This window comes from Megascapheus bottae, chromosome X, assembly GCF_031878675.1.
Source record: "Megascapheus bottae isolate mThoBot1 chromosome X, mThoBot2.hap1, whole genome shotgun sequence".
NCBI lineage: Eukaryota > Metazoa > Chordata > Mammalia > Rodentia > Geomyidae > Megascapheus > Megascapheus bottae.
The window spans coordinates 74,592,592-74,736,770 of NC_143547.1; the positions used below are offsets into that span (position 1 = coordinate 74,592,592).

The window sequence follows — 144,179 nt, forward strand, 5'->3', positions numbered from 1 at the left end:
GTGTTTTATAAAAAGCATACTGGTTTCTTGCTACAAAAATCGACCAAAAGGTGTCAGACCTGAAAACAAATTCTCACAGTGTTTTCAGTGTTGGCTGTTTAACAGAGATAGATGGATACCACACAGTTCACATAACTTGGTATGTCAGACAGCCTCCTGGGGAATCAGGTAAATGAAGTTCCTTGCCCCAGACTCTTGTCAATTCCTATTGATTCCAAATAGTTCCATGGAGTATTGACCAGGAATTCATTGTGCTTTATAAACTCTACTGAAATGTCTTGAGCCTTTCACAATTTTATCACATTATTTTAGCTATTGCTGCACCATGGTCCTAACAATCATGTATCACAATAGCAAGTTGCTGGTGTTTGCCCCCCGTGTCAGCCAGAATTGTTCTACAATGACCAAGCTGAGGGGGGCGGCTCAATTAAGAGCAAAAATCAAGGCTGGCGAGCTGCCTTGCCAACCTTCTGGAATCCTCCAGCACTCGTATGATCTAAAGACAAAAGAGATTTATGCTTATCACTTGTGAACCTACCAATGAAGTTTTGTACCACATGCAAACATTTTGAGTGCTCTGTCCTCCACGAGAAGGAAGATTAGTATAAGAGCAAAGTGAGATGGGAAAAATCACAAAGGTTCCCAAATATTCAGTAGCAAATTCATGAACTAGCACATTTGACATTCCTGGAAAGTTACCTCAAAAAATGGTTATCAATCTATCTCATAACTGGTAGCGGTGAATTAGTGGCCCAGAGGAGAAGTCACAGGAAAGTAAACTCAAACATACTACAGTGCACTTAAAATATAACAACAACAAATTTGAAAGCACCAATAGCCCTGTTGGATATTTGAGCAAAATTATCCTACATTAGTGGTAGGCCTGCATTTATACTTTGGAGTCATATCTCCTTCACATGGAATCCCCAAGTGAATCTGAGTCATCCAAGGAGAGAGGCAGGTACAGGTCCTATAAGAAGAGAAGAGACAAAGTTAACTTTCCTTTTCTTTCACTTCTCGAGATATGGAATGGTTGTTTCATGCTTTCTAACTCATATTTTTTTCTAATTTTTATTTTGTAATTATAAATTCAGCAGGAGTTAGAAAAGAAATAAGAAGTACCCATGCAGTGATGGCCTGTTTACTCCTTTTCAGGGTAAATAGACATTGTTGTATGTGTGTGTGTGTGTGTGTGTGTGTGTGTGTGTGTGTGTGTGCGTGTGTGTGTACTTCTGTGTGACTGTATCATGTGTACAAATACAGAACAGAGCTTCCTTGTGTTATCCTTTTATAGATTTTCTTTCCCTCATCTCTATGACTTAGCAACCAAAAATGTTCTCAGAATTGTGAGTTCAAGACTACCCTGGATAGGCAGGGGGTTTGGCCGAGTGGTAGAGTGCCTGCCTAAGCAATCACAAAGACGTGGGTTCGATTCCTCAGTATCACATACATAGAAAAAGCCAGAAATGGTGCTGTGGCTCAAGTGGTAGAGCTCTAGCCTTGAGAAAGCACAAGGATAGTGCTTTGGCCCTGACTCCAAGTCCCAGGACTGGAAGAAAGATTGCCCTGGTGTACATAATGACATACCATCTGAATGAAATGCATGCTTTGGAGTAAACAATCCATGATGTCTCTTCCAGCTTTAAGACTGTATAACCAGGAGCTCCCAAAAGAATATGAAATGATTTAAAAACACAATAAAGGGGCCAGGAGTTTGGCCTAGTGTTAGAGTGCTCACCTACTATACACGAAGACCCAGGTTCAATTCCTCGGAACCACAGGCATAGAAAGAAAAGCCAAAAGTGGTGCTATGGCTCAAGTAGTAGAGCTCTAGACTTGAGAAACCTCAAGGGTAATGCTCAGGCCTTGAGTTCAAGCTCCAAGAATGGAAAAAAAACACACAAAAAAACCCAACACAGTAAAGACAACCATAAAAAATAACTAGTGCCCCCTCCTTCACTGTATAGAAGGGTTTAACAAATTTTTTCTGTAAAAGAGTAGGTAATGATATGTTGGGCTTTCTTTGATATTCATGTATGATCTGTTTCACATATGCTTCTTCATTTCTTTTATTTTTGTTGGGAATTGTTTGTATTTTTTAATAGTTGCGGAGCTTGAACTCTGGGCCTGGACGCTGTTGAGCTCTTTATCTCAAGGCTACCACCCTACCCTCTTCTGGTTTTCTAGTGGTTAATTGGAGATAAGAGTCTCACGGTTTTAGTGCACAGACTGGCTTTGAACCATAATCCTTAGATCTCAGCCTCCTGAGTAGCTAGGATTACAGGTGTGAGCCACCATGCCTGGTTTTCTTCAATTCTTTGAGTTTTACTTCTTTGTATTTCTTTAAGTTATACATTTTTTACTACACAAAAATATAGCAGGACTCAGGCAGAGGGGTACCTGTCCTAAACTATCAACAGAATTTAATTACAAAACAAATAAATACATAAGAAGCATAATGTGAGAAATAATAAAAGTATAACACATGCTTATAAAATTGAATTAAGGCAAAGTGACATGTAATAAAGTAGTCTCTGAAAAGATTTAATTTTCAAATGCTCCCATAAAATTAAAATTCAATAAAAGCCAAAATATCTTTGAGCTTGACTTCCAGAAAAGTGAGAAAGTACCATAAAAATCTGTTCTTCCATAAATACAGTGACACTGGCAAAGAAACTTTTTCAGAACTCTGGAAATGAACCAAAGGTTTGCAAGAATAAAAGAACTATTTATTGAAGAAAAATGTTTGACACTTGTAACAATACTAAGATTTGTGGTGTCTTAACTTGCCCTACTTTCATTCTCCCTATTTCCAGCTTCACAGTAGCCTTGAAAGTCAGCAGTGTCCAAAATCCACCAAAATCAACCTGGGTATCATTTAAGTTGAGGAATTATAGCTCACCAAATGTCTCATTCCCAGAGAACTATCATATTGTGGCCTGTGTTATAGCACCCAGAAAACCTCATCTTGCAGAGTTGTTTATTTCACCTGATTCCGGGCATACTTATTGGGAACAGGGAGGGTTAAAATCAGATGCAAGTGTTTAAAAATTGCAGTTGCCTGTAGTCAGGCAAAAGGTGGACCAAATGAAGCTGCTCCAGGCCTCATAAAGAAAAAGGTTTAGAAGTAGCTGTTCATAAGAAGCTTTGAAAACATCGAATATATGTTTGTGGGAATTTAAAAGGCCAGGCATATGCTGTGTCTTGAGAATACTCTCAGAAAAGTGAAGCTCTAATCTTTCATCTCTGGCTGACTTTAAAGCCCTATGCAAGTAGCAAATAAAGCCTGAAGAAGAGTTGAAATCATGTTCCCATACAAATGCAGACTCCCTCATCCCCAGCAAAGACTGGGGATTCTTTTTATTTAAAGTTACAGTCATCAGATATGAAGAAAATGAACATATTTTCGAATAAACAGACAGAATTCTTCTAATGTAATTGTATTAGCTACTGTCTTTTTTTTTAATTTTTTATTGTAATTAGTAAAAGGGTTACATGATATTTGCCAGATAGAAGGTGCGTTAATTCTCATACATTGATACCCTTTCACATGTTTTGGTACCCATTTCCCTCCCCCCCCACACCCCACACCCGTCTTGGTTTTCCCCCCTTCCCTATCAAATTTCAAATATCCAAATACAAATAAATTCAATATATTAGATAACAAAGTGAGATACTATACCAATATGAGATAACAAGGGACAGCAAAGGAGATGAGAGACAACATAGTACATTAAGGATAACAATCATTCATTATATGGCTTTTGTTTCACTATCCTGGAGGTCCTTTTAATTAGCTTCACATTATATGTCCTTATGTATCAAGATTTTGCTCTATTGTAGCTACTGTCTTTTTGTTGTGCATTGTCTCTAGACTTATTTAACTTATAAATTCATTGCTTCTCATCCTTTGGCCTACATCTCCATATGTGTATGAATTATACTTATCCAATTGGAATAGTATTATACCATTTGTAAAGAAATGGAAAGAGAGGCTAAGTGAAAGGACCTCCAGGATATGGAAACAAGAACCACATAATGTGTGATTGTTGTTCTTGATGTACTATATTATTTCTCATCTCTTTTGTTGTCCCTTGATTATTCTCATATTATTACAGCATCTTACCTTGTTATCTGGTATATTATATATATGTTTATTTGTTTATTTGAAATAGGATAGGGAAAGGGGAAAACAAGATGAGAGGAGGGGGTGGGAGGAGGGAAATGGGAACAAAAACATGAGAAGGGCTATCAATGTGTGTGAAGTAATGCATCTTCTATCTGGTGAATATAATGTAACCCTTCTATTACTTACAATAAAAAGGCAAAAATGGAAAGACCTAGAATTATGTTACAAGAAATAAGTCAAGCCAAGAGAAAAAGGTTGTGCATTTACCTTCATATGTGGAAGCTAGAATTCTCTTCAAAACTAATAATTAAATATATTAGGTGGTAGGTAAGTCTATTCAAATGTATTAACTGAAATATAGTAGATTCAAGGGAGAACTCAAAGAGTATAATGCCTTAGAAAGGCAGAGTCAAAGTACAACAAAATAAACACCAGGAAGCAAGTAGTTGAGTGGGTGGGTAAGGTCATAGGAAATGTAGCCAAGAATTCAGTGAATTTCCTAGAAAATTAAGAAGTGCGAGGGAAGGAGTGGTTTGGGCAGGATGTGTGAAAATATTGAAAGGAGTGATGTTGATCAATTTGCATTGTATCAAAAACTGCTTTGTTAAATGGAAACTCCTTTGTATAACCACTGAAAGATAATAAAACATTAAAAAAAAAATGAATGCAGCCAAGTGCCGGTGGATCACACTTGTAGTCTTAGCTATAAGGGAGGCTGAGATCTGAGGATCATGGTTCAAAGCAAGCCCGGGCATGAAAGTCCGTGAGACTCTTAACTCCAATTTACCACCAGAAAACCAGAAGTGGTGAGGTGTCTCAATGGTAGACCAGTAGCCTTGAGCTGAAGAGCTCAGGGACAACGCCCATGCCCAGAGTTCAAGCCCCACGAACAACCAAAAAAACAAAAAAGAATGCATACTATACACAGCAAAATGCATACATGGAGGGATACTGAACACAGTAATATTTAGGATATAATAATATGTATAAATATAAAAGGGTTTGTAGTAGTTTGCTTTTGTCAGTAGCGGGGCTTGAACTCTGGGCCTGGGTGCTGTCCCTGAGCTCTTCAGCTCAGCTACCACCCTACCCCTTGAGCCACAGTGCCACTTCAGGTTTTCTAATGGTTAATTAGAGATAAGATTCTCATGGTCTTTAGTGCCTGGGCTGACTTTGAACCCAGATTCTCAGATCTCAGCTTCCTCAGTAGCTAGGATTTACAGAAGTGAGCCTCCGCGTGTGGGAGTTTGTTTTTTTGTGTGTGTTTGTTTTTCTTTTTTAATTTTTGTCCTACATGGGGCTGTACCTCAGGGCCTGAACACTGTCCCTGACTCTTTCACTCAAGGCTAGTGCTCCACCATTTTGAGTCATGATGCCATTTCCAGTTTTCTGGTGGTTAATTAGAGATAAAAATGTCACACTTTCCTACCTGGGCTGGCTTTGAATCTCAATCTTCAGATCCCAGCCTTCTGAGTAGCTGTGATTACAGGTATGAGCCACTGGCTCCAGGCCAGTTTTCTTTTTATTTTGATGAACTTCATAAATTCAACATGCATAGTAGGAAACTCCCTTCTGGCGCAAAAATGACAGGCCTAAGAGTCATGAGACTCAGATGATAAGTCTTTTAAGTTGTGCTTTCAGGACCTTTGCTTTTTTGTTTATTAATATTTCATTGTAAAGGTGATGAGTAGAGGGTTACAGTTACATAACTGAGGAAATGAGTACATTTCTTTTTAAACACTGTTACCTCCTTTCTCATTTTCTCCCACTTTCTACTCTTGTAAGCTGAAAACTGAGGGAGATGTGGACTATAATACTCCAATATTCTGTCTAGGTTTAAAATTGTATAAAAATACAAATAATTGCATTTTTTCATTAGTTACCCTTAAGCATAGGAGGTGAACTGAATATTTTCATTAGTGAACTCCTGGAATAATTTTCAGGCAGTACACCAAGGCCTTAAATATTTTCGAGACCACTGTGAGTCTTACAACATTCACTTCTGCTCTAACTTGTCAAGTAACAGACACTTAGTGGAATTGGTTGGTGGAAATAATTCTATGAGAATATTGTTCCAGACTTTAGCTGTTTAGTAAGCATCTAAGAATTCAATACTGACTTAAGGTGGGGATATGTAAGGCTATGGAGAGAATCCATGAACCTAAACCTAGGTACGAACCTCTAAACTTCTGCTCTCCATTAATTTATTTTCTATTTGATAATTTATTTCCTATTTATAGTTTATTTCCCTGTATGGGTAAAAGAGTGTTCAGGAAAAGTAATTATGTCCAAATTCTCTTTCTGTTGATTGATATGTAAAAATACAGAAACACACATATTACTTGACAATACAAATAATTTGCACCTGAAATTCATTTTCTTAGTCCCTTGGAGCCCTACAGAACAAAATGTAACAAATACAGCTGTGCTGGCAATACAATTGCAATAGAGAAAACAAAAAAAGTTGGTTTGTGGTCCAAGGATCTTATAGTCCAAAGAAAGTCATGAAGGACTTTTGAGAAATCTGGCTTATGGTCTGGGTTTTCTATTTCTTGAATGTTCCCTGAACATTCGTGGAAATGTGGCTTTGCTCTTATGGATGTTTTTCAAAGTTGGAATGCCTGATCTCTATACCAGCAATCAAAAGCTTACCTAGCCTTGAAGATCCTATTTAAATGTCATGTCTTTGAACATATTTCCCCATCTCCTACCCTCCCCCAGTCTTACTCTGTGGAGTCTTACTCTTGCTCCTACAGTCCTTTTGTTACCTCTCATTATAGTAGGCAAGGCCACTGAGTATTAGAGTTAGTTGTGTCTGATTTCAGGGTCAAGGCTTTGGTTTGTTCATTAAATTATCACTCCAACCACATGGAGGAGGACGAACAATCGGGATCTTTAGCACAAATATTCATATACATCTATGTATGTCTGTGTGATACATCTTCAGATAATATGCTAAATATATTTTTCTTCAATTTTCCTAAGTGGAATGAAGTCATCTGAAAAAGTTAATTGAACAGACGAGTTTTTCTGTTTCTAGGGGTTTTTTTTGAACATCATTAAGAGGTGATGTCTTCAGTAAATTTTTTCTGTAATCTCTCTACACTTCTTTCTTCAAATCAGTACAATTGGGAATACTATTCACCTCAACTTCTCCATAGGAATATCATAATGGTAAATGAGAAAATGGCATCACACAAGGTTAAAGCAGTGGAGAAAACCAAAATGTTCTCATTAACAACTCCAAGATTTACTTTGTGTTCATATTGTAGCACTTGAGTATGTGGACTTTGGCTAACCCCATTACAGCTGCATTAAAGAGGATTCTCCATGAGCTGCTCTACAAGAGAAGCCAAAAGTCTGATTACTGTTTAGGGCCTGCCACAGCCATCAAAAGTTACCAAAGGGATGCTGGGATTTCAAGATTGTTTCCAAGTACACAGAAGGAAAGTCATGGCCTCCTCCACCTGCTTCCTGTCTCCACCATGACTCACACCTTTCAGGTCCATTTGGGCAGAAGTTCACATGAGACATGTTAAAGGACACTGTCCAGAGATATTGACTGTGTTAAGGTTCAGAGAGCTGGGTAAAATAGTGGTGTAAAGCTGGAAACTGAGGCACAGGGGGATTAGACTGACCACAAATCATTTTTTAGCACAGGCAGAACAATCAGCCTCTATCACTGGTGGTATAAAACATGAAACTGTTGCAGTGGGAGGGATGCGATATCATTTAAATGATATTCTTGCCCCAAATGTATCACCTGATTCCAGTCATGAGAAAACTTAAGCCCAAATTAAAAGATAAAGCTAGGTATGCATGGCTCATGCCTGCAATCCTGGCTACTCAGGAGACTGAGACCTGAAAGACTGAGGTTCAAAGCCAGACTGGATTGGATTCTCCAAGGAAAAATCCAGGATGAAGATGGCTCAAGTGGTAGACTGTCATATTTGAGCCAGCAAACTGAGCAAGGGTTCGTGGTAAAAAACAAACAAACAACAACAAAAAAAAACAAAGAGAGTCTATCAAATAACCACCCTATACTCCACCCTATACTTTTCATTTCTACAATATACAATATAAAGGTTCAGGAAATTTTCAGATTACAAAAGAATAAAATGACATTGTAACTGATCATGATTTATGATCTTAGATTAGATCTTAGACCAGAAAAAAATCATCACTGAAGTGGGCCAGGAGTTTGACCTAGTGGTAGAGTGCTTGCCTAGCATGCACAAAGACCTGGGTTTGATTCCTCGGTACCATGTGCATAGAAAAAGCTGGAAAAGGTGTTGTGGCTCAAGTGGTAGAGCTCTAGCCTTGAGAAAGGCAAGAACAGAGCTCAGACCCTGAGTTCAAGCCCCAGGACTGGCAAAAAATAATAAAATAAAAAAGAACATTATTAAAGTAATTGATAAAACTTGAATATGTGCTGCATAATGATGACAGTATTAAATATCATAGCTTTGGTTATTGTACTGTGATTATAACATAAAATATATCTTTTATTAGATATACTGAATATTTAAAGGTAAAAAGGCATATTATTTTCAAGTTAATCTGATGGGTTTGAAAAATAGTCTAATGAGTATATGTGTGGTTTTGTGTGCATGATCATAGAGGGAAAATGCAAAACTAAAATAAATGTGGCAAAAAAGAAGAAAGGTAAAAAATAAATAAATATAAATAAATAAAATAAACATGGCACCATATAAGGAACTGGTAAATTGATATGAATTGCTCTAGCTCTCTAAAACCTACGAGTAACATAAAGATATGTTTATAAAAATAGCATGGCATGCAGAAAACCAAATATTTTTGCCAGTCTTGAGGCTTGAACTCAGGACCTGAACACTATCCTTGGACTTTGTCAAGGCTAGAGCTCTACTACCTGAGCCATAACACCATTTCTGGATTTTTTCTATTTATGTGGTACTGAGGCATCAAAAACCTGGGTCTTCGTGCATGCTAGGCAAGCGCTCTACCATCAGGCCAAACTCCTGGCACCAGAAAACCAAAAAAATTAAATTATATTTTATACAAAGAAACAGCTCAGCATATAACATTAAGTGCTCATTAATTTACTTTTTTGCCAGTCCTGGGGCTTGGATTCAGGGCTTGAGGACTATTGTTGGGGTTTCCCAAGGCCAGAGCTCTGCCACTTGAGCCATAGCACCACTTCTGACTTTTTCTATGTATATGTACTGAGGAATTGAACCCGGGTCTTCATTCATGCCCGGAAAGCACTCTACCACTATTCTAAACTCCTGTCCCCCAATAAATGTTTATTTTAGTGCTTGCTCTAGATTTATTAATTCATGTTTGCATTATTGCCTGAAAGAATAATTTTAATGCCAGGTACCTGTAATCCTAGCTACCCAGAAACTAAAATCTGAGGATCACAGTTCAAAGCCAACCTGGAAAGGCAAGTTTGTGATACTCTTATCTCTAACTGACCACTAAAAAGCTGGAATTGGAGGTGTGACTCAAGTGGTAAGGCACCAGATTTGAGCACAAAAGCTCAGGGACAGTGTCCAAGCCCCAAGTTCAAATCCCAGGAATTATACAAACAATAGTTAATTTAAATGTAAAATGATACATTAAAATTTTGAGAATGAGGGCATCTGTGTGGCTCAGAATTTTTCAAGGGTTAAGATGGTTTTAGAATTGACTAAACCCTATTATCACACTCACACTCACACCCATACCCACACCTCCACATCCCACCCCCCACATATAACCAAACCACAAGTGCCTGTAAGAACAGCCAAGATAAAGAGTTTGACAATGTCATACTCACTCACCTTAGTGCGCTTAGGAGATGATCAGTCCTTAGCCTAAATGAAGCGGACATGGGTGATATAAAACTGACTGATGTGAGTGTGCAGAGTAAATGTTCAAGCTGCCTCTAGCACTTTGGAGGAAGTTGTAATGGAAGGTATTGAGAAAAGTGGCTCTTTCCAAAGAGAAAGTAGAACACAAAGTCATTGGCAAATATAATGGAAGAGATATTGTGGTATAGAATGTTCTTTACAGGTATTAGAACAACAGAAATAGGCTGTTCTATTTTGTAGTGTCCATATTAACAAGTTTGGTGCTCACTGATAACTGAAAACTGACTATAAGTGTAATTTTCAGCCAGCTTTCCATAACACAGCCAGCTCTGGGATAACACATTCTGCATAGACAATTCAGCAAATCTTGAAGCCAAACAGCTCTGGCACAATTAGAAAGGTCAACTCTAAAAGTTAAAGAGTTTATTAAAGGAATGGAATAGGAATTCACAACAATATAACTGGTAAGAGTCAGATTAACCAGGAAATGAAAAGTCTGATTTAGAGAAAAGGAAATGAAAATGGATGTCAGAGAGTGGTGTACTCTTCAAAGCTAACAGACTTTCTTTGTGAAAATGATTATCTTAAGTTACAGAATTTTACCCCTGATTTCTATGATGTAATTCCTCTTAACATGGCAGAGTTGAAGTTACCAACACAAGGTCACTGAGCAGAGAAAGTGATGTAACACAATGTCCTCTTAAGAGACAGCTTTGAACTGACTTTCAAGTACCACTTGTGATGACTTGGGTACCAGTTTTTATAACTAACTTGCCCTAGGAAGTAACTTGGCTGTGTCTCATTTTCCTTGTATATAAAATGACAATCTCGTACCACTGTGCTATGCCTCCAGCTCTTAAACTCCTATGTATTTTAATGATGTATTTATTCTAGTTAGTACAAGGGGTCTAAATGATGCCTTTGGTCCTTATAATATTTTTGTGCAAATATTTCATATACTGCACCAAAATCTGCCTGGTAATACACAGTCCAGTGAAACCAAGGCCCATTTTTTTATTGGTGTCTGCTGAATTGAAAGGGAGTAACTCAGTGCAACTTTTCTTTTACTATCACATTATTTCCATTCGTGGGCCACCTGATGATAGAAGCTTCCTTCAACACCTTCTGTTTCACTTAATTAAGGTGACAAGAGCTAAACATATGCCATAATCATGGCTTGGTTACATCGTTACCTCAGAATGGGTACTTGAGATTATAACTGGAAGTTTAGATTCTGTTGAGAGTCTCAGGAAATAAAGTTAATGGAGCCAGATGAAATGGAATTCTGGTGTCACTGTACATTGAAGTAGAATATATAAGAAAACTGCCACCCTTCCAATAAAGAAACAGAATGCAAAGGGGTTTAGTAAGGTATAAGAGACATAATACCTTGTGCTTCCGGAGACTGCCAGGACTGGTGGGTGTAGAAATAGGAGACTGCTTAGACTTCGGAGTAGAGAGCTGGCTGCTGGAGGTTCCATTTGCTAGCCAAAGGCAAAAGAAAATGAATAAAAATAAAAAACACACAAAGGAATGTTATCCTTCCCTTCTAAGACATATTAAGAACATTTAAACAAGAAACATAGACAAGTGATTTGAAGAGCAGAATAAGGACAAAAAGATACATTGCTTCAAAGGGCAAGAACTGCAATCCTCAGTTTATTAGACCTCTGTGCAGAGCAAGGAACATCCCTTTCCCCAACCCCCATGCCCTCTCCTTCAGGTTTTTCTCCAATCCTTTTTTATATTCATTCCCAGGTTTGACTCTACATCTCAGAGGTAGTTTAGCAAAGTATTATTTTTTTGCCTTGCATAATTTCATAGAGAACATAAGTGAAACCTAGAGAAGTTGTAGGCCTTACATGAAAGGGGTAAAAGTATGGGTGGTTTGGGCTTGGGCACATCACTTTTGGTGACATGTGATCAGGCAGAAACAGGAAGTCCCACTGTCAAACTCTGTCCCTCCTTTCCTGCTCACTTCCTACCAATTAGTAGGCATTTTCTAGTTCTCTGCAACTCCTCTCCTACCCAGCCCCTACCAAACACTAATCTATGTTTTTGTCTGTATAGATATGCCTCTACTCAGTATTGCCTCCAGCCCTCTGAATATAGTCCATGCTCTTGAGCTCCAATAATACACTACTTATGGTTCTGAAGGTTCTTTCTGCCTCTCTACAGTAAGGGCCTTAATGGTTTCTGAGAACCCAATGTCTAAAGGTTTGCCTACCTTAGAGAGAGGGCTCTATAGCTGTTGACTAAACATGTCATTGTGATAAAGGACAGTCTTTCCAAGAGCTATGAGAGTTGAGTGAATGAACACTTAAAGCCAGTAAGTAGGTGCCTAAGTGCTCATTTTTCTGCTCACTTGCACTTGAAACAACTCACTAACCAACATACTGGTTTGTCTTTCACCTTCACTATTAATGTGGAATTTCTGAAAAACTGAGGAATTACAATTTTAAGTGATGTGGAAAGATGATATCCTCTGGAAATATTCATGATAAGAGCAGAGCAAGCTTTATCTGTGGGACTAGCAGCTACATTTTAGGCCATTTTTTCTACTTAGACTAGCTCTTGCTCACTGTTCTACCCACTCTTACCCTCTCTTTCATGCAACGTATCACCCTCCACCCCCCCACCCCACCCCCACACACAACTTGTTCCAAATAGAGGAAGTAGCAGTCAGGATTCAAATGCAACCTATGTACATTGATTCATTGCTTTGCCATTCCCTCTTTAAAATTATTTGCTTCAAGAATTCCTTCCATTGACAATTTTCTGACAAGGGATGAGGAGAAAGATGTGAGGCTATCGCAGATCAAAGAGAAAGGAATAAGAAGGTAAAGACAGAGAACGGAATAAGAAGGTAAAGACAGACACCAAAGCTGACAGCCATCTTCAAAGCCTCTGTCCTATTTCATTTGGTTTAATTGGAAAGTGGTTAACAAGAGCTTGTCTTCATTTTGCAAAGCAGCTGGACAAACCCACAATACCATGAAACAATAGAAGGCAGAAGAGCCAGAATGGCATAACTACCTTCATGCCATGGACCTGTCTTGGAGGATGGTATTTGTGCCCTGTCTGTCACCTCTCTTAAGTGATGCCTTTCAGCTATATAGCACAGTTGCCAAGCTTGGCTCCATCTAGCCTTGTCTCACTGACTTCTCTGAAGGACTCTGCTTGTCCTTGCCCTAGCACTCATCCTTAGCAACCTGGCTTTGTCTGCTTTTTCTGTCAGAACAGACCAAGGCAAGCCTAAGCAGGATGGATGGTAAGGCACATAGGCCAACTTACCTCAAAGACAAGGATTTAAATATATGAGGAGAAAAATAGGTCCCCAGGAGTAAGGATTAGGTTGGTGGGGGAAGGTTAGTTCCAAAAGAACAATGGGAGTACATTTTCTGCTTGGTTGAGGATACATCAGTCACCAGGCAGGAAGAGTTACCACTGAGCTTACACACTGTGGATTCCCGTTGTCTGGAAGCTGTATTGAGGAATCCCTGAAAACTAAGATGTAGCTGCTGGGAAGTTTTTTTTTTTGTGCTAATCCTGGACTTTGAACTCAGGGCCTGGGCACTGTCCTTGGGCTTTCACAAAGCTAGAACTCTACCACGTTAGCCACAGCACCACTTCCAGCTTTTTTTTTCTATGTATGTGTTGCCTAGGAATTGAACCTGAGTCTTTGAGCATGTTAGGCAAGCACTTTACCACTGGGCCAAACTCCCAGCCCGCTGCTGGGAAATTGGGTGTAAGTGGTTTAGAGGTTGTGAATAAAAAGTCCTATAGGCAGTAAGTAAGGCAAAATGTATTATCCTTTCTGGGTTGAAATTCACTTGACCAGAATGGTTTAAACAGGGTCAGCTCAACATTTGCTTTTCTCTCAGGCTGTAACTAGGACCAAACTGACTTAATGTTCATTGTTTATTCACTTAGTCCTGGCTTTCCACCTCATTCTATCTGTTTTTGTTTTTGCAGTTTGCTCTTGTCTGGAATTTGAACTTAGGGTCATGTACTTAAATGAGGCATACCTCCAGTCCTTTCTTGCTTTAGGTTACTGATATTTTGTCCAGAATAGCCTTAAGCCATAACAACACAGATCTCTCCCTCCCAAATAGCTAAGTCCATAGGTATGAGCTATCATGATAGGCCTTTCCTAATACTGAGACTAACACTGAACCCAATTCAAAAACAAGTCCACTGATTTTTAATTTGATGTCTTTTCTAAAATATTGGTCAATCTAAATAGGCCATTTACTAAAAAATCTATGATTATTCCAGAATCCTTTTTACTATTGTAGTTACCATTCTACATTTATTTTCAAATCATTTCATTATTCTCATGGTAATCCTGAGAAAGGATAAACAAAGATATAATGATTCAGATAAGGGTATACATTGTTTAAAATATATAAACTCTTAACCTCTCCTCCCTGGATGGTGGCTTTCAGGATCTGATCACAGAATCTATTTCAAGATGACTAAACAATCACCCATCATTTAGTTTCACTATGATCTTTAGTGACTCATTTTCTGCATAATATTCTCTTGTATCCCAATGCCTTACAGTGGGACATCTCAATGCATAATTCAGCTACTTCATCATTTTTTCAAATTGAGATGCCTTAAGCTGTCTTCCCTCATTTGAGCCCAAAGAAACTGTTTCCTCTTCACATATCCAGGGAAATTTTCTAGAAGGCTATGCAAGTGGTGTCAAGTTGATTTAGACTTACTTCAAAATGAGGCCAAGAGAAGCAGACTCTATGGTTTTCACATACATATTTATTCCCTCCCTTGAGTTAACTTGGTTAATTGTCTTTGCACAAAAGAAATCCTTTGTCCATCTCCTTAGACCCATCCATTAGGAAAGCAAGAATACAGAACCCAGAAATTGTTTTCAATGATTTGGTCTTTGGGTTGCTTGTCAGGCCAACCAAAAATCACATAGGTTGTGAGATATTGTTGGTTTAGAAGATGAAATTTGAATTTTAAATCTAATATTCTAAAGAGTCTTAGGAAGTTGTGAATCCTTTCAAAAAAGAGAAGTAAGCCTTTTAGTGATACCCAACTCTGCAATATTTGGATGCAGATGAGTTTTCCTCAAGAAGAGTACTCATGTTAAGGGGACTTGAAGTGGCTAGGTTGTTTGGTAAGGTCTGACAATGCTAGTCACACTGTAATTTCTTTCCTGTTGAAGGTTGCTCTGCTCAGAACATGTTTGTAGGACAGTGAGTCTGAGTGACCTTGGATAAGTTACTTAATCCAGTTTCCTCATCTCTAAAACAAAGCTAACAATACCACATGTAGATTCCTATAGTGATTTAAATTAGTTTATAGATTAGTTTATAGATTTGTTTATAGATTAGCTTATAGATCACAGTGATAATAAAATTCTGAAGTATTTGCATGTATACTAGCTAAACAAATATCCAAATAAAACAAATACCTTAGTAACAAAATATTTTATTTTTTTCTTCTCGGCACTTAGAACTACTTGGTACTCTACCAAAACTTTAGAGATTCAATTGTAATGAATCCTTGGCTTAGAGTCCTTGGCTTAGAGTAGGCTGATAAGACTCTTATTGTAGGATTGGAGCAGTACATGGTTCTCAGTTACCGTCACTGTTTTGTCTAATCCACTATATTCTAAGAGATTTTCAATGGTGATAGAAAATTTTACTTAGTTCAGCAAAATAGGGCATAAGCTGAAGTATTTAAAAGAATCACACTGGAGAAGGGAGCTGGGGAGGTTTTCATCTTCCCACAATACTAACAAGTCCAGCTCTTCTACTTGGAATGACAGTAGATAACATGATAGAATATGTAAGATGGGGCACAGGAAAGAAAGACATATTACTTATGGAACTATGCTAAAGGCTGCCCAAAGACACCGTACCACACACCCCTTGCTATCCCATATCCCTAGGCAGGAGATGGAGAGAGAGAGAGAAGGAAGCTGAGAATGAAGGTCTATCCAAGAGAGTCCTTTTGAACGTTCACACTCTCTCAAGCCAGTGGGACACTGCTGGGAAGGAGAGCTGGGTTATGGTCCTTGAGTGCTAAAGTAATTGTGTTCAACACTAGAAAGACTGTAACATGCTGAACCTATTTACCTCTACTACCTCAATCTAGAGTAAAAACTACCAGACACTTACCCTTTTTCAGCCTCATTCACAGTGCTATTATGAGGGACAAGTTAGGAGATCATAATCCTTTGCAAAGCACACAGCAGTTCATTCATGGGAGGAATTGTTACCCTGAACTGCTGGAGAAGAAAAGGATTAGCACCACGACCACTAATCATATGTGGCTGCTGATCATATGATATGTGGCTAGCCAGGTTGTGTTGTGCTTAATAAGTATAAAATACAACTCAACTTCAAAGAATACAATCATGATAATGTCTTAGATTGATTCTAAGTTGATATTACAGCACCATGAATATAGTGTTAAACATGTTTGAATTAATTTAATCTTTTATTCTGACTTTTAGAAGTGTGACCACTAATTTTTTTAAACTCCATCTATGATTTTCTTTTGTAGCCCACTTTTTATTTCACTTGAACAGAATTGGTCTGTCTGGAATGACTTTCATCAGGCTGCTCATGTTCAGCAGGGAAGGGCTCCCATCAGATTTTCTCATTTAATCTTCCTGTTTTGTATCCCTTGACTCTCTTTTTAAAGAATGTTCATTTTGGTAGAGAAATCATTCTTTTTCTGGGAACTTTGGAATCTTAGACGTTTTCCTTTTGGCAATATACACACATATCTATCTTCCAGTAGGTAGAAAGCACTGGTTGCTACAACAATGACATTTGTTGAACAATAACAAACTAATTATCACAATTCAGTTCCTTCATAATAACAGGGTGAGTAATTAGCCTCCTAGGGGAGAAAGGAAGAAAGAAACAAAGCAAATCTACAAATTCAATGCAATACCCATCAACATCCCAATGTCATTCTTTAAAGAAATAGAAGAGGCAATCCAAAATTTCATATGGAATAATAAAAGACCCCGTATAGCAAAAACACTTCTTAGCAGAAAGAACAGCGCTGGAGGAATTTCAATTCCAAACTTTAGACTCTATTACAGAGCTATAATTCTCAAAACAGCTTGGTACTGGCACAGGAACAGGCCTGAAGACCAATGGAATAGAACTGAGGACCCAGATATTAAACCACAGACCTATGGCCACCTAATCTTTGACAAGGGAGCCAAAAAAATAGAATGGAAGAAAGACAGCCTCTTCAACAAGTTGTGCTGGCAGAACTGGTTAAGCACCTGCAGAAAACTAAAGTTGGATCCTTCTTTGTCACCTTGCACTAGAATTAACTCCAAATGGATCAAAGACCTGGAGGTAAAAGCTGACACACTGAAAACTCTACAGGAAGGAATAGGAGATACACTAGGCCTCCTTGGCACAGGTCGACACTTTCTTAATAAGGACCAAGAATCACAACAAATCAGAGAAAGGCTGGATAAGTGGGACTGCATTAAACTGCAGAGCTTTTGCATGGCAAAGGACATAGCTAGTAAACTAATCAGGAAGCCTACAGAGTGGGAGAAGATCTTCACCAACCAAACAACGGACAAAGGCCTCATATCTAAAATATATCAACAACTCAAAAAATTGAATCACTCCAAAACTAACCTCCAAAGTAACAACCATCCCATTAAAAAATGGGCCAAAGACTTAAAGAGAGTCTTCTCTGAAGAAGAAACAAAAATGGCCTATAGACACATGAAGAAATGCTCAACATCTCTGGTCATAAAAGAAATGCAAATCAAAACAACTCTAAGATTCCACCTCACTCCAGTTAGAATGGCCAGGATCAGGAAAACGAATGACAACAGATGCTGGAGGGGATGTGGCCAGGAGGGATCACTACTACACTCTTGGTGGGAGTGCAAACTCGTCCAACCACTATGGAAAGCAGTGTGGCAGTGCCTCAAAAGGCTAAACATAGAACTCCCCTATGACCCAGCAATTCCACTACTTGGCATTTACCCAACCATCCAGAAACAAGGACATACTAAACCCACTAGCACAACAATGTTCATTGCAGCACTATTCACCATAGCAAAGATATGGAACCAACCTAGATGTCCCTCAGTTGATGAGTGGATCAACAAGTTGTGGTATTTGTACACAATGGAATTCTATGCTGCTGTCAGAAAGAATGACATCGCCCCATTTGTTAGGAAATGGAAAGACTTAGAAAAAATCATATTAAGTGAAGTAAGCCAGACTCAAAGGAACTTAGGCTCAAAGGTTTCCCTCATTCGTCATAATCAGTAGAAACCTTGGGCTCTACTAGCAGAGATTTGCAATAAAGCAAAATCTTGATACATAAGGACATATAATGTGAAGCTAATTGAAAGGACCTCCAGGATAGTGAAACAAAAGCCATATAATGAATGATTGTTGTCCTTAATGTACTATGTTGTCTCTCATCTCCTTTGCTGTCCCTTGGTTATCTCATATTGGTATAGTATCTCACTTTGTTATCTGATATATTGAATTTATTTGTATTTGGATATTTGAAATTTAATAGGGAAGGGGGGAAAACCAAGACGGGTGGGGGGTGTGGGGGGGGGAGGGAAACGGGTACCAAGACATGTGAAAGGGTATCAATGTATGTGAATTAATGCACCTTCTATCTGGCAAATATCATGTAACCCTTTTACTAATTACAATAAAAAAAGAAACAAAGCAAGAAAGGAAAGAAGAAATGCAGGAAGGAAGGAAGGTAGAAAGAAGAGGGGAGAGGAAAGAAGAAAGGAAGGAAAAGAGAGATAGAGAAGAGAGGAGGGGAAAGAAGGAAGGAAAATTCCTTCTCAGTAACAAGCTATTTTATTCTTTCAATTCAAATAGAAACCGAAGAAGTTATACAAGAAATGCCATTGTTTAGATCTGAAGACAGGCTTGTTTGGCTAGCCTATCAAAATGGCAAGTGTAGGGTTAAAAAAAATTATGGCATTGCACGAACCTTCTTCAGATAGCCAATAGAAGTGTCCTGGGTTCAGATTTTACCTGCTTACCACAGCTCCCTGGACTGCTCAGTACATAGAGATATGGAGAATGTGACTTGGGTTCTATGATACTATCAGCTGTGCTCAGGAAAAATGAGCACAGGATATGAACAACCAAACCTTCCTTCGCTGATGTTTAGAGCTTAGCAACACAGATTTCATCGGAGAAAAATGCAATACTGGTGGGAATAAGTGAACTTGAAGTAAGGTTTTGATTTATTCACAGGGCCGAATAGAAAAGAGCTTAAAGACTAAGGAATCAAATTGTGATGCACATTACAGACCAAACTGCATCAGTTTACAAAATTTCAAGTAAAGCTGAACTGAGATATTAGCTGAACCATGAAGTGGACCATATATATGCATATTAAGGATGAACAAATCTGTTCAACTCAGTATAACTTCATATATTTTCTAGTGAACAAGAACATCCAAACATTAACGGATTTTGAACTGAACCATTTTGTTTGAATCTCTAATGTGGAGGAAAAATTTTGGCTATTCTTTTTTCCTTCGGAGAAAGGTAGTTAAAATTTGTCTCTTCACAACCTTTAGTTAGTCTACATGGAGGTTTGTGAACTCTTCTACAAGTTGCAGATCCAAGACAGATTAGTGTGAGACAGAAATAGAGACCAGACATGGCCTAAAAGAAAACAAAGATGTCTGGTCTCACCCAACACCTTTATTCATAAGCTAAATGTGTACCTCTCTGCCTATTTCTCTTACTAAAAACTAAGAAAGTAACTTGGCATTTTAGGATGATTCTTTCTTCTTTGATCTCAAACACCTTTAAGAAGTAACTTAAGGCCAATTTCAAACTACATTGTCTATATCATTTCATTCTGAACCAAGGAGAGCTGTTTTATATTGCTCTAAATTATAAATAACTGACAATAACAGAAAATATTATTTGTAGGTATACAAATTCTGTCTTATCTAAAAAAGCATACTAAATCTTAGAGAAGGTAAGAAATTTGCCTCACTTTAGAAAAGTAGGACATATCATAACAGGGCTTTCTTAAAGGGATGTCCCCTAAGATTAGATGTTGCTATAACTTTTCAACTTGACAAATATTCCTTGAGTCCAATGCATTCTTGCTTGTGTTTTGTCAGTGAAGTGTGTATTTTGTAGAAGTGCAACTCTGTAACAAATTAAATATAAATGATTGGACATATGTTTAGCTGTGTAAAATTACAGGTGGTTGTGTTCACATCTTCTGGGTAACCAATTGAATACAGTTTTCAAAAAGGATCTATTTACTTAAAGTTGATACCAGCTGAAAATGTCTAATGAATGAGTTATATGATGGTGTAAAAAGCAGATCCATTACTTCTATACCTCCTTTGAAGACATATAGCCCAATTCCCTTTGAATGTTTGCTGTACTTACTGACTGCTTCTAAAGATTAGGATAAATGAGAAATGACACTCTTGCTTTTGAGACTAGGCAGTGCATCTTCTTTCTGCATTCTCTTGAATCACTGACTCCAGTAAGAGAGCATGCTCACAGCCATCTTGGAAGTTGATCCTACAGCTCCACTTGAGCCTTGTGATGATTACACCCTAACCACAACAGCTTTAGAAATTCTGAGCCATAACCATATAGCTAAGCCTCTGCAGAGTTCCTGACTCACAGAAACCATGAGATAATAAAAGCTTATTTTAATCCACTAAGTCTTGGGGTAATTTGTTTCACAGCAGGAAACAGCTAGTTCTGGTACTGAAAAAAATGATAAGCTAAGCAACTAATGCCAGACTTTGTAAGTCTTAAACAAATGTTTTAAGGGTTTTTTGTAAGTCTTTACTTAGAAATTGTCCAAATAGTTTTATTCACAAACCAAATGTTAAAACCTTGATCTTCGTAGTTTAAGCAATATAAATTCACTTAGCTTATACCCATGTGCTCTTCTGTATTCTTGAACGAGATGCCATCAAAGCACATATGTCTTTATTCCTTCAGCAAACATTATATAAATGCGTTAAAGTCTCTAGTACCATGCTGGGTGAAATAGGTGCTTTGTCCAACTATTTATTTAAAAAAAACCATTACTTGAGCTTCTACTACTATGGGTCAGGCACTGCTCACCACTGAGGATTCGAAAGGAACATGGCACCTTGCCCCTGAGAAGCATTGTATTTAGTTGAGGGAATAGACAAACGCACAATTTATAACATGGTGTGGTATATTTTTCTGCAGAGATGTGAATAGCATGCTATGATACCACAGAGAAAGGAAAAATTCTCCATGTGGGGTCTTGACCAATAAATAAGAATTTTTAAGCAAGCAGTAGTCATTTGGAAGGATACCATTCCAAGTGTTGAGAAACAGGGTATGCAAAGAAATGGAATTATGCTTTTTCACACTTCAGTTTCCTTTGCCTGAGAATGAAATGGCTGGTGATACATATACTCTTGCCAGTGTGAATCAGGCAAAACAGGATATTTTTCTAGGGGCAGGAATTTTAAAGCCTCCTCAAGGTGCTACAAATTATAGGGCCCTTGTGCGTGCCTGACAGTCTCAGGCTAGAATTCTTACTATGGTCCCTAAGCACATGGAGGACAATTGTGCACATTTTCTGGACCATATAATTCTCTTACTGTGATGAATTCAAACAGGGTGAATATGGCAAAAATACCCTATGTACATGTGTGGAAATAATAATATTTCCACATGTGTGGATTAATGAGGATTGCTGAGATTGCTATGAGATTGTTGAGATGTCAAAATGAACACCCCCACACTTGTACAACCAATTGGTAATAATAAAATTTGGGGGAAATAACTTAAATTGTGTGTACATGACTCTACTTCATTTCTGAATTTAGACTTCTGTAACTTTTCATTTTAAACATTTGTTATGAAAGAATGTACTACATTGCTTTCAAATCAATGCCATTCAAACTACAGTCCCAAGATAAGATGGAGTTCTTGCCACTAGTTACTCAAGCAGAGGCAGGAAAATCATACTTTAAGGCCAGACTAGGCAAAAGTTAGTCAGACCTTATCTCAAAAGCAAGGTATGCCTTGCAGAGCACGTCTGTGGTGTCAGCTACCTGGGAAATGAAGATAGAAGAATTTGGAGCTGAGGCTAGCTGGGACAAAGTTTGTGTGAGACCCTACTGGAAAAATTAAGAAAAGGAAAAATGGCTGGAGCATATTGGTCATGACTGTAATCCTAGCTAATCAGGAGTCTGAAATCTGAGGATCAAGCTTCAAAGCCAGCCTGGGCAGAGACACTTGTTTTCAATTACCCATCAAAAATAGAGAAGAGGAGCTTCCACTCAAGTGGTAAAACACTAGCCTGGAGCACAAAAACTCAGAGACAGCACCCAGGCCCTGAAGTGAAGCTTCAGGATGGGTGAGTGCATATGTGCACGCACGCACGCATGCGCGCGCACACACACACAGTAAAAAGGACGAGACAACATTCAAATCATAGGCCCCAAATTCACTCCTAAGTAACCATAAAAGAAGTTTCTGCCAGAATGTAAATCAAAACACTAACTGCTGCCTTTAATGAAACGAAATAATGCTCTGAAAGGAAAGGTCAGGTGATCCAAATTGTTTGCTTAGTGGCATAGTTAATTTACATTTGGCACAAACCTTTAAGATTACACACTGACTGATAAACAGTTCATACTTTGGCAGTGATCCATTGAGCACAATTTATAGATTACTCATAATCCACTAAAATATATGATAAAGCTCTCTGTTTTCAGAACCTTGTCTGTGCTCTTTTCCCATTGAAAGAAACTATTGGTCTTATCTTTAAAAAAATAAACTATATATACATATAATGCCCTTGACTCTCTTTTGTTGTTGTAATAGTATTTTCTTAGGTCAGCATCAAAGTTGAAACTTGACTACATCAATTATGGGTAAACTGTGTGATGTCAGTATTTTACATTCTTGTTCTTGATGCTGATTTTTCATTTCAGAATTACGTTTGGCTTAATTCATGGGATACTTTTTGCCACATGCTGTTGAAGGTAACGACAATGATGATAGCCATGACATGAAGTATTACAATGAGCACAGCAAATAAGACTAGATTTCTGGCTGTGGCTATGCATCCATGACTGCAAACATGCTTGAGTCTCTGAAATGAGAAAATGGGTGATGATCATGAGGTCATAGTAGTGAACAAGAGGAAGTCATTCCTCTGCATGCAGAAGGTATCAGCTTCCATAAAGAAGTCAGCATGCACAGTTAGGAGAAGAACACTCACCGTCTTGGTCGTTACCTGAGTCAGCAGGAGATTTGCTTCGGCGCATAGGAGCAGGGCTCTTGCCCAAACACTTCTGAGGTGTTGGGGATGCCTTTGGGCCAGCATTGGCTGATGGGTTTCCCTTCATGACCCGGCATTCTGGGGCAAAATGACACAGATAGCTTAGCACAGGGTCCAACTATCACCAGATAATCAGTTTCTGGGAACTAGAATATTACTATAGATCTAAGTGGCTCAGAACTACAAGGTCAACTTCATTGTTTGTAGGAACTTGAAGACAGAGGCACAAGGTAAACTTTCAGATCACTTGGGCCAAACTAGGGGCTTAAACATCTGGACTGCAGGCCCCAAAAGAGCAAGAATTCAGAAGTAGGTCATAAGTTATAGGTCAATTTAATCATTTGAGGCAGACAAGCTGAGCCTAAGATATATAATGTTTGATTTTCTTAGAGAGGCTGCTATTTCTCAGAGGTTATAGCTACACAATTTCAACAACTGAGTTATTTTTATTTTTTAGTGTTAGTATATATTGTTTCTTTTTTCTAAATTACATTTTACTGTTGGGGTTGCAGTTACATTTATTTTTATTTTTTAGTGTTAGTATATAGTGTTTCTTTTTTCTAAATTACATTTTACTGTTGGGGTTGCAGTTACATTCATTAGGTAGTGGGTATATTACTTCTTCAACATTGTTATCCCTTCCCATGGACAACTGAGTAATTTAAAGAGTAAGGACAGACCACTTTTTGTCCATCACATGCCACATGAAGCAACAGGAACATTATGAAATCATATCATATGCAAAGAAACACCAGTGTACAACCATGTTGCCTCTATACATCTCATTCTCCTGCATGTTACATTCCTTATGCCAGACAGCTAAATGTGCCAGTAATGACTTATGTCCACTAATATATACAAGAAAGAATATCCATATGTTCTCTTGAAAGGCTGTGCTTAGAAGTTCTCTAGGTCACATAATCCCATGAAAATCCAATAGGTTTGAAGCAGGAGGAAACAATCAAATGATAAAGCCCAATGGTTGTACTTACCATTTTCATCCAGTGAGAAATCATCCTGTGCATAGCGAAATTTTTCAGGGCCACAGGCAATAAATACATCATCATCACCAAAGAAATCATGAAGACAGGTTACCTGTACAAAAAGCAGAAAACACTGGATTGGAATGTTATGTTCTTGTGACAAAACAACCTCATGTCATGATGACAAAAAGATAACCGTGACCTCCAGATCACAGAGATTTTTGTTTGTGTCAAAACACCTACCACAGTCACAACCCACACCATGACCCCTACCTAGCATGTAAAGATGTAAGTGCCACAGTTTTTCTTTGTTTCATGATTGGTAGCCTGCTTTCCAATGTATTCATAATAAAAAGAAGACCATGTCCAAATAGAATAGCCATCTCTAAAGAAAAGTTAGTCACAAGATGGTCCTATAAATCTCACCTTTCCTCAGAGCCTCAAAAACTAAGTATTTCTTGCCCAATCCTGGAGCCAGTGATCTAAGTCAGAGTCAAAGCATATGACTGTTTGTGGTGGATAGACTCTGTAGTTGACCTAGAGGTAAAAATTCCTTTTGTCGTGCGTATGAGATCTACAAGCCACTTCTTTTTTTTTTAAGTCCTGGGGCTTGAACTCAGATCCTGGATACTGTGTTTGGACACTTTTTGCTCAAGGATAGTGCTCTGCCACTTGAGCCACAGCACCACTGCCAGCTTTTTCTGGGTATGTGATACTAAGGAATAGAACTCAGAGCTTCATAATGCTTGGTGAGTATTCTACCACTAGGTCACACTCCTGGCCCATAGTAGCCACTTCTAAACTTCTTTGGAGACACAAAAATTGGGCTTTTGCTAAAAAAAAAAAAAAAAAAAAAAAAAAAAAAAAAAAAAAACCCTGATAGTGGCCCAGAATATCATTCCTCATTGAAAAACCAAGATAGGAAAACTTGAAAGTTTTTGAAACTTGCTTGAAAGTTCATGGAGATCAATGGATCTTGAGGTTTTCCTAGTAAAGCCTTGATCCCAGAATTCTCCCTGCCCTCAAATGCCCTATGAGTTACTGCCTCGTCACAGTAACAGTATCCTTATCCCCTTTTGCACAAAGAAATGAAGATGCCTGAAAATGTATGCTGTTCCCTGAAGTCTCCCCACTTCTCAGCTTTCCTAATTACATCTGATAATTAGTCCAGCACATCAGGGAAACCCTGGGAGAAACCACAGAGTCAAAAACATGCATATCCAACATTTTAGCTTATAAATGTTCAGTTTTTAATTGTTCTAAACATCTCATTCAAGCTGTCAGCAACGGCTTTCCAAAGGAACAGTGATCACAAACTAACAACAGCTTGCTGGGTGCGGAGAGCAATATGTTACATTTGAACAATGCTTATATTAATAATATCATTCCCTACTCAAGGTCTATTCAATCCTTGCTCCCTGAGCCAATGAAGGGAAGCCTTATAAGAAAGAAAGATACTAACTAGAAGGTTATCTGTATTGCTCAGCCTCCAGTAATCTATTACATGCCAGAGAAATGAGGGAAGCTTGGAAGACTGCCAGTGTTGCTCCTATTAAGCTTCTTACCAGCTCTGAATCTCACCCTCATCAAGTACACTTCTTCAGCCCACTTGTCCCTCACCATTCATTCCACAATCATGTAATGACAATCAGAGCTACCATTCTCTGAATGATTACTCTATGACAAGCACTCTGCTAATCATTTGTGATCTCTCATCTCATTTTATCTCACAAACCCCTGAAACTTATTATAATTGATACCACTATTTTACAGATGAAAAACGTGAGACCCAGAGACAATAAGTAAATTACCCAAAGGAAAAATAAATAAAAATAGTCATTTATTTTTTTTTACTTTAAAGCTTGTGATTTTAACCACTCAGCAGTACAAAACATGTATAGATAGCTTGGGTAACAGGACACAGGAATGAGCAATACACTATATTGGACCTTGACTCAAAGTGGGAGCTCCCCATGGGTCCTGATAGAGAACTTATGGCAAGAATTTGGCCAAGGCTATTCTGCTTCAGCTGAATGAAAAGAAAAGAAGGAATATACAGAAGCATTACACACATTCAAAAAGACAAAAAAATAGGAATAAGAAAGAAGAACTCAACTAGCACTGTCTTTGAAAAGTACCATAAATACAAATTTACAAACAAGAGAGGAAAATTGGCTGAATTCAGACATTATTCTTCATGTGATTATGCTAATTACTTTGCAAATTAGATGAGAGGGATGAGTTTTACATCTTACTTCAACGCCATTATATACTTTTGTCCTATTGTTGGACAACAAAGCTTAAAGCTGGTTAATACAGAATTGTCTAATGACCCACTCTTTTTTATGATATTATTGTTGTCAAGGTGATGTACAAAGGGGTTACAGTTACACAGTCAAGTATTGAGTACATTTCTTTTAGAAGTGTAATCTCTTCCCTTGTTTTCTCCCAGTTTTTCCCTCCCAACTCCCCTCCACTGTAAGTTGTATGGTTGATTTTCAACATAGTGTTTAGTGAGTACCACTGTTTCATTTGTTCACTTTTTGTCCCACCACTTCTGTGCTCCTCCTTATCTTCACCCAAATGGATAAACTTACCTATAAGACAAAGGTATAAAAATAAAGAGTAACAAAGAAGAAAAAAATAATATAAAATAACATATTTCCATTTCTAGGAGTTCATTTTAATAAACAACATTATATATGATCATATGTCCATAACTTTTGAACCTTTGTGATCCTCTCTTTGTTCTATCCAAAATGAGTCTTTTGAGATAAAATTTCCATCATGAGGTAGCAAGAAAAGTAATAAATACAAAAATCATTATAGTGATGATCATTATGATACCATTTCCAACCTTTTCAGAGAGCAAAGGTCTTGCTGACATCAGCTTCGGTATGAGTCATATTTGAGCATTGAAGGCTAAGACCCCAAAAGCCTGAGACTTATCTTTATAATTAATTACTTAACTAGCACAAAATCAATAAAATCAACTCCCATTAACACTGAACGATTAATTCAGTGCTCTGCCTTAAAAAATAATCAAGTGTTGGGAGAAAGGAGGCCAACTTGACTGTGTATTATATGCATCCCCAGTAACTTAAATGTCCAAGTACAAATGATTAAATGGAGACAATTGATCACTATGTAGGAGTGGTTTAGGTCTATTAGCTCTAAATGGAAAATTCACTCTGTGACTTGATTTAAGCTTGATTAGATTCTCTGTCCATAGATTAGATACTGACAGTTTGCTTTTGTACATGCCTGCTGCAGTAGACACTACATTTTACTTACCTAATTATTCAGAAATGTTACCTTAGGAGAATCTGCCTTGGTAAATCAATGAGAAACACTTTCAGCCTGGAAAATATATTTACCAAAAATTCAAGTCTACTAGTGTCGCTCATTAAGCTTTTATTAAGGAACTAGTTGAGAGACATAGGGAAATATACAATAAAGAGGCCTGTGTCAAAACAGCTGACAGCATAATATGCAACTAGAATATACAGTGGGTAAACTGTACTATTTTTAAATTAAAAGACAAAAAGAAAGCACAGAAGACAATTATAACACTTATAATTATGAGAACTGTGGAAGACTATACCAAGAAGACATCAGAACTTCATCTGGATGAATAAGTGGGTTTTAGGATGAAGGAGTTAAATATTCCAGAGTCATAACTGCATGAACAAAGGCAGAGGCAGGAATATTACTTTTTTTCCTAATAGCTCTACAAAAAGCTGTATTGTGTTGGCTATTGTAACAGAGATAATCTGCCCCTACAAAGCTGTGCACAGCACAATTGCCCAGATCCATCTGTCAAGCTTCCACACAGATAAAACACAGAATTAACTGCTCAGCAGTAAAATTTAGGTGAAGAGAAAGGTAAACTGTATATGGGAACAGGAACCCTTGCAGCAAGGAAGGTAAATCCCACTGACTTTCCAGTCTTGCCAACTGTTATTCTCTGGACATATTGAATGGCTAGCAAGCTTTGCAGTTAAATGATACATTCAGTAACTGTCACAGGTGACGCATGTTCATATTGCTATCATAAAGACCATATGCCAAAGGGTTTCAGTTACATGTCAGGTACTGAGTACATTTCTTTTGGAACAGCATCACCTCTTCCCTCATTTTCTCCCAGTTTTTCCCTCCAGATGCCCTCTACAAGATGTCTCCATAATATCAAGTGGGTATGGTGAATTAGTTCATTCTGTGTCCCACCATTTTTGTGCTTCCCCTCACCTTCCCCAAGAGAAATATACTAATATACAAGATGAATGGTAAAGAAATCAAACAATGGGCCAAGAGTGTAGCCTAGTGGTAGAGTGCTTGCCTAGCATGCATGAAGCCCTGAGTTCGATTCCTTGTACTACATACACAGAAGTGGTATTGTGGCTCAAGTGGAAAGCACTAGGCCTTAAGAAAGCTTGAGGACAGCACCCACACCCTGAGTTCAAATCCCATGACTGGCAAAAACAATTTTAAAAAAACCTTGTTTCCATTTTTTTGGAGTTCATTTTGTTAAACATCATTTTATATGATCATATACACAAATGAGGCATTTTATAAAAGTTAAAAAAATCACTCTTATTCTCAAACATTTCATCCTTGCCAGCTCTGGACTGGATACAATCAGAGATTGGCATCAAGATGTCTTGGTGAGCTACGCAACTTCTAAGATGAACCTGGCTTTGTTATCAAACATATTTCTTTGGTGTTAACTTGGACTTTTGCTCGTGAGTTTTACATGGTGATACTTTGGCCTGGGATTCAGCTCCTTAGTTGTACAGTGCCCCCTTTTCAATACAGGTCACTTTATTCCACATCTCAAGCTTCATTAAAATCTCTGCTGAATAATACCAATATCACTTGCATTTCTGTATTCTTTACTGCTTTCAAACCCCTTCTATTTTATTGTCTCTAATTCTCTCAGCCCAATACATATCAGTCTTTCATCTACATATTCTCCAACAAGATTATTCTTGTGAATATCAACATGTATTCAAGCTCAATGCTACTTGCTGTCCTTGCCTCATTTAACACCACTGCCAATATGGACATAAAGTAAACCAGCCCTCCTCCATAAATACTTCCCTTTCTTAGATTTTGGGATATTACAATCTTTTGGATGCCAATCTCCTCTGCCAGATATTCATGCTCTTGAACATTTCATTGCTGCACTCAGATCTTTTTCCTTTTTATTTACATTTATTTACTGATTATATGAAGTCCTAAGGCTTTATATACCATTAATATGCTGATGACTCAAAATTATACAACACAAGGCAACTTCTCCCCTCAATTGTAGATGCATAATCCACTGCTTGTTTAATATCTCTACTTGGGTATCTGATAGGCATCCCAAATTTAATATATCCAAGACTAAACTTTATTTCCCCTCTCTTCAAATCCTACTTCCCACCTGCTTCCCTCATTTCAATAACTAGTAGTACAACTCTCCCAGTGTCCCAAACCAGAAAATTAAGAGTCATTTTTGTCCCTTTCCATGGCTACTGCTATAGTTTTGAGGTACGTTTTAACAGCTTTGTTATGGGACTCCATATACATATCGACTCTTGGCAGCATATACCCCAGCCACCACCACATATACCTATTTTGTTCTCTATGTACTGTGTGTATTCAGAATTCTGTTTGACAACTTTGTTTTTTATATGGTACTGGACTTGGAATCCAGGGCTTCATGCAAATGGTAGGCAAATACTAACTCTGTACTACATATGAAATCTTTATGATGTAATCTTAATCAAGTATATCATCTCGCTTAAAACCTTCCATTTTGCTTTCCTGGAAACCATAGCTAGCATGAAACTTCAACTTTTTGCTTTGGCTCTGTATTATCTAGTGAGTATTGCCACATATGCTAGCTTGCAAGCTCCAATCACATTTGCCTTCTTTCTCTTCCTCAAACACATCAGTAACTTCAGTGTTTTCAATCTTTTGGTTCATTTGATCTAGAAGCTTCCCTTCCTAGACATTCCAATGACTAGATGTTCAAAATTAATTTTAAAGATCACCAGTTTAAGTCTTGAGCAATCTTGAACTTATGTGTCTTTGTACTCTTTTTAATCACACAAATGAAGTGTTGTTTAAATTATTTTCTATACTGAATATTTTTCAATTTGTCTACATATTATTTTTCTCACAATTTCTCATTACATCTCAGGCCTTACTTTTAGGATCATTTTAAAATTAGGCACATGTCTAATCCTCACATTCTAACTTGGATATCTCTTAATCTTGTTTGCATATCTTTTCCTTCAGTGCTATACTCTGAAGAATGTTATCAAATTTTCCAGTTCCCACTATATTTCTTCAAATGTATTTAATTTGATATTGAAGTCCTTCACTGAACTTTATATTTCACTGATTAGATTTTAAATTTAAAGTTGCATTTCTTTCCAAAACTTTCTTGATCATAGTGAATAGTCTGTTTTCATATCCCATTTTTATTTCCTATTTTATTTTTCACACAATTCATAATAATAGTTATTTTTGCACTGTATCTGATAGTTCTAGTATTTGAAACTCTTGGCATTCTAATATGTTATTTCTACTAATTCTCCCTCATGCTTATTTGTTTCCTTATGTGTTTAGAAAAGTGTTTTTACTATACAATTACATTTAGCTAAACTAAAACCTTGGAAAATCTGAAGGGTCTAAATTGGATATGCAATCTTCAAAACAAAGTGCATTTTCTTCTACCATCTGCCAGGAAGGGGTACTAATAATATAGTATCACTTTTACTATGTCTACTATGGTTTCCCTTGCTACACAAATAGTAAAAATTGAACCGCAGATTTGTTTAAAAGCAATCATTAGGTTGCGAATCCTCAAGAATATTCTTCAGGATAAGCAAGCATGGCAGCAGTAATAATGGTATTAATTATTTCTGATTTCCATCTATATTCACAACAGAGAAAAGATGACTTGTGTTTTTTTTTCTTTTTTCCTGTCAAGTTCTTGATATACTACATTTTCCTTAGAGTGAATCTTTTTCTATGGGTCCTAACTTAATGTAAGTGGCACACCTTTATATTTCTCAATTTCCCAAGATTGTGTATACTCATGGCTATTAGTATCCAAAGCATTAAATTGTAGGTATAGGCTTTTACCTCCCCCAAGCTTTGACAAAGTGCCGGCTACTCTTTCTACAATTTCTGGCTCCTTTCCCTTCAACTTTCTTTGTTTTCTGCAAGTTTAACAAAGCATTTTAAATGTTTGCTATAGTTTCCCTTTAAAAAAATTCAAACTGGAGGGACCGGGAGTTTGGCCTAGTGGTGGAGTGCTTGCCTACCATGCATGAAGGTTTGATTCCTTGGTACCACATATTCATAGAAAGAGTTGCAAGTGGTGCTGTGGCTAAAGTGGCAGAGTGCTAACCTTGAGGAAAAGCCCAAGGACAGTGCTCAGGCACTGAGGTCAAGCCCTAGGACTGGCAAAAAAAAAATAATTTTTAAAAAATCAAACTAGAGCCAGAATTAGCATATGACCCAGCAGACACACACACACACACACACACACACACACACACACACACACACACATATATAAAGCCATTTTTCATATATTTTATTGTAATTAATAGAAGTGTTACATTATATTCACCAGATAGAAGGTGCATTACTTCACAAACATTGATACCCTTTCTCATGTCTTGGTCTCCATTTCCCTTCCCACACCCCCGCCCCTCATCTTGTTTTCCCTCTTTCCCTATCCTATTTCAAATAACCAACTAAGCATATACACACTATATCAGATGATAAGGTAAAATACTGTAACAATATGAGATAACCAAGGGATGGCAAAAGAAATGAGAGGTAACATAGTACATTAAGGACACCAATCACTCATTATATGGCTTTTGTTTCTATATCCTGGAGGTCCTTTCATTTAGCATCATACTATATGGCCTTGTGTATCTAGGTTTTGCTCTATTGTAAATATCTGCTAGGAGAGCCCAAGGTTTCTACTGATTATGACAAATGAGGGAAACCACTGAGCCTATGTTCCTTATGCAAAGCAATTTTAAGAACAAACTACAAAGGATTCTTGTATGCCAGCATTCACTGAAGAATAACTCAAACAGAACAACACAAGTGTCCACCAACAGATGAGTGGCTAAACAAAATGTAGCAGGTGCATAGAATGGAATATTCTTCAGCCACAATTGTGATACATGGACCTGGAAAACATGTGAAGTGAAATAAGCCAGAAATAAAAAGATACTCATTGTATGATTCTATTCATAGGAAATATTTTTTTTTAAATCAGGGCCAGGAGCAAGGCCTAGCAGTAGTGTGCTCGACTAGCATGCATGAAGCCCTGAGCTCAATTTCCCAGAACCACACACACAGAAAAACTTGGAAATGCTGCTGTGGCTCAAGTGGTAGAGTGGTAGCCTTGGGCATAAAGTGTCCAAGGACAGTGTCTGGGCCCTGAGTTCAAGCCCCAGGACTGGTAACAAATATAATAATAATAAAGGATGTTAGGGAGTTTGGCCTAGTGGTAGAGTGTGTGCTTGGCATGCACAAAGACCCAGGTTCCATTCCTTGGTACCATATGCATATTAAAAAGCCAGAAGTGGTGCTATGGCCCAATTTGTAAAGCTCTAGCTTTGAGAAAGCCCAAGGACAGTGCTCAAGCCCAGAGTTCAAGCCCCGGGACTGGCAAAAAAAATTCTAGATAGAAGTATTAGTTTAACAATGTATTATTATTGCTGGTGAATTAGTCGTATATACAAATGGACAGATGGTAAATTTTATGTTAGATATATTTTTACCAAATTTAGAATACTAATAATGCATTAAATCATTTATTTATGTACTTTAAGTATATAAACTGTATAGTGTGTGTATTATATATTATTACAACTGCTAGAAAAAGGAGTAGAGTCTTCTCCTGATGTGTTCATCAGTATACACACTAACTTCAAGTGTACAGAGTCATGTACTTAAAACATTATTATTGTCAGTAATTTTAAGTGTAATATAAGTAAATCTTAATTCAAATGAAGGACATCAAAGAACAATGGGTATCTCTAAACTATTCATGATCACATTATCCTGTTATGACTTAGTTACTAAATTCTGCATCTACTTGTTTCCTAATCAATTGTTTGTTAATCATATTTAAAAATAATGCAGTGTGAAACTTTTTCTTCGTCTTAGTACATTAGTCCTGCAATTTATTATTGCCCTTTTACTCTCTTCCTCTTATTTCTTGGGAACTCTACTATACCTCTGATTTCTTTTTTTTAATATTTTTATTGTAACTAATAAAAGGGTTACATGATATTTGCCGGATAGAAGGTGCATTAATTCACATACATTGATACCCTTTCACATGTCTTGGTACCCATTACCCTCCCCCCACCCCCCACCCATATTGCTTTTCCCCCCTTCCCTATCAAATTTCAAATAACCAAATACAAATAAATTCAATATATCAGATAACAAAGTGAGATACTGTAACAATATGAGATACCCAAGGGACAGCAAAGGAGATGAGATATAACATAGTACATTAAGGACAACAATCATTCGTTATATGGCTTTTGTTTCAATATCCTGGAGGTCCTTTCAATTAGCTTCATACTATATATACCTCTGATTTCATTTGCCTTCTTGAGCTTAGCTTTAGTGTGTGACATCCCAAGGGCTTAGGCAATAAGCCTAAGAGAGGCATTGGTGCCCTCTTCGATACCTTTCTCTGGGACTTCCCAGCCTCTCTGAAGCCAGTTTACCCATACTTTGGCAAGTCTTATTGGGACTGACTTCCACTGATGCCCTAGAAAAATCTTTTCACTGGACTCAGAGTAGTAAAGTATCATATAAAACTCTAGGAAGGACCAGGAATTTAGCCTAGCATGCACGAAGACCCGGGTTCAATTCCTTGGTACCACACACATAGAAAAAAAGCCAGAAATGGTGCTGTGGCTCAAGTGGTAGAGCTCTAGCCTTGAGAAAGCCCAAGGACAGTGCCCAGGCCCTGTATTCAAGGCCCAGCACTAGCAAAAAATAAATAAATAATAAAACTCTAGGAAAATGTTGTGTTTCTGTCAATAGATCCTGCCAGTGGTCTTAGCCTAACTGCCATAATAGTGACTCCTCATCCCATTCTGCAGTTTCCTCCAGAAGACAGAATTAAAATGAACCCTGGGAAGTCACACATCAGTTGAGATACTGACTGTTAAATTTATTCTTTTCAACTTTTACAGTAATTTAACTTTTAAGGCTGAAGAACCAAAGATAGTTTTGACTATTTTGTGTTTTCCAAGTGCTCTTACCTCATTTAATTCATTTGTTTCAATTTTAATAAACAAAGCATAAAAATACATCAAGGTTAAATGACTTGTACAGGTCACACTGCTAGTAAGTGACAGACCTGATACTAGAACTCAAGTTAGTTTATTTCACTCTGACACACATAGTATATAAGGTATACATTACAAGTCTTTTAGTCTAAACAGGGAAACTATAGGCAAGGAAATAAAGAAGGAAATCTCAGTAACATACTATATACCACTGGTTTGAGAAAGAGGGGAATCAAGGGGCTAACAGGAGGAATAAGACTTTGAACCTTATGCCCTATTTTCCCAGCAGCTGCTTGTGACTCGATAACCTGAGACAGGCAGGGCCACTTCCTTGTTAAAAATCTGGAAACCCCTAAATATTCAAAAGTGTTTTCTCCTTAGCTTTCTTTTGCCATTTTTCCATGACTGTATGTCAGTTCCCATTGGATGCCTCTCAAGGATGAGAACAGCTGCAGAGGCACTGGAGTGGGACTGCTGAGTCCATGCCCAGGACTGACACCTGCCCTTCCATAGGGCCCTGGGGACAAGTTGGCTCAGAAAAATAGGGACGAGACAGAACTCCATTCATCAGAGAGAACTGGGATGGAAAAACCTTGCTTGATCCCTTGGCACCATTAAGCTCTGAGATTGGCCCTGGGCCCCACACAAGTCCAGATTCTGTTTAGTAAGGTCAATTAAATAAGAGTGTGTCTGTACAGACTATTGTAGTTATCTGTTACATGGAATACTTATCTAGCATTTGCTATGTGCAAAGCATGGTAGGGGACATTTGTGGAATTTAGTAGGAGAACAGAATGCTTGTTTTAAGAAAGCTCACGTCTTATTCAAAGTTCAGACTGGCTACTGTCTAGCCCTTAGTTTGCTTTGGTAGAGGCAAAGTACGCTAGGATAGAATCATTTGGGCTTTATATCACTTTTTCTCAAAAGCTCTGTGGAGAATTTAATGAAAACTATGAGGTTTGTGCCCCAAAATTACATGTGTGCACAGATAGTGAAGCTTTGCTATAATCTAGAGAGGTTAAGGATTTCCCTGCAGTCCATCTGTATATGCTAAGTTAAGATCTTCTAGCCTATTTGATTTTAGAAGTCTCTTCTAGTTCCAACAGTCTATGATACATTCCAGGTTGGACACAGTTAATGAGCAGAGACACTCAGGCCAGAATGCTGGCAGCTGTCATGGAATCCCAGAGGCTTAACTGTACCCCCCTTCCCAGGCTTCCTGAGACTCGAATCCAAGGGAAGCAAAAGGATATAAGTTCATTCTATGCAAACTGAGTCTAAGGGAAGCAAGTGAGTGCAAACTGATTTACAGCAAACCAGAGATGCCTTAGACCATTGCCTCCCAGGTTGCAGAGTATGCCTTAGACCATTGCCTCCCAGGTTGCTGGAATGTAGCAAGGATACTAACTTTGTGGGAGAGAGTAGGCATGAGAGTCATGGCCTCTGAATATGTTCCTCATGGTTTATTGGGTATAGGACAAAAAGCATGACTGCTCAGTTGGTGAGGGACATACAGCTGTAATGTAAATGTTCTGAGATGGTGATTAGGAGCTAATTCTCCACATAGTTGGACACAGTAGTAATGGTCCTAAACCTACGGCCTTTTTTACATAGTATTTCCTCTTACGTAAATATATATATATGGAAATAAACAAGCAAATAATAATATTTGTTAGGTATATATTTAAGGTCTCTCTAGAAAGCATGTGACATTCAGAGGATATAGAGTAGAGGTTTTTTTGTTGTAGTTGTTGTTATTTTCTTTTTTGTTTTTTAAGATCAAAGACTGGGACTCAAACTTGGTACCTATTGTTTTCACTCATTGGCTAGTGCTTTACCAATGGAGCCACATCTCCAACACCTGAGTCGAGTTTAATAAAGGGGAACAGTAACAGAAATACAAGCAAGATACAGAGAAATCCCAGGAGATACTGTAGTATCCTAGGAATAGCAATAGTGCCATTTATTATTAGCCTTAAACATGAAGGAGAGAAAGGAAATAGCAGTAACCAGGGCTCAGAAGTACAGAGACAGAAGGAAAAATCACATGGAGAGATCTCCATAATAAAAGCTGTGATCGGGCCAGGAGTTTATCCTAGTGGTAGAGTGCTTACCTAGCATGCACGAAGTCCAGGGTTGGATTCCTAGGTACCATATACATAGAGAAAAGCCAGAAATGGTGCTGTAGCTCAACTGGTAGACTCGAGCCTTGTGAAAGTCCAAGGACAGTGCCCAGGCCCTGAGTTCAAGGCCCAAAACTGGCCAAAAAAATGCTGTGATCATTAGTAAAGAAAAACCTAGTGATATCCCACTCAGGCATAATGCCAGCAAATAGCCTGTGCTCTCACTTGGCCAAACACAACTGGAGTCTAGAAAGCAAAGGGATCTTTTTGACAAGGTCTGCTTCCAAGGAATCAGAGTAGGGTACAATAGGGCAAAGTAGGGAGTATATCTGTAGAGGAAAGACTGGAGAGTCCATGTACCACTGTAGGCAGGAAGAAAGCACTATTATTATAATTTTGGAATGTAGAAAAATTATGCATAGAAATTAAGCAGTAATTTTAGTAGCATTTGTAAAAAGCCTTTACACATTTCATATAATTTTTATCCAATTGTCTCATTGAAACATATAATACTATGAATAGTGCTATTTTTTTGCCTGTCCTGGGGCTTGCTCAAGGCTAGTGCTCTACCACTTGAGCCACAGTGCCACGTCTGGGGTTTTTTTTTGCCAGTCTTGGGCTTGAGCTCAGAGCCTGAGCATTACGCTTGGACTTTCTCAAATCTAGAGCTCTACCACTTGAGCCTCAGCACCACTTCCGGCTTTTTTCTATGTATGTGGTACTGAGGAATTGAACCCAGGTCTTTGTGCATGCTAGGCAAGCACTCTACCACTAGGCCAAACTCTCAGCCCACGTCTGGTTTTTTCTGCGTAGTTTATTGGAGATAAAATTCTCAGGGACTTTTCTGCCCAGTGGCTTTGAACTGCTATCCTCAGATCTCAGTTTCCTGAGTATCTAGGAGAACAGGCATGAGCCACCAGTACAGCAGAAATAATACTATTTTATAGAGAAGGAAATTGGGGTTCTACACAGGTTAGATGATTTGCAAGATCAAAAGATTAGGAACTAGAACTTGAATTTGGACTCAGGGTATTAATGCCATTTCAAATATATCATATTGTCTTCTTTATATCATTCCTTAATTCAGAAAGTTATTCTGGCAAGTCTTCAGAGAATTCCTCCTATTTTAAGCAAACATGAAAATCTACCCAGAGGCAAAAATAGAGAAAAAATACTTACACTTCTTCACATTTTAGACAAAGGATCAGTATGCTATGTTGTGAGGGAATGGGCTGAGTTAAGACTAGAAGTAAGTGATATTAGTATGCTTTACAGTACTTTTTTCCCAGCAGAGACTATCAAACATAGTATTTTCTAAACTGTCTTAGAGGAAGCTTATTATCTTCTCTGTCCATTCAGGTTTCCTTGCTAGGAATGTCAATAATGCCACAGTTGAAAAACTCTGCACAAGGGCATTAGTGACAACTAATATTATCAGCTTAGTTTTGGTAACCAAACTATATACTCCTCAGCTGTAAATATTATTTCCTTCCTCCCACCTATGCATCGCAGGCAACTCCTAGAATCAACTCCACCTCAGCAGAATTCTGAATTAATGAAGAATTTATCTCATTTCCAATATGATTTTTATTTTTTCCTATTGTCTGTTGCTGTAAAACTCTTAATCTTTGCCTTGCATTAACTCCAGTAGAAGTTTATTTCCTAGTTTCTAACTGCTTGTCTGGTTAATGGCTCTGCCTGCTTAGACCTCTGGGTTTTGCAAATTTTTCTAGTCCTGGCATCCTTCCCAGGCTCTGAGGTTCAACTTCCTCCATGGTTTCAGTTCTATACTGTTTTAACCATTCCATTCTGGGATACCAGAAAGGATTTGGAGCTGGTAATTACACTGAACATGCTTCTTATTCTTTTGTTTGTTTGGGGATTTTTTGTATCTTTATTATAAAGGTGATGAACAGGGGCTTACAGTTACATAAGTAAGGTAATGTGTTCATTTCTTTCTAAACACTGTTATCTCCTCCCTCATAATCTTTCACTTACCTCTCCCTGCACCCCTCGCCACAAGTTGTATAGCTCCAACATAATGTCAAGTTACTATCATTGTTGCTTTAGTTCATCCTTTGTCCTGCTGTTTCTGTGATTCCCTTCCCATTCCATCGATCAGGTAAACTTATATATGAGACAAAGGGTAGATAAAACTAAAACATTCTGCTTCTTGAATCTCCATAAGTAAGGTGCCAGCACCAGGAAAGAAACGATTGTGAACTATCAGCTGGTGCAAAAGGTTTTCCTGCTGTGGCTGCCAAATGATGAGGAGAGTGATTGAGAGAGAGAAAAAGAGAGGAGGGGGAGGAAGGAAGGGAGGGACAGAGAAGACACATCACATCTGGGGCAACACATTTTAAATTTCTGTATCATCTGGTTCAAATGCAGCCAGAAAACCTATTCAATGATGGTATTAGACCTAGCTAAACGTCAGTGCCATATTTAAAGAAGATAGCTGAAGCAAGTTAATTTGAAAGCCCACAGAATGGGAGAAAATCTTCACTAGTCACACAACAAAGGCCTCACTCATATCTAAAATATATTCAAATTATAACAAATAGTGCATATGAAAGTACTTTCAAATTATCAGCTCTATAAGAACACAAATTATTAGTTATTTGAAAAAGGTCTGCAAGGAAATGAAGGAAAATAAGGTGAGTGACCAAGAAAAGCTGGTTGTGTGAATCTGAGAGAAAAGGGGAGAGAAAGAGGAAGAAGAGAAGAGAAAGAGACAAGCTTCATTTTTCTCTATCATTATGGAGTATCTAACTTTCACAGTATGACTACAGTAACATTTACCATTTTGTCATTTTATAAAATATGAAAAAGAGGTCTTCCTGGAATTATTAACATAGTCAAAAATCAATATTCGAGGGACTAGGAATACGATTTAGTGGTAGAGTGCTTGCCTAGCCTGCATGAAGCCCTGGGTTCAATTCCTCAATACCACATAAACAGAAAAAGCTGGAAGTGGCATTGTGGCTCAAGTGGTAAAGTGCTAGCCTTGAGCAAAAAGAAGCTCAGGAACAGGGCTAAGGCCCTGAGTTCAAGCCCCAGGACTTGCAAAAGAACCAATGCTAAAATTAACATTCTCAAGTCATTCACTTATTGAATGAATTTCAGTTAGTGTTTATGACAATTCGCTCACTTAGGCAATTATTAGGGATTCGGGAATGCTTACAACATGGTTCTTGTCCTCAAGGAGCTATTTGGTAGAAATTTCTAATTTCAGTTGCTTTTATCATTTTCTTTTTTCCCTGCATCTAACCTACATTTCATGTTACTAAAATTCACTTTTGGACCTTGTTGTTACAGTCATCCAGACTTATTGACTATTCCAAGTTTTGATTCCTACCATTGTTTTCTGAGCCGATTATAATTGTTTAGTTGCACAATTAAATTTGTCCTCATTAATGATGGAGGTATGTCCCTTGGTTATCTCATACTGTTACAGTATTTCACCTGGTTATCTAATATATTTTATATATGCGTATTTGGTTATTTGAAGTCAGATAGGGAAGAGAGGAAAACAAGATGAGGGGCATGGTGGGGGGAGGGAAATGGGGACCAAGACATGAGAAAGGGTATCAATGTATGTAAAGTAATGCACCTTCTATCTGGTGAATATAATGTAACCCTTCTATTAACTACAATAAAAAGCTATGATAAAAAAGAATGATGAAGATAGAATCTGAAGAAGATGGTGGAGGTACAAGTGAGATATAAGTGAGCTCTCGCCAAGAAGTCCATGGCTAGAGAGTCACACCAAGCAAGCCACCATAATAGCACAGAGATTTTGGCCAGAGAGGGAAAATTTGGGCAGCCTATTAAGAAGATTGATAGAGCACACACTGGTGTTATCAGCTGTGGCAGCTAGATAGCATTGGGAAAAGGCATGGGAGACAAAAGTGAATTTGATGACTAGGAACAGAAGTCCACATCCTGTTGGACACAGATGGATGCTTATCCCGGACAGTCCAAAAAGCTAACAGAAAATGTGAGAGTACCGCACCAAAGACATCCTCACTTGTCATAGGGAAGATTTTGGAAGATAGCCCTCCCCACCCCAGATGAACACCATTTTTGATACTGGAATAGCCAGTCAGAGTAGCTAGTAGCTAACTTGGGCCTGAAAAGCAGAGACTACAGCTCCATTTTTCAGTAGAGCAAAGGTATCAGACCAGTTCAAGTCAGCTCCATCCAGGGGAAAGTTGCCCCACTCAGGAGCTCCTCCTAGGGAGGGACAACTTCACCAGGGTAGGCAACACAGAGACAGCTCCACCCCTCTGCAGCAAACAAAGACTTTCCAGTCATATACAGCTAAACCTGCAGCTTAGAGGGCTGTAAGAATTAAAAAGCCAAGTCTATAAAATCTCACTGGTAAAAAAGGAAAAAAAAAGATTTTAAAAAAATGGATAGAGAGTAAAACTTGAGAATGACTCCAGGTTCTGCCAAAGGGTCTCAGGACCTAGGCCCTCTGGGAACAGCCACTGATTCCAGATATGCCCCAACACCACCCACACTCAAGCTCACTTGCAGAAACTCCAACCTGCAGAAACCAGCCACTTCCTTCCTACATTACACACAAAGCAGGATCCCCTCTCCCACTGAGTCTAGGAGTAGGGACACAGAAGACTCCAAGTTTGTAAGGCAGAACTTTTCTCTGCCCGCTCAAACATGAGAAACCAACTAAGCCACAAGGAAACCTGAGCACTGCAAGGAAAACAAAGGCTCCATCAAGAGAATAGATAGTGGCTATAGGGGAAAGACAAGATCCTCCAGAACTCTTTTTCAAAATTTTGTTTTATTTTTTTCAATTTTCTTAATTCTTTTTTTCTTGTTTTTCCATTTTTCCCTTCCTATTATTGGTCTGTTTATTTCTAGATACATAGTCTATGGTGATTACTAGGCTTCTTCTGTAATTGTATGCATACTTAATTCAGGCTATATTTTGATGACTCAATTTTTTGTTTCTCAATCTTAGTATTTGTAACTTTAGTATTATTACTTTATACATATATAATTCAAATTTTATGTTTGCTCTTTCTTTCTCTGAATATAGGTCTTAGTTTCCTTTCCTTCTCTACATTCCTCTACTCATATTCTCCTATTTTTCATTTTATTTCTTACTCTTTCTTCTAATTTCATCTCAACCCATTTTCTTTTATTTCTGATCCTTCACTCCTCCATTTTCTTTAGTCTGTTGATCCCTAGTTGATTGTCATTGAGCTAGACTGGAACTGGATCCATCTTGACTGTGTCAAAGAGGCTCATCATGTTATACTTTTGGTCCAGATTTTTTTTGTTCACTGATTAGAACTATATATAATCCCCATTCCCGAATCACAACACCCTTCCCCTAACAAAAAAGGACAGATAGGGTAATACCTATCTTGGATTTTGAACCTCTTAAATCAGTACAATTACAGGGCTTGGGGTTGATTTTTGTGTTAAATCTGTGTTCTGTGGTGGTACTGGATCTGCCTTCACATCCTAAAAGGAGATAGAGTAAAAGTATCTATCTATGAATGTGAACCTCTGAAGTCTGTGTAGTACAGGGGTCTGGATTGGTACTTGACTTAAAACTGTGTTCTGGTGTGGTATTGGTTTTGCTTTCATTGCCAAATGGGCAGAACAAGCCATAGAAACACAAGAATAATGGAAAGTCAAGGAATCTCAACTACCATTCAAAATAAACAAGCAATAGAGCAACTAATGTGAAGCCTAGAGGATAGTTCTCAATCCTCTACAAACACTGCTGATAAACATCTGAATGAAAAGACTGAAAGTTTGCATATGGCTATACATAAGTGTGATGAGGCTAACCAAAGATTAATAGAGAAATTCATGGAATCCACAAACAGAAAGCTGAATCAATTTCAACAGAGAGAAAAGGAGTCCAATGTAAATATAACCACTAAGCTAAAGGATTTGAGAAAGAATACTAAAAATCAAACCAAAGAAGCCCAAACAAGATAGAAAACAAAGCTTTAACAAAGCTGTTTTGTTTTACTTGAAGCCATCAAAAATGACCAAGTAGATGGAAGGAAAATGAAAAACAAAGAAGAAACCATTGATAGTACATTACAAGATACTTAAATACATCCTACACATAAAAAAGCAACAAAAATACAACATAGGCAGAGAAATGAGCCTTAAACAGAAAATCCGTTAATCATAGTAAGAACTGAGGAAGCACAGCACTGAGAAGGTGGAATATGGCAGGAACTATGAAACACCTCTCAATCCTAACTCTCAATATTAATGAACTTAACTCTAATTAAATGACATAGATTGAGTAGTTGGATAAAAAGCAAGATCCATATATCTGATGTCTACAAGAGAAACACCTTGCCCACAAAAATAAGCATATTCTGAAAGTGAAAGACTGGAATAAAACCTATCAAAGCATGGAAATAGGGAAGGGAAGGGGGAAAAACAAGATGATCGGAAGGGAAATGGGGACAAAAACATGAGAAGGGGTATCAATGTGTGAGAAGTAATGCACCTACTACCTGATGAATGTAACTGTAACCCCTCTATACATTATCCCGAAAATAATTATTTTAAAAAGAAAAAGCAAACAGTCTCTATAAACAGGCCAGAGTTGCAATACTAATATCAGATAAAATAGACTTCAAATTAAAATTAGTAAGAGAAGATGAAGAAAGACATTACAGGAGGAGCTATACAGCAAATTCCAGAGCACCAAAATTTATCAAACACTAGTTACCCTAAAATCACACATAGATCCAAACACACTGATTGTTGGTGTCTTTAACACACCACTGTTACCTCTAGATAGATCAACCTGGAAAAAACTCAACAGAGAAATCTCAGAGCTAAACCATTGACTAGATCAACTAGCCTTACAGACATCTACTGAATATTTCACCCAGCAGCACAGGGAACGTTCTCCAAAATAGACCACATTTTAGGTCCCAAAGCCAAACTCTGCAGATTCAGATATACTGAAATTATTCCCTGAATTCTGTCAGACCACAATGGAATAAGATTAGAGCTCATCACCAAAAGCAACCATAGAAAATTCTGTAACTCATGGAGATTGAACAGCATATGGTGAAATCACCAGTAGGTAACTGAAGAGATCAGAAAGGAATTTCAAATGTTAAGTTGTTTCACCCAATACTCTTCAAACTCTTAAATTAAGTTGAAAGTGAAAGATCATTTCCAAACTAGTCTATGAGGACAACATAATCCAAGGAGTCCTTGACCCAAGTCAAAATTTCCTAATTAATGAAAAGCTGGCAAAATGGGAATGCATTAAACTGCAGAGCTTCTTCATGGCAAAGGACACAGCTAGCAAGATAAGTAGAAAGCCCACAGATTGGGAGGCAATCTTCACTAGCTATACAACAAACAAGGACCTCATGTAAGAAAGGGTTCCTTTTTCTTTGCATCCTGGAAGAATAGAGATACCTAAAGAGAACAGAATTGAATCTAAGGGGAATAAATCTCTAATAACAGTTACCTTATGTGGTGACAGATATTGAGGACCAATCAAGGTCTTTTAAATCACTATTCTTCTGGAAAACATCTTTAGAGTCCTGTTCCCACCTCTCTTTCTTTCATTTTGCCGTTGTACAAGATACTTATTCTTAAAGTTCTGAACCTTGATCCCAGTACCTCAAGCTGAGTCAGCTCTACCACTTGAGCCTTACCTCTAATCCAGCTATGTGCTGGTCAATTTGAGATGAAGTCTCATGGACTTCTCTGCCTGGGCTGGCATTGAACTATGATTCCCCAAATCTCGGCCTCCTGAATAGCCAGGACTATAAACCACCATTGGACAACAAATTACTTTTTGCCAGTCCTGGGCCTTGAACACAGGGCCTGGGCACTGTCCTTGGGCTTTCTCAAGGCTAGAGCTCTACCACTTGAGCCACAGCACCATTTCTGGCTTTTTTTCTATGTGTGTGGTACCAAGGAATTGAACCCGGGTCTTCGTGCATGCTAGGCAAGCACTCTACCACTAAGCCAAACTCCTGGCCCAGAAAATCACTTTTTAAAAATGACTCACCTTCATAATGTTTTATTTTCTAAAATTAATATGTTTCTATGATATACAAATCCTTAGCCTAATTTTGATTAAGTTCTAAATACTAAGTCCCAGTGATTGTAAATAGAGATTCCCTTCTTGAACACTTGTTTGTTAAACCTGTCATTTAAAATATGATGTAAAAATCAATGTTAATAAAGGAAAAAAATGAGTCACATTAGTTCAAGCTCAGTCAAGGACAAATATATAAGGAACTAAGGCTTGTATCTGTACTAAAATAGAGTTTCTGTGACAACACTCAAGGAGTGCAAGGGACAAATTCTTCTCTGAAGACATCTAGAAAGAACATCCAGTGAAAGCCCCATATCCCACCCATCACAAAAAGGCCTTTCTTTTTATCCTCCAAGGCTATTCCACCTCCCCCACAGAGAGGCAGACCTAGTGGCAAGTTTCAGCAGGAATGCAAATTGAGGGATGTGTACAGGAAGACAGAAATAGACTGTATAAAATGGCAACCAGTGTGATCGCCTGGAAGGAGCTCAACTCAAACCTTTCCACTTGGAGCAAACCAGCCCTGTTCATATTTGCCCTTTGCATGAGCTGCTGGGATCAAACCTCAGCTTGCAGTGGCTTATAGGAAGGAGCAGGGCAACAGTCAGCAGAATCACAGGATCCTTTCTCACTCTATCTCTTAACCAAAAAGGAATAGGGCCCACATTGAAGGGATAGGAACCTTAGATGAACTGAACCTGAAGAGGTTTTCTAGCTTCAGTGGTCACCAGGCCTTTTGTAACCTCTGCAAAGCAGCCCACAGAACTATGTGGGGAGACAAACCATAGCTTATTCAATCTCATTTTCCTCACATTTACAGGAGATCAAGGGTCATTTAACTACACATGATTGGAATACAGAGTTTGGATGAATTTCATTTTCCGGTCACTGGAGGCTAACCTTTAAAAAAATTTCACTGATATTTTGGTTCCAAGATTAGTTAAAGGCTTTAAAAAATGAAACTCTTGTCATTATTTTATTATTGTAGATTTAAAAAAAAATATCGCAACCTTTTTGATACTATATCTTTGCCTCCTACTGGTATATAGCACAAGACTGATCACATAGTAGGTTCACAAATAAGTTGCATTTAAGATTGAAACGAATGATCACTCCACTGTTATTTTTTTAATGTAGCTCATGTATTCTCTTTTCAAACTTGTTCAACCGGAAGTATATAAATTATTAATTTAATATCCTTCTTGAAATGCTTTCTTATTTTTCTTATTATCTTGGTTAGTAACAGTTACTAACCTTGGCGGTAATTAGGAACTCAAGGACAGATGTGCATTCTTTTGGTCATTTTTGTGCTGAGGCTATAATTTAGCCATCCAAATCCAGTTCAGAGGAGACAAAGTGAAGCAAAGAGAACATAAAGCCAAGAGAAGAGGAAGGGAAGAAAGATAGGGAGGGCCATCTGAAATGCTAGTTGGAACATGGTTCAGAGAAAACTGCCTCTCTAGACTTACTTCTTTTTCTATGCCAAGCCTCTGTCAATAACACATTTATTGGCGATCCTTACTTCAGCCTCTGATTTGCCCAATTCAAATATACTTTTTTCCAAGAAATAGCTCTCCTAGTTATGGCCCCTGACCATTACAAACAATGCTGTTGAAAGGTTTGAGTGAAAGAAGCCATTTTCTCCAAATGAGTCACCACCACCTGGAAAGTTCTTGGAAAATAGAAGAGGTGCCAAAAGGTTAAAGACAAGAAAATGTTGTCCTAATTTTTGCAATTGAGAAGAAATATATCTGACAAAATAAAAATTAGTAGTTGATGCTGCTACCCAGCAATAGAATATAGTTTTTGAACACTCAAGTGAAATTGCTATCAGTAAACAAAAATAAGCAATAGCACATACCATATCAAGCTAACTGCACTTTTCATTAAATTATTAGATATCTGGAGGTGGGTAAAAGTCAAATATATCAAAAGTGAAGTTAGCTAGACTTTAGGATCAGTACTAAGTCAGCAAAATACCTTCTAAATCTGTGAGAGAAATCCCTTCATAGCATTTTCTTCCACTGAGTTACTATACAAGTTCACAGTTGTTCTCACTAGTCCACCTGCCGTTACTGGCTCACAGTCTGGGAATGCAGCAAATACCTAAGAATCTTGAGGAATTCAAAACCTACTATAAGAAGTATATTAGATATAGTTCTATTGCAGTACAAAAATGAGACCTTTTTATTTCACTGCAAAAATGGAGTCTGGGGAATTCGGAAGATTTCACATAGGAAGTAGCATTTGAAAAAAAAACTTTCAAAAATTCCCTATGATCCCGCCATACCACTTCTGGACATCTATCCTGAACAGCATGACCCAGGATATTATAAAGACACCTGCTCAGCTATGTTCATCTCTGCACTATTCACAATAGCCAGGCGATGGAAACAACCCAGATGCCCTACTGCAGATGAATGGATACAGAAAATGTGGCATATATACACAATGGAATTCTACATAGCCAACAGACAAGATAAAATAATGGCATTTGCAGGGAAGTGGATGAATCTAGAGCGAATCATGCCGAGTGAGACAAGTCAAGACCTAAGGAACAAAAGGCGCATGGTATCCTTAATATGCGGTTATTAAATCCAAAGAGTACAAGCGCGAGGACTCAATAACTGCATACCCAAAGCTATGGACATGGTAATGGAAATACAAACATAACTATATAAACAATAAAACCTATGACTCTATAATCATAATGTTTTATTTCATAAACTGATGTTTCTATGACATACAAACCGTTAGCCTAATTTTGATTAAGTTCTAAAGACTAAGTCCCAGAGAATGTAATTAGAGATTCCCTCCTTGAACAATTGTTTGTTAAACTTGTCATTTAAAATATGATGTAAACATAAGCCATATAATTAATCATTGTTGTTCTTAAGGTACTATGTTATCTCTCATCACTTCTACTGTCCCTTGGTTATCTCATATTGTTACACTATCTCACTTTGTTATCTGATATATCAGATATAATTGTATTTGGTTATCTGAAATTGGATAGGGAACGGGGAAAACAAGATGAAGGATGGGGGAGGGGGGAAGGGAAATGGGGACCATGACATGTGAAAGGGTATCAATGTGTGGGAATTAAGGCACCATTTATCTGGCAAATATCATGTAACCCTTCTATTAATTACAATAAAAATATATTTAAAAAAACTTTCAAAAATTCAGTAAGCATTAAGGTAGAAGAGAAATAAAAGACTGAACTTTGTGAAGATAGGTCTTCATTACATATTACTTAGCAAATTGAAGAATTTCAGTAAAATGAGTTGTGATACAATAGAAAAGCACTAACAAAGGAATCAAAAGTCCAAGGATTGATGATAGGCAATAAAGTCAAAATTTTAAATTTCTTAAAAAAAATTAAGTTTCTTAAAGGCAGGACATATGGGCCAAGGCAAAATATTTAATGTCTAAGAATGTTTATGAATGTCTCTAGAAGACATTATGCCATGTAAATTTAAGCATCTACATCTGTATTTTCAAATTTTAGTGGTATAAGATGGAGCAAAATGGATGTTAACAGAAACTTTACAATTTTAGTTGATCTCAGGGTTAATAGGACTTTCCAAAAATGGGGTGGTTAATGGCGAGAAATAGCATGACATAGTAAAAGAAAACAATCTAAAATGGAAATTAGATTCTATATTTGACTTAGGAACAGTATGATCTTGGTACAATATTTGCCTTTTTGAGGCACACTGTCCTATGAGGAAGTTGAACTAAGTTCATGGTTTTCTACCGATCCTTAGGATTCCTCTTAGGCTACATTGTGAGACAAAAAGGAAGTTGAATATCATTCTAAGAAGAAAAATACCACTCTTACTCTTTTGAACAACTGAAGTTCTAACTAAAATTTCATTTAAAGATTACATTTCAAAGCAAGGGTATATCATTTAGCTCAATGATGACTTACATTTTTAAACACGTTGTCTGCCAAGTAGTGAAATTACTATTTTTATATTCTATAGTTGGAAAAAATACCTAAATTTTCATAACCTTTTCATGCTATGTGTTGAAAAGGACATGGGTAAAATAGAGCAAATTTAAGGAAAAATGATCAGCATGGGAAAGGATACAGGAATGCATACTATGTATTTAAGATAATGAAATGGCTTATCTTGGAAAACAGAAGAAGTAGCAGAGGAGATGACCATAAAAACTACACTCAAATATTTAAAGAGCTTTTCTGCAGAAAAAGAATTTGCCTTATTCTATTTAGCTTTAGAAAACTCATGTAAAACTACTTGATGGAAACAAGCCACAAATAAAAATTGTAATATGAGACAATATTTGCAACATATCCAACAAAGGATAACTTTATAAAATATATAATTTTTAAAAGAAAAAATAGAAAATAAGAAAAATAAATAGGCCATTAATCTTAAATGGCTACATTTACTTTGTGTAGCTTTATAGTATCAGGCCAGTGTAAATTAGAGCAACAATTACATAGTATTATCTGACTGATAAAAACAATTAAAAGATGAATAAGTCATGTTAAAACTTTGAGTAAACAGCACAATTAGATATTACAAATAAATTTTATACCTTTATAAAGCCTTTAGAGTGGTACATATAACCTTTTATATAATGAATGGATAAGTGTATATAATATATATCTGTACAGAAATATTTAATACAATATTGGATTACTAAAGTTGAAACTAAAATAAATATCCACCAGTGGGGGGGGACCGTGATTATATAGTAAATTACAATGTACTCATACTATAGAATAGCATGCAGCTGTTAAAATGAATGCAATGGAAATATATGTACTGTGTAAAAAGAGCTCTGAATGGTTCAATGTAGGTCACAGAATAAGAGAATCTTTGAGAAGGGAAGATATATTTAAATTGATCTCTACTTCTATTTGTAAAGAGTTTCTCAACTTTAGTGTTACTGACATTGTGTCTTGATGATTTTAAGGTGGTTAGCCTTTTACTTACCAGATGCCAGTAACTTTGTACAGCTAACCCAAAATGTGACCTGGTTGAGGCAAAATGGTTCTGATTGAGAATCCCTTGCATAAATGTATGTCTCAAAATGATACTTGATAGTTTTAAAATAAAATGTGATAAAGAACAATGAACTTCTTTTTTTCTGGGCATAGAGTTTAATGGACCACTGGGAAGAAGAGTTTTTTTTGTTTTGCATGGAAGGTGAGATTGAGTGACCATATAAACTTTACTCTGTGGCCCTAGAAATGTCACACTTCTAAGAGGAGAAATTGTCAGTATGTTTAAAACAGCTAGACTTCAGACTCTTACAATCATCTCAGTACATTTAATGTTGGTTTTATAAATTTCAGTAAGCTCTTAAACTGTTATTAGAAATCCAATCTTCAGGCCTACTGGGAACTATATCCTTGTAAAAGTGTGAAAAATAAACCAATCCCAAAAGCCAAACTAAGCAAATAACTAGGTTGTTTTCAATCAAAAGCTCGTGTATCTTTTTGTTTTCTCTGTAAGTTTCAAATCATCTATACATTTCATTTACAGTAAAATTTATAGTTATATTGCACAACGCTAATCCAAGGTTTTCCCTTATTGTAACTGACTTGTTCTTGTCCTTCAGTAACTGATGGCAAACATGAGCATGAAAATGAAATTAGCAATATTCCAAGCCAACTGCCTTATATAGTCTGAGTTTATGGGATTAGCAATGGTCTCACTGGAAATCTCTGGGTTTGGTTTTTTGAATAAGAGCTATTGCAGTTAATAGCAGCTGTGGGGCTGATGTGGTTAAAGCATTCGAAGTTTCAACTTGCTCCTCTGCACCAGAATCCAGAGTAATATGGGAAAGGTTGGGGATCCAGTCAGAATCTCATTCCTCCATTGATGAACAGAGGCATAAGGCTTTGCAAGAACTTAAGGCGATAGATAATAGATTAGGAAGAGGATTGTGGGGAAAAGCAACATTTGGAAAACAAGTGAAAAGAAATGAGAAAGCAGCATTCCTTCACTGTCATGAACAAAGCTTGAGCTAAACTTTCTTCAAAATAATATCTCCAGGCCAGGAGCGTGGCCTAGTGGTAAAGTGCTTACCTAGTATGAACAGTGCTCTGGGTTTGATTCCTCAGTACCACATACACAGAAAAAGGGGGAAGTGGTGCTGTGACTCAAGTGGTAGAGCACTAGCCTTAAGAAAGCTCAAGGACAGTGCTCAGGCCCTGAGTACAAGCCCCAGGCAAAAAAAAATTATATATATATCTATATATCTATATATAGATATATATATATATATAATCTTTGTTCTGTTTCTAGTATATTTTCCAAACCTTTATTATCTCCTCCCTCAATGTTAGTTGACTTTGAGAGTCAAGAGAGTGCTATACTGGCCGAATATTGAGGCAATTATTGTACAAGCTGGACATGGTGGCTCACGCCTGTAATCCTAGCTACTCAGGAGGCTGAGATCTGAGGTTCAAGGTTCAAAGCCAGCAGGATCACAAAAGGACCTGAGACTCTTATCTCCAATTAACTTTTAGAAAATGGGAAGTGGAGCTTGGCTCAAGGGTAGGGCAGTACACAGGCCCAAAGGTGGGGTGGTAGCCTTGAGCTGAAGAGCTCAGGGACAGCACCCTGGCTGAGTTCAACCCCCACGACCCACCAAAAAAAGAAAGAAAGAAAAAAAGAAAGAAACAAAGAAAGAAAGAAGGAAAGAAAGAAAGAAAGAAAGAAAGAAAGAAAGAAAGAAAGAAAGAAAGAAAGAAAGAAAAAAGAGAAATACACTAGCCTGGCTTTGTTTGAATTTAGTCATCCAGTTACCTGTTACTTAAGCTTCACAACTCACTGGCACAGTTGTCCCCCTAGACTCCCAGAAGCAAGATGGCTCTGTGCCTGAGAATGGACTTGCATCCTAGAGAAGACAGTAGCTTCAGTGTAGGAAAACACTAAACCATCAAAGGCAAGGATTGACCCTCAGTCAGTCTCAACCTTCCCAGGTGAAGATACTGTTGGTAGATTTTCAGGAGATTCTTATGGCTGTGGACAGCTTTACACAAAGCTGGACTGGGCATTCAGGGTGAGTTGTTTCTCTGTGATGTGAGTAGAGTGATGGTGAGATTCCCTAGCCCTCAAAAATGCCTTTCCCCCATGCTACTGCCTGAATGTCTGGCTTTCCTCTATTTTAAGAACCTGAAATTTACAAACATTTATTGACAAATATGACTTTGAAGTTAGCATGTGATGAATGAACTCTTGTGCTAAATGTTGGGGCTTCATTGATGAACAAGGAGATACAGTTTTTGTTCCCATTTTGTGAATAAGCTAGTAAAGAAGATTGTCACCACAAATATGTAACTAGTCACCAGAATTATGTACATTTACAATTGTGGTAAAGTTATTGAAGTGAGTCACTTGATACATAAAAAACAAACATGATTTAGATCTCTTACTTACCCATTTACCTTACAACTGATTCCTCACTCACTTAGAAAGTAAAGGCATCACTACAACAGCTGATGCTCAGAAAAAAAGCCTAACTTGCCTAAATGCAGGCTAAGGTGTCGAAAGCCCTGCCCTTCCTCTGACATTCCATGTGCACCTCCTTGGTGTGAACCCTTTTAAAACTGTAACACCACAGAACACAAGTAACTTAACTGAAGATTAAGCTCACAACTCCAAGAGAACAGCACATCTCCACCCCCAACCAATGTGACCCTTTCATAACATTTCTTAGATCCTTTCGAGGAACCAAAGAAGAAACAGCAATATTAGGAAATATATAAGTCTGATTTGACCTAGGTAACCCAAAGAACTGAAGCAAGCCAGAAAAGTGTACCTATTTTAGTCATATTCAATCAAGTCAAAGGCCAGTTTGGGTTCAGTCTTTGGAACCCCTTCTTTCTATCACAACAAAATAAAGTACCTTCTTCACTACAAAGTGCCTGGCTGCTAAGCTCCATGTTTTCAAATATGTTAAAGTATGTTGACAAAGCTTTCCATTTACTTCTACTGTTTTACTTGTACTTGGGGCCAGTATTTATCACATATACATATTCAGTAGCACATCGCTTTTGGTTTATGTTCAATGTGGGGTAAAAACAACTTGTTTGGAGTAGTCACAATCACCCAACCCCATCTTTGGCTTTCTCATGCGGGCGAGACAACAGATGTTCTTAATGAAGATTAAGTGAAATTTAATGCTCCTAATTGCCATTTGCATGGGCCACAGATACCATCCCGTTCACACGCTGCCTTTCATGGTCCTTTATACTTTACCACATATCAGATTTGTATGTGACTGAAGCGAATCTGACTGGCAGTACCTGCTGGCTGCTCAATGTCAAAATGCTGGCATCATAAAAGCTCATGGTCCAGAGAAGCATGCAGCAGTAGCAGAAACAGGCCTGGCAAATTTATTTCCTAATATGGCTGCTTTCCTGAATTTTTAGTAAAGTAAACAAAGGGTACCTTTGGTCGGAAAACATCTCAGGATGTGTCTCCAGACAATTTATATAATTTTAACCTATTCTTTCTATCTTGCTTTTTAATATAGGGCTTCCCAAGATTGATATTTTGAGTCAGATAATTCACTGCAGTAGAAGGCTACCCTGACTATTGTAGGATGATTAACTAACTATATTCTAGGACTCTACCAAGTAGGTACCAGTAGCACACATAGTCATGGTAATAAAAATACACTAGGCATTCACACACAGTTGTGCAATGCTTATGTGCCTCTAACCATATAAAACAATGCTTACCAAAATGAACTCTAGGAAGTAGAAACAAGGTTTTTCGTCATTGTTTTTGTTTTCTTTTTGTCTGCTTTGTTCCCTTATCTCTCTTTGAGAGGGAGAGGTGGAGCACAGAAATGACGGGACAAAGGGTGAATACATTTAGCAGTATTTCTCACAAGACATTGTGTTGAAAGTGAACTATTCAATTTGTGGGTGGGGATGTGAGGGAAAAAACTTGGAGAGGGTGAAGGAAGGGGTGACATTGTTCAAAATGAAATGTATTCTGACAGACTTAACTGTAAACCCTCTGTACATCACCTTTTTAATAACAATAAAAATGTAAATGTTTGCAGAGACCTAGGCAAAGTAGCTCATGACTGTAATCCCAGCTACTTGGGAGAAGGTGATTGGGAAGGTAGCAGTTCAAGGCTAGCCTAGGGAAAAAATTAAGAAGAGTCCAGGCTCAATATATAAACCATACATGTTGCCACATACCTGTGATCAAGCAACATGGAAGCACAGGATCAGGGTCTGAGGCTTTCCGAGGCAAAAAGAATTGGATTCATGGCCGGGAGTTTGATCTAGTGGTAGAGTGCTTGCCTAGCATGCACTAAGACCCGAGTTCGATTCCTCGGTACCACATACATAGAAAAAAGCCATTTGTATTTGGTTATTTGAAATTGGATAGGGAAGGGAGGAAAACAAGATGGGGGTGGGGGGAGGGTAATGGGGACCAAGACATGTGAAAGGGTATCAATGTATGTGAATTAATGCACCTTCTATCTGGCAAATATCATGTAACCCTTTTATTAATTACAATAAAAAATATGGGAAAAAAAGCCAGAAGTGGTGCTGAGGCTCAAGTGGACAATGGTCAGGCCAGGACTGGCAAAAAAAAAAGAATCCGATTCAATCTGAACGATATCTAAAGCAAAAAGGCTAGGAGGCATGGCTCAAGGGGTGGAGTACTTGCTTAGCAAGTGTAAGTCTGAGAGTTCAAACCCAGTATCACAAAAATAGGTCTATAGAATTTTAGGTTCAAATGAGCGGAACATAAGAAGCTGGCTCAACATCTGCACAGGTTTATTGGTGGGTAGAAAATCTGTGGATGGGAGCCTCCAGCTAGGCCTAGAGACTCACAGAGCAAGGCATTTATAATGAGGAATGGAGTGTAATCTGGTGGGGACTGGTAAGAAGGCAGAAAATGGTGAGACAGTTAGGCAAGGGAAGGTGCAAGTGGGAGTGTTGGTAACCCAAAATGATTATAGACATAAAACACTGGTGCCTGCTAACTGTGTCACTTCCTAGACAAGGAAAGAGAATAAGGTAGGAGTATTTGTAAATCAAAACACTAGTTTGGAGCCTCAAGATAGGGACATCTGCTATTCCAACCCAACATGGATATTGTTGTATTTTCTCTATAATCAAGATGGTTCCTTGTCAAAAATCATTTGTTGAAAAACTTAACACGAAGCCATGCTGTGTTCTTCATAATCTATCCCATTCTTCCAAACAATGCTAGTCTGTTGTCACTGTTTTATACTCACATTCTGATCTGTGCATATTTATCCTAGACCTTGATAATGTACACTTTTTATGTGTCAGTTCTCGGGGCTTGAACTCAGGGCCTAGGCCCAATCCCTGAGTTTTTTTGCTTTGCTCAAGGATAGTGCTCAACCATTTGAGGCACGTCTCCACTTCCATCTTTTTGGTGACTTCATTTATAGATAGATAAATAGATAGATAGATGATAGATAGATAGATAGATAATAGATGGAAGGATGGATAGATTTGTGATATATATATATATATATATACACATATACATGAGATCAGGATTAACCTCTCTATTGTTCTTTTTCCCTGGTCCTATTTCCACACCCTATTGTTTATCAATTTTCAATTTAATGTACCATATAGGAGGCACTGGCTTAAATGGTAGGAATGCAAATGATATTATAGTGCAAAATCCATTTACCCATCATCTTCAAGGGGAAACAAATCTCTCAGAAATTGAAATGTAAAAGCAGTGAGAATATCTGTTACTTTAGAGTGTGTAGCACACTATCTACTCCCTGCCTCCCACACTCAAAAGGTATGAGGAGGGAGAATTACATTATAAGATTCTGTGGCTCTGAGACTCCAGTTCAAGGAGAGACTTGAGTTCATGGGAAGAACACAGGGAAGCTGGTATCAGATTTCACCATGAGAGGTTACAACCTGGAAACCTGAACCTCCTCCTCCAACTCCCAAATGTTCCTCTGGCCCAAGTGTTTGCAGCTCTGAGTTAAATTGGAGGAAGGCCGTCCTGAATTTCTGGCTGTTTCCTCACTTTCCAGTGCTATCAGTGAGCAGAGCTAGGTTGAAGAAAAGGTTGGATGGCTTCCCTGTCTGCCAATCTGGCCTGACAAGATGTTCCCTGATTATTTGAAGTCTGTAGACATAAGGAAATGGAGCCAAATGATACTGACCCTCGTGCTAAATCTGGAGTGATAATAAAAATCTCTTCTTAGTAGGCAAAGAAGTATCGCAGGATATCATTATGCCTTGTAAACAAGCCAAGGTCTTCTACCAAATGAGATAAATTCAGTCAGAGGAGTTTCCACAATATATTCTTTGAAAACTGGTATTTTCTTATACCCAAGGTCATTTACTGTCCAAATGTTGGATCATTTCCAATAGGCATCCAATAGAGATCATGCTTTGCTGTGAAAAGCACTAATAAATATATCAAATGCCTAGATGCTTTGTCTTCCTGTAACCTTTCTTTTGTCTTGGTTTCTCTGACCTCAGCAGAGCAAAGGGATTAACAAATTATGAACAATATACTGCATAGTATTATATTAAACTCAGCTCTTTGGAGGCTGTTGACAAAATTTTGAGTTGCTTTGAAAGATGTTTCAATTTATATTCCCAGGTTCAGGAATTACTGAGCATAAACAAAGTATGGAACGCTAGAGCAAACTGGCGAGAAAAGCCAGACACTGGTGGCTCACACCTATAATCCTAGCTACATAGGAAGCTGAGGTCTGAGGATGGTAGTTCAAAGCCAGCCCAGGCATGAAAATCTCTGAGACTCTTATCTCCAGTTAACCATCAGAAAACCAGAAGTGGTGCTGTGGCTCAAGTGGTAGAGCACTAGCTTTGAGCTGAAGAGCTCAGGGACAGCACCCAGGCCCAGCATTCAAGCCTCATGACCACCACCAACAACAACAACAGCAACAACAAAAAAGAGAAAGACAAGCCTTTTTCATTAGGCCCCAAACTCTCACTCTGCATCTTCTTCCCCTATGGGAGGGTCTTTCTTTTTCCAGATTAATTAAAACAATAGAACCTTTAGTCATACAAAGAATTCAACAGTGATAATAAATAAGGTGTTAATTCCCAAGGTATTTCAAGCTATAATTTGCAGGGTGAAAGAATTTCTAGATTATTAGTATGTGTCCAATTATCATGATGCAAATCTAGAAGCAGGTATTCTGAATCTTAGGGATCTTTGCTTCTATTGAAAACTTCATTGAAGTGAGTCTGCTATTTATGCTACCATTGTGCCATACCAATTTTCTGAAACTACAGTGGGTTCATGGAAAACCACATGTGGGGAGACAGGGATTCTCTTTGGCTTGGAGCCTTTAGCCCCCAGGCTAAATAAGACAGAATTGTGGTTTTAGCACCACCCCTTCCAAAACCATAGTCTCTATCTTAATGAAATCCAATTTACTCAGGCCTCAGGTCCTGTAGCTTTTTGTAGCAAGAACAGTGAGGTCTGAAAGCCCTGATCTAATTTAGAACCCAGGGATAGGATCACAATCAGCACTTTACTAATGATTATTTTAACTTAGAGGACTTGCTATTCTTTGTTTACTGGACTCAAGCTTTCCCTAGCTGTTTTTCAAGCCAAAAATCTAAGGTTGAACAATCTAGTGATAGTTGGGATTAGGAACAATTAAATTTGGAAGAGTAGATAGAAATGAGTTTATGAAGAGTTTGAAAAAAACCCAGGATGCATCTCAACTCACTTGTATCCGTCTTTCTCTTCAAAGAAAACAGAACAGGTAAATCTTCCCCTTCCCTGACACTCAAATTATCCCACTTGCTACAAAGGGGAAGAACACACCGCTATTTTTATTGATCTTGAAGCCATCCTGAGATCCTGCTGCCATTTTGAGATACTTATTCAAATGGAAATTTGCTGAAGTGCATTCTTTCCTAGCCTTATAGGTATCTATGAGCTTGTCATGACTTACTAGATATCTTGTGTCCTTAAGTATTCCTAGTGGGTATATACAGAGCCATAAAAGGTTTGTCAGTTGATTCAGGAAGTATGTTTGGACATCTTTTTTGAGCCAAGCACTGTGCTTGGAAACAGGGTGAGGAAATTCAACAAGTCTGGGGACACTGAGCTTTTTTAAAAAGAAAACAACTCTACTTTCAAATATTGTCCTAACTCTCAAAAAGATATTCCAGAATAAAAATCCACTCTCTTTTTAGCTATGCTTAATAACTATAGTTCTCAGACTTTGATGTCCCCATTAACTACAAGAAACACTTTAATCTATTTTCAGGCATTTATTTTTTTCTGGCAGTTTCTTATAAATTTATTGTAATCCTAAGACTGTTACCAAATCACTTAGTTTCTCTACTTCTGTTCTCTTTCCTTCTTTTTCTTTTTTTTCTGGGTAAATTATTCCAATTTATTCCACTCAATCCAAAGTATAACCAAGTAAATCTTGTAATGCCAGATAAAATTTCACATGTGTTGTGTTTTATTGATAAATGAGGGGATCTATTTAACTCTCTCTCCTTATCATTTCTATCTATGTGTCTTCACCACTTCACCTATCTATCTTCATCATCTATCTATCTCATCTGTCTTAATTTATAATACACCCAATATAAATAATGGAGATAGATTTTATCTCCACAATATATATTCCGTGTCACTGTATACTTAGCCTTTTCTTTTCGTTTTTTTTGTCACTCATGGGACTTGAACTCTGGGCCTGGGCGCTGTCCCTGAGCTCTTTCAGCTCAAGGCTATGGCCCTACCCCTTGAGACACAGCACCATGTCCTCTTTTTCTTTTAATTGTTTCTCAAAAGAGTCAGTCCCAGAGAATATCCTAGCTAGCATGAAACACAAAGATAAGCAGCATTTGGTAGAAAGACAAAGGAGGAAATTATAGATCCTAATTATTCAATGTGTGGTTTGTGTTTTTCACATGATGGGCATACATGGGGCTTGCCAGAGATGTAGAATCTCAGACCTAACCTCACCTTCCTAATCAGAATCTTCATTTTAATACAATTTCTACATGAGTTGTATGTGTTGTTAAATTTCTGAGGCACTAGTTTATGGTAGGATTTCTCAGTCTTAGCACTACTGAAATTTGGGGCTGGATAAGTCTTACAGTATGGAGGAGGACAATCCAATGCCTATAATTCAGCAGTTTCAGAAATAATGAGTCTGTGAAGATATTTTGAGTTTGGAATCTAGAGGTGCTTATTATGAACTGGCTCAAAAACTCAACATTGGCTGTGAATATCTAAGGTACATTATTACTCATTAGTAAGTGCACATATGAAAATTGGGCTTGCCCTAGCAGTGGTTTTAATTTTGGGGTATGTGTTGAAATTGCCTGTGGAGCTTTAAAAAACTTTATAGTTGTGTCATACTCCTATTTCTGAAACTCTGAGAGAATCCTAGGCATCACTATTTTTCTAATTACACCCAGGGTTATTGCACGTTCTTTTTTATAATTTTTGGAGCATTTGCAAGCACATAATAAAATCAATTTCATGTAGATTCTATAATTACTATTTGCTTTATCTTCCAGTATTTACCCCTCTATCAAGGCACCTTATTTTTGATACATTTCAAAATGTATTACAGTCACCAGTACATTTAACCCTTAAACACTCCTCAGGTATATCATCAGTGAGAGATCAATATTTCTGTAAAGTTCCTTTTAGCCAGGTGTTAGTGGTGCAAATCTGTAATCCTGACTACTTGAGGCTGGAATCTGAGGATCATGGTTTGAAACCAGCAGAAGCAGAAAAGACAATGAGACTCATGTTTTTTTCAACTAACCAGTAAAAAGACAGAAGTAGAGGTGTGACTCAAATGGTATCATGCCAGCATTCAGCAAAGTAAACTATGTGACAATGCCCAGGCATTGAGTTCAAGCCCCATGTCAAAAAAAAAAAAACACCAGCAAATAATGTGGGCTGGGAGTATGGCCTAGTGGTAGAATGTTTTCCTAGCACGCATGAAGACCTGGGTTCAATTCCTTAGTACCACATACATAGAAAAAAAACCTGCAAGTGGTGCAGTGGCTCCAGTGGTAGAGCTCTAACCTTGAAAAGTTCAAGGACAGTGATCAGGCGGTGAGATCAAGTCCCAGAACTGGCAAAAATAAAGTTCATTTTACTAGATAACTTTTTACATACAATGAAATGCATAAATAGTCTATGTGTCATTTGATGAGCTTTGAGAAATACATGAACATGGAGTCAATCCCTTCTTTTTGTTTTCCAGTAAATAGCCAGCTCCATCCAGAGGGTCAATACAGTTCTGTCCTACTTTTTTCCAAGTGACTCCAATTCATAGCCTTAGAAGCCACAAGAAGGCCTGTATTCCTTCAAGGGAGACAGGTACCTTGAGCTTATTAGCACTGCAATTAATCCCTTACTGCCTTTGGGTCTAAAAGCTCTGAAATCACCCTCAAAAAATACTGTTAAGATTCTAAACAAGGTAAACTCAGTTTCTTCCCTCATCAAATAGTATTTACTACACAAGATTGATTAGGAGATATATATGATAAGTAAATTTGTAATAAGGTTTGTTAAAGACTTACAATTTGTTACACACTAAGCTAATGGCATGGGTTATCTCTTTAATCCTTCCTACTGTTAGAAATCCAGTAGAGATAGGAAAAAGAAGCTTAGAAAGAGTAACTTGTTCCAAATTGCACAGCTAATTCTAGGAAGGGTCAGTATATCTTTATGTGGTTTTACTCTCAAGAACACATTTCCACACATTAGCCACCATATTTCCTTCTCTCTATAAGACAGAGAACAAGACGTCAGGGGTGCTATCTATTTGTTATATGCCCATTGTACACACACATACATACACTTACATGTGTGCACACACACAGACACACACAGTATTTATAGAGTCTGCAGAGTTTGAGTCCAAATGAAGCACAGAGTAAGCAGTAGGATGTTGCTGGTCTAAACCTTGGCACAAGCATTTATATCTATTGTGTTTTCAACAATACTCTTTGCTTTGTGACTGGGAAAACATTCATAATAAAGTCAACTACCAATACCTAAACTAACACAGTTATGCTGCCCAACATACAAAGCTCTCAATGACAACACCCATCTGGAAGAAAGAACTAGGAAAAATGGCTTTTTTTCCCATTAACACATTCAGCTCCCTGGCGCTCTGATCTGCAGCTGTGCTGCAGTCATTCAGACAAAAGGCTTGCTGGAAAATTGGTTACATCATCGCCTTCAGCAATGACAGATCTGCCTGGAGCAGCGTGATTAACATCTCCAAGGAATCAGGGAATGGCCAGGGCCGAGACTGGTGGAAGCTATATTAAGTTACCCTTCCCCTAATGAAAACCCCATTAAAGAGGACAATCAACCATAGTCTATTTAAGGTGGCCTTTTATGCACATCAGAGGCCATTTTCTTCCTAAGTAAGGCAGCATCACGTAGCAACACTTTATCCCCTAGCCTTCTCTATTGGGCCTCTCAGCCTTATTAGGCTGCACAGGGGAATGATCCTAGTTGTCTGGCTAAGGGAAGAGAGTGGTATGCTCTGAGAAAAGCAATGGATGAACGTCAAGTGGTAAACTCTGTAGCTGTGCCTTGAAGAAGCATGGTGACAGTCGAAAAGCAACAGAACTTTTTTTTTCTTTTTCTTTTCCTTTTACAAAGAACTTCTTTAATCACCATTGGGAAATCTACAAATGGCTAGTGAATTAATTTGAAGCTTTGGAATGACAATTCAACCAGGCAGGCAGCAGAGCAGGAGGACAAGGAATAGTGCTGAGCCTTCCATTGTGCTCAGTAATTCCTTGGAATTTCAGAATGCCATACTACTTTCAGTCATTAGGAAGTTTATTAGAGACTCTGGTGCCAGAAAAGGAAAACAGTTGGCAATTCACAAAATGAGTGCTTGATGTTATTGTAACACCAGGGATGTTTCCTAATAGGGGAATGCTGATAGTTCCATGCAATGAAATGAGGTTTTCTATTAGGGAGGTCAATATTGTATTATCATAGAACTAATGGAATTAATATCCCCAGTGTAATGATAGATGTTTGATTTCATATCTCAATTACTAGACTTAGCCCAAAACACCACAAAGCTAGCCTTTTAGTTGATGGGGCTGAATGACAGAGGACCATACTCAAGTTACAAGAAACCCTTTGCCTTGTTCCATTAAGCAGGAATAAGACATCATGTGAATATTTTCCATCAATGGTTAGCCCAGCACTTTAAAGGAACTTGTCTGAATTATTTTACTCTCAATCTAGACATTCAAATATTTTCAGGATAGCTCTAGTACTCATTCAGTGTTATTACCACACAACATGGGTATTTGTTGAGCCAAGGATTGGCTATATTTACTCTTATCTCCTGGAACAATTGTAGCATCTAGGACCCATTTACCACACATACTAACAACAAATATTAGGCAGAATTAGCTTCTGGCCAACAAGAATGTCTAATTCATTCCAACTAAATTCAGGTTCCCTTTAGAAGTTAAGTAAATATTGTTGCCAAAATATTAATAAGTACCATTTTCAGTGCCTACTGTGCAACAGATTATTTTACATCAGATCAATCTAATTATTACATGGGCCCTGTGCTGTAAGAAGTGTTCGGCATATAGCAGCCACTCAATAAATAGTAAATATTCAATAGTTTTGCACCCATTTTAATAGAACAAAACCAAGGTTAGGTTCTAAGAGGCTTATCAACTTCTTAAGGATCACTATCTGTTTGTCTGTCTGTCTATCTATCTATCTATCTATCTATATTATGCCTTAGTTTGTCCTAGACAAACCATAGAAAAATAGCTATGGCTTTCTAAGATTATTCTTTCTTACTTGGACTACCTAAATATTCGTAAAGTGCATAAAATTTTATTGAAGTCAGCCTATAATTTTGACAGTGCACTATGAAATATAAAGAATTTACTTTAAAAGATGCCAGGAGCTGGGTGTCGGTGGCTCAAGCCACTCAGGAGGCTGAGATCTGAGGATCAAGGTTCAAAGCCAGTCCGGACACAAAAGGACCTGAAAATCCTATCTCAAATTAACCTCTAGAAAATGGGAAGTGGGGCTTGGCTCAAGGATAGGGCACTAGCCTTGAGCTAAAGAGCTCAGGGACAGTGCCCAGGCCGAGTTTAAGCCTCATGAACACTCCCACACACACAAAAATAAAAGATGCCAGGAGCTGGTGTTTCATGCCTGCAATCCTATCTGCTCAAGAGGCTGAGTTCTGAGGATTTCAGTTTGAAGCCAGTCTGGGGAGAAAAGTCCATGAGGATCTTATCTCCCATTAACCACCAGAAAACCAGAAGTGGAGATGTAGCTCAAAGTGGTAGAGCACTAGCCTTGAGCAAAAATAGCTCAGTGACAGTGCCTAGGCTCAAGTGCCAGCCCTATGACCAACCCAGAAAAAAAGTAACTAAAGTAGAGCCCATGCTATAAGAACCTCAAAGAGCTAAAGAGAACCAAGGTAGTGGGCAGTGTTGCAGATCTTGCTTAGAGATGGGCTATTCTGTACCATCTTTTTGAGTCTCGTCATATATCCATCCATTTGAGTATATCCTAAAGTAGCTTCCATAAGATACTGTGTCCACAATCCAAATATTGGAGAACATATAAAGTTATACAATCTTTTCATATTGCTTATGAGAATACATGTTGGTACCATCACCATGAAAAATAATATTATCTGTAAAATTGATAGAAATTGCAGTGGTTGAACCTGTTTACCCTCAGATCTACTTCCCCTTGTTCCCTTATATGCTCAAGTTGACAGCAGGTGAAGGTTACAAAACTGCCCATTTTCAGTATCCATATTATCTACCTTACAGTTGAATTTATCTAATTAAACCAATGGAAGTGCAAATGGAATATGGAAGGAAGGGAGTAGACAAGACATTTCCCAAACAGCACCTCCCCCACAATCTGTGTCAGATAACATCTCTCCAATTCCAACAGGCAAGCTGACAATTACAGCTTTGATCAGGTGATCTAAGGGAGAGTGGTAGCAGAATGCTAATATTTTCACTGTATGGGTTGATCTACCAACTCCTGTCAGACTTCTCATGTGTTGATGACCATATTACCCAGCAGAATCAGCAGCAGCAGAAGCAACAACAATAGCAAAACCTATTAATATATGCCACAATAAGGTAAACCTTAAGGGAGTTACAACAAATTTAAAATATCAATACAACCTTCTAAAAATGGCGAAATTATTGCAATGGAGAATGAATCAGTGTTTATTAAGGGTTACATACATAGGTACAGTGGGAGGGAGAAATAAGTGTGATTTTTATAGTAAGCATGACTGGTGATAGAACAATTATGTATATTGTCTGTGGTGGTGATGCTATGGTTTGAATATAGTTTGTATCACCACATAATTTCATGTGGCATTATTGGGACATGGTGGAACTTTAAGATGTAGGATCTAGTATTGTCCTTAGGTCAATGGGGGAATGTTCTTGTAAGGTAGTTCTCATGGAACTCCTTGAACTCTTGACAGGATTGTTCTTAAAGTAGCAAAGTGGGCCCTTTCCATCATCTTTGACTTCATGCTTCAGATGTGACAGCTTGCTTTCTCCTATCTAGGCACTATGATGTGCCTCCATCTGTATCTTCACCAGAAAGCACATCAACGGGTCCGGGCTAATCTTTGACTTCAAACCTATAAATAAAGCTCCATTTCCCAATATGTAGTCGGTGTCAGATATCTTATTACACCAATGAGATACTATAATTATCCTTGGCAGTATTAGGGGAGCATACTTGAATAATCTCACACTTAAGGCTGCTCAACAGTATGACTTGTGAGTCCTACTCCAGCGTTTAATTGCTAACTTCATATCTTAGCATTGTTCTCACCCACTCATATTTATACAGAGCATTTGGGAATGATTCTTCTTATGCAACCACACATTTTACATAAAATCCTCTTTGTCAGAATAAAATTGCTTTACTTGAGCTAGTAGTATCTCTCTCTGCTACTCCAGTAGAAAAGCATAAAATAAAGTACTGGGTTGTAGAGTAACTTAATTTCCCTCGTCATCTTGGCTAAGCGACATGACATGGTATGACTCATTAAGTTATTTTCTTTGGCTAAGGAAACTAAGAAAAACTAGTACATGAATCCACCTTTTCATCCCTTTCCTGTAGAATTCTGAGTTTAGGATGGACAACCATATTCAGCACCATGGACAACACCATTGGCTGTCAGCTACTGTGGAGAACAAGCAGTAGAGGGTGTTCAGTGGCTCCTGAGTTTCTCCTTTTGACTGCATCCTCTTCTCTTCAGTAACCAGATAGTTACAAAGACAGAAGGGTGAGACTGCTTTGCAGGAAGGACCCAGAGAGAGATAGGGGAGGAGCTTTAGAAATCATATTAGGTTTTAAAAGAAATCAGAATTCAAGGCAGCTGTGGTTCAAAGTACTTAGGAAGCCTGACTAAAATGAGTCCTTCAATAGTAATTACTGTATGCTAACATTCATTCAAACAGTCCTTTGTTTAGCAGTGAGATCAAGTAAGCATTCCACACTCAGAAGCCTTCCTGATGCTTATAGAAGTCTTCATTTTGACACTGGCTTGTTGGCAGAATGGATCTTAGAAATCCTTGCCCATGCTGCCTAAGTAGATGCAAGGTATATAAAAAGAAGAAAGGCTACAAGGTCAAATGAAAGTATCAATGAAAATATAAGTCAAATAAAAATATAACGGAATCCTTTCTATTGTGACATACATAACTCACTAATCTTGATGTTTAAAAAATAGAATTAATCTCTGAAGAGAACGGGAATGAGAATATGCCTTCCACATAACTAGCTTAGCACTGGAGCTTGGCCATTAGTAAACAGAACCAATAAAAGTAAGAGCTGAAGCAGTTAAAGATTCTCTAGCTCAAATGTGAGTTTGCATCAGAACTAACAGGATGGTTGTTAAAAACAGAGATTACAAGCCAGGAGAAGTGGCTCACACCCGTAATCTTAATTACTCAGGAGGCTGAGATCTGAGGATCATAGTTCAAAGCCAGCCTGAGCACTAAAGTTTGCGAGACTCTTATCTCCAATTAACCACTAGGAAACCGGAAGTGGTGCTGTGTCTCAAGGGGTAGGTCAGTAGCCTTGAACTGAAGAGCTCAGGGACCACCCAGGCCCAGTGTTCAAGCCACACAACCAATGAGAGAGAGAGAGAGAGAGAGAGAGAGAGAGAGAGAGAGAGAGAGAGAGAGAGAGAGAGAGAGAGAGAGAGAGAGATTGATTGATTACAGGCTCCAACCTCCAACTCCTGATTCAGAAGGTATAAATTGTAGCTTGTAGCTTGATACTCATCTACATTTTAATAGACCCCAGGTTTTCTGATGCTGTTAATGGAGGCCTTAAAAGGCACCTTGGGAAATCACTCTCCAGGCTATACTTTTTGTGGCAACAGAGTTCTAAAAGAGCAGTGACTTGGCCATTATGACTTTTGGTGCTTAAGAATCTATCCATTTAATCCTACAATTTTTGCCACATGATTTATAATCATGTGTTTATCATGGTGAACCATGCTCAAATGTAATCACTAGACTAATATCTAATGAATAGCTAAAAGGGAAGTGACATTAATAAAAACAAGTTCTAGGGCTTGAACTCGGAGCCTGAGCACTGTTGTGATAGGCTTGCGCTCTATCACTTGAGTCACAACAGCACTCCTAGCTTTTCTATGTATGTGGTACCCAGGAATCGAACCCAGGTTGTCGTGCATGCTAGGCAAGCACTCTACCACTAGGCCAAACTCCTAGTCCATTCTTAGCTTTCTTTATGTGACTCTATTAAAAAAAAACTCCAACTTCAGCTTCTAGCACACTAGTCAAAGAATTGCCAACTGCTGACCCTCTATAATACCACTGAAAGCATCTGCTTTTCCCATTTATATTACTCTTTTGGTATCAGTCCCTTAATAAAACTCACATCAAATTTATTGTATACTACTTAGTTACAAGTTTGGCAAAGAAGAATGCAGGATCGCCGGGTGCTAGTGGCTCACATCTGTAATCCTAACTATCCAGGAGGATGTTAGGATCATGGTTTGAAGCTGGCCCAGGCAGAAAAGTCTCCATGAATGCTTATCTCCAAGTTACCACTCCGAAACCAGAAGTGGTGCTGTGGCTCAAATGGTAGAGTGCTAGTCTTGAGACCATAGAGGCTCAGGGACAGTGCCCAGGCCCCGAGTTCAATCCCCACAAGCAATAAAAAGAAAAAAAAATGTAGGATATCACGTTACATTTGAATTGCTCACTGGTTTGCCTAAAATTATGTTTTTGTCTGAGTCAACTAAGTTAGCAAACTCTAGAACTAACTACCTCAAGTCTCCAGAGTGCTAGGATTATAGCTGTATTTCACCACACCAGGCTTGATACTAAATTTTAAGTACATCCGGGGCCAGGAGTTTGGCGTGGTGGTAGCGTGCTTGCCTAGCATATATGAAGTCCCAGATTCAATTCCTTGGTACCACATACATAGAAAAAGCCAGAAGTGGTGCTGTGGCTTAAGTAGAAAGCCTTAAGTGAGGAAAGCCCAAGGATAGTGCTCAGGTCCTGAATTCAGTCCCAAGGAGTGGTAAAAAGATCAGGTGCATCTTACATCCAAGCTTGCAAGCCTAATCCTAAAACTACTGCTTGTCAATTTGAAAGAAGGGGATCAATATCTCAGTTCATGATTCATCTATGGCCTATGTACTAAAGAGGCTAAGGAACACCTGACTCCTTTATCTCCTGACACCACTTTGAGCCTTACCAGCTTGTTGGGGCTACATTGAGCTATAATAGAAAGTCTGCGATTTGAAGAACAGGAAAAAAAAGAAGAAAAGAAAAGAAGCAGCTGAACTGGTTCCCTCAAGCATTTTTCATTTCTATGAAAAGTTTGATTCTGGTTTCATGCCCTGTGATTAACCAAAACAAGAGGAAGACAAATAAATATTCTATACAGCTGTTTCACACTGACAGACCTGACCTTCCCAGCTGAGGGTTCTTTGTGCTGAGAAATTGTTACCTAGCAACCAAGCCTTGCAGCTGCCAGACTCCAAACACTGAAAGCATGACTTACAGAAAAGAAGCCAGGAGAAGTAGAGTGGGGTGGGGACTGCATCAATCTGAGCTTTGTCTTGGGGTCTAATACTATGTTACAGGGAGGGAAGAAAAACAAGAATAGAAGCCCCTTCCTGTTGAGAATCAATTGCCAAATCAGGCCACTTGAATTCAACTTTCTGTCACCTCCACCTTCTAGGTGTGAAAATGAGAGGGTTGAGGGAGGGTGGGAGTGAAGGTGTTCCCGATAATTCAAATACTCAGTGTGTTACACAGATTCAAATACTCAGTGTGTTACACAGATTCAAATACTCAGTGTGTTGCACAGGCTTTTGTTTTTTTAACAGTGGAACACTGCATCAGTGATCAAGTCCTTCCTTCTTTCCTTTGTCCCTCCCCCCTTATTCCCTTCTTTCCTTCCTTCCCTGCTTCCCTCGCTCCCTCTATCCTTTCCTTCTTCTTTCCCTTCTTCTTTTCACTATGATCATTTTTGTTCATAAAATAATGATGAGGGAGTTTGGCCTAGTGGTAGAGTGCTTGCCTAGTATGCACGAAGACCCAGGTTCGATTCCTCGGTACCACATACATAGAAAAAAGCTGGAAGTAGTGCTGAGGCTCAAGTGGTAGAGCTCTAGCCTTAAGAAAGTCCAAGGACAGTGCTCAGGCCCTGAGCTCAAGCCCAGGACTGGCAAATAATAATAATAATAATAATAATAATAATAATAATAATGTAAATTAAAGCAGGTTGAGCTTATGGGACTTGGTCTATTCTGAGCAGTTTTCAATCTTGTTTCTCTTGTTAGTGTGTGAAGACTTGAGCAGTAGTGAGAAGGCAATGTTGGGAGAACAAAGAAAGCCTCGGGATGGAAGATACACATCCAGCAATCCTGACCCTGAAGAGCCGTCAGAATCAGTGATTGTGACTAGATGGTTCTGAACCACAGTTCATGCAGTGTGACAGAACATAGAAGCCAGAAAAAGATATTAGACAGATAATAAAAGATCGAATAAAATTGGTTTTGTGTTTCTTAAAAAACTGAAAATAGACCTTCCCTACGATCCTGCTATACCACTCCTTGAGCATCATAACCCAGGATATAAGGGCAACTGCTCAGCCATGTTCATCTCTGCACTATTCACAATAGCCAAGTGATGGAAACAACCGAGATGCCCTAATGCAGATGAATGGATACAAAAAATGTGATACACACACACACACACACACACACACACACACACACACACACACACACAATGGAATTTTACATAGTGGATGAAACTAGAGTGAAACATGTTGAGTGAGATAAGTCAAGACAAAAGGAACAAAACGTGCATGGTCTCCTTGATATGTGGATATTAGATCCAAACAATACAAAAGTAATGACTCTATATTTGGGTACCCAAGGTTATGAACATGGTCTTGGAGATATAAATATAACTACATAGACATAAAAATATATGATGATCTATGTACTCTATAGACATAATGTTTTTATTAAACCCCCAGCTTAATTTTAATTATGTTCTAAAATGTCCTAGTGATTGTATATAGAGATTCCCTTCAGGAATACTTGTTTGTTAAACATGACATTTGAAATATGATGTAAAAATCTGTTAATAAAATCTAAAAATATTGGTCTTGTGATAAGCCCATTATCTATTATTTTGGCACAGAGTCTCACTTATTTGTCCAGATAAGCCTTGAATTCCACAATTCTTTTTCTTCCACCCCCTGATTACAGTGCTGAGATTACAAATGTGTGCCACCGTGCCTGGTTTTAAAATTTTTCTCAGATGTTTGGAATATATTTCCAGTGTTCAGATGCTCCAAATACTGCTAAAGTTAAAGGATTAACTCAATGGTTTTCTTTTTTCTTATTGTCAGGGTATGTATAGAGGGGTTACAGTTACATCCATCAAGTAGTGGGTATATTACTTCTTAAACATTAATACCGGTTTCCATGTTTTTCTCTCACTTTCCCTTCCCTCATCCCCTCACAATCTTGTTTCCCCCTTCCCTTCCCTATTTCAAATAAATAAATAAGCATTTGTACAATATACTAGGTACCACATTCTGATACAGTAACATGAGATAAACAATAAGGGGAAAAGAAAAGAAATAGCTTCACACAGTATATTAAGAACAATCACAAAGATAAACTTCTTGTTTCCATATCCTGAAGTTCATTTCACTTAGCCTCATCCTACATGACCATATGTACATACTTTCTAGCTTGCTGGTTTTCAAACATTAGCACTTAAATGAATTATCTGACCAGCTACTTAAGAAATGTAGCCCTGAGTCTAACCTTGAGCAAATCTGATGTATAAAGTCTAGGGTGAGGTTCAATAAATGAATTAATTTCCCATGTGGATTCTGAGGTAAAGATCTATACAGCACACTGCAAGGTACTGACTTCTAATATGTCTTAACAAAGATGTTTTTTTAGATAACCACATTGGGTTCTTCAATTAATCTTCCCTGAAAGGCATAGCTTCCTAATATTCCCAATTTGGTAGTGGCTGAACTGGTAAAGTGATAGCCTTGAGAAAAAAAGCAAGCTCAGGGACAGCACCCAGGGTCTGAGAATCAGCATCAAAAAAAAAAAAAACAAGCAAAGCTGGATACCTATACATCAAGCCGCACTACACTGACACACGCAAAAAAAGAAAAATATATATATATATATATATATATTCTGGGCATTGTGGCTTATACTTGTAATCTGAGGCACTTTGGATGTAGATATCAGGAAGAGTGTAGTTCTAAGCCAACCTAGAGAACGAGTTACTACGACCTCACCTCAACAACAAAAATGTAGAGTTTGCTGTGCAAATCAAAAATCACATATATGCAGGATAGTAGGGGGATCAAGGTCTGAAGCCAATCCCACAAAAAATGTGAAACTGTATCTGAAAAATAACTAAAGTAGAAAAGGACTAGGGATCATGACTTAAGTGATAGATTGCCTACTTTGTAAGCAAGGCTCTGAGTTCAAACCTCTATACTACCAAATAGAAAAGAAAAACATTTGTGTACAAGCTTTTATGTAGACTAATTTTTTACTTCTCTGGAGTGTAATTGTGATCATTTACAGAAATGCCAGGCTACTTGAAAAGTGGCATCTATAGTCTCACCAACATTTTATAAGGATATTTTATCTCTTTTTTTTTTTAACCAATACTTGCTGAAAAAAAAAGCTGTCCTTTATCATTGCCATGTGAATACCCAGTTCTTCCAAGTCCTCTGTTGAAAAAAGAAAACTACTCCTTTTCCCATTAAATTCTCTTGGCATGTTTTCTGGGAGAATTAGTTGGGTGTAAATGTGAGGGGTTATTTCTGAACTTTCAATCCTTACATCCTCAGACTATGTCTGTGTTTATATCAGTCCTGAAGTGTTTTGATTATTTCAACTCTGGTATGTTTGAAATACAGAAGCGTAAGACTTGACTTTGTTCTTCTTTGAATTTCCAAATGAAGTGTAAGAATTTCTGCAAGGAAGTTAGTGTTTTAATAGATATTTCACTGAATCAGTACATCAACTTAAGGAGTACTGTCATCTTCACATTATTATTGATTCTCTTGTGAAATTGTTTTTAACATCTGTCTTGTTTTCTCAGTGATTATCTATTAAAAATGTTTACCACATTTTCTTTTTGTATCTTTATGAGTCATGAATTTATCCTTTTTATGAACTATCTCCTAATAGCAGTGATTTAGTGAAATCAAGCCTAGTTATCTCATTTCCTAAATGTGGAAACTGTCTTCTTGAAAGCTTAAGTAGCTGCTTTATAGATTGAGTATTAACAGAATGGCAAAGTTATAACTAATCCCAAAGTTTCTAACTCCCAAAGACTTTTTCACTAGCCTAAACTTTCTCCATTTCTATAAAAGATTTTAAATCATAGAAAATATTCTTGGGGGCTGGGAGTTTGGCCTGGTGGTAGAGTGCTTGCCTAGCATGCATGAAGATCCGGGTTTGATTCCTCGGTACCACATACATAGAAAAAAAGCCAGAAGTGGTGCTGAGGCTCACGTGGCAGAGCTGTAGCCTTGAGAAAGTCCAATGACAGTGCTCAATCCCTGAGCCCAAGTCCAGGACTGGCAAAAAAAAAGAAATCTACTTGAAATATTTGTGCATGGAATTTCATTTCTTTTTTCCTCTTTCCTATATTCCAGGCTATTAACAATAAGAAAGCTCTACTGTGCTTGTTTTATGTCCTGATATTTTCAAGTGTTTGGTTAATTTTAGCTGCATCACAGTTAAAATATTTGTTTCCTGAATCAACACTATTCAGAATATCTAAATGTAGCAGGAAGGATTAGACAGGCTACAATGCTGAATGACAGTACCAATGAAGCAACTGGCTGATGACACAAAGACTCTCAAAGGAAAATCATTAGACAAAATCATAGGTGACAGAGAATTATCTTTATGTATGGGTACAAGAGTATGTTTTCCATGGGAGGGAGTAGAAAGTCTGGCTTTAAGGTTAAATTGTTGCCTAAAGGCCCAACCAAGCAACCATTTGTCCTGTATTTACTATGAAGAAGACAAGTTTGTCCAAAGGCTATTTAAAATCAATCATTTTTCTCCAGAAAACAGCATATTTTATCTTTCAGTTTTGTGAGTTCAAGCATTTATTTGCAAACAGGAAATGTCTGTACTAAGATATAAGTTCTAAAAAGTATGGTGGTCCAAAATTGGAATTACTAGACATCCACTTTCTCTGAAAATTGGGTCATGTGTCCAAAAAATTCAATGGAGAAGAGGAGGCCTTATATCAGCCGGTATGAAAAGATATAGGATTCTTAATCTATTCTCAAAGACTTTGCAAGGTGCAAGAATATCATTCTGGTTTCCTGATGTAGCTATCAAATGTAAGCCTTTAATTCTTGAAATGAACGTGTAATCCAACTGCCTGCCAGTAGTTGATAAGGTTTCTAATATGCAGAAATTTAAAACAGAGGAGTTTAGCTATGCCTCTGTAACACTGCTATCTGCTTTAACTCAAGCAGATGAGAAAAAAAACAGGACAGATTTAAGATTATTAAAGAAGGCTGCAGCTTGTTTCACATCTGTGCTTCTAGTAACCTAATTAGCATTTAGTACATCTCAGAAATGAATTGTTTTTTTTTTTTGATCAGTCAGCGTGATTTGGGAGAAAAACACTGACCTTTGGGGCAAGAGTTGAATTCTAGCTCTTACTCTCGTATTGATCAGCTTTATGACCTTGGGTAAATACCTTCACAAGGAATTTATCACATTTGAAGTCTGTCAAGTGAAGATAATCCTTTCTACCCAGGCTATGACTGTACAGTTGTTGTGACAACTAGCAGACAATAAAGTTAAAGGAGCTTGGTATGGTGACACAAGCCCTGAATCCTAGCACTCTAGAGGATTAGGGAGGAAAGAAATTAACAAGGCTCTACTGTGAGATCCTGTTTAAAAAACAAACAAATAAACAAAAAAACAGAAAATATAAGGGGACTCCTAAAAGTATGAAGGACAAGACAACAGTATTTTAATACTGTACAATTTCATTTTTTCTGCTTTTAAAACAAAGCTTAACATATACAGAGAGCTCCTACAGCCACCCAATATAAGGGAAAGGAGTAAGATTTGATGTATTAATCAAAATCATAACAATAATTTGCTATATGACTTATAATACACATCGCTTTCACAAACATGATCACTTTTAAGTTCTACAATACCGTCCTTTCACATTAGGCAAGGCAATACAAAATGAGAATATACATTAATCACCTTCATATAGTCACAACACCTAACAAAATACATGGCAGGATAAATTATTACTAAAATTGTGCATGCTAATTCTATCTCTAGTTTATAAATGAGCACACCAGAGACTTGGGGAAAGGCATGAATAGCTGAGTGAAAAAGCTACATTAATCACAGCATCACACTCATAATATTTATAGCAATGGTTTTCATTCTTTGGCAATTGATGGACACACCCACAAAAACTGTTGAATCACAGAATGCTAGGTCCAGATCCAGTTTTAGACTCAGTAAATCTAGACTGGGAAGGAATTTTCTTTCCTTTCTCTCCTACCTGGGTCCCTTTCTCCCTTCCTCTTCCCTCCCTCCCTTTTCCCTCCCTCCCTCTCTCCCTTCCTCCCTCCCTTCCTTCCTTCCTTCCTCTCTCACTCTTGTTTCACTCCCTCTCAATAGATTGGAACTGTATTGATTTTGCTGGATGCCTCCTCTAATGCAGAAGAACCTCCATTAGAAGGCTATAGTATATTAGCCTCATGCTGGTCCTGATGTAAGTATTCATCCATCCCTTTATTGTTTACTACTTACTAAATCACACTCTACTTATTCAAAGTATAGTATACATTATGCATATACCAGGTTCTGGACCTTGAGGATGAATCTATGAACAAGAAAAGGATTTTTCGGTTGCCCAAAGTTGTTTGTATGATATGTTAAAATTTTAGATTGAATTGTTACCAAGTTTGACCATTTGAGATCTTTCAAAACTGTTTCTGTTGTTGTTGTTGTTTGTGGGCTGTGGGGCTTGTACTCTAGGCCTCAGTGCTGTCCCTGAGCTCTTCAGCTCAAGGCTATGGCCTTACCCTTAGGCCAAGCCCCACTTCCCGTTTTCTAGCTATTAATTGGAGATAAGAGTTTCAGGTTCTTTTGTGCCCAGGCTGGCTTTGAACCTTGATCCTCAGATCTCAGCCTCCTGAGTAGCTAGGATTACAGGCATGAGTCACTGCACATGGCTCAAAATTGGGTTTTGGAATGAGAGAACCTTAGGTATAGAAAGGACTGATTATATAGAACTCTTTCACTGTAGAAGGAACTTTAGAGAAATCTGCCAGTGAAAAACTGAAATTCAGAGAAAAATAGGCAGTTTAACTCAGATTAACCATCTGTTTTGTGACAGGGCAAGTCTTTGGGTCCTGTATTCAAAGTTTCTTCACATTACTTCTTCTTGATCTGCAAGGACTGACATGGTTTTCTATAAAATATCATACCTTTGGCCTCTGGGACAAAAACTTCAACTCTTCTGTGGATCTCCATTGTGCTGGCTTGCCATGCACATTTCAGATTTATTGGCTTCTATACACATGAGCCGAATCTATACAGTATATCTCTACGTGTCCATCCTATTGGTTTTATTTGTGAGGAGAATGCTAACATAGCCCATATAATAAACACATAACCTGGAAAAGTATGTTCTGGAATTCTTTCACACAGTACATTACTTACAGCTAAAAGTCTATAACAAATATTGTAAAAGAGCTAGAAGAGGATTTTGATCCTCACACCCAAAAAATGACAAATGTTTAAGGTAATATATATTAAGGCATACATACATGAAAATATGGTACCCTGTAAGTCTGATAATTTTATATATCAATAGAAAGTTTGGGATTTTGTGATCTAACCTGGTCTCTGTCACTTTTTCTCACTTTTTTTAAATCTACAATTTGATGACCTCTGATCTTTTGTACTGTAATTGAAGATCAAGTTCTATGTTTTCCAAAAGGAACATTCCTTAGAGATTGCAAACCTGATGAGCCTTAATTCTTTATAATTATATTGCACTCTGATTACTCTTGCTTTATATCCCCACTAGCTCTGCCTTTTGTATGAAGATTTCCAGAGTCTGCATCTTTGCATTTATTCTGTATATGTTACATATACAAACCTGACTACCCCCATACTGTTCTGTTCTGTTTCAGGCTGGGGTTTGACAAGGGCAAGGGCAGTATGGAGCAGATGCTGTCATCCTTGAAAGCCACATGCAGGTGTGGGGGGATGGGGACTTATTGATTTAAACAGATGTTTTGCTCTTCAGTAACGTAAGGAGACTGATTGCTATCTGACCTCAAGGTCTCCTTAGGGTCCCTGTGGAGTAGCCAAACTCCATACAACTCGTTGAACTGAACCAGAGCCAAGGCTGTTAAAATGAGTGAGATTGCATGTGTAAATTTTTAAGCCTGCCCAGTAATAGCTATTTTCTCTAGAGTTCAAGTACTAGTTTTAGTCATAGATGAAAAGCAAAAATCAAAGATGAAAATTTAAAAAGTCAAACTCCTTAAGAGTGTTCGGTCTGCTTTGTCTTCTATATCCGTGCACTTCCAATATCAAGGGCCACCAGGTTCTTGAGGGGGTTTATTGGTGAAACTTCATGCAACAACTCGTCAGCCATATAACAGCAGTGGTACCATTCAGAGTTCTACCAGGGTTGCATGGCCCTTGCTATGGTTGGGGTTGAGATAGAGGTATCTATATTAACTAGCCCAAAATATAGGCATGGATTAAACTAACACGACCCTGTTTTCTATGGATGTACAGCTGCAATTTATTTCATGGTGAATCAACTTCCATGATACCTTCACAGTTGCTGTTCACAGGGCTACAAGCAAAAAGGCAGAAGCAGTTCTAGCCTGGAAATGATTGATGCTATCCATCAGCCCCAGAAGCTTCTCCTTGAAGAGTCAAATGACTCTTCCCCACTCAAAGCCCACCAAGTCAGAGAACATGCCAAACAGCAGCATCTCATTATATTTTATATAATGGGCAAAATATATTAGAACCGAGGTAGGGGAAAGCTCCCCCTACATTTATTTCTCTGTTAGTTGGGAGACCCAAGAAGCTACTACTTTGTTAGGCTAATTATTCAGTAATTGTATTTCTATACTTTTGTTCACTGAGTAGTACATGTGCTCTCAATACAAACCAAGAAACCAGACAGTCCAGTGCTAAGAGCAGGGATTTCAGGCATACTGTTAAGACCTACACTACTTTCATTTGCCCATGACAACTGTTGGTTTTTTTTATAGATCAGAAACACAAATGAACTTTTAGATTGAATAAAATGCTTCAATGCATAATATTCATCTATTTCTCTTCATTCTAATACAGTGGCAAGTTTTTTATGAAAACGGGATTACCAAGGCCAAAAGGATTAGGGCCCTCAAAGCTCATAACACATTGATAGTGTAACAAGCTGTTAACGAAGATAGAAAAATCTAAATAGTAGGATGAACCATTGAGAGAACCAACACTTCTTTAATTCAAGGAACTCTGAAAAGACAAACAGCAGTCTAGACAGTAGAGAAGTCAAGCACTTGAAGTGCTAAGCAAGGCACATAGCAATGGGAAGTTCACCTATCAACTGCCTTCCTAAATAAACTGTGAAGTCAAATACTGCCAGAAGGAAGTTTGTTATCAAAGCCTTAATGTCTCTGGTTAGACTAGAACCGTTCTGACGTTTACATATCTATACAAGAAAAATAACTATCAGATGAGACAGCCAACACTTGAAGAAATATGGACCTGTGTGTGTGTGTGGGGGTGAAGATACAAGGAGAAATTGAGGAGGTAGTGCTCTCTGACCTAAAACCCCATTCAGAAGAAATTATCTCACTGGACAAGCCATTTATAGACCCCTAGGATTTGCCAAATTGTTGCCATCTGGACATTGTGCAATGGAAAGGGTGTAGATCATTTAAATAGTAAGCACTACTTATGGAAGTTAAGCCTAATTAGTGAACCTGTCTGATACATCCAGTGAGATTCTGCAGCACTGCGAAGTGGAAAGGGTGCTGGTTTGTGTTAGGCTAAATCCAATGAAAGGGATTTAAACATGGCAACTGATGTTGCTGCCTCTACCACTAAGGTTAGACAATTCAAGCTTTTAATGTCTATTACTAAAAGGATTTTTCCCAATCTTTATAACTTTGGAGTAATCCTGAGATGTCTTCTGGAAAAAGATAACAGTATTTTGGTTGAATTCTCCTTTTCCTTCTAAAGAAAGTATCAGAGATAGATGTATTCAAGCTGCTTTGTCCCATCTATGACTGGAGATTACCTTTCAGAGGGTTATCAGTATTCCATTTAAAATAGCCTTTTTGCTCCAGTTTATAAGACCTGTCAGAATGCAATGATGCCTGTTTTCTTTCAACATAATTATTCCTTTGGGCCTTGACGGGTTTTCCTTTGCAAGACTTTCTAATTAAAATGCAAATAAATACCTAAGGCAAAGGCCAATGATTCCCAAAGTGCATTCTACCATATGGTCATAGATTTTTTTTAAAAAAACACATTATTTGTGTTCAAAGTAGATTGGAGGACACTGATCTAAACATCATCAATCAGGTTTATTTACAGAAGGATTTTTCCAGTCTTTTTCTAAGAGAAGAATATACTATACCGTGTTACTCAACTTACTTGACTGACGAATATTTTAAAGACTATTTAAAGACTAGTGTCACATATAACCTAGTTTTGAAATTGGATTCTAAATCGACAGAGGCTGATATGTTGAATATTAATTTTTGGAGCATTATCAACCGAAGCTGCATGTTGAAGTCAAAGCACTGTGAAAAATCACACCCAGAAGGATTGTAACCTATCTGAGGATAGGACTCTACATGATAACATAGTGTCAGAGCAATGTTGAACTAAGGGCTACCTCTGTATATTAAAATTCATACATTACATAAGTTATACAAGAAAGATACTTTGGCAACCAAACATGTATAACAGAAGAGTCAGTAGGGAAAAAACCAGGACATTGAACAGGCAAGTTTAAATAGATTTGCAACATTTGGCGTTACCAAGAAACTAAAAGATCCCCATAGACTGACTCAGTCATGGCTCGATCTTTCTAGTGACCTCTGGGGATCTTGCTAAGCCAAGCCTTGATGCTAGTTTACTGGACAGTTTTTCTTCTTGTTCCCGGGAATAATAACAACTTAAATCACCTGGATTTGAATGCTTTGTAATCCTAAATTGTCATCAGAAATGGACATTGCAACAGACACATGAAAAACTGCTCATCATCTCTAGTCATAAAGGAAATGCAAATCAAAACAACATTGATATTCCACCTCACCCCAGTTTGAATGATCATTATCAAGAAAACAAACAATAACAGATTCAGATGATGTGGCCCAAAGGAAAATTCTAATACATTGCTTGTGGGAATGTAAATTTATTCAAACATTCTGGAAAGCAGTATGGAGGTTCCTTAAGAAAACTAAACATAGAACTACCCTATGATCCACCAATTTCACTCCTGGGCAATTATCTAAAGGATTACAAACCAGTATATAGTAAGGTTGCAAGCAAAACCATGTTCATTACATCACTATTCACTATAGCCAAGGCATGGAATTAGCCCTGATGCCAATCAGTGGACAAATAGATCAAGAAAATGTGAAAAAATGATTTTAAGTGAAGTAAGGGAGGCCCAGTGACACAAAAGTTGTGTTACGTTTCCCTTCATATGTAGAAGCTAGAATTAGTTTATATACTTATAAGTAAATGTGTTGGGTGGTATGCAAAGATATATAAATGTATTAACTGAAATATTTTAGAATCAAGGGAGAATTCAAATAGCGTGAACACTTAGACAAAGTCAAACTTCAACAAAAAAGGTACTTAAAAGGGCTGGGGTGAGGTCAAGGAGAGAAGGGTAGAGGAGTAAACAGGATAAGAGAGAGGAGAATACAGTCAAAAATTTAATGTATATACAATAAATTCAAAACAGTGAGAGAATGGTGGAACAAGACCGTAAGAATGTTGAAGGGGGCGACACTGATCGAGATGTATTCTTTATTAAATGGCAGCTCCTTCAAGATGATAATAAAAATATTAAATTATAATGCACAGTCTGAGCAATACATAGAAGTAAGTGTAAATTCCCTTACTAATATGGCCTATCTGGTAAAAAAAATGGATATTGCCTGCTACATTTGACAGCGCTGTTCACCTCATCTCAAAATTACTCACCTTCTCTTTACACATGTTTATCTAGTACTTTATGATTCTGACAGTCTAGAATCCTCCTTTCACCAATTCATTTAATGTAAATCCTACAAGGGGCTTTTCCTGGGTCAACTTCTCATATATACCATTGATGAACTTATCCTTTTGCTTCATTTTAGTAAATAATTCTTCATAAATTACTTTCAACTCTGTATTTCTGGCCCAGAATTCTTCCCTGAGCTCCCTAAGCTCTTAACTTTTTTTGAATTTCCACCTAGATGTAACAAGTTACCACATTTTCAGTGTGTCCAAAACCTACCTTCTTGCCCTGGATTTCCTTGCCACGTTGAAGGACCCCCACTAGCCACCCTTAGATATAAACCTCAGTGTTTTCTGGGAATCTACTTGACAGAATTCCAGGAGTGGCCCCAATCTTACCTTTCACTCTGATCAACAGATAGTTGACATATGTCCAGGTATGAAATTATGCTTAACATAATTAGCCATGAGGAAAATTCAAATAAAAAGCACAATTACATAATAGTCTACGCTTACAAGATGACAGTCATTATAAGATATATAATTACAAATATTGATAGAGACATAAACTGGAATTATCATGAATTGATGGTTAAGATGGAAAATGTACAGCTGCTTTGATAGCCAAATAAAATATGGAATGCCCATTCAATGGAATAGTTTTTATCAAAGCACTAATACATATTAGAGCATAGATGAATCTTGAAGGCATTATTCTACATAAAGAAATCCAGACACAAGGGCTGGGAGTTTGGTCTAGTGGTAGAGTGCTTGCCTAGCATGCACGAAGACCCAAGTTCGATTCCTCAGTACCACATACATAGAAAAAAGCCGGAAGTGGTGCTGAGGCTCAAGTGGTAGAGCTCTAGCCTTGAGAAAGTCCAAGGACAGTGCTCAGGCCCTGACCCAAGCCCAGGACTGGCAAAAAAAGGAAATCCAGACACAAAAGGCCACATATGTCTTGAATAGACAAATCTATAGGAGTGGAAATTAGATAAGTGATTCCCTGGGTGTTGGGGACAGAAGTGGAATGGAGATATTGGAATGTGATGTCTAAAGACTACATACTTCTTCAGGGAATAATAATACTATTTTAACACCTATTGTAGTGATACATATGGGACTCTGTAGATATAGAAGTCATTGAATTGCACAATTCATGGGTAATTTTATGGACTGGAGATTCTCTCTCTTGATAAAAAAAAAACTATTCAAACTGCTTACTTTTAAAAGAAAGGATATGTAAGTGGTACTGTGGCTGGCTCAAGTGGTAGAGTTCTAGCCTTGAGAAAGTCCAAGGACAGTGTTTAGGACCTGAGCTCAAGGCCCAGGACTGGCAAAAAAATAAAAAAATAAAAAATAAAATAAAGGATATAACCAAAATGCTTTTTATTGAGAATGAATTTTCTACTCTGTTGAAGGAGTGAAAAGAATGAGAAACATTAAGTCAAGAACAAGAACAAGAAGCCAGTCGTTCCATTTAATAATAATGGCACAGTCTGTATCCCTATACATGTCGATCCCTCTTGCTAAACCTCTTACAATTAAACAGAAATTCATTTAGTAGCTCTCACAATAACAACCCTCCCTCTCCAACACTGAAAGTAACACCACTGCAGAGATGCCTTAATGATGGAACTTTAAAACCCTCGTCACAATTCGAACATCAGCTTTTTGTCTTGCTTAGTTTCTGATTCTTCCAGTTTAAACTTCCCATATAATCCACATTGCAAAGAAAAGGAAGTGAAATTCAAATTATGAGTTTGAAAATATTATACTATAAGGAGCAACAAAAAAGGTATAAACGTAACTGTGCAAATACCATTTAGATGCATACTAAAAAATACATTCACCAAACTGAGAACTACATGATGACATCATGTTGCAATTCTACAATCAGAGAGGTGGGGTACATTGAAGCTTTGGGAAGAAGAAGAAGAAGAAGAAGAAGAAGAAGAAGAAGAAGAAGAAGAAGAAGAAGAAGAAGAAGAAGAAGAAGAAGAGGAGGAGGAGGAGGAGGAGGAGGAGGAGGAGGAGGAGGAGGAGGAGGAGGAGGAGGAGGAGGAGGAGGAGGAGGAGGAGGAGGAGGAGGAGGAGGAGGAGGAGGAGGAGGAGGAGCCGGGAGTTTGGCTTAATGGTAGAGTGCTTGCCTGGCATGGAAGATGATCCAGGTTCAATTCCTTGGTACCACATACATATAAAAGGCTGGAAATGGTGCTGTGGCTCAAGTGGTAGAGTGCTAGCCTTGAGAAAGCCCAAGGACAGGGCTCAGGCCCTGAGTTCAAGTTCCAGACTGACCAAAAAAGACAGAAACACCAACACTTTGACATGAATTGTTTTATTAACATGGAGATAGAGAAATTCTTGCATACTATATACTAAATTCCCCTGAAAATTTAAGGCTCAAAAAAGAGAAATATTCCATCTTCATCACATAACTAGCAGAGGACACAATGAAAACTAGAATTCGGATTTTTCCATTCCAGTCTAGAACTCTTTAGTTGTTGAATATTAGCTAATGACAAACTAGTACTCCTGGGAGACTAGACTACTAAGCCAAAGCTTTTTATTGAACTAGCCAACTCCTGCCTCTTTACCACTGTGATCCAGAAATAGCTCATTAACAATCAAATTCTTAAGACATAACTGATTTCCAGGCTACATTTGGCCCTTTTCTACAGAAGGAAAATATATTTGATATTTGTACCTACATTGTAGGTCTCCTTTTTCAAAGTACAAAAAAATCTACTAGCACACACTCAAAGGTTCTTTGCAAACTCTTTTTTCAATGAGCCTAGCCTGACTTTCTACCTTTATTCTTTTCTACTTCATGCTCATGTCAGTCTCCAAAAGTCTGTCTCCAGAAATTTGTGAAAAGTTGAGAAGGGGGAATTTTGATTATATAAACATCAACTTTCAAACCTTTATTATCTCAAGTGAAGGTCAATGATAAGTGACTTCCCTCTTGGGGCACACTTTATGGACATGTGGCTTTTTTATTGTGCATTGACACCAGCAGGAGACAGAGAGGCTCTAGTATAGCTGGAAGTTAAGAAAGTTAAGGCCAGATGTGAATAGACAGACAAAGATAACAGGAAAGAAAAGGTGACTGCACAGACAAGGGAAAGAAATACACTTGGGAAAAGCACTCATTTCTGTTTCCTACAATTGTCTTTGAGCTCACAGCATCCAGTTACTATGGACCATAAGATTAAAAAAAAAACAACCTCAAGTCTTTCTCAGCAGCTCAAACATACTTTATGCTCTCGTTTCCTAGATTTCAAATATTTCCTTAAAACTCATGTTCTAAAGACTCAAGACTATGTGTAATCCTGGAACCAGCTTAGTCCCTTTTTGTTCTGACACTTGTCATCCCTGGTGTAAGTAGTTGGAACTAGAATAGGGCTGGAAGAAGCATTACATAAATTCATCCAACTGAAAATTGACCTAAGAAAGCTCACAGAAATAGTGTCATAATCATGTTTAGGCAGGTATCTTGAAGCTATATAATGAGTCTGTTTTCTATCAGACATGGGCCTTGGACTCTGGGCCTGGGCAACGTCCCTGAGCTCTTCAGCTCTACCACTTGAGCAACAGTGCCACTTCGGATTTTTTGGGGGTTAATTGGAGATTAGAGTCTCCCGGACTTTTGTGCCTGGGTTGGCTTTGAACCACAATCCTCATATCTCAGCCTCCTGAGTAGCTAGGATTACTGGTGTGAGCCACCAGCGCTAGGTTTATGAGTCTTTTCTTAAATACATCCCAGTGTGGGCAAAACTGAACCTAGGGCTGCCAAACAGTGTAACATGAAATGGATGATGTAAGAACCAACTGCCCTCCTGTGGTTGATGCCCAAAAGTCTAAAAACCTATTATTAAAACTGTGACTCTCTAACAGAATCACTCTGCTTTCTGCTCTCAGAATTGACTTTAAGGCTAGACTATACATCTATTGAACTATTAACTATCAGGTGAAGCAGAAGTGTGGCTTGCAGTTATTATGTATTCATGACCTTTATGCGTAAAGGTCAATGTATGTAGAACCTGATATTTGGGTAATTTTATTGAAACACTATAACCATTCCAGAAGTCAAAGAATCAAAAGAACCTGAGAGTAGATTAAAAATATAAGTGTGCAATCCTCCACAATATTCTCTTGGTCTTTGCAGAAATCTATTTCAACTACTGTGAATAATGAGAATCTTGCCTACAAACAATTCATTCTATTAACAATTCTGATTGAGGAGAAAATCAATTTGGAACTCTCTGTATTAATGAGAGTTAGCTTTCCTATCTACATAAACCATATAATTATCTTCCAGACAAGAGTGTAGGAACCTAGTCTTCAATACTAGCAAAATATATAAACCTTAGAAAGATGAAGGGTTCCCAAACCACTTTCAAACAAAATGAAAATAAAGGCAGACCTAGGTATGCAATCTTGTCATCAATCAGCGTAACATAATAAATTTTGGCTCTTTTAGCCAATCACTACTTATATGTGAGGAAAAAACACTTGTGATTTGATTGATAAGAGATCCATTTAAAACATACACTCATATCAAGTTATAGCCTTAATCTCATGAATAATACATTCCACAACAAATAGGTTTGACCATATTTTGCCCTTTCCAACTAGTTCTTGCTGTCATATGTAGCCAAAGATAAGCACTTGAATCTCATGCATGCAAATTCAAACACTTCCAATGTAAGTGCCTTGATCTTTCATAGAGGAAGACTATTCCTAGTGAGAATATCCAATAAAACTCAAAGTGACTGACAAGTGGTAATATCAAGGCTATTATCATGAGAATTTGGAAGTGGATTGGGTCTCAAAATTTGAAGTTTGCATCAACTGTCAATATATTCCATATCTATTTTGTAGTTTGTTGGTCTATGAATTCTCTAATTTTTTTATTTTAATGTCCTTCCTGAAATGACACAATAATGTTTGTTTGGACTGCCCCATGCATATAATTAATGTTAGTTGGGTAATTCCTAATCACCTGTATCTTCTGTAAGCAGCATGTCTCTCATATGTATCTATCTATCATCTTCCTGTGCATATGCATGTTATTTTATTAAAATATTCTTGATTCAATAAAATTGAGAAATTATTGACCAAAATTAATAGGTTTCCTTGCTATAGTTCTTTTCAAAATATAGATGAGCCAATGAGTACTGTGAATGTCTAAAAAAGCATACAATTTGTATTATTTTACAACCTTATTTTCTACAAATACAGTCCTTTTCTGAGCTTCTAGAGATGGAGATATGGAGACAGATATCCTTAGAAAATATATTTGGAAGGCAGGTACATTGGCTCACACCTGTAATCCTAGCTACTCAGGAGGCTGAGATCTGAAGATCAAGGTTCAAAGCCAGTCGGGGCACAAAAGGACCTGAGAATCTTATCCCCAGTTAACCACTAGAAAACCAGAAGTAGTGCTGTGGTTCAAGAATTAGGGCGGTAACCTTGAGCTGAAGAGCTCAGGGACAAGCACAGGCCCAGAATTCAAGACCCACGACCAACAACAACAAAAAATATATTTGGACACACTGCTTTAAATGTCCATGCTTGGGAATTTCCACATATATTAACAACTGGAAGCTGTCCTTTAGAAATTCCTTATCTCTTCAGCTAGCCCAAGGAGTAGCTTCTAAAGAACAGGAAGAAGAGGATTCTCACAATGTCTACCAGACACACAAAAAACTAAACCAGCTCATTCAATCAACATTTATAAGGCATTTAAGATATATCAGAACCTGGACGCTTGTTTTTAAAAAAAAAAAAAAACTTCTTGGGCCAGGAGTGTGGCCTAGTGGTAGAGTGTTTACCTAGCATGCATGAAGCCCTGGATTTGATTCCTTGGTACTACATGAACGGAAAAGATCAGGAGTTCTGTGGCTTAAGTGGTAGAGCATTAGCTTTAAGAAAGCTCCAAGGACATTGCCCAGGCCCAGAGTTCAAGCCCCAGGAGTGGGAAAAACAGAAACAGTAACAAAATAAACCTTTTTGTAGTGCCTGTTATGGAGTCAAAATTTTCAAATATGAAATAACATTTGAGCTAGGGCTTAAAAGGCTATTTTCTGGGGGTCAGGGTGAGAAAAGGGAAGAATCTTAAGGCAAATGGGCTATACATGCAGAGGTACAGATGCCTGTCTGAAAGGGCATTATTCTGCTTTGCTGTACATAAATACCGCATCATATGCTGGCATTTTGTACTGTATTCTCAAAAGAAATGAGAAGTGAGAAGGGGTTGCAGAGAGCTTGCCATTCTGCATGACCTGCTGAGGATGAAAAGCCTCTCATCACTTAACTAGCGCTTGCTTATTAGGAGGTATGCAGATGTCTAGAGGTTAAGCGTGGTCTCACAATGCAAAGAAATAAGAGTTTCACAAAATGTTGGAAACTCATAATAAGAATAGAGGTAGAGAAGATGGAAAGAATTAATATTTATTAATTACATGTGTAGATTACCATAAATATTAGTTATTGTTGAATGGTATGCAACTGTGCATGTCTTTCTGTTTCAAAGAATCCCCACGGGCAGGAAAGGAATGTTATATACCTTTATATAAAGTACGAATGTGACAATCAGGACAGCTAAATGATCATATATAAATGACATGCTAAATGACCATATCAGTGCATAAAAGACCTTGGATAACCAAAATAATCATAAACAAAAAGACAAACATTGTAGGTATGACCTGATTTCAAATTTTATTATGGAGTCACAGTAACAAAAATGAGCATGGTATTGGCAAATACTAGACATATAAACCAATGGAAGAGAAGATCCAGAATCATACCCACTCAGCTATAGCTATATGATTTTGGACAAAAGCATCAAAAACCTATGGAGAAAAGATAGTATTTTCAACAAAGGATGTTGGCAAAAAATGTAAAAGTCTGAACTAGATTCCTATCTGCCACCCTATACAAAAATCAATTCAAAATGGATCAAGAATCTTAATGTAAAACAAGAAACTTTGAAAAGGTTAGAAGAAAATGAAGAAAAACCCAGAAAATAATGACATTAGATGCACTTTTCTGAATAGAATTCCAACTGCTCAGAAAATAACTTAAAATGCTTATAACTGTTCATAACTGAAAAGTGGAATTCTACCAAGTTAGAGCTTCTTCACAGCAAAAGAAAATCTTCAGATTTCTGTTATATATTAGATAAAAGTTATAATATTCTGAACATATAAAAACCTCTGAAAGAGCACCTTCCATATCCTAAGCACTGAGCAAGGCACTAGTGGACATAGACAAAATCAAGTTAACCCATACAGGGAATATATGATCCTGCTAGATAAGCAACAATGTAGAGAGCTGGTCACATCGTGTGCTAGTTTGGATTGTGATGGCTCAGAAACAATAGCAAAGATTACTTAGGAAACATATATTTTTTTGCCAGTCCTGGGCTTGAGCTCAGGGCCTGAGCACTGTCCTTGGACTTTCTCAAGGCTAGAGCTCTACCACTTGAGCCTCAGCACCACTTCCGGCTTTTTTCTACGTATGTGGTACCGAGGAATCGAACCTGGGTCTTCATGCATGCTAGGCAAGCACTTTAACCACTAGGCCAAACTCCCAGCCCTACTTAGGAAATATTGACATGCTTCTGCCACAGAAGGAGTGGCTTTTACTCAGCTATACCACTCCTGGGCATCTACCCAGAACATCACGAGCCAGGGTACTGTAAAGACACGTGCACATCCAAATTCACTGCCACACTATTTACAATAGCTTAGCTATGGAAACAGCCCAGATGCCCTACAACAAATAAGTGGATCAAAAAAATGTGGTATTTCTACATAATGGAATTTTACACCGCCATTAGAAAAAAAACATTATGTCATTTACAGGGAAATAGAGGTACCTAGAACAAATTATGGTAAGTGAGGTAAGCCAAACTCAGAGAGACAAATGCTCTCATATGTGGAAGCTAGACCTAAAATGCATGGGAGCGTGATAAGTCATAAAGGACTCTAGGCAGCCACACACAGTGAGACTAAAGAAAGATATGTTTAGGGAAGGAACATAAAGGCAGAATGCGTATGCGCATCTGATCATATAAAATATTTATCAAAATGATCTTCACAAGATAGAAACAAGAGGGTTTTTTTTCTTTCTTGCGGCTTTTTTTTTGTTTTCTCTTTGTCTTATTTGTCCATTTATGTGTTTGTGGAAGGGTAAAAGGCAATCACAATAAGGTCATACAGGAAGAGTCTAAATGAAAGGATCTCTAGGATATGGAAACAAGAGCTTTATCTTGTGTGATTGTTATTCTTAATGTGCTATGTTGCCCTTTGGTTATCTCATATTGTTACTGTATCTGACTTTGTTACCTGGTATTTTGTATATACATATATTTGTTTATTTGAAATAGGAAAGGGAAGGGGGAAAAACAAGCTGATTGGGAGGGGGTGGGGAAGGAAATGAGGACAAAAACATGAGAAAGGGTATCAATGTGTGAGAAGCAACGTACCTACTACCTGGCGAATGTAACTGTAACCCCTCTATACATTACCCTGACAATAAAAAATAGAATTTTAAAAATGAACAAAGGGTGAACAAATGCAAAAAAACTCTGAAAATTAAACACCAGAATTTAAAAATTCACTTAATAAACATGGAAATAAACAGTTTTCAAAAGGATAAGCACAAATGCTCATAAATATATGAAAATATGTTCAAAATCCTGAGCTATACATGAGATGCAAATCAAGATGACACTGAGATTCCATCTTGCCACAGTTTGAATGTCCATCATCAAGGAAATATGCGACAAATGGTATCAAAGATGTAGGAAGAAAGTACCCTTATACGCTGTTGGTGGGACTGTAAATTAATTCAGCCACTATGAAAATTAGTATGGAGGGTTCTTTAAACATTAAAGCTAGAATGATTATATGTTCCTGCTATTTCACTCTGGGGAATATATCCAAAGCTATATGTAAGCCAACCTTCAGTTGAGATACCTGCACACTTATAATAATAGAAGCACTATTCACAATAGCCAATATATAGACTCTACCTAGGTGTCCATTAACAAATTAATACATGGAATATATATTTATATATACATATATACTCAATGGAATATTTATCTATAAGCGAGAATGAATTTATGTTGTTGTCAAGAAAATGGAACTAGAGATCATTATGTCAAGTGAAATAAACCAAACTAAGAAGGTAGAAGATCACATATTCTCTCTCATATGCAGAATCTAGCCCTAAAGAAATGAAGGACAGGAATGTAAGACAGGTTCCATTTGGGAGTGAGTACCAGCAGGAAGGGTGATGTCCAAAGAGAAGATATATGGGGTGAATACAGTAGAAGCATTTTTTACGTATTCATAAATGTAAAACAATAATCCATATTGAAATTGTCACAAGAATAAAGGAGTGGTGATCAAGGCTGAGAGGGGTTTTGTTTGATGGGGTATGTAGTATGCATAATGGAAACATCACAATGAAACCCCTGTTAATAAAAATGGGGGAAAAGACTAGAACCCAAGTGTTCTGAATCCTGGTCTTTGTCCTTGATTTATTTTTTCCTTTATTACTTCAAAAGGCAAAAGATATAGGAGAGCAAACTTAGACCAAAACAAAATGTTTAAAATGTGCAGCTGTTGAACAGAAGACTAGGTTATCTTATGAAATGTTTGTAGAAGACATACCTGCTTTATGTCACATCTGTTGAGCAGTAGACTGGGTTATCTTTTGAAGTGGTAATAGAGAACATACCTCCTTTACATTGCAGCTGTTGAACTATAGGTTGTCTTATGAAATGGTTATAGAGAACATGTGTACTATACAGAAGATTAAGACACCATAGTTTCTGCCCTGAGATCCTATGTTTCTTGAATCTATTGCTCCCAGAAAAGGTGGTAGTAATTGCACCTGTTTCTAAGCAGCTCCTATTATAGATAGATAGATAGATAGATAGATAGATAGATAGATAGTAGATAGATAGACAGACAGATAGATAGATAGAGCAGAAGAGGCATATTCTTGACAGATTGCTTGAAAGCTGGAACTTTCCACATCATTATAAGCAAATGCTGTATTCTGGCATAACAAACACAAATTAGATAAAATCAATGCCTGTAGCTATCGCTCAGATTAAGTAATGCTGCATAGATAAAATCCACAAATTTATTAAAATTACAAAGTAAATAGAATATAAGTGAGATTTCTCTAAAACCAAAAATCCTGGAGTATACACATCAGAACTTATTGAATAAAGGACTGTTCTGCATTTGAACACTCATCAGTTATTTTAATGTATGGTGAATTTGCTTTTCTTTTTGTGGGTCATGAAGCTTAAACTCAACCTGGGCATTGTCCCTAAGCTCTTCAAATCAAGGTTACTGCCCTACCCTTGAGGCAAGCCCCACTTCCCATTTTCTAGAGGTTAATTGGAGATAAGATTCTCAGGTCCTTTTGTGCCCGGGCTAGCTTTGAACCTTGATCCCCAGAGCTCAGCCTACTGAGTAGGTAGGATTATAGGCATGAGCCACCATGCCCGGCTTCAAATCTGTTCTTTTAGAATACACAGAATGTAGTTGTTCAGACACCAAAGGCATTTTAAGAGGTACTTATGCACTGAGAATAATTCACACATGTCTTCTAGATGATGGATCAAGATTCTCTTTGGAGCCATTAGACACAGAGCCCCTGTTCCAATTTTCTTGGAACATTTCTAGACATATATTTTCAGATCCCTATGCTCAAGAGAATGGTGCATCTGTCACATGGAGATGCCTGGCTGCATTCTTTCCTAGATACAAATATAGGTGGCACTTTCTAAGCAGTGAAGAACCTGATTTGGAGAAGGAGAGATAGCACATTTATCTTGGGCTAATTTTAGGATCCTCAAATAGTCCTTTTTCACCTAAGTCATCAGTGGAACCAATTTAAGATGGCTATGTCTCATGGAAAATGGAGAGAAAAATAGGGTGCGGTGTAAGGCAAAGACAATAAACCAGACAAATCAGTGTGACTCCTTTCAGAGAATCTGAGGATCACTTCTTTTCACAGAAGGTAAACAAAATACTAACAAGTGGTTAGTTAAGAAAATGAGCGGCATATTGTTACAGTATCCCACTTTGTTACTTGGTATATTATATAGATGTTTACCTGTTTATTTGAAATAGGAGGGGAAAATGAGGGGAGGGGGAGGGAAATTGGGAAGTAATGCACCCTCTTTCTGGCCAATATAACTGTAACACCTCTATATATTGAAATAAAAAATAAAAAAGAGAAAACAAAGAAAATGAGGGGACTGAGAGTTTGGCCTAGTGGTAGAATGCTTGACTAGCATGCACAAAGACTCAGGTTCGATTCCCCAGTACAACATACATAGAAAAAAGCCAGAAGTGGTGCTGTGGCTCAAGTGGCAGAGCTCTAGCCTTGAGAAAAGCCCAAGGACAGTGCCCAGGCCCTAAGTTCAAGGCAAGCCCCAGGACTGGCAAAAAAAATTAAAAATTTTAAAATTAAAAAAAAAAACAGGCCAGGGGTTTGACCTAGTGGTAGAGTGCCTGCCTAGCATGCACAAAGACCGGGGTCTAATTCCCCGGTACCACATACATAGAAAAAAAAAGCCAGAAGTGGTGTTGAGGCTCTAGCCCTGAGAAAGTTCAAGGACAGTGCTCAGGCCCTGAGCTCAAGCCCAGGACTGGCAAAAAAAGAAAAGAAAAGAAAACGAGCAGGATAATCACATCTTCATTTATATGTTTTAGATATTCAGTACTGTATCATACAATAGCTAAGTTCACACTCATAAGTATGAATTGATAGGATATAGTTTCTAAGACAATTTTCCTTCGTAGATAAGAAAGCTGAGACTATCTAATGATTGTATTTGAATATCAGAATCAGATCAAATTTCAAAACCTCAGTATTATTTTTGCTGCCACAGACACTTTCCTTCAAATGTGACATACACTTTGTCAGAGGTGCTGAAGAGGTGAAGAGTCCCTCCCACAGTCATGAATAAGGATGAGATAATCATCAAAAGGTTTATAAGAATGAAAATAACACACTGAAAAGTTACTTACCTGTTTCCCATCCAAAGTGTAGAGTTTCTTGACCACTCCAGTCTCCAATTTGATGGCTTCAGTAATATCAGTGAGAACTTGTTCGAAAGAATGTGCAGTTTTCTTGTTGAGAAGCACACGCACAGCTTTTCGGGGCTTCACCCCACTGCGGATGATGGTCACCAGTTTGGGGCGCACAAAGTCCTTATTCTCCCTGGCCTGGGCGCTGTTGCTGCTAGCCAGGGACTGGGGAGCTTTCATATTAGCAGATGTCTTTACATTAACTGACCAGTTGGGATTGACATTCTTGGTGTACTCCACCTTTTTAAAGAAGTTGTCAGAGGAGCAGACATAGCTTTCCCCTACGGGAAGAAATTAGTAGTTAGGTGATTAGTTCAATTGATATAGACTCCAATTAAAGTTACACTGACATTGAAATAAAAGCTAATACCGACCTTAGCTATGATTCCTAAATGGCCTCCTTGACAAGCAGCTCATTCAAATTCAAAGGTAATCAGCCAACATTCTTTAATCTAATGGCCAACCTAATTGAGGAACCCTGAAAACTTAATAGTTCTAACGATAATGAACGCTCAAGCTACTCTAAAACAGTGAGGTTCTCACCCTTAGTATTATATTTGTTTCTAGGATGTTTGCTAATGTCTGGAGAATTACTGGAGCATTTTTTTAAAACAACTTTATTTCCCACTGTTACTGCTTTAAACTTACAGGTTCATCTCTTTGTTTTACTGTGAACCAAGGAGAATTTTCAAAGTTAACACATTATTATTCCAATTAAAGTGAACCAAGTAACCTTGTACATTATGTATAAAACATGTATTTGATTAGAAGTCAGACTATCCTTTGTCCAAACTATTGGACTAAGTGGTGGAACACAGAAATATGAAGTGCATGTGTACGTGTTCAGGTTCTAAATGTGTCCTCTACAGCTTTTTATACACCCATATGTCCAGGATGGAAACAAGTACCTGTACACATACACATACAAAACCACACACACAAACACACACAACATTTCTTATGTTTACAAGTCTAACTGTTCTTTTGACCCTTTCCATCCTCTCTAATGCTGAACACTAAGTATGAGCATTTGGAGTCATCTTCACAGATGCCTTCCTTTAGCTGCCACAAGTAATGAAGTAGAAATGTGAGAGTACATTACACAGGCTTGACTTGTGAATTGGAAGTACATAGTCGAAGTTTTACATTTCTCTTGGGCTAGAGGAAATGACTAATACAGTGAAAGAAATGTAGGTATTAGAGGCAAGAGGAGGAGATTGGGCATCTAAGATGAGAAGTTGAAGAAAATAGAAAAAAAGGGGGCCGGGAGTTTGGCCTAGTGGTTAAAGTGCTTGCCTCGCATGCATGAAGACCCGGGTTCGATTCCTCGGTATCACATGCATAGAAAAAAGCCGGAAGTGGTGCTGAGGCTCAAGTGGTAGAGCTCTAGCCTTGAGAAAGTCCAAGGACAGTGCTCAGGCCCTGAGCTCAAGCCCAGGACTGGCAAAAAAAAAGAAAATAGAAAAAAAGATTCACCTGAGGTCTAGCTAGAATATTGAAAAAGTTGAGCACTGAATGAAGCGCTTAAGCCTCAAGGTATACAGTAGTTCATCCAGAGGTTGAGCTGCAGATGCAGTGATTTAATCAAGCTCAAGTCAAGTAGTAATAACCCTAAATAAATAAACCCTAGAAAGCATGCAACGCAATTATAGTCTCAGGGCTCTTCTCCTTCCTTTGGTCTCAGCAGGATAACCACACAGACATTTAGAAACCTCAGGTTAATAATTTTGCAAATATTGATTTCTTTGCTGCAGCACCAAACGCTTATGTTATGTTAATTAAGAAATTTCTCAATGCTATGACAATATTCAGTCACAATCTCTAGGGCCCCTTTGAGGACACTGAGGGGAGGATGAATGGATCCAAAGCTGCCCTCAGCCTCACTAGTGTTCTATCATAACAGCAGGAGTTAAGGGATGGCTTATAGATCAGCAATGGCATTTCTCCCAATGGGCACACATATGCATATCCAGAACAGGAAAGTCAAAGACACCAGCTAAGATAAACTCTAATTTCTCTGACTTTCTGACTGGCTAACTAATACAATACAAAGGATGAGAAATAAGTATTTAATTGATGACTCCAAAGAACAAAGGAATCTGGATAATGGTGGCTCACACCAATAATCCTAGCTTCTCAGGAGGCTGGGGGTTGCTATTCCATGTTCAAAGCCATCCCGGGCAGTAACGTTCATGAGACTCATCTCAAATCAATCACCAAAAAGCCAGAAATGGAGCTGTGGCTCAAGCGGTAGAGCACTAGCCGTGAGGGGAGGGAGGAGTTCAGAGACAGCTCCCTGACCCTAAATTCAAGCCCCAGGACTGGTACCCATGGAGACCTAGAATGGTGAAGAGATTCTTTCAATTAGACTTTGATAGTCAACATTCTCACCCTTGGACAGGTCCTCTTGCCTTAGTACTTCACCAGATTCATGGGCACCTTCCAAGAGGCCACTGCCTCTGAGTCAGATATTTTCCATTACTTGTCATACACTTTAAAACGATGTCAGACAACTGGTGGTGTGGAACTGTGCAAGGCTGTATATTTCTGATTTCATTCATCCAGTCTCTTTTGGAGAGTCAGCTGTGTAGCCCTATTAGGATCCTGGACTTTTTTTGTTCCTTTCTCGTTCCTCTCTCTTAAACCTCTTAAGCCTCTGAACTATGAGTATGATTAACTAGCCCTAGATTAAAATGAGCATGATGACAAACTATAGTATCATATGGCACCCAAGAACTTTCCAGAGGGCCTAGCCTTCAGCCAAATCTATGCTGAGTACCTACTGAGGGTACATTTCAGGCACTCCTCTCTCTCCTTTTGGCCTGAATACCAAGTAGTGGAAAAAGAACAGCTGATATGATGTCATTCAGAATGGCACATTTTTTTTTCAAGTTGTGTGCTTCTAGGCAAGTTTCTGAACTTTCCTTGTCTATACTTTCTTTTTTGTAGCATGTAGGTGCTAAAAATAGTATCTACCTTATAGAATTGTTGGGGAGCACAAATCAGATGATGGGCAGAAAGTGCTCAAGTCTAGAGACTAGCACTTCATAAATTCTCCTAGCTATTATTAAGCCCTTCATGTGAAAGAATAGAAAAGAGAACAAGAAACAATGTGCATAGACAGAAAGGAGGATGTAAACACTGAATAGAGGGGGAAAAGTAAATACTGAAGGAGAGAGAGAAAACAAGATCAGCCACAAGGGAGCTAAGCAGTGATTACCATAGAACATGAGCACTGTAGGGGGAGGGTTCCCCCAGATCAAAGATAAGGCTTTCTGTTTCCTGAAAGGAGCCCCCCAGGTACTGCAAATTACACTCAGTAAAACTACTGCTGCCATTGCTACTGCCCACTAAATGACTAGATTTATAGCCCAACCAGGCACTGGTTGGTACGTGGTCTCGTGCAAATCACAATCTCTCTGAGCCTCAATTTTTCAGTCATAATTGAAGATATTTTGTTAGGTGGTTGGTGTGTTACTTCTAGACCTGAATGTGAATGAGAAGGAATTTTCTTCTCTTTTCCATATCAAACAGAAAATAGAGTTGTAACAGTATTTAAATGATAAATAAATGGGTGCTCATGACTAAGGATTCTTCATGTTTATTGGAAAGATATCAGATAAGCTGCTTTGTTAGAACAGGGCTTTTTCCCTGTTCTGATTTTTTTTGCCAGTCCTGGGCCTTGAACTTAGGGCTTGGACACTGTCCTTGGGCTCTTAGTCTTTCTCAAGGCTAGAGCTACAGCACTATTTCTAGCTTTTTCCTATGTATGTGGTACCAAGGGATCAAACTGTCATCTTTGTGCATGCTAGGCAAGCACTCTACCACTATGTCAAATACCCTTCCTGTTCTGATTTTGTAAAGGTTTGCAATGAATATTTACTGCCTGACACCTAGAGCTGGGTGAGGTAGGTTGCACCTTTACATAGTTCTATCCCAATCCTGCCAGGGGTTATTTCCCACCCATGAGAACCTAGAAGGAAGGCTGGTTTCAAATCCCAGCAAAGCCTCAATTTGCTGGAACTGATAACCTGCTTTCTGGTGAGAGGTTAAGGAAATGAAGTTATGGAAGCACAGCCTGAATGGCAGAAATAGAAGTAACCAGGGGTTCTAAATGATAGAATGTTTACTTCCCTTCAATTTTAGGTTGATTGCATTTACAAAAGTGTTAGAAAGATGTATTTGCATCTTCTCAATGCAAAAGCATTTTGCCTGGCTTTCTCCTTTTTCCAGGGCTGCTTCTTAAAAAAGAAAATATTAAACTACTTTATTGTATGACATTTTCCTTTAAAGACATAAATGATGTTTTTGATGGCCATGCCTACTAGCAATACATCTCCTTTCCAGGTATCTTCAAACCCTATTTTTTTGGAAATGGGATTGCTTTAGTAACAAGAATAAATTGGTTTGATCTCATTGGAACAAGTGATCTGCAGCAAAGGAACTGGCTCATAGTGAGTGACACTATACAGCTCAGATTTTCCAAGATTGTCCCAATAGAAAATATTCCACACCACGGTCTGCTTAATAATGCCCAAACTTAACAAAATTAGCATACAGATAAAAGACAAGTCATAATTGTACCCCTCAATTTGATCTCGGTACATGTGTACAAAGAGTTAGGAACCATGGAACACGATATAAGAGGAAGGAGAATAATTCTACAATGAAAGACAAAGGAAAGACACAAGGAAATGCTACCAGTGGATTTCATTCACTGACTTGCCTGGGGATGCAGTTAATGAGGGCCACTTCCTTTGTGGCTTTGCTAAGATCCTTTGTGTACTAAAGAAGTTATGGAAAAGCTGATATCGAAAACCTGCCTTTAGTTCAAAATGTTCCTCTAGATACTTCAGCCTTTGTAAACAGACAGTTATCTAGCTTTTTCTCATATATTTTTATTGTAATTAATAGAAGGGTTACACTATATTCACCAGATAGAAGGTGCGTTACTTCATATACATTGATACCCTTTCTCATGTCTTGGTCCCCATTTCCCTCCCCCACCCCCACCCATCTAGCTTTTTATTTCATTTCATTTGAGGTTAATCATTCAATAATTTGGCTTTTTGGAAACTGAATGTTATACACTCCTTTATTTCTTTGCAATCCACAAAGCAAAAACAAGGATTTCCACATTCCTAGGAACTGTTAACACTGCAGAAGATAGTCATGATCACTTAAATGAATATTTTCTAAGCCTCTGATCTCCTAAGAATCACTCAATGAGATGTGTCAAAAACAAATTCTAGGAACCTACCGGTGGGGATTCAGATCCAATTGGTTTGAGGTATGATACAGGAATTTATCTTTTCTAAAGCTTTGAAAGCTTTTTGGAAGGCAGATTTAGGAACCACTGGCCATTACAAGTTGTCACTAGCATTATTATTATTATTATTATTATTAACAATAATTGTTCCTTATTAGTTTTACTGTGTTCCCATACCATATCTAATTTATTTTTGTTGTTCATGGGGCTTGAACTCTGGGCCTGGGTGCATTTCCTGAGCTCTTCAGCTCAAGGCTACCAACTTACCCCTTGAGCCACAGCACTACTTCAGTGTTCTAGTGGCTAATTGGAGATAGGAGTCTCAGGAACTTTCTTCCCTGAGCTGACTTTGAACTGTGTTATCTTCTGAGCTCAGCCTCCTGAGTAGATAGGATTACAGGTGTGAGCCACCACGCCTAGCTAAGGTGTAACCCAGGCTGTTCTCAAACTCATGATCCTCCTGCCTCATCCTCCTCGTTGATTACTGGCATGCACCACCACTGCTGGTTCTAATTTTATACTCACAACTACCCTAACATAGAGAAGAATGATTTTACTAGTTTCATTTTAGTTATCTCGTAGGAGCTATACCAAACAAGCTTGATGAATATTCCTCAGTAAAATGGAATGCTGGTACATGGTACAACATGGATAAAGTTTTGAAAACATTCTGAGAGGAAGCAGTGAAGAAGACCACATATTGTAGGATTTAACTTATATGAAATGCCAGAAGCATCTATAGAGACAAAGTTGAGTGTTAGTTTTCTAGGAATAGAGAACTTGAAGGTAATAAACAGTGGCAGCTAATTAATAAAGGGTTTCATTTAAGAAGCATATTGTTTTCTTAAAGTGCTTTGTTAAATGGCAACTCCTTGTACAAATACGTAAGTACAAAGAAAAATGTTTTATAAAAGATCAAAAATTAGGAACGGAGGGTGTAGCTCAAGAATGCTAACCATGATCAAAAGTAAAAAGTTAGAGACAGCACCCAAGCCCAAATTTCCACACTAGGACCAACACACAACATAGCTTAAAAGTAGGTTAGTTAGGGCCAGGAGTTTGGCGTAGTGGTAGAGTGCTTGCCTAGCATGCACGAAGACCCTGATTCGATTCCTCGGTACCACATTCATAGAAAAAAAACTGGAAGTGGTGCTGAGACTCAAATGGTAGAGCTCTAGCCTTGAGAAAGTCCAAGGACAGTGCTCAAGCCCAGGACTGGCAAAAAAAAAAGGTTAGTTAGTTGTGCTGTTTAATTTCATTTACATCATTGAATTATAACTTACATGAGTTCACGTTATGGTATGCAAGTTATGCCTCAATAAAATTGTTCTTTTAAGAAAAAAACTCAGGAGATGCTGGTGGATCAAACCTGGAATCCTTGCTTCTCAAGGATCTGAGATCACAGAGAGAGAGGGAGAGAGGGAGAGAGGGAGAGAGGGAGAGAGGGAGAGAGACTGAGAAAGAGAGACAGAGGAGGGAGGGAGGACACAATGTAGGCCAGGATACCCTAGAAACTCACAAAACTTCTGTCATAGCCTCTCAAATGCTTGGGATTACAAGCGTATGTTATCACAATGGGCTAAAACAACTGGTTTAAAAAAGGATACCATTAGTCATCTTGATGATAAGGACAAACACAAGCATTTAGTTAACTAGCTCTAAACTAGAATGTTTCAAAGCATAACTGCTACTATTGAAAATGGTGCTATGTAACAGCAAAAAGTTAACTACTTCATATTCCTTGTCTCATCTAATTATCAAAGTAGTTATTCCCATTTTACAGATAGGAAAACTGAGGCTCAACAAAGACTCCCTGCCTCGTTTAAACAGGCTAACAGCTGGCAGATCTTGGCACTAAAACAAAAGTGTATCTTTTCCATTATAATCTTCAGACTCAAAGGTTAGAATGCCACCCTCCTGATATTTTTTCCTGTGCTTGTCCTGGAGCTTGACCTCAAACCTAGGAACTACTCCTAAGCTATTTATACCCAAAGCTAGTGCTCTAATACTTGAGCAAAAGCTCTACTTCCAGCTCTTTTTACTCATTAATTGAAGATAAGAGCCTCAGAGACTTTTCTGCCTTAGCTAGCTTTGAGTCTCTGTCCTCAGATCTCAGCCTCCTGAATAGCTAGGATTGCAAGGCATGACTGACTTGCATCTGTCTTGATTCTTTATCCAGTATGATTATTTCCAAGTATTTTGAATTTGAAGCATGATAGGAAGCAATGTATATGCATTCTGGATCTTTCGATTAAACTCTTGCATATGCAAACAAAATAAAGGGAATTCAGTCTGTTACTGGATGTGTAAAGGACAAAATAGGATAAAAAAGAACAATTTTCCTTATCATTTTCATCTCAATGTTATTTCCTACTTAGCTCTGTGGCATTGTGAAAATCGATCATAGTAACATTATCCCAGAGATAGCCCTGGATTTCCTTGACAGAATAGATAGTGCTCAGGATTGGAAAAGCACTGACATCCATCCATTGTGTGTTGCATTTATAGATGGCATTGCATAAATACAAATGATTCCTGATCATATTTGATACTGTGGGGGAATTCAGCATGAAGTATCACTGCATCTAAGAGTGGTAGGTGAGAGGGATGTAATCTAGAAGGACTGAAGTGAAAATGAAAGATGCAATTGATTTGATATTGTCATGTCAAATCTCTCACCTAACACAAACATACACACACACACATACAGAGAGAGAGAAAGAGAGAGAGAGAGAGAGAGAGAGAGAGAAAGAGATACACATATAAACAGAATAACACCTTTCTTATAGCCAACATAAGAATACTCAAATCTTTGTTCTAAATACAATGTCACTTGGTTCAGAATTATATTTTAGCATATATTAAGACTTTTAGAACTTCACAGATAGAGGAAAAGAAGACATATATGTTTGTGAATGGCATTATAGAGAAATCTGTCCAATTTTACTCAGCTATGCATCTTACAGAAACAAAGACATATATCCTATCAATTACTCTGTTGGACAGCTCCCTAAACATAGCTTCAAACCCTTCCAGTGTGCCCTGAATTGTTTTTATTTGAAGATATACATTAGAATGGTCAGTCTTTTGATGGTCAAGAAAAGCTCTGCTATTCCTTTCTGCACATGATGAAATAATGAAGTCTCCTAAGTATTGCTTTTCAAGGTCATCTATGTAAAAAACTCAAAGATTGGATCCTGAGACTCAGTAACATATGGACACTAACTTATCAGCTCTAGTCCTTTGGCCTGACTGCCTGAGAAACAGAAACTACAGGAGAGAAATAGGATATTGTACAAGGTAAGCCCTTATGCTCCTTTGTCTAGGAAAACAGCAATCCTAGAAGCAATAAAAGTGCAGGATGGGTATTACCTCCCAGTCATTCAATGTGCTGGTTCTCATTTTTGTATCATTTCATAATTCTGTTTTCCTTGTGAGCTGTTGCTCTTAACCACCTTTATTCAAGGAATGGAGGGAAGGAATGATGGGGAGAAGCATGGATGTAGGACATTTTCATTATTGAGGCAATCGTATAAAGCACTGTGTGTGGTTAAACTGATCCTATGCTGTGTCCACCAGTTGAAAAGTAGAGATAGGGGAATATCTTCCATAAAATTTATTTGACAATATGAGCAACCTGACCCAAGATCTATATTCTCAGTGGCCATGAAGGACATTTTATAGCTGAGTAAATTTTGGTAAGGACTGAAATTTTCCTATTAGGTATCCAGGTTGCCAGGATTTGGGGCAATTTAATAGTAAAATTGAGTTGTAATATGAAAATCTGTAGGGGAGTTAAAAAGATTTAGGTATAATGAGTCATTTCTATTCTAATAGAAACAGTGTTTATTGAAATACCGGGCATACCTACAGCTTTCACTGGTATTCTCCCAATGATCTCAGCCTCACAGACACACCCTGAAGTGGGCTTTTTAGAAGCAACAGCTGTGCAGTGACCACTTACCTAAAAGTATAATCCTCTGTGAATATGTCCGGGAAGTCCTGCTTTTAGAGTGCATATTTGCAATGAGTTGTAATTCACAAATACATTTTCAGCAGTTCCTCAAAGAAATTTGAGTACAATTGTCTCTGTTAACCCAACGAAACATCCTTCCTTGCTACACCCCTAATAACGTCACGGTCTGCCTTGACAGAGCTTAATTATGAACAAAAGCTAGAATTTAGATCTGCAACTCAGATTTCACTTTGCATATCCTGGCAGATAAACACAAGGAATTATCCTCACCACGACTTAAGCCCATGAAGACTAAAAGCCACACTACCCAGTATTTGAATTACCTTCTTCTAGTTCATCCATGCTTCCGATTTTCCTGGATCCATCAATTGTGTAAATATAGCGCACCCCTTGAGGCAGGTTGATGTTGTCAGACAAAGATCGAGTCAGGTCAGCCAGCAAGGCATCGAAGCTGCGGAAACGGTCAGAGGACACAGCATAGACAATGCCCTTGAAGTAGCGGTCCCCATTGCGATAGAAACGTACCTTCTTTGCTTTTTTCTCATTACTTAGAGCCTGCAAGGTTCTGGTTCGATAGAAGCTACAGTGGGCACTATGGGTAGGGCTAGGCAGGCCATTCATCCGTGTGCCCCGCATGTTCCTGGAGGTCTTATCTCTTTCGTCAAAGTGTCCAAAATCAAGTTCCATATTTCTGTGGAACCTCAGAAACCTGAGTGTTGGAAAGAGGGGTAAAGGGTAAGGAGTGGCAAAGAAAAAAATAGGGATGAAGGGGAGGAAGAAAGAATTCAAATATTAGCCAGATCCAGATCTGCAATCTGCTGCCTGTGAAAAGAATTGGTGGGGGAAGAAAGCCTGTGACCCATCTGCTGCTTGCCCCTGACCCAGAGGAATATTGATCTTAATAGAGAAGGAGGAGGGGCTGAGTAGGGGAGGGGCAGGGGGTTGGAGTGAAAGATGGAAAGGGAGGCACTTTTGGCATGGTTCCAAAACAGAGGAGAAGGGGGAGATTTTGAAACAGCTTAAAATCCTGGAACTTACTGACACTGGCTCCTATCAAATTGTAACTTTGGGCTAAATACATTAAAACTGGCATCTGTTTCCTCAGACATGCCCACATGACTAACAGTTGTAAATGAATCCATAGCCTGACAATTCCCCTTGAAGAGAACAGAAGGAGCTAGCCAAGGTTAGCATCTCCAGCTTAGGAAGCAGTATTTGCATCTCAGTACAATGAGTAGGAAGAGGGGTGTTTTCATTTTATTCCAAACCTTTTTTCCCTACTCTAATGTGCGTGTGCCCCCTCCCCCAGAAGAAACTAGGATTCTCTTTTAAGGGACAGCCTCCAGGGAATAGCCAATGCCTTTGTGCTATTCATCAAACCCTCTCCACTACCAAGCTTGTGCAGCTCTCCAACAATTCAAAAGAAATAAGCCGAAAACAGGCATTAGGGAAAAAAGCAGTGATTTAACACATTTTTAGCTCTGCTTTCCTCTCAGTACCATTTGGTCACACAATCCTTTATCCCCAAGTGCTTCATCCCCTCCCAGTGCATGCAATAACACCTCTTAATGGAATAATCTATTTGTGCAAGAATTCCCAAATGAGCTGCTGAATAGCATATGGGACAAGTACACCTTTCATTGTTCTGAGTTTATACCCTGACCGAAAGAGCATTTTTGTTTTCACCACAGATAATTCATCCCAAACTTGTCTGCTGTCCAGGTATATTAACCAAGGCAAATGACCGTCATCTGACAGGCATTGATTTTTCTCCTTCTGCTGAACCCTACCCCCCACACACCCAAACAATGGAAATATGAAACCAAATACAAGCAAAGCCCCAAACACAAGCCAAGGTAGTGACACACACCCTAGGAACCAAACTATTAGCATTCATCTCACAGATGGGGATAAAAAGCAAAAGGAATCACAAAGCAAATGGAGCTCAGCTGCTACACATTGCCAATTTAGATTTACAACAGACCAGGGAGACAGAAAATAAAGGGTAACTGGTGGCTAGTGGTTTTAGCCGTCTCAATCTCCCTTTCTTTTTCCCAATGTCACCATGACCTATGCTGAGCTCAGCATTGTCTCTGTCAGACAACCTGCAGCAGTAAGACCCCACCTCCTCAAGACTAGTAACAAGCATTTTCCCCAGACATGCCAACAATGTTTTGCTTCACCTTAGAATCGCAAGTGGAATTATTCTAAATGAACATCATAGTCAAAACAAAGGATTATCAAACTCACTTTTCCAAAGGAAAATCCCAGGTAGAAGCTTAGGGGGAAAAATCCAAAAGAAAAAGACAAAAAATAAAGCAAGAGAAGAAAGACAAATAAACACAGACAGGCAGAGAGAGCTTTGCCTTGTGCTTTTCCTGTTTGACATTTGTTACATTCTGCTTGAAAATCACTGGAAAGCCTCACTTACCGGTTTTCTGCTGGTTGGGTGGAGATGCTGAGAGAAAGAAAACCAATCTCTCTATGCCTTTGTTGTCTGAGCTCCAAGCAAGAAATTCCTGCCAGGGTGGATAGATGCCTTCTAGGTCCTAGTGCCTTGTCCAGCTTCTCTCTGTAACTCAGGCTCAGTGAACAGCCCTCCCCACCTCCTATGATTAATTGCATGCTTTTTTCCCTCAATTTACAGCCCACATTAACAGCTAGAAAGGTTTCATTTATAACCAACAGGAAATTGCAGGGTAGCAAATGATTGCATAGGCAAGTTCAGAATGCTCTAATGAGCAATGTATTATCCCTTTCTTTCAGAAAATTGGCAATTTTACTTAGCCAAAACCTTAGCCTAATCTGCCTGGTGGATAGACTCAGACAACCTAAGCTTGCTTCTTAGGAATTGTAGCTCACTTCCTTTCTACCTCTTCTTTCAGATGTGGGGTATCTTTTGTAGCCCATTTTGACTTCAGATTCCCAAGTCTCCCAAGCACTGGGATTATAGACATGTACCACAACACCCACCTTCCTTTCATCCTCTTCAGAGGAAAATCAAACCTGAAACTTCTCTTAGTCATTTTAGTTCATGCATCCATCACTATTTCTTTTGGGAAGGGAGCTTAACAGTTTTTATTCATTAATGCTTGGGAACATAATGAATAAGAAAACAAAAATAAATTGATATTAGCATCAGAACGTTCCTTTGTCAATATGATTGGTCCAGGTACATCAGAATGAAAGAAATAATTCTACAGGTCAGCAAACATTGAGCTTCAATTTTCCAATAAATTCTATGTTCTCTATTGAATGTAGTCTAAAGAGAGAAATGGAGACATTCTCTGAATGCACCATCAGTATTTCTTCTTTCTTTTTTGTCAGCTGTGGGACTTGAACTCATGGCCTGGGCCTTGTCCCTGAACTCTTCAGCTCAAGGATGCCACCCTACCCCTTGAGACACAGTACCACTTACAATTTTCTGATGGTGCATTGGAGATAAGAGACTCACTGACTTTAGTGCCAGGGCTGGCTTTGAACCATGATCCTCAGATATCAGCCTCCTGAGTATCTAGGATTATAGAAATGAGCCACCAGCTCAAGCAATCACTATTTCTTTTTTATATTAAGTCTCAACAGTGTAAATTAAGAGGGAAGGGAATGACAAAAAACGCCTACAGATTTTCATGGAAGGATGAAATTGATAACATTTACCTTTTGAAAGTTTGATAGATCAAATCCACCCATCACAGAAAACTTTCTATATGGACTGAATTTGGGAGCTACAAGATAAGATATATACATATAACAAATATAAAATTAGATGTGAAAAATGGATATATAAAATGTGTTGTGATGGAAAAAAATAACACCCAAATTGACCTCATTAGATCAGGCCAAAGTACTGAAGAGAAAGATGGGAGATGAAGTGGGCAATGGAGTTATCTTCTTTACAATTAAGACTTCATGCATTAATATATAGTAGGCTTCAACTATCATGGTTCCATTTTACCTAGCCCCTGAAATGTTCCCAGCTGTGATTAACAAGTAATCTTTTTTCCCCTCTGGAAGGTATTGGCTCAGTAAAGCCTACAGTTTCTGTGTTAGCTTCTCAAGTATGCAACCAATAGCTCTTGTTGCTGCCCTCCCTACTTTAAGTAACTCACAGAGTCTACCCTATCTTTTTCCATCTGCTATTACCCTATACTGCTGCAATTTCTAAAAAACAGGATTATTTAGGTGAGGGACAGAAAAGTATCAAAGATTATGAACAAGGACATAGAAAGGGGACGTATGGCTAAAGTAAGAGAATACCAGTGGTAGAGCACCAGCCTTGAGTAAAACAGCTAATGGAGAGTGTAAGGCCCTGATTTCAAGCAACAAACAAAACAAAACAAACAAAAAGCAAGAAACAACAAGAGCAAGGAAATACGGAAACTCCAGCAAAGCTAATGTCTTAAGACCAGCCATTACACACACACACACACACACACACACACACACACACACACACACACACACACATACACAGAGAGAGAGAGAGAGAGAGAGAGAGAGAGAGAGAGAGAGAGTTATTTTATATCACATTTCAGAAGCACAGAATGTAGAGTAGAGTAAAAAATAACAAGTGATACTAGAACAACAAACAAAACTAGAAAGTTCCCTAGACATAAATCCAACAGACATGTTAAGAATTTTGGTGGAAAAATCATAAGACTGTTAGAGAACATAAGTGTTGAGTAGATATAGAGTGAGACTATACTCGTGGGTACCAAGATACATTGCTGTCAGAATATCATTTCCACCACCATAAGTAATGGGTATATGCAAAAACAATTCTAAGAAAAACTTCAACATAAATTTTTGTGAAATCTGAAAATTTTATGTCAAATATTTCATAAAAGAATAGAAGCCGGGTGCAATGGCTCGTGCCTGTAATCCTATCTACTCAGGAGGCTCAGATCTGAAGATCACAGTTCAAAGTCAGCAAGAAAGTCCATGAGACTCTTATCTCCAATTAACCACTAGAAAATGGAAGTAGTGCTATGTCTCAAGGGGTAGCCTTAAGCTGAAGAGCTCAAGTACAATGCCCAAGCCCAGAGTTCAAGCCCCATGACTGACAAAAACATAATAATATAAAGCCTGAAAGAAACTGAAACTATTTTGTTTAAAGTCAAGAGTAAAGGTGCATATTCTCTCCATCCTTTGTCTACAATTCCTAGCTAGAATAAGCAAAACAATAAAAGGGCTCCAAAATGGGAAATATGACATCAAATTATTCCTATCAACAGATGATATGATCCTAAAGACATGACCCCAAAACAACTGATAAATACTTTTGGCCGAGTAGCAAAATACATAATCAACATACAAAAAAATTGTAGATTTTCTGCATACCAATGAGTACACTGGGAAAGAAATTAAGAAAATAATATCACTTACAATAGCCTTGAAAAAAGAAAATACCAACGGGAAAACTTAACCAAACTTGTGAAAGACCTATTCAATTAAAACTATAAAATGCTGAACAAAGAAAATTAAACAAGCTAAAAAGTCCTTCTATAAGCATATGCTTACACAATGTAATACTATGAACATAACTATGCTACTGAAAACAATTTGCAAATTCAATTCAATTCCCATCAAAATCCCAATGTTATAATTTATAGAAATATAAGATATAAATCCAACAATCACCTACAACAGAAAACTAATCAGAATAACCACAGATTTCTCAGCAGAGACCACGCAAGCAAGAAGAGATTGGAAGGATATACGTCATGCCCTTAAGACAAATAACTACCAACCAAGAATATGTAACCAGCTAACCTCTCATTCATAACTGAGGGAACAATAGAAACCTTCCATTCCAAGGAAAAGTTGCAACATTATGTAGCAACCAAATCAGCATTACAGAAAATTCTCAAAGATGCTCTACACATTGAAAACTAACACAAATGTGATACTGACAAAGAAATGGCACCTAAAAATCATACCAGCTAAGTACCTCAAGAACTATCAAGCCACAGGCCCTAATGAAAGCTTCTAAAAATGGCTGGAACTAGTAAATATTTTTCAAACCTAACTCTCAATATCAATGGATTTAACTCTCCAATTAAATGGCATAGACTGTCTACTTGGGTCAAAAAGCAAGATCCATCATTCTGCTGTCTTCAAGAGAAACATCTTGCCCTTAAAAAAAAACAAATATTTTTTGTGAGAGGTTGGAATAAAGTTTATCAAGCTAACAGCCCCCAGAAACAGTTTGGAGTTGCCATCCTCATATCAGAAAAAACAGACTTCAAACTAAAATTAGTGAGAAAAGACAAAGAAAGTTATTACATATTAATAAAGGGATCTCTCCTCCAGGAGGACATAACCATCCTAAATATCTACACTCCTAATCCTGGAGCACCAAAGTACAAGCAAACTTTACTTTCACTAAAACTACACATAGATTGTTGGTGACTTTAACACACCACTCTCACCTACAGACAGATCAACCATACAAAAACTTAAGAGAGAAACCTCAGAATTGAACAACTGTATAGACCAACGAAATCTAACAGGCATCTGCAGATTATTTCACCCAGCAACATCATAATGTATGCTTTTTTGTTCAGCAGCACATGGAACATTTTCCAAAATAGACCACATTTTTAGGGCATAAAGCATACCTGTGCAAATTCAGAAACACAAATTATTCCCTGCATTCTCGCAGACCACAAGGGCATCAAACTGGAACTGAACACCAATCTCCACCAACAAAACCCCTGTAACTCATGGAGATTGAACAACACATTGTTGAATCACCACAGGGTCATCAAGGAGATCTGAACAGAAATTCAACAGTTTATGGAACTTAACAAAAAGGAGCACACAAAATACCAGATCCTTAGGGATACAGCAAAGGCAATACTCAGAGGAAAATTCATAGCTCTGAGTGCTTATGTTAACAAATTGGGAAAATTGCAAACCAACAATTTAATGACCCACCTTAAGTTCTTGGAAAAGAGCAACAAACCAACCCTAATCCCACTAGAAGGAAACAAATTATTAAAATCAAAGCAGAACTAAATAAATTGGAGTCCAAAAAAACTATAGAAAGAATCAACAAAACAAGGAGTTGGTTTTTTGAAAAAATTAACAAAATTGACAGACCCTTAGCAAATCTTACCAAAAAAGGAAGGGAGCATACACAAATAAACAAAATCACAGATGAGAATGGTAATATCATGACAGAAATTACCAAGATCCAGAGCATCATGAGGAAATACTTTTCAAACCTTTATGCCAACAAATTTGAGAAGAAGAAATAGATGAATTTCTAGCCAATATTAACATACCCACACTGAACCAATAAGACCTAATCCAACTAAACAGACCTATTTCAAGCACTGAAATAGAAATGGCAATAAGAGACCTTCCATCCAAGAAAAGCCCAGGGCCAGATGGATTCACAACTGGATTCTATAAGGTCTTCAAACAGAGCTCACACTAATACTCCTCAAGCTCTTCAACGAAATTGAAAACGAAGGCTGTTTGCCAAACTCATTCTACGAAGCCACTATAAACCTCATCCCAAAACCAGACAGAGATTCATCAAAGAAAGAGAACTATACACCTATTTCTTTGATGAATATTGATGCAAAACTTCTCAACAAAATACTGGCCAACCGTCTGCAGCAACTTATGAAAAAAATTATACACTATGATCAAACATGATTCATCACAGGGATGCAAAGCTGGTTCAATATATACAAATCAATTAATATAATTCAACACATCAACAGGAGCAAGGACAAGAATCACATGATTGTCTCAATAGATGCAGAAAAGGCATTTGACAAGATCCAGCACCCCTTTATGCTAAAAGCTCTGGAGAAACTAGGAATCCATGGAACATTCCTCAATGTAATAAAGGCTGTGTATGACAAACAGACAGCTAGCATTATATTTAATGGTGAAAAGCTAAAGCCATTTGCTTTAAAATCAGGAATGAGACAAGGATGCCCACTCTCTCCACTCCTCTTTAACATAGCATTAAAATTCCTAGCCAGAGTAATGAGGCAAGAAGCAAGCATAAAGGGGATCCAAATTAGGGAAAGAGGAAATGAAACTTTCCCTCTTTGCAGATGACATGATTCTGGATTTAAAGAACCCTATAGACTCTACTCCCAAGCTGCTTGAGCTGATTCAAAACTTTGGCAAAGTAGCAGGGTATAAAATGAACCCTCAAAAATCAACTGCCTTCCTATATGCCAACAATGAGAGGAATGAGGCAACAATCAGGAAAGCAACTCCTTCTGCAATAGCCTCAAAGAAAATAAAGTACGTAGGAATTAACTAAGAATGTAAGGGACCTTTTTGATGAAAACTTTAAAACCCTAAAAAATAAAATTAAAGCAAAACTGAGGAAATGTAAAAACCTCCCATACTCCTGGACTGGAAGAATTAACATCATGAAAATGGCAATCTTGCCAAGGGCTACCTACAAATTCAAAACAATACCTATTAATATCCCAATGTCATTCTTTAAAGAAATAGAAGAAGCAATCCAAAATTTCATATGGAATGATAAAAAACCCTGTATAGCAAAAACAATTCTTAGCAGAAAGAACAGCGCAGGGGGGGATTTCAATACCAAACTTTAGACCTAATTACAGAATATAGTGACCAAAACAGCTTGGTACTGGCACAAGAACAGGCCTGAAGACCAATGGAATAGAAATAAGGATGCAAATATTAACCCATAGACCTATGGCCACCTAATCTTTGATAAGGGAGCCAAAAAAAAATAGAATGGAAGAAAGACAGACTCTTCAACAAGTGGTGCTAGCAGAACTGGTTAAGCCCTTGCAGAAAACTAAAGTTGGATCCTTCTTTGTCCCCCTGCACAAGGATTAACTGCAAATGGATCAAAGTCCTTGAGATAAAAAGCAGGTACACTGAAAACCTTACAAGAAAGAATAGGATGGCACAGGAACAGGCCTGAAGACCAATGGAATAGAACTGAGGACCCAGATATTAAACCACAGACCTATGGCCACCTAATCTTTGACAAGGGAGCCAAAAAAATAGAATGGAAGAAAGACAAGTCTCTTCAACAAGTTGTGCTGGCAGAACTGGTTAAGCACCTGCAGAAAACTAAAGCTGGATCCTTCTTTGTCACCTTGCACTAGAATTAACTCCAAATGGATCAAAGACCTGGAGGTAAAAGCTGACACACTGAAAACTTTACAGGAAGGAATAGGAGATACACTAGGCCTCCTTGGCACAGGTCAAAACTTTCTTAATAAGGACCAAGAATCACAACAAATCAGAGAAAGGCTGGATAAGTGGGACTGCATTAAACTGCAGAGCTTTTGTATGGCAAAGGACATAGCCAGTAAATTAATTAGGAATCCTACAGAGTGGGAGAAAATCTTCACCAACCAAACAACGGACAAAGGCCTCATATCTAAAATATATCAACAACTCAAAAAATTGAATCACTCCCAAACTAATCTCCAAAGTAACAACCATCCCAGTAAAAAATGGGCCAAAGACTTAGAGTCTTCTTTGAAGAAGAAACAAAAATGGCCTATAGACACATGAAGAAATGCTCAACATCTCTGGTCATAAAAGAAATGCAAATCAAAACAACTCTAAGATTCCACCTCACTCCAGTTAGAATGGCCAGGATCAGGAAAACAAATAATAACAGATGCTGGAGGGGATGTGGCCAGGAGGGATCACTACTACACTGTTGGTGGGAGTGCAAACTCATTCAACCACTATGGAAAGCAGTGTGGCAGTGCCTCAAAAGGCTAAACATAGAACTCCCCTATGACCCAGCAATTCCACTACTTGGCATTTACCCAACCATCCAGAAACAAGGACATACTAAATCCACTAGCACAACAATGTTCATTGCAGCACTATTCACCATAGCAAAGATATGGAACCAACCTAGATGTCCCTCAGTTGATGAGTGGATCAACAAGTTGTGGTATTTGTACACAATGGAATTCTATGCTGCTGTCAGAAAGAATGACATCACCCCATTGGTTAGGAAATGGAAAGACTTAGAAAAAATCATATTAAGTGAAGTAAGCCAGACTCAAGGGAACTTAGGCTCAATGGTTTCCCTCATTCGTCATAATCAGTAGAAACCTTGGGCTCTACTAGCAGAGATCTGCAATAGAGCAAAATCTTGATACATAAGGCCATATAATGTGAAGCTAATTGAAAGGACCTCCAGGATAGTGAAACAAAAGCCATATAATGAATGATTGTTGTCCTTAATGTACTATGTTATCTCTCATCTCCTTTGCTGTCCCTTGGTTAGCTCATATTGTTATAGTATCTCACTTTGTTATCTGATATATTGAATTTATTTGTATTTGGATATTTGAAATTTGATAGGGACGGGGGAAAACCAAGACGGGTGGGGGGGGAGGGGGGGAGGGAAATGGGTACCAAGACGTGTGAAAGGGTATCAATGTATGTGAATTAATACACCTTCTATCTGGCAAATATCATGTAACCCTTTTACTAATTACAATAAAAAAAGAAAGAATAGGAGATACACTAGGTCTCCTTGGCAGAGGTCGAAGCTTTCTTAATAAGAACCAAGAAACACTACAAATCAGAGAAAGTCTGGATAAGTGGGACTGTATTAAAATGCAGAGTTTCTGTATAGCAAAGAACATAGCAAGCAAAATAACTAGAAAGCCTACAGAGTGGGAGAAGAGATTCACTAACCATACAACAGACAAAGGCCTCATATCTAAAATATATCAACAGCTAAAAAAATTGAATCACTCCAAAACTAATCTCCAAAGAAACAACCATCCCATTAAAAGATGGGCCAAAGACTTAAAGAGAGTCTTCTCTGAAGAAGAAATAAGAATGGCCTATAGACACATGAAGAAAGGCTCGACAGCTCTGGCCATAAAAGGAATGCAAATGAAAACAACTCTAAGATTCTACCTCACTCCAGGTAGAATGGCCATGACCAAGAAATCTAGTAACAACAGATGTTGGTGGGGATGTGGCCAGGAGGGATCACTACTACATGATGGTGGGAGTGCAAATTTGTTCAGTCACTATAGAAAGCAGTATGGCAGCTCCTCAAAAGACTAAACATAGAGCTCCCCTATGACCCAGCAATTCTACTACTGGGCATTTACCCAATCGTTGAGAAACAAGGATATACTAAATCCACTAGCACAACGATGTTCATTGCAGCACTATTTACCATAGCAAATATATGGAACCAACACAGATGTCCCTCAGTTGGTGAGTGGATCAACAAGTTGTGGTATTTATACACAATGGAATTCTATGCTGCTGTCAGAAAGAATGACATGGCCTCATTTGTAAGGAATTGGAAAGACTTAGAAAAAAAATCTTAAGTGAAGTAAGCCAGACTCAAAGGAACATAGGCCCAATAGTCTCCCTCATTTGTCATAATCAGTAGAAACCTTGGGCTCTCCTAGCAGAGATTTACAATAGAACAAAACCTAATTACATAAGGCCATGTAGTATGACGCTAAATGAAAGGACCTCTAGGATATAGAAACAAAAGCCATATAATGAAATTGTTGTCCTTAATGTACTTACTATGTTATCTCTCATCTCTTTGCTGTCCCTTGGTTATCTCATATTGTTATAGTATTTCACCTGATTATCTGATATATTGTATATATTTGTATTTGGTTATTTGAAGTCGGATAGGGAAGGGAGGAAAACAAGATGGGGGATGGGTGTGGGGGGAGGGAAATGGGGACCAAGACATGAGAAAGGGTATCAATGTATGTGAAATAATGCACCTTCTATCTGGTGAATATAATGTAACCCTTCTATTAATTACAATAAAAAAGATATGGAAAAAAAGATATGAATCCAAAAACCTTGTGTGAATGACACACAAAAGACTGAATAGCAAAACAATCGAGCCAAAATAGCAACACTGGAATATCATAATACTTGATTTCAAATTATATCACAGAATCCTAGTAACAAAATCAGCATGGTACTGGCACAAAATCAGGCACACAGACCAATGAAAATGGGGGGAGTGATTCATCAACTGTGTACTGGTGGCTGAAGCCTGTACTAGCTACACAAGAGGCTGAGATCTGAGGATCATGGTTCAAGCCAGGCCAGCCTGGAAAGTTAGTGAGAATCATCCCAATAAGTCCCCAGAAAACCAAAAGTGGGTCTGTGGCTCAAAATGGCAGAGCACTAGCTTTGAACAAAGAGCTCAGGAATAGTGCCCAGGACCTAAGTTCAAGCCCCCAAATTGACATACATACATACATACATACATACATACATACATACATACATACATGATGCAGAAATAAACCCACACATCAAAAGCCATCTGAAATTTGACACAGAAGTCAAAACATACATTGCTGGAAAGAGTCTCAAACACATAAGCTAGCAAAAATGGATATGTACATGAAGAAGTTTGAAACTAGACACATTTTATACAATCCATTGAAATATAACAAAAGGCTTAATGAAACTTTGAATCAACTCCTAGAGAAATCAATTATCCCAAGAAATAAAAACAATAATTTTCAAATGGGATTGATCACACTGATCAAATTAAAACACTGCTGAAATGTATATATAAGTATATGTACTATACATGAGTATATATATTTATATATCTACATATATTTATGTATATGTGTGCATGTGTAATATACATAGAATATATGTGATACATTCTATATTATATGCTACTATACAAATATATAAGTATACATATATACTACATATAGAGTATACATGCTTATACACATAAATATACCTGTATGTGTATATTTAATGAAAGCCTTTAAGAACTGTTGAAAATGAAGGAGGTGGGAGGAAAGGCATTAAGAAAGACTAATACATATGAAGACTTTATCAAAATAAATTATGTACATGTATGTAAGTAGAGTGAAACCAATTTTTATAATTAGTTTAAGTAAATACATTAAAGGGAAATAATATAAATCTTGACAAATAGCCAGGATCATCAGAAAAAATCAATATTAAAGTCACAATGTATTACAAAACTACAGTCGTAAAGATCTTGTGGTGTTGACTTGGAGGACAAAGACCAGTGTCTTAGTAAACACATGAATTCTGGAACTAACCCACCTGGGTTCAATTCTAATGCTACCAATTTCAAGCTGTGGCATTGGGTGAGTTACTTAACTCCTTTGTGTGCCAGTTCAATCCTAAGAATGGTGGTATTACCTGTCTCAGTCATGACAAAGATTAAATGGACAAGCCAGTCTCAGCAACCAGGATCTTGAAGCAGGAGGATCGTTCAGTGTGAAGCTGGCCTAGACTACATAATAAGACCTTGTCTCAAATTGGAGAAGACTAAGAGCAAATGAGCAAATATATGTGTACTGTTCAGAACAAACCCTGCCACACTTTAAGTATGATATATATATATTAGCTCTTACTTCCTCATGAGTATTACATACTATATCCTTCATTTCTTTCACATCATCACTCAGAGGTCAACATCACAACAAGATAAGTGCAGAATACTTATTTGTTTGTTTGTTTGTTTGTTTGTTTGTTTATTTATTGCCAGTCATGAGGCTTGCTTGAACTCAGGGCCTGGGCCACTGTCCATGAACTTTCTCAAAGCTACTGCTCTACCAGTTGAGCCACAGCACCTCTTTTAGCTTTTTCATGGAGAATACCCTATAAAATTGCAAATTCTTTCACAAACCAGCACTTTAAATTTCCTTTCTACGTTTTCCCTAGCATCAATTATCTTCAAACATACTTGATAATATACTTATTTGTTATGCTCATTATACTTTTGCCCAAAGTAGAATACAAGCTTCACAAAAGCAGTTATATTCTAAGAGTATTAATGCAATATAATTCATTTTCCCAAGAATATTTTTCTCTATAACACTGTATTTTAAGTGCCTAGCACTGTATGTAAGGTATAATAAGACTGGATGCAGTCAAGTGGTAGAGAACCTAGCAAGCATGAGACCCTCAGTCCAATCTCCAGGACTATATATAAGAACTTTGAGCTGGGCGCGGTGGCTTATGCCTGTAATCCTAGCTACTCAGGAAGCTGAGATCTGAGGATCCAAAGTTCAAAGCCAGCCTGGGCACAAAAGGACCTGAGACTCTTATCTCCAATTAACCTCTAGAAAATGGGAAGTGGGGCTTGGCTCAAGGGAAAGGTGGTAGCTTTGAGTTGAAGAACTGAGGAACAATGTCCAGGCCCAGGGGTAGGGTGGTAGCCTTGAGCTGAAGAGCTCAGGAACAGTGCCCAAGCCGAATTCAATCCCCATGACCCACAAAAAAAAGAAGTTTGAGCTTCATTTTTTCCTTTTGGTCCATCATCAGGTTCAAACTCTGGGACTAGGTGAGGTCCTTGAGCTTTAGTGCCCAAGGCTAGTGCTCTACCACTTGAACCAGAGCTCTACTTCAGTATTATGGTGGTTAATTGGGTATAAGTCTTATGGACTTTTCTGTACAGATTGCCTTTGAGCTACAATCCACAGATCTCAGTCTCCTGAGTACTTAGGATCACAGGTGTGAGCCAACAGTGCCTAGCTTAACATTTATTAAGACAATATGTAAAATCTGTGTTTAAACTCTTGTGATGGAAAACACTTTTAGATACAAAAAAAAAGTAGATCTCTCGGGGCTGGGAGTTTGGCCTAGTGGTAGAGTGCTTGCCTAGCATGCATGAAGCCGGGTTCGATTCCTTGGTACCACATACATAGAAAAAAGCTGGAAGTGGTGCTGAGGCTCAACTGGTAGAGCTCTAACCTTGAGAAAGTCCAAGAACAGTGCTCAGGCCCTGAGCTCAAGCCCAGGACTGGCAAAAAAAAAGAGTAGATCTCTTGCTGGGTACTGATGGGGCATGACTTTAATCCAAGCTACTCAGGAGATTGATGTTTGATTATCATTTGAAGCCAGCCTGGGCAGGAAACTCCATGATACTTTTATGTCCATTTAAGCACAAAAAAGCTAGAAGTAGGACTGTGGCACAAGTAGTAAAGCACTAGCTTTGAACAAAAAAAAAGGTAATGGACAGACAAGGCACAGTGGCTACTCAGGAGGCTGAGATCTGAGGATCACAGTTCAAAGCCAACCCCAGCACTAAAGTCCATGAAAACCAGAAGTGGTGCTGTGGCTCCAGGGGTAGGATGATAGCCCTGAAATGAAGAGCTCAGGACAGCACCCAGGCCCAGGGGTAGGGCAGTAGCCCTGAGCTGAAGAGCTTAGGGACACCGCCCAGACTTCAAGGACCATGACCCCCCAAAAAAGGGTAAGGGACAGTGCTCAGACCCTGAGTTCAAGCCCCAGGACCAGCACACAAACACAAACACAAACACACAAAGTAGAAATCTTACAACGAAAAATAATACTGATATGTGAAAAATCAAAGCTTCTGAAGTCAAAGTACAGTGTTAAAATGATATAAAGAATAAACTTGTGAAAATATTTGAAATGTTTATAACTTACAAAATATTAGTGAGTATATATGACATATATGATATTCTATATTATAGATATTCCTTCTTAAACACAAAGAAATTTCATACCCATTGAGATGGTGACAAAGATTCCTACTCCCACCAAAAGTTAAAAGTCCCAATGTTAGTAATTTTTGTCACACACACACAGTCTCATTTAATTCATCTATCTGGCCTATGTGAAATAGGGATGAGACAAAAGAAATCAACAATTATCATGATAAAGAGTATCCTAATTCTAAACAGTTCAGGTAGGATATATTTACTTTAAAAAATAAACACAACTCTTAGAATCTGATAGACAGTTCCCTCTTATACTTTTCTCTATCCTGATAACCAGAAAGAAGTAAATGAATTAGTTCCATTTGTTTATTCTTATCAAATATCATATAGTATACTCTTTTAATATCAATATATTCTTACCAACGTGTTTCAGAAGTACATCAACTCATTGGTTCTCATTGGTTCTACTGAGAAGGAGCTCAGTCTTCACATCATGGTAGTCACCTGCAGATTGAGAGGACAGGACTGGTTCATGTGATACCTGACCCTTGGGCATTATGACTCAACAAACTAGTTGCCATAGCAACTAGAGGCTATAGTTCAAAGCTGATGGCAAATCCCAAGGGGATAAACACTTATGTATGCCCCTCCACTTCCCCAAAGATTTGAAGAAAAGCTTTTATTTTGAGAAATAGCACATTAGCTGTCCTGGTTAAGAACTGAATTCTTCACCACAGGAACAAAATGACCCTGGAACCCCAGCATTTCATCCCATGAGGTCTTGCCTAGTGCATCCAGATCATAAACTTGAGCTTAAGCACATAAAATAATATTAATCTACAGTATAATACAAATCAAAATCATATTTCAATAGGGGTAGAAATGTAGTTTAATACAGTGTTGACTTGCCGTATTCGGACTCTGGGTTACAGCTTGGAACTGGTGGCTCAAGCCTGTACTCCTAGTTACTCAGGCAGCTGAGATCTGAGGATACAGTTCAAAGCCAGCCTGACTGAAAGTCCATGAGAATCTTTTATTATCATATATTTTTATTGTAATTAATAGAAGGGTTACATGATATTTGCCATATAGATGGTGCATTAATTCCCATACATTGATACCCTTTCACATGTCTTGGTCCCCATTTCCCTCTCCCCCACCTCCACCTCTCATCTTGTTTTCCCCCCTTCCCTATCCAATTGCAAATAACATGAGAATCTTATCTCCAGTTAACTCCCAGAAAAGTGGGAAGTGAAGCTGTTGGCTCAAGTGGTAGAATGCTAGCCTTGAGAACAAAAGCTCAGGGACAGTATCCAGGCCCCAGCTTCAAGCCCAAATACCAACATACAAAAAAAAGACCTCTCATAAATATCTCAAAAGAATGATCAGCAAAGCCGGGTGCAGTGGCTCACGCCTATAATCATAGCTACTCAGGAGGCTGAGATCTGAGTATCAAGGTTCAATGCCAGCCAGGGCACAAAAGGACCTGAGACTCTTACCTCCAATTAATCTCTAGAAAATGGGAAGTGGTGCTGTGGCTCAGGGTAGGATGGTAGTCTTGAGATGAAGAGCTCAGGGACAGCACCCAGGCCCAGAGTTCAAGCACCATGAGACAGATTTTAAAAAATGATTAGCAAGATTAAAGATACAATCCAAGAAAATGTAATAAACAGCTGAATGAAATAAGGCAGACAAAGCAGGAAATGAAAAAGGAATGCAATAAAGTACAAATTCTGATAATAAACTGAACAAATTTGGGAAAGAAAAAACTCAATAAATAAAAAAAAAACCTCAGGTAAAAGCTCTCCAAGTAAACTAGGTCAAATTAAACACAAATTGTCATTGGGTAAAGATAAAGTAGATGTAGTAGAATTTCAGATAAATATAAATAAAACCTTAAAGCCTGAACACAATGTCAAACCCTATGGATAACAGGTGTAGAAGAAGAAATTCAAGCAAAAGATACTAGAATTGTATTCAATAAAATAATACTGGAAAAAAAGACCTACATTTAGCGGGTCACCTGTGGCTCACACTTGTAATCCTAGCTATTCAGGAGGTTTGAAGCCAGCCCAGGCAGAAAAGTCTCCAAACTACTCTTACCTCCAATTTCACTAGCCTTGAGCAAAAGAGCTCAGGGATAGTATCCAGACTCTGAGTTCAAGCCCCACAACTGACCAAAAAAGTGGCACAGAATGAAGAGAATATTATAAATCATACACCAGATAAGAGACTGGCATGTAAAGCTGGGTGCCGTTGGCTCACACCTGTAATCCTAGCTACTCAGGAAGCCAGGCTGGAAAGTCTGCGGGACTCTCATCACAGAAAAACTCTGTGGCTCGAAGTGGTAGAGCGATAGCCTTGAGCAAAAAGGAGCTCAGGGACAGTGTCTAAGCCCAGAGTTCGAGCCCCAGGAAAAGGAGTGGGGGGTGGAGGGAGAGGTAGGAGGAAGAGAGAGAGCATACAAGTGAAAGAAGCAAAAGAAGAGACAATAGGGTAAATATGGGCAAAGTATTAAGATAGACCAATGAGACCTATTAAAATTGCTTTGATGGAGCAGGAGGGGAATTACAGAAATGAAGGGGGTAAATAGGTGGGGGTATTTGTATATATGTAAGGGGATGTCATAATTCAATCTTCCTTTCTACAATTAATATATGCTAGTAACTATCTTTAGCGAAAAAAAGTCCTGAAAAAATTTAGCCCATTAGAAGTAGAAAAATATTAACATGAACGAAGCTGAATAGAGATTTCTTCAAAGATGCACAAATGACTAATAAATACACAAGATGCTTAACATATTTAGTCATTAGAGAAATTTAAATCAAAGCCACAATTGGATACTACTTTTTACTTGTTATGATGAAAGAATCAAAATGACAGTAAGTGATATTGCCAAGGAAGAAGAAAAATTAGAATGTGCCTGTACTAGTGTTGGGAATAGTTAAGCCACACAGAAATTAGTCTAGGAGCTCCTAGACAAATTAAAAATATTGAGTGGGGAGTGGCAAGCAGGAGAAAATGAGGGAGAGGGTAACAGCATTTAAAAAGAAATGTATTAATTACCTTACTTATGTAACTATTAATCCCCATTCATCACCTTTACAATAACTTTTTAAAGAAAAATTTAAAAATAGTGCCACTATATGATCCAGCGGCTCTGCTTATATGTACAGACCCAATAAATTTTTAAAATTTGCATACATATGTACATATTAGAATTTTCATAATAGCCAGCAATTTGAAACAACTCAAATGTCCACCAAGAAATGAATAGAAAATGTGATATAGCCATACAATGGAATATTATGTAGCCATAAAAACAAATAAAAAATGGATACATGATATAGCATGGATAAGTCACATGAAAGAAGCCAGACCTAGAAGCCCACCTCTGAGTTAATGTTTATGAAATACCCAGAATAGGTAACTCCACAGGGGCAGAAAAGAGATTAATGATCACCAGGACTGCGTAGAGTGAGAAATGGAGAGTATGCTAATCACTATCGTTTTCTTGGTTGATGATAAAAATGGCCTAAAATGGATTGTGATAATGAACATAGATGGCTAACAATATACTAAAACTTGCTGAATTTTACATTTGAATAGATGAATTTCTGTTATTTTAATTATCGCTCAATAAAGACACTTTAAAAATAATGGGCTGATATAACGAATGATTGTTGTCCTTAATGTACTATGTTGTCTCTCATCTCCTTTGCTGTCCCTTGTTATCTCATATTGTTATAGTATCTCACTTTGTTATCTGATATATTGAATTTATTTGTATTTGGATATTTGAAAGTTGATAGGGAAGGGGGGAAAACCAAGACGGGTGGGGGTGTGGGGGGGAGGGTAATGGGTACCAAGACATGTGAAAGGGTATCAATGTATGTGAATTAATGCACCTTCTATCTGGCAAATATCATGTATCCCTTTTACTAATTACAATAAAAAATAAATAAATAATAAAAAAAGAAAAAGAAAAAGAAAAATAATGGGCTGGTTCTTATGAGAAAACATAAAGAGAAATAAAGCATAATCCTTTCCTGATGATGGAATTTACTAGAAGGACAAGAAGTGTACAAAATAGCACTCATGGACCCATTTTATGCCTCCATCCTTGTTTTTCTTTTTTGTTCCATTTTAAATCTGCAATGTCATATTTGTATTTTATTCATGATAAGGAATACCTTCAAGCATTTGTGTGGACAAGTTAACAAATAACTTCAAATAGCAATGATGCAAGATAGAAAATACTCTGTGCCATAAAAACACAACTAAAACCAGTTGATAAAAGTATAGCTAAGAACCAGTTGATCCAAGTCTTCAAAAGGCTAAGGCACGAGGATCGAGAGTTCAATATCATCCTGGAATATAGCTAAAGTAATATAAAGAGGAAGTAAAGAGAATTTCTGGAAGGAGAAAAGGAGAAATGCCCCACCTCTCAATGCTCCTGGCTGTCCCTGCTCTCCTTAACCATGGAGTCAGAGGACAAAGATATAAATGGATCCCTGAGGGACCTGAGCAAAGCTTGTCCTGTGTTATATATATGCAAATAAAATGAACTTTGAAAACTTAAGGTTCTGTTGAGGGCTCCATTCTTTACTGCTGTGGACTCCATAGAGCTGTATCCTGCACTAGCAGCTAGCACTGTGGTAAGATGACAAGAGTGATATAAGCTTCTTACGTTCAAATGCCTCCTGCACCTGACGAGGATTGAGCATGTGAAAACATGAAATTCTTGGGCCATTAATCAAACCTAGAGAGAAAGAGTCACACGTTGTGAGCATTGTGAGCTGAATCTTCAGCACTGCAGCTTCAGGCTGAGCTCAGCTGTTGGGGCAGCAGGCACCAGGCTCTCTGCTCAGAACTGTCAGAAACATTATAATTAAACCTCCCTGCCTAGCTCTGACCAGGGCTGGCAGCTGGGAGAGCAGAGCTGTTAGCAGAGAAACACATATTCTTGAATCATCTCTCGTCCAGGAAGGGGGTGGATTCATTCCACCTCCACAATTTCCAGAATAAAGAGCACTTCTATTCTGGGGAAACCCATGAGTCAGAAATTCCTAAAGCATCTTGATGGTAGAAGTAATACTCTGCACTCTGGGAAATATAAGATAGTTTCTTGTAAATTTACACATATGCCTCTCTTACGACCTACAAATTTTACCATTGGATATTTATTCAACATAAATGACAATATATGTTCATAAAAGACCATTATTATTATCCGTTGCAGGTATGTCTGTAATAATTCAAACTGTCACCCATGTGTTTATCAATCCAAGAATAATCTGTGAATTGTTCATACAATGGAATACTCAGAAATAAAGAAGGGATAAAATGTCTCAATGAAACCTGTGAAAATATATACGCTAATAAAATGGTTAAAATAAAAAGAATAAGGACATAACTACTAATACATGAATCTCAAGCACATAATGCTAAGAAAACTTTCACAGAGAAGTTCATATTGTATGATTCCTTTTGTTTAAATTTCTAAATCAGACAAAACGTATGGTAAAAAAAAATCATAAACTGAGTGCCAGTGGCTCATGCATGTAATCCTAGTTTCTCAGAAGGCTGACATCTAATTATCATGATTTAATGCCAGCCAGGGTTGGAAAATCCACGAGACTTTTATCTACAATTTACCACCTCAAAGCTGAAAGTGGATGTGTTGTTCAAATGGTAAAAAGTACCAGCCTTAGTGCTGGTACTTAAGGCAGCATTTAGGCCGCCTAGTTCAAAGGTGAAAGGTTTCCCTCAAAGGTGAAACCATGGCTACACTATATAAAAACGAACATGTGATGAAGACATTTTATTTATGTGAGGACTGTAAGCAGTTGTAATAACTAGTTCCAAAGAAACGCTTAAAAGGCACGCAATTCTATGATGACATCCAATTATAAAGGAAGACAAAAGTGGAGTAATCCACATGGAGGAGGGAAGCCAATGAAAATGCTAATGGGTAAGAAAGCATTTGTATATCTGTCAGTCATCTACCATTTGCAAAATAATTTTGCTCTTTGCAAAGACATATTCAAAACGGAATCAGACAGGCTGGAAGGGTATTCTTAGTCAATGCATAGTTTTCCACTAGTTACAATTTTCTCTACCATATTTTAAAAGTCAGAAATCTATAGATTCCTAAATCTATTTCCTTTATAATAATTCTAAGTATTAAAAATTAAAATGATCACACAATGACCCTGACATAATGAATATACAAGAATGAAAACAGAGCTAGCCAATGGAGCCTATTATCATTGTCTACACAAATGGAGTGGAAGGTAATGCTAGGTTTGTGCTGGTGGACAATGAGACATATCAACTGATTTTTTTCTTTGACCAATTTTTTCCATATATTTTTATTGTAATTAATAGAAGGGTTACATTACATTTGCCAGATGGAAGGTGCATTACTTTACATACATTGATACCCTTTGGACCAATTTTTTTAATTAAAGAATTTATTAACATTTATTTTTACATCATATTTCAAATGCAACTGATTTTTTCGAAAGGCCAAATATCTATTGCTTCTGAAACAGTGAAACCTGCTCCTACTGGGGGATTTATGAGTTGTGAGGTGGTACAGGCTAGGATGGTGCACAGCTTTGTGCTGAGCTGATGCAAGGCTAAGGGCTCACTTCATCTCAGGGGACTAAGCACTGAGCCAGAGTGCAGGTCACAGGCAACCATGCAGGAGATAACCATATCCCCATATGCATTTCCGTTGCTGCAGCTGAAATACCCTAGGCTACTTCCTCACATCAGTTGCATTCATTAACATTAAAAAAGCAAGGATAGACGCTTTATTAATAATACAAAAAATGAATAGAATAGTTAATCCGTGATGTACTCATACAATAAAATAATAAGCAATAAAAGGAGACTCAAATTGATCTATACAACAGTCATGATTCTCTAGTGCATCATACAGAGTGGGAAAAAACCCTCCCATGAACATATTGCATGATTCTATTATACTTAAGGCTTGTACAGATAAGACTAAACTATCATGTAAAAGCACCAGAACACTGCAGGGTACTGGGGGGGGGAGGGAGAAATGAGTGGGAAGGGGTATGAAGGAAAATTTTCTATAATGATGATTGTGTTCCACATCTTTTTTTTTATTGTAATTAGTAAAAGGGTTACATGATATTTTCCAGATAGAAGGTGCATTAATTCACATACATTGATACCCTTTCACATGTCTTTTCCACATCTTTTTTGTTTCATTGTGAGACAGGGCCTCACTATGTAGCCTAAGGTGGACCGAAACTCTATGGGGTCCAGGATATTTTACTCCTGATCTTGCTGCTCTCAAAATATTTGTAGCTTTGTTGTATATAGATTTTATACCAAAGGAGGAAAGAACCTTAGCCAGTTATTGAACTCTAGGTGATGAAATGGTTAGGAAGAAGTGGGCTGAAATGCAATGAAATAAGATAGATGGATAAATGGATAGTTATGTGATAAAAAAACACAAGCTCAATAAAATGAAAGTTCTAGAATCTGGATGATAAGCAATCCCATGTTACTGTAAATTCTACTTTTCCATTTCTTAAATTTTCATAATGAAATCCTGGAAATTTTAACTGAAATGTCCTGTGGCAGGGTGGGATGGGGGGGTGGCTAGGAAAATGCTTCAGATATCACATGCTTTCAACATTAGATGAAAACAAGGTGAATTTTTTTAAAGACTCAAAGGCAAACATTAATGTGTATCAAATGATTTTCAGGGCTTTGCTTTATTGTTTAGTAGACAGGCAAGACACTCATTCCTCAGAAGACAAGAATGAGAATTTCCAGAGAAGAAAGAGTAAGGCAGATGTCTTTTCCTTGGTTTGTTTTTAAAGCTCTGTGGAGAATTGAAAAAATAAGAAGCATGACCATATCCCAGGAGCCCTTCTCTCAATTTCCCTCTGCAGATTATATAGTTTATCAGGGATGTTTCAAAGGCCTTTTTGCCTTCCTTGCTAATTCCCCTTTCTCCACATTTAAGCCTGAAATCCATTCACACATTCAGGCTTTTGTCTTTGCTAGTTAAGTAGGTAGATTCTGGATTGCAAATGTAAACTCTAAGTGTAGATATGGGCATGGTAAAATGAAGTGAAGGATCTTGTGGAGAGACAAGTAATTAGTGTGTTTTGTGAGAAGGAAGATAGAAAAATGCAAGGAGTGGAGACTCACTGCCCTGATTTCCACAATTATTTGTTTCAAATACCAAAAATAAACTCACAAATTGCAGCACAGCTCCTATTAGACAAATTCAAAAATCTTTTGAAGCCCAAGTGTGTCGGGGGAAGAGAATAAGCTATAGGCTAGCCCAGACATAATATATTACTGTCTAATTGTTTTTCTTTCCATGTATTTTAATACAGTAAATTATATTTTATCTTTTATATAATTTTAGTATTAAGATGTACAAAAAGATATAGAGACATCTCATGTACCCATCATCTAGATTGCTCCATTAGTACCATCATGCTAACCTTTAACAGCATCATGAATAGTATTGGCACTATTACAGACAAGATATAGTATATCTTAGGCTAGTCCTACTAGCTCAATAGCTATGTGCATAGGAACATATAACATGATGCTAATTGCAATGAACTCCAAGATATGGAAACAGATATTTATTGTTGTTCATGTTGTTGTATTTAATGTACCGTATGAAATTCTTTCTTTCTTATTTTTCCTTTGATTCACTCCCTGTTGTCAATGTTTGTGATTCTGGTACACTGTGTCATGTATGTACGTTTATCTGATTAGGGGACAGGAAGGGGAATACCAAAATGGTGAAACAAGGACAAAGGGTGAGGCAATGCAACAGTAAAACTTACAAGACACTAGGCTGGAAATAAACTTTACAACTTGGTTGGGGAGTCAGGGGAAGGGATAGTGAGAGAAAAAGAAGGGAGAGGGTAACAATGTTCAAGAAAAAATGTACTCATTACCTTATTTACTCAGCTGTAATTCCTCTGTAGATCACCTTTACAACAAAATAAAATTTAAAAAAAAATAGATCAATCGTCCTTTGCAGCAGGAATCCTTAATGGTACCCATTTACAGCTGGATCCTCTCCCTTTATTATTTTTTTTTCTTTTTGTCCATCACAGGGCTTGAACTCAGGACCTGGGTCCTGTCCCTGAATTCTTTTACTCGAAGTTAGTGCTCTACTACTTTGTGCCACAGGCCCACTTCCAGCTTTCTGGTAGTTAATGGGAGTTGAGTCTCATGGACTTTCCTATCCAGGCTGGCTTTGAATAGTGATCCTCAGATCTTAGCCTCTTGAGTAGCTAGGATTACAGGCATGAGCCACCTGTGCCTGGCTCCTCCTTGCCCTTTATGTACTTAACCCAGGGAAATCAAGAATCTGTCTCCCTTTTACTTTCAAGAATGTTATGTAAATGAAGCATGTAGTACATCATTTGGAAGACTGAATTTTTTTCACTCAGCATAATCTTTTAGAGATTTACCCAGGTCATGTCAGGTATCAACAGGTTTTGAATCTGCAGTGAATTTCTGAAAGGCAGCATAGCTACAGCTACAAAAGTTCATGTTTTTCTTATTTTAAAAAAATCAATCCAGGACTGTCTTTACTTCATATTTTATGCAATTAACTAACAAGTTAGCTACTATTCCTATTGTACAGATAAGGACACCAAAACACAGAGAAGATAGTACTTAGTTCAAGGACAGAGAGCCCTGCAAAGCCAGTATTGCAAGTTTGACTTCCAGTGTCAAAGCTTATACGTTTTTACTGAGTCTTAAATTCTCATCTGTAAAGTAGATTCCTGATAAAAATAGACACAATAGGATTTTGTAAGGATTAAATATAAAAATTCCCTTAAAAAATCTGCTCTTGGAAAAGGGATGTGGCTTAGTGGTAGAGTGCTTGCCTAACATGCATGAGGCCCTGGGTTCGATTCCTTGGTACCGCATAAACAGAAAACTAATAAAAGGAAAAATCTGCTCTGCCTATTCTCTTGCCCAGTTTAATCCCTTCATACCTAAAGTCATCACTGATATGGACAGCCTTATTTCTGCTGGTTTTCATCTCTCATGTATCTTAAAACTCTTGTCTTTTAGTGTTTCTATTACTGTACTTTTGTAACTCATTAATTATTTTCTACTATATTGCTGTAATTACCTTGTCATTTTTCTCTTTGTATTTTGTTTTTCCCTAAGGGTTTGTCCTGAGAATTACAGTTAACACCTTAAGTTCTTAATAATCAGAGTAGAGTGAGTAAAACCTAGTTTGAACACTGCATTGTTTTTGCCAGTCATGGGGACTGAAGTCAGGGCCTGAGCACTGTCCTTGGGCTTTCCAAGGCTAGAGATCTACCACTTGAGCCTCAGCACCACTTCCAGCTTTTTTCTATTACTCTAGTACCAAGGAATCAAAGCCTGGTCTTTGTGCATGCTAGACAAGTACTCTTACCACTAGGCCAAACTCCCGGCACTGAACACTGCATTTTTAACTCACTGCAGTTTTATATTTTCTTTTTGACAGTCATAGGGCTTGAGCTCAGGGCCTAAGCACTGTCCTTGGACTTTTCTCAAGGCGAGAGCTCTACCACTTGAGCCACAGCACCATTTCCAGCTTTCTTCTATGAATGTGGTACCAAGAAATGGAACCTAGGTCTTCGTGCATGCTAGGCGAGCACTCTACCACTAGGCAAAACTCCCGGCCCTGAGCAGTTTCATGGATCCTTTATGTTCTTTTCTCAAATTCTACATCTTTACAAATATTATACTCACTAATATAAATTTATGGTTAATAGTTCTTTTATCTGCTTTTAAATCAGATGGAGAAAAATAAGAGCTACAAGCAAAAACAAAGGCAAAGCTATATATTGGCTTTATTTACCTATGTAGTTACCTTCACTTCTGAGTAAATTCTATAGGTAATTATGTAGAATCCATTCTTCTTAGTTAATTGTACAAAGAGATTCCATTGTGATATTTCCATACAAGCATATAATGTATTTTGATCACATCTATCCTATTATTTTTTTATTTTTCTCCACAAAGAATCCTTTTTGTGCATTGCCTAAACTATATTTGTTAATACTTTAACAGCTTTTATATTTTGAGTGATCGTGATTTGTAGGAAGATATGGTGCTGGTACAGGGGTTGCTGGGGCAGATGCTCTTTACTACTTCAGCTATGATTCAAGTCCAGTTTTGCTTTGTTTAGTTTTGATATAGTGACTCAAATTAATTCTAGGCCTATTAAAATCATGTTCCTCCTATTCACATTCTTTGCCATACCTGTGATGACAAGTGCATACCATGACACTTTTTTAGATTTTTACCTGGGCTAGTTTCAAACCATGATCTTCTCAACCAGAGCCCCTCATGCAACTACAGTTAACAGGTATGAGCCTCTGAATCTCTAATGTAGCTACAACTAACTGGTGTGAGTCACAATACCCAATCCGCAGTTTTCTTTCTTCCTCCTCCTCCTCTCCTTCTTCCTCTTCTTCCTCCTCCTCTTCCTCCTCCTTTTTCCTCCTCCTCTTTGCTTTTTTGGTAGTAAGATGATTCCAGTGTCATGAAATAACCTGTTAGATATACTTTATACTTCCTGGAAGAAATTATGTAGAATTGTGCTGATTCTTCATTAGTTATCTGATAGAATTTTCCACTAAAATCACAGAGACTTGGAGATTTCTTTTTAGAACTCAAAACTCATAATTTAGGGCTAGTAGTTTGGCCTAGTGGTATAGTGCTTACCTAACATGCATGAAAACCCAAATTGAATTCCCCAGTACCACATACATAGAAAAACGCCAGAAGTGGTGCTGTGAATCAAGTATTAGAGCTCTAGCCTTAAGAAAGCCCAAGGACGGTGCTCAGGCCCTGATTTCAAAACCCAGGACTAGTAAAAAAAAATCATAATTTAATTTCCTTGCTAATGATTTGTCTATTCCAATTGTCTGGATTATATGGATTATAGTACTTTATGTTTTTTAAAGAAAATTGGAGGGGCTGGGAGTTTGGCCTAGTGGTTAAAGTGCTTGCCTAGCATGCATGAAGACCCGGGTTCGATTCCTCGGTACCACATATAGAAAAAAGCTGGAAGTGGTGCTGAGGCTCAAGTGGTAGAGCTCTAGCCTTGAGAAAGTCCAAGGACAGTGCTCAGGCCCTGAGCTCAAGCCCAGGACTGGCAAAAAAAAAAAAGAAAAAGATTATTATTTGTATTTGGATATTTGAAATTTGATAGGGAAGAGGGGAAAACCAAGACGGGTGGGGGGTGTGGGGGGGGGGGATACGGGTACCAAGACATGTGAAAGGGTATCAATGTATGTGAATTAATGCACCTTCTATCTGGCAAATATCATGTAACCCTTTTACTAATTACAATAAAAAAAAAGAAAATTGGCCCTTATAACGAATGATTGTTGTCCTTAATGTACTATGTTATCTCTCATCTCCTTTGCTGTCCCTTGGGTATCTCATATTGTTACAGTACCTCACTTTGTTATCTGATATATTGAATTTATTTGTATTTGATTATTTGAAATTTGATAGGGAAGGGGGGAAAACCAAGACGGGCGGGGGGCGGTAGGGGGGAGGGTAATGGGTACCAAGACATGTGAAAGGGTATCAATGTATGTGAATTAATGCACTTTCTATATGCCAAATATCATGTAACCCTTTTATTAATTACAATAAAAAATATTAAAAAATAATAAAAAAAGAAGGAAGGAAAGAAAAAAAGAAAATTGGCCCTTTAGTCTAAGTAGTCACATTTATGGATATAATTTTTCTCTGTCGGTCCTGGGGCTTGAACACTGTCCTGGGCATGGTCCCTGAACATTTTTTTCAAAAACAGCATACTACCACTTGAGGCACAGCTCCACTTTTGGCTCATGTTAGTAATTAACTGGTGATAAGAGTCTCATGGACTTTCCTCTCCAGGCAGGCTTCACGCCAAGATCATCAGATTGCAGCCTCCTGAGTAGCCAGAATTACAGGTGTGAGCCACCAGCAGCCATCCAGAATTCGTAATATTTTTCCTTTATTATCTCCTGATGTCTGCAGGGACTTTAGTGATATTCCTGATGCTAGAAAATTGTGTTTTCTCTTTTTATCAGTCAAGTTAGACACTTCTCAATTTAAAAAAAATAATCTCTTCTGAGAACTATGTTTGTTTGAAATTTTTCTGTTGCTTTTTTTTTCAATTTCATAGATTTACCTTCTACTTGCATTGGTTTTCTTTGTTATTTTTTATATAAATCCATATTTATTTCAGATTCTCCTTATTTCCTTTTTTTCTTCCTTTGGTTTTATTCTTTCTTTCTTCTCTCTTCTCTCCACCCCCTTTAAGCAATGTCTAGTTACCTCAGGCTGACCTTGAACTTGCATGTACTCAAACTGATGATCCTTCTGCCTCACTCTCCCACTTGCTGTCATGTATCATGATGCCATGCTTGAGAGCTTTTCTCTTTGCTATTCTATACATTTTGTGTTATAAATTTCCCACAACACTAATTTATAGATGTCCCACAAATTTTGACATATTGTTTTAATTTTCATTAATTTCCATGTATTTTGTTTTCTTTCCCCTTCCCCGCCTCTTGCTGTTCCTCCTCCTCCTCCTTCTCTTTGTTTTCTTCCCATACCCTTCCTTACTATGCTGTTTCCCGAGCTTACTTTGAATTCCTGAGCTCAAGTAATCCTTCTGTGTTAGTCTCCCAAGCAGCTGGGACTACAGATACATGTGTATTTTAACTTTTCTTTGGCTCTCTCCCATAGATTGTTTAGAATTGTGCTTTGGGGAGGGGAGGGAAATGGGGACAACAACATGAGAAGGGGTAGCAATAATCATTAAGTAATGTACCTTCTATCTGGCAAATATAATGTAAACTTTCAATTAATTATAATAAAAAAGAGAAAAAAAGGAATTGTGCTTTAGCTCACCCAGTGTTTGTTACTTTTCCTGTTACCTTTCTGAGATTCTTTTCTAGTTTGTTTCTTTTTTGGTCATATTCTGTGATATTTTGCCTACCCAATGCTATGAACATGGTATTGGAAATATAAACACAATTACATAGACATAAAAACTTACGACTCTATAGTCATAATGTTTTATTACATAAATTAATGTGTATCTATGATATACAAACCCTTAGCTTAATTTTGATTATGTTCTAAAAACTAAGTGCCAGTGATTGCATATAGAGATTCCCTTCTTGAACACTCCTTTGTTAAATATGTCATTTGAAATATGATGTAAAAATCAATGTTAATAAATTCTTTAATAAAAAAAGCCTGAGCAGTTCCTCAAAAGACTAAACATAGGAACGACATTGCCCCATTTGTAAGGAAATGGAAAGACTTAGAAAAAATCATATTAAGAGAAGTAAGCCAGACTCAAAGGAACACAGGCTCAATGGTTTCCCTCATTTGTCATAATCAGTAGAAACCTTGGGCTCTCCTAGCAGAGATTTACAGTAGAGTAAAACCTAGATACATAAGGCCATATAGGATGAGGATAAATGAAAGGACCTCCAGGATATAGAAACAAAAGCCATATAATGAGTGATTGCTGTCGTTAATGTACTATGTTATCTCTCATCTCTTTTGCTGTCCCTTGGTTATCTCATATTGTTTCATCTTGTTATCTGATATATTGTATATATGCTTATTTGATTATTTGAAATAGAATAGGGAAGGAGGGAAAACAAGATGAGGGGCGGGGGTGGGGGGAGGGAAATGGGGACCAAGACTTGAGAAAGGGTATCATTGTTTGTGAAGTAATGCACCTTCTATCTGGTGAATATAAAGTAATCCTTTTATTAGTTACAAAAAATATATGGAAAACAAATATATATATATAGGTCACCTTATTTTATGGTACACAATATGGTCTGTCTTGGCATATATTTTTGATGCATGAAATGAATTTATAATCTATAATTATTTCCTACTGATCAGTGGTGTTTTTGAATACTATATATTTTCTAACTTTCTATTTGTTCTATCAATTGTTATGTGAAAGTTAATAACTGAATTTGTAGAATTGTCTGAGTATTTTTCATTTTAGATTTATGTTTGGAATAATATATTTTTCAGCTGGGCATAGCAGCTCACGCCTATAATCCTAGCTACTCAGGAGACTGAGATCTGAGGATCAAGGTTCAAAACCAGCCAGGGTACAAAAGGAATAAAGCTTATATCCAACTTTCTCAAAGAATTCAGAATGCAAGGACCCCTCCACCACCCCTCACTGGCTCCAAGCTGTGAAAAGCCCCGGCAGAGGGCGCTGGGACGGGCAGCCCCGACCCGCAGAAACCAGCATTGGACCAGGCCAGCGAGCTGCAGAAGCAGGGGAACCCAGACGTGGAACCAGAACACCAAGCAGCGGAACCCAGACGCGGACCACAGGCAGCGACGGAGATCCGAGGGGAGTGAAGGATTCTCCAACACCATGCAGCACCGACAGACGAACGCAGAGGCTGAGTAGCGCAGCAGGTCCCCAAACCCATCGGGAAAGCAGAGCTGTTGCCAAGCAATAGAACTTGACTCAGACCCCTCCACCCCGCCCGAGAAAGACCGGCAGGAGCAGGGGGGCAAGAAATTTAGAATCCTGTCCCTTCCTCAACAGCCCCCTCCCCCAGGCCATTGACTGGAGACTGACAGGAGGGCGGCGCTAAGATCCAGGACCCCACCAGGGGAGGGGGAGGTGTCCCAGCTCCCACCTGCCCACCAGGTTCCTCTCCCAAGCCACTGGATCTGGAGAGTGGGGGGCGCTGACACCCTGCTTTACAACAGCAGGTGGGGTGTGTGGGGAAAATAGGAGCCAGCATCTGTCCCCCTCAAATCTTGAGCCGGTCATCCTCCAGCTGGGACTCCTGAGCAAGACATCACCGAGGGGCCCCCCACAGTCACAGACTTTTTGACAAAACAGCAGGGAACTGAAGGGCCAAGCAGCAGCCATGCTCGCCTTCTGAGAATCAAAAAGGCCCGGCTAAGCCCTTGGAGCCCTTGTCCTCAGCTGGGCCCCACCCCTGGGAACAGAGCAGACACCTGCTGGTCCTGCTGAGAGCCCCAGGAAACTCCCAAACCCCAGACACTTGGCCAGGGGCCCGCCCCTAGAAGCAGCACAGGAAAACCAACCATCCGCCCAGCACGCTGAGACTGAAGCTCTCAGATCCATCCCACGGCCCACTGTGAGGCCACTGGTTGGGCGGAGAGCTAGGCGTGCAGCAGCACACAGCCTCTGGGAACAGGCTGAACACCTGCAAAAACTGCAAACTCTGACCTAGTCAGCAGAGGAATCAATTTGGCTGAGAACGACAGATATTCACATATTCCCAGAACCACCGGTCCCAATCCAAGTAAAGACCCCTACCTACCGACCACAGAGCAAACTACAACAACAGTTCTCGATGCCTAGAAGAGCGCAAAGACGAATTATGACATACATAAATAAAGTCCCACGCAAAGCCCAAAAGGTAACAAGAGCGAAGGGACGAGAGAGATGTCACCATCGCAAGAAATGACACCTGAAGAGACACGAAACATGACCCTATTCAAGGAGATGATTGTGAACATGACTAAAGAGATTAAAACAGAACTCCAGAAACAATTCCAGGAACATAAGCAGGAAATCACCAAAGAGTTCCTTGAATTCAAAAGAGAAATGGAAGAAAAGATTAATACCCTCAGAGCAGACATGATCAGCTCAGTGTCCACACTTCAAGCAAAAATGGAGGCATTAAGCAGCAGATTAACGGAGATGGAGAATAGAATATCAGAAACAGAAGATAAAACACAAGAGCTGGAACATAGAATCACAACCTGAGAAAAATCAGTCAGAATCTACCAGAGAGAGCTCCAGGAACTGGCAGATGCAGCAAAGAAGTCTAATCTTCATATAATAAGGATTGAGGAGGGGGCCGAATTTCAGGACAAAGGTATGCAACCTTTATTAACCAAAATCATAACAGAGAACTACCCCAACTTCAAAAGGGAAAATACTCACATTATTGAAGGTTTCAGGGCCCCAAACAGGCAAGATCCTAGAAGGAACTCATCTAGACATATCATAGTAAAGACACAAGACTTGAATACCAAGGAATTGATCTTAAATGCTGCAAAAACAAAGAAGGAGCTATATTATAATGGGAAGAAAATTCGTATTACAGAGGATCTCTCCATGCAAACCCTAAATGCAAGAAAAGCTTGGAAAAACATCATTGATATCCTGAAGACCAATAACTGCCAACCCAGACTGATATATCCAGCAAAATTGCATTTACATTTGAGGGAGAAACAAGAATATTTCACTCCAAAGAGAAGCTTTATGAATACGTGCACACTAAACCAGCGTTACAAAGAATACTAATTAATCGAGAACAAATTGGAGAACATCAAGAACCCCCATCAAGAAGCAAACATCTATAATTCACTAAACACAAAAGGGGAAAAAAGAGAGAGAAAGAAACCTAGAAGTAAAAATAAATAATGACAATGGACACTGACCACTTCTCCATAATCTCCCTAAATGTGAACAGGCTGAACAATCCAATCAAAAGACACAGAGCAGCAGACTGGATTAAGAAACACCACCCATCCATATGTTTCCTCCAAGAGACCCACCTCACTACCAAAGAGAGAAACAAATTCCAAGTGAAAGGATGGAAACGAATTTTCCACGCCAATGCACCATGCAAAAAAGCAGGAGTAGCAATCTTAATCTCCGACAAAATTAACTTCTCAGTAAAATCAGTACATAAAGATAGAGACGGCCATTATATATTAGTAAAGGGTACAATCCATGCCCATAATATTACAGTTATAAACAGTTACTCCCCAAACACGGGAGCACCCAAATTCGTCAAACAAACTCTTTTAGAATTACAGAACAAGATAGACTCAAACACAATCATTGTGGGAGACCTCAATACACCACTCTCAACAAATGACAGGTCAACTCAAAAAAGTTAAGCAAAGACACCATCTACTTAAATGACACCATAGCCCAGCTGGGCTTAACAGATACACACAGAGTCTTCCACCCAACGGCGAAACTTTTTTTTTTTGAGTGATTGTTGTTTTTATTTTTTTATTGTAATTAGTAAAAGGGTTACATGATATTTGCCAGATAGAAGGTGCATTAATTCACATACATTGATACCCTTTCACATGTCTTGGTACCGGTTTCCCAACTTATGGGACACAGCAAAGGCAGTTCTAAGAGGCAAATTTATTGCACTAGGAGTGCATATTAAAAAGACAGAAGAGCACAAAAATAACCTTAAAAAAACTGAAACACCTAGAGGAGCAAGAAAAAGTTAATTCTAAAACACCTAGAAGGACAGAAATAACAAAAATAAAATCAGAAATTTCAGAGATTGAAATAAGACCTACTATACACAAAATTGATAAATCAAAAAGTTGGTTCTTTGAGTAAACAAAATAGACAGACCCTTGGCAAGATTAATCAAAAAAAGGAAAGGGGAGACTCAAATAAACAAGATTAGAGACCCCACGGGAACAATCACAACTGATTCCCAAGAAATCCAGTCCATAATGAATAAGTACTACCAGGGCCTATATTCAAAGAAACAAGAAAATCTAGTAGAAATGGATGATTTCTTAAATAAATATAGGCTACCCACACTGAACAACGATCAGGTAAGCAAATTGAAAAGACCAATTCCTTACAACGAAATTGTGGAAGCAATCATGGAAATGCCAACCAAAAAAGCCCAGGTCCAGATGGATTCACTGCGGAATTCTACAAGATGTTTAAAGATGAAATAACACCTATACTCTTGAAACTCTTCCGAGAAATAGAAACAGAAGGAGCAATACCAAACTCATTTTATGAAGCTAATATTACTCTCATCCCCAAACCAGGGAAAGACCCAACAAAAAAAACAAAACTACAGACCTATCTCTCTAATGAACACAGACGCAAAACTCCTCAATAAAATATTAGCCAACAGAATCCAGAAACAAATTTAAAAAAAAATCATACACTATGAGCAAGTGGGCTTCATCCCACAAATGCAAGGCTGGTTTAACATTCGCAAATCAATCAATGTAATACATCATATCAATAGAGTTAAGGATAAGAATCATATGGACACAGAGAAGGCATTTGACAAAATACAACATCCATTCATGTTGAAAGCACTAGAAAAAATAGGAAAGCCATATATGAAAAACCTACAGCCAGTATTATACTGAAGGGTGAAAGACCGTAACCACTCACCTTAAAATCAGGAACTAGACAGGGATGCCCACTCTCTCCACTTCTCTTCAATATAGTGCTGGAACCTTTAGCCAGAGCAATAAGGCAAGAAAAGGACATCAAAGGGATCCACATAGGGAAAGAAGAAATTAAACTATCCCTATTCGCAAATGACATGATCCTCTACGTGAGAGACCCAACAAACTCCACTCCCAAACTTCTAGAATTAATAAACCACTTTAACAAAGTGGCAGGATACAAAATCAACCTTCAGAAGTCAGCAGCCTTCTTGTACACCAACAATACACAAACAGAGGGCCAAATCAAGAAAATGATCCCATTCGCAACAGCCCCCAAAAGAATAAAATACTTAGGAATATACTTAACCAAAGATGTAAAGGAATTATTCAATGAAAACTATACAAGCCTAATGAAAGAAATTAAAGAGGACACTAGGAAATGGAAAGACATCCCATGCTATGGCTAGGGAGAACCAACATAGTGAAAATGGCTATACTGCCAAAATTGATATACAAATTCAATGCAATCCCCATCAAAATCCCAAAGACATTCTTTACGGAAATTGAAGATATAATCCAAAGATTCACATGGAACAAGAAAAGACCTAGAATAGCCAAAACAATTCTATGCAAAAAGAGCAAAGCTAGTGATATTACAATACCAGACTTAAAACTCTACTATAGAGCCATAATAACAAAAACTTCTTGGTGCTGGCAGAAAAACAGACCAGATCAGTGGAACAGAATAGAAGACCCAGAAATAGAACCACATACCTATAGGCAACTTGTATTTGACAAAGGAGCCAAAGATATACAGTGGAACAAACACAGTCTATTCAATTACTGGTGCTGGCAAAACTGGGCAGAAAACTAAAACTTGACCCTAGCCTGTCGCCATGCACAAGAATTAACTCAAAGTAGATCAAAGACCTCAATGTCAGACCGGAAACCGTGAAACTGCTACATGATAAAGTAGGAGAGACACTGGAACTCATAGGCACAGGCAAAAGATTCCTGAAGAGAATCCCAGGGTCACAACAGATTGAAGAGAGACTTGATAAATGGGACTACCTAAAAATAAAAAGTTTCTGTACAGATAAAAACATAGTTGCAAAAGTAGAGAGACAGCCAATCAAATGGGAAGATATTCACCAACAATACATCTGACAAATGCTTAATATCCAGTATCTACAGGGAACTCAAGAATCTAATCCCCTGAAAACCCCATAAACCATTCACTAAATGGACAAGGGAACTAAAGAGAGACCTATCAGAAGAAGAGATTAAAATGGCAGAGAAACATATGAGAAAATGTTCATCATCTATGGTCATAAAGGAAATGCAAATAAAAACAACCCTAAGATATCACCTTACCCAACAAGAATGGCCAAGATTTTGAACTCAGACAATGACAGTTGCTGGCGGGGTTGTGGAGAAAAAGGAACCCTACTGCACTGCTGGTGGGATTGTAAACTAGTTCAGCCACTCTGGAAAGCAGGGTGGAGGTTCCTTAAAGAACTGAAAATAGACCTTCCCTATGATCCCGCCATACCACTTCTGGGCATCTATCCTGAACAGCATGACCCAGGATATTATAAGGACACCTGCTCAGCTATGTTCATCTCTGCACTATTCACAATAGCCAGGCGATGGAAACAATCCAGATGCCCTACTGCAGATGAATGGATACAGAAAATGTGGTATATATACACAATGGAATTCTACATAGCCAACAGACAAGATAAAATAATGGCATTCACAAGGAAGTGGATGAATCTAGAACAAATCAAGTTGAGTGAGACAAGTCAAGACCTAAGGAACAAAAGGCGCATGGTATCCTTAATATGTGGCTATTAAATCCAAAGAGTACAAGAGCGAGGACTCAACAACTGCATACCCAAAGCTATGGGCATGGTAATGGAAATACAAACATAACTATATGCACATAAAATCCTATGACTCTATAGACATAATGCTTTATTTCATAAATTAATATGTTTCTATGATATACAAACCCTTAGCCTAATTGTGATTAAGTTCTAAATGCTAAGTCCCAGTGATTGTAAATAGAGATTCCCTCCTTGAACACTTGTTTGTTAAACTTGTCATTTAAAATATGATGTAAAAATCAACGTTAGTAAATTCTCTAATAAAAAAATTATCTAGCTTCTCTTGCCCATCTAGATTTACTAATATTATTTATACCAATTAGCTCCACCTGGCCCCTTAGCGTCTTTATGCTAACAGCTATTGTCTCTGTGGTTCAGTTGAGAAAATTAAATTTCTCCTTTCAAGCTTGAAGAGTCATCCTGAATTCCAGGCTACGTTCTACTTTATACTGACAGTGTGATCCACAATACTTAGTTTTCTCACCTATAACTCAGGTTATATACCTCATAGGATTGTTATGAGGCTCTAATGGGTTAGTGAGTATAAAATGTTTTGATATGATATCCGGTACAAGATAAGTGATCAAAGGTAATTAACTGGTGCCAGGAGTTTGGCCTAGTGGTAGAGTGCTTGCCTAGCATGCATGAAGACCTGGGTTTGATTCCTCAGTACCACATACATAGAAAAAAGCCAGAAGTGGTGTTGAGGCTCAAGTGGTAGAGTGCTAGCCTTGAGAAAGTCCAAGGACAGTGCTCAGGCCCTGAGCTCAAGCCCAGGACTGGCAAAAAAAAGATAATCAACTGGCATACACTTTAACTCTATGGAAACAGAGAAACGGGAGAATCAAAGTGCTTTCTCCAGCTCAGAGTGTATACACACTCTGCTACCAATCAATAATAAAATGGAGTTCTGGAGTTCACAGAGCCACACAATTAGACCACCCTGCTAGAGTGGACTATAGGAAATATAAATACAATTGGTCCAAAGGAAACAGAACCTTATTTTCTTTTGGCTCTCTTGGATGCTTTTTTCCCTACATAGTTAGCTCTTTTATACTTTCTGATTCCAGAAGTTTGGTTCAGTAAGATACCATTCTGCAGCTATTAGAAAATCAAACTAGATCAAGGAATTGATCAGGAGAAAGGAGGCAGAGAAAGGATGGCTTGCCTCATTTAAATTTTATTTTAAAGAGAGGAGAGAGAAAAAGGAGGAAAGGTGGTACAAGAGAAAATGAAAAAAAAAAAGAAAGGACCGAAGGAAGGAAGAAGGAAGAAAAGTGGGGGGAGGGAGAGAAAGATCAAGCTTTTTCCCCCCAGGTCCTCACATTCTTCCTTATTTTTAGGCTAAAGTTCTAAAATTCAATGAAATAAAATATAATGTCATAGGTGAGAAGTGCCAAAAAATAGCTGGACATGGTAGCACAGGACTGTAACTCTAGAACTCAAGATGTAAAGGTGGGAGGATTGCAAATTCAAGGGCAGCCTAGGTTACACCATGAATTCAAAGGCAGACTTTTGTCTCAAAGCAAACATCTGCTGAGGATTCCTTTTTATGTGGACCTCAAGTGAGATGTTATAAATGAATCCTTGATACTATAGATGGTTTTCCCCACTGACACAAATACACAACCACTCCACCCACTGAGAAATAGGGTCTATATTCACTCCTCTTACATCAAGCTGGATTTGTGATAGCTTCAACCAGTATGCTATGGTTTGAAATTACAGTCTATGATTTCTAGTGTTAGGTGATTAAAAAGCTATCCATTCTCCACCTTATTCTTTTAAGATGGTATGTGTAAATAAAGCCAGATTCCATGTAAATTTAAGTACCCTAAGAATACTGTCCCAGTTTCATCATCTTATAGTCATTCCTATCAAGTCATCAAAGGAAGAAAATTATTTTATATCTTCCAGACTACCACACTCTTCGCTAAATACTCCCAAGGAATCTCAATTGACACCACAAGGAATAAAAGAATCACCCCATACAAGGTATCAATAAATTTCAGAACCTCAAAATATATAATCAGTATAATAAAATGATTATTTTGCCACCAAAGTTAGAATGCTTTGTATGCCACAATTATAACTGGAATAGTCAGGTACTATAGATGATTATCTGAGATTTAAGGATGTGATATAATAAGAAAATATGTATTTGATAAGGCCATATAATGTGAAGCTAATTGAAAGGACCTCCAGGATATTGAAACAAAAGCCATATAATGAATGATTGTTGTCCTTAATGTACTATGTTGTCTCTCATCTCCTTTGCTATCCCTTGGTTATCTCATATTGGTATAGTATCTCACTTTGTTATCTGATATATTGAATTTATTTGTATTTGGATATTTGAAATTTGATAGGGAAGGGGGGAAAACCAAGACGGGGGGGGGGGAGGGTAATGGGTACCAAGACATGTGAAAGGGTATCAATGTATGTGAATTAATGCACCTTCTATCTGGCAAATATCATGTAACCCTTTTACTAATTACAATAACAAAATTTAATAAAAAAAAGAAAATATGTATTTGATCTCTGTCCTGGCTTCTGAGATATACTTCCTAAAACCTTGGAATCTCTACAGATGTTTATACCAATAAGTGAATGTTGGCTGTGTGCTCTTGTAGGCCTGTTGTGTGGTAGGGGGCATTCATTGTTAGGGGAATCAAGCATGCAATGAGAGCCTTGGAACTTTCACTCTCAACTCCCAGGAGGGTAGAAAAGATGAGGGTTGAACTGATCACCAACAGTCAGTGATGTACTCAATCATGTCTGTGTCATGATATCTACACACATGTACATATACACACACATACACACCCATGGTTCATAGAGATTTCTGGTTGGTAAACATATCTGCTAGTAGGATAGTACAATCCAGCTCCACGGGACAAAATCTCCTACAGACCTTTCACTTCATCTCCTCATGTGTAATCATTTTATGTACCGTATTTAATATAATAAGCCAGAAAATATTAAAAGAGTAGTAGGGACTCTTTGTTTTGTTTTGTTTTGCTTTTTGGCAGTCCTGGGGCTTGAACTCAGGGCCTGAGCACTGTCCTTGGGCTTTCTCAAGGCCAGGGCTCTACCACTTGAGCCACAGCACCACTTCTGGCTTTTTCTATATATGTGGTACCGAGGAATTGAACCCAGGCCTTGTGCATGCTAGGCAAGCACTCTACCACTAGGCCAAACTTCCTGCCCCGAAGTCTTCTATATTAAGAAAATAAAAGAACACTTTGGGATTTGGTTGTCAGTGGCTCACATCTGAAATCCTAGTTATTCAGGAAGTTGAGATCTGGATGCGCTGGCTTAAGGCCAGTCCAAGCAGTACAGTCTAAGAGATTCTGTTTCCAAAATAACTAACAAAAATACAGTCTAGAGGTATGACCTAAGTGGTTCTGTGCCAGCCTAGCAAGTACAAGGCCCTGAGTTCAAGCCACAATATTGCCAATTCATGAAGAAGGAAGAAGAAGAGGAGGAGGAAGAGGAGGAGGAGGAGGAGGAGGAGGAAGTGGAAGAGGAGGAGGGGAAAGGAAGAAGGAAGTCAGAAGGAGTGGGAAGGGGAGGGGAAGGGAAAGAGGAAGAAGAGCAGGAGGAGAAAAGAAGGCAGAGGGAGAAAAAAAAAAGGGAAAGATACAAATCTTGTTATTTTCACCTATCCTTACAGAAAGAGTCACAAGAAACTACATTCAAGTTTTTCTTTCCTCACATGGAACATGACCCTTGTAGTCTCATAATGCTTTTTTTTTCTTTAAAAGCCAGGGGCAGTGGCTCACGCCTGTAATCCTAACTACCCAGGAGGCTGAGATCTGAGGATCGAAGTTCAAAGCCAGCCAGGGCACTAAAGTCCATGGGATTCTTATCTCCAATTAACCACCAGAACACCAAAAGTGACACTGTGACTCAAGGGGTATGACAGTAGCCTTGAACTGAAGAGCTCAGGGATAGAGCCCAAGTCCAGAATTCAAGTCCCAAGACCACCACCAACAACAACAAAAATAATCTTTGGGGCTAAAAGTTTGGCCTAGAGGTAGAGTGCTTGCCCAGCATGTACAAAGACCCAGGTTCGATTCCTCAGTACCACAAACATAGAAAAAATATCTGGAAGTGGTGATGTGGCTCAAGTGGCAGAGCCCTAGCCTTGAAGAAAAAGCCCAAGGACAGTGCTCAAGCCCTGAAGTCAAGCCCCAGGACTGGCAAAAAAATTATCTTTAGGCATACAAAGGGAATTGTATTTAATATGTTAGTTCATGAATAAAAATACATTTTGATCAATATCACCCTTTCCATCATTTTCCCATGCATCTATCCTACTTACTCATTCCTTCAAGTTATCTGGTATCATTTCTGTACATACATTGAATATTATGAGTGTACACATCCCTCTCCTCCTCTCTGTATTTATCATTGATGCTACTATCTTGTTTCCTTTAGCTCATACTTGGAACTATTATAATGGCCAATGTCACTAAGAAGTGATTTGACCTGATCTTAAGGATGAAAGAACTAAAAAAGGAAAATAAAGACATAAATAATAGGAAAATTAATAATGCCCCTCTGTGCATTTGGGAATGTCTGGGAGACTGGGATCAGCTTTTGAAGCTGTTGCTGTCTCTTCTTATCCTTATAACATACCTCTATCTGCTCCAACTTCAGAGGATCATCTGCAGATGTTGGCTCCTTCTCATAATTAGTATAGCTACCCACCCTGGGCTTCACGTGGGCTCATGCTGAAGACTGGAAATGTTGACAGCCATGGCAACCTTCTCTGTGACAGAGTCCTTGGAAAGGACAGTTGAGTTGTAAAAACTTGAAAAGAACCATTAGAAATGGCCAAGGAAGTCAATGTTTTATCTACCATTTGGTTTTCAATCATACCCTTCATGGATTTGACAGAAAAAAAAAGAGCAATTTAAAAGCAGTCTCCAACTTCGTGTCCATTGTTATTAGAATTTTAGAAGTTTGGGGTAGAAAGATCTTAAGTGTTCAGTTCAAATTCCCTCATTATACTCATGAGAAACACAAGGTCAGAAAGGGTAAGTAACTTAGATAAATGTATTAAATCAGTAAGTGGTGGAAACTGGGAGAGAAACCTGGTCATCCAAATTTTGACATAGAGGATTTTCACTACATTCCACATCAGTGCCTTACAAACTTCCATGTGCACAAAAACCACTTGGTTTTTGGCAAGAGGCCAATAAAGAGAAACAGTACTAATTTATGTGTTAGTCGACTGTATGTTGCCTTGAAAAAATATCTGAGAAGACAGCTTACAAGGAGGAAAAATTTATTTTGGCTCATGGCACCAAAGATTCAGTCTATGGTTTGCTGGCTCCATTGATTTCAGGTTTGTGGAAAAGGGAAAACATGGTGATGGAAGGGCCTGGAAGCAGAGTGAAAGTGGAGATGAAGTAGATTCCTGTCATATTTCTTATCCTTTCTCATGTGCATGCTTGCTTCATAATCTTTCCTTAAGGAAAGGACTGGATATGTGGCTCAAGTGGTAGGTCACCTGCCTGGCAAGCACAGGGCCCTTAAGTCAAAAGCCAGTGCTGGTGAAAACTATATAAGATTCTGAGATTTTGAATTTGTAATGAGCTCTTTGGTAACACCAGTGATGTGAGACTTAGACAACCAGATACCTCTGCAGGGTACTGGGGGTGGGATGAGGAATGAGTGGGAAGGGGCATGAGGGAATGTTGCACTTTGAGACAGGGTCTCAGTATGCACCCTGCAAGAAGAGGATTTGTTGTCTTCCCTTCCTATAATCATCATGACCACCTCTGTATTCACTTACTTATGTCTTTTCATCCATGAATATGCCAGTTTTTATTTGTCACCTGTGTACAATACACCTTTGGGGTTTGGGTTTGTTTGGTTTTTATGTTTTTTTGTTTTGTTTTTGCTGGTCCTGGAGCTTGAACTCTGGGCCTAGGCACTGTCCTTGAACTATTTTGCTTAAGTCTAGCACTTTACCACTTGAACCACAGTTACACTTCTGGCTTTTTGGTAGTTAGAGATTCGAATATCATGGTTTTTTCCAGCCCAAGCATGTTCCTCAGTCTACTGAATAACTAGGATTACAGGCCTGAGCCACCAGCGCCTGGATCCCCCTTTCTTTTGACTGTCATTTGCCACTTGCCTTGGTATTAAGCACCGTGAGATAATGACAGAAATTAGCACAAAAGGAACAATAAGAAATGCAATGGCATGGAGAAGTCAATTTTACATCTTTCCTTACAGGCCTGCTACAAAAGGGTTGTTGAAAGTGGAGGTACAAATTAGTTTCATAACAAGTTTGGGGGTTATTTCTGGATTTCCTGTCCCCTGTATTCATGGAAAATTCAGAACATGGAGTATGAATATATAATGGTGTGCCCAGTTTTCTTGTGTGGTTTGTGGAAACTGGTCACATTGCTTTATAGCCACACCACATATATTTAAAGGCTATAGCTATGCAATCGAATTTTAGTCCAAATGATTCAGAAAATTGCTGCACTACTGCACTTAGTCAGCGCAGATTTTGG

The 144,179-nt window shown here is 38.1% G+C and overlaps 1 protein-coding gene across 2 annotated transcripts; it reads right to left on the reverse strand.

Annotated features, from left to right (window-relative positions):
* Nucleotides 1–816: 816 nt before the first annotated feature.
* Nucleotides 817–103,531, reverse strand: Dcx (doublecortin). Of its 2 annotated transcripts, XM_090327038.1 has the most exons (7): nt 103,477–103,531; nt 101,369–101,754; nt 91,741–92,081; nt 24,276–24,378; nt 23,239–23,361; nt 11,353–11,447; nt 817–970 (listed from the first exon to the last, which is right to left on the reverse strand). In XM_090327038.1, the coding sequence occupies exons 2-7, from the start codon at nt 101,730–101,732 to the stop codon at nt 914–916; spliced, it is 1,083 nt and encodes a 360-aa protein (XP_090183164.1). In that variant the 5' UTR covers nt 101,733–101,754; nt 103,477–103,531; the 3' UTR covers nt 817–913. The 2 variants fall into 2 exon arrangements, with proteins under 2 accessions (XP_090183164.1, XP_090183165.1); XM_090327039.1 differs by lacking the exons at nt 817–970; nt 11,353–11,447 and adding an exon at nt 22,823–23,094.
* Nucleotides 103,532–144,179: the final 40,648 nt, after the last annotated feature.

What these genes read in the sequence shown, in the direction of transcription:
- Dcx (XM_090327038.1), bottom strand. Translation starts at nt 101,732, where the DNA reads ATGGAACTTGATTTTGGACACTTTGACGAAAGAGATAAGACCTCCAGG. An exon ending in CATGGATGAACTAGAAGAAG is followed by an intron (nt 92,082 to 101,368) that starts GTAATTCAAATA and finishes TTCTTCCCGTAG; the next exon opens with GGGAAAGCTATGTCTGCTCC. An exon ending in TTTCTCACTGGATGAAAATG is followed by an intron (nt 23,362 to 24,275) that starts GTAAGTACAACC and finishes ATTTTGCCCCAG; the next exon opens with AATGCCGGGTCATGAAGGGA.